Here is a 121896-nt window from a genome sequence, read left to right as displayed (position 1 = left end):
TATCAGCTGTTTTGAAAGGATCAATATATCACAACAAATGTTCCCCTTTCAGCCTTTCAAAGGAAGTCTTCTTTATCAGTGTGATTTTTTTTTTCCCCCAAGAAGAGCAGATGAGGAGGCTCTTGTAAAAAGGGAAGATAAAAAAAAAAGTACAATTCTTAACACTGGAAAATGCATACTTAGTATCTGTCTAGAAATTTGAAAGGATACTTTGATCATTCTTGCCAATTACATACCTGTTAGAGGCAAGTATATTTACATATTTAATATTCAGCTAATCTCCAAAAGTTTCTTTGATCAAATAGACATGCCATTTATCCTCAAACACTGTGCCAAAATCTCATCTCTAGATAGCCTAATGTGTGAAGTGATGAATTTGTTTTCAAGTCTCTTACAGAATGCCTTCCATTTTTCACTGCAGATTAAAACACCTACCCTTTTAACAAGTGTATTGCCTCTCCTGAGCATTATCTTTAAATATAAAAGAAATCATACCAGAATGGTTCCCTTAGGGTTTTGCCTTTTGACATTTCTCTACTTAAAAAACTTCTGAGAAGGCAAACTAATAGCATTATGCTTGCAGACACAATCCTTTTCTAAATGAACAGAAATGTCTACATATTTCTCCTTCCCATCTTTGACACATTCTAGACACAGATCCTGAATGACCTTCACTAAGTCCCCGGAGCAGTGGACTTAGAAGCTTGACTAGCCCTAGAACTGCAAGTTCTGAGTTAGGGCTTCCGTGCTCATTCCAAATGGAAAGATTACTTAGTAAGCTTGCAGGAAAAAAACTACATAAGTTCTGACAGAAGTCAGTCCAGCAACAGTTGTTTTGCAACAGAATCTGGACTCAGGTCTATTATGTTAGACATGACAAATCCCAATAAAAAGTTCCGTATTATTGTGATTAAATTGTGTTCTTACAGAATGCTTCCAAGCAATGTCTAAGCTTGTAATTCTTTTCTTCTTCTTCTGTACCAAGCTTTCTCTTAAATCTCTTCAAAATACTCTCTCCCAAAATGAAAACCCACCCAAGAGTGTTTTATTCAACAGAGATGCAAACAGCATCACAATTCCTTTATGTGTCTAGAAGGCAGTATTTGCTTTGAACGTCAGACTGGGTCTTGCAGACCTTTCAAGAATGGTCTATATGTTTACTGAGGAAGTACTAAGTATTCCTCTCCTTACAGTGCCAGGCATTCTAACAATAGAGCATTAAAATCTCTGGCAAAGTAAGGCATAGAGTCTGATAACTAAAATGCAGTATATCTGGAGTCACTGTCAGCAAAGCACTCCTTGTTTACAGTCCTAAAATTGAAGTACATTGATATAGCCTCTCAGAAAAAAAAAAAAAACAAACAAAAAACACTGTTAGAGATGCAGTAAGATTTTATTTTCAAGTCCTACCAGAATTACTCTAATATTTTTGCAGAATACTCCTTAGTGTTGTCACTTTGGGGAGCTAGCATATGAGGCTCTGTATGCAGGCAGCTCTGGTCTTAACACACCACAGTAGGCTGGGGTCCACCCATCAGCAGTGTGCTTCGCAGCAGCGCTCAGGACTTGAGGGAGTAACCGATTTTGTAGAATTGTTTTCACGGTGTGAGATGCAACTGTACTGACTTATTTAAGCATGGACCGCAGAGCTCACTGACCTGTAAGATGCAAAATAGACAATGAAAATATTATGAGAAACATTTAATTACAGAAAAAAAATGTTCTTTCATATAATGTAGCAACCTTTTCATCCTCAGCTATCACAAAAATATTTTGGAGGTTGTAAAGCATTTTTTTCTTACCAATGATTAGATCAGTAAACAGTAGAACTTACTACAATGATTAAATAGCCTTCAGCGAGAAGGTTTTTTAGGGTTCTCTTTCCAAATCACTAGATCTTGGTTTTTTTTCCTTTAGTCAGAAGATTCTTTTTCTTTGCAAAAATGTTTTTTTTCTACCTGGGACAAATTTGTAGAAACAGATTTACTGAGAAGAATTCTGACACTTTCCTGGCAACTGGCAGTGATGCCTGATGAAAGTAGCTAAATTTTGCTGTAGAAGAAATTTGCAAAAACTCATGAAAACAGCTTTTGAACTCCTCCAAATGTCACCTCCCTAAAGACAAATCTAAATAGAAATGTAAGCATCATGATTTTTTAGTCACTTCAGGAACCCTATTTGGTATACTGCCTATATATTTTAATATTAAAGTTGTTGTGTTTTTTTTTTTTTCCACAGAAAAAAACACTGACAATCAGTGTTGATTCTGGTTCCAAAATCTGGTAAGATCTATAAAAGAATGAAAAAAAAAAAGGGCAGGTATCCCTGTTTTGCCCAACTCCCCATAATCAGACACAAGCAAGTAAAAGAAGGTCCAAAGAAAAGCGAAGAGCTCTGTCTCTGCATGTCATGAATTACAGATCACTCTCCTTCATCTTGTAAAAAATGTAAGGTTTGCAGTACAAAAGCTACCAGAGGACATCACCAGTCTTTTGGGCTCCTTACAGCACCAGGAAACTTGTCATGCTTAGAGGAACCCAGCAGTAGTACAAGCTGACCGTTTCTCCTATATAACGTCATTTTGTATTTTGTTTTGGTGAGCGCTCCAGTCATGGAAAGAAAGTCCACAAAATTTGCATCCAACAAAGCAGCATGACAGGGACTTTAAACCGCATATACCTGACAAAACTCATCGTCAGTGCGATGCTTTTTAAATCCCCTGTCTTGATAGTTCATCTCCTAAACGAACTTTAAAAGCCTCTCATTTAAATTCTTCATGGTATAACCTGTTAAAAGGTGCCTCAGATGACAACTTAATAAAGGCTGATCTTGTGAAAACAGAACAGAACAAGATGACAAGAAATGAGAGTACTATTTTTGGTTTTCCTTATTTTTTCTAGTTCTGAGAAATTTGTTTAACCTTGCTGTGCCTTCATTGTATGCTCTACAAAATGAGGATAATGATACATGTCTATTCTACAGAGATCCAGGAAGATAATTATCTTTACATTGAAAAGCTATGGGAATGAAAAGTATCATTACTTCACTGTTATTTAATTGTATTAAAAATTGTCCTTCAACTTCCATTAAAGCCTTTGGTATTAAGTATAACAAGAGTGGCCAGAATGCCATAGTCTTTTATTTTCTCTTTGGGTAAAGTTGTTTACTTATATGAATTGATTTGCAGATCCAAGTCCTTTTAGAGAAAGGACTTCCTCTTCTGTTTGAAGGAGGAAGAATCTCTATCAAATTCCTATCACCAGTTTAGTTTAGGTTCTTCCCAGCCATTTTGTCATGTTTCAGGTCTGTGAGCTTTTGAGTTTGGCTAGCATTACAATGCCGCTTTAGTGAAGAAAAATAATTTAAAAATAAGCTAAAGAAATCAATCTCTTTGGTGTTAACGTCCCAGAAGGGAAGAGAACAACAATAGGATCCTGACTAAACAAAAATATCTCTGCAGCTTTTTAATAAACTTCTCTCAATACAGTGCTGACATAAATAAGGTGTTTCAGAGAATTTTTTGTTAAATATGAATTTTACTTTAAGACAGATCCAAGGTCCTACTGAAAATCAGTAACAATTAGGAGTAGTGCAACATACCTCCCTCCTTCCTTTGCACTAACCAACGACTGTGCTTCTGAAAGTAACTCTTGCAAAATCAGAAGAGTTATCAGCAGAAAGATTACTACATCAATATCATAAGGTCAGAACCTATTTGATCTGTTAAAAGGGAGCATTGTGATAGCTGAGCTACACAGGTGTGATGCAGTAATAAACCCATATAATGACATACCCTGTTCCCAAAGAATTTGCACTCTATTATTAGGCAGAGAAAATAATGAAGATGACCTTTGCACCTTTGGGTGTTACTGACCCTCTGTGACCATTGGAAGGAAAAAAAAAAGTGTGCAAGAATAACCCTAATAATATTTAGAGGGTCCTTAAATAATAACCATCAAGGAAGAAGTTTACCAGAGTTAATTTTATTTTTATATATACACACACACACACACATATATGTATGTATATATTTAATAAGTTTTTATGGCTTCAGATAAAATGTAGGTACTGAGTAAGTTAGTTTGAAATTTTGAAAACTGGTTATAGCAGGTCAGCTTTACATCATAGCACGCTGAAATGTTTATACCTTATCTCACTAAAAAGGCAACTGGCATTATTTGAACATTGCGTCTTTGCCTTTCTGTGTTTCCACATCTCTTCCTTTCTGTGAAATTAAGAGCATATTTCATCCTATAACTATAAATGTCTTCAGACATTACAGTCTCCTGCATCTCTAAGTCACAAATCAAGTACTTATTACAGTCTGGACTCTCAGTATCTGATTGTGTTTTGATTCCCAAGTTCTGATTGCAATGAATGGTGTCGCTCTTCTGCAACAGTTAAATTAGTTTTAAAAAGCCACACGAACACTACAACCATATATTTAGTTTGTTTCTGTTGCAGAAAACTGATTAGACTGTAATAAAATAAATTAATTCTAATGTTTGAAGGCGGTAAGTGAAAGAATTAAATGAAGGTTTTGTAAGATTTCTCTTACATTTAATCACCAGAATAAAGAAGAGCTACTGTTATCTTCTGAAATGATCCTTCCTGGCTGCAGGGTAGAAAGTCAGAACAAAAAAAAAAGGCAATACATTGACTTTATTAACGTCAGTGATAGTAAAGATAGTACCAAATGAAAGGCCATGAAAAAAGCCTCAGGGTCACTTGTCTTGATGAACTTGCAACAGCAGTATACCCACATTACACAAGGAATTGCAGCTACCCTGACAGTCAAGATCTAAAGGGCCCAAAGGTTCTAAGAAAGAAACATCACAGAAATTTTTAAGGATCTGGGATAAAGTTGGAGTGAATGATGTCAAAAGCTGCTTCTGTGGTTGTAACAGAAAATAAAAAATCCTAAACTAGAATCCAATAAAGTGTGCCATTTGTAAAATTATTTAGAACAGCTCTTAGATGTATATGATGCATCTTTATAAAAGGCTTTCTAAAATCTGTTTCTAGTGAATTATTCCAGAAAATAAAGATCCTTCTACCCTTTCTTCTTCACAGTTGAAGTTCAGGAAATTCCTTTTTCTTTTATGTTCCTAAATACTCTTCTAAAGATTCTGGCAACTTTTGTAAAGTGGAAGACTATCATAAAATATATGAAGAGCAAGAGCTACGCAGTAGCCTTCATATATGTATTTTTCAAATGTTAAAAGATGTGTATGAACTAAGTGGAGTGTGCTTAAATAGCTTTAGTTGTGCCGGGTTTTTTTTTGTTTTGTACATCTATTTTTTACATATCTGTGTACTTTTACCCTTAATACAGGCATATATGAAGAAAGCCCATGAACCCAGTTGGATATCAAATGATTGAAATTGTCATACAAGTTTTAGCTACATGCTTACTTACATACTGTGCAGTTTCTAGTGGCTTCTACTGCCCTAGAGATTTGAAACCATTTGGATGCTATTCTATTTGTAGCTCTTAATCACTAACTTTGTGTTCGTTATGAATTCAGTTTGCTATTACATGCCAAAAATACAAGTGGCTTCATTCAGGTGAATTAAAATACATTGAGAAAAAGTATTGTTACCTTCTTATAGAAAGTTCTTGAGCTTCATTTCCCATTCTGCAGCACAAGCCTTCTTTGTAGTGAACAAGAGTGTTCTATCAGCAGGGCTCTGCAATTACCAACTGCTTTAAACCAAAGTGAGATTTAAGAGTAAACTTTGTCCATTAATCTAATTCGATGCTGGCACAATCTAGATATGCATGTTTACCTGCCACAGATAGATTTACCTGTAATCTACAGTATGGTTTGAATTCTATTTTTTCAATTGGAAATGGTTACATAAAGCACTGAAACACCTAAAAATTAGCTAGATATGGACTTGAGAAACAAGAAAGCCAATAGAAATAATTACTGAGCATTCGCTGATATTAACACATTGTTGCCTATGCACTTTAAAACATTTTCACGAGTGCAGACTCTAACTGATTATATCCCAGAAAATGTAAAAAAGTAGAGCAATTCAGTTAAATACAGTTCCTTCTTTGGAGGAGGAAAAAGAGGTTTGTATTATCCTTGCATTTTTGCCTGCTTCAGTAGCAGAGTACTAAGTTATACAGAGGCAAACTTAGCATATAAAATAAATAATTGTATTCTTTAATATACTGAGATTTCAATTGTTCCAGGATCAGATTCTGCTGTTGCTGTAATGTATATCATAATGTCTATCTCAGAATCCACTGAAGACTTTCTTAACACTGGAAAACTTAACATATACAGAAGAAGAAATGCCATGTAGGTATACCCTCATGCTTGCATGTAGTCCCATTGATTTCAAGCTGTTATTTTACTTGAGAAGTTGCGGACTTTAGCAGAGTAATTTTCACACTATAAAAAAATCAATCAAATAAATCTTCCTCTATCATACCTGGGTTTTCTTCAGTGGAGTTTTTTCTTTTCACGTAATTGTATGAAAAATTAGAGAGAGATTGAATAAAACAGTTAAAGACATTCATTCCCTATGAAGATTTATAGTTGTTTTATGGACAAATATTTGATTATTTAGTACTTTTTATTTCTTAAGAACTGCCAAGAATCAGGGTGAAACAATCTCTGACATGATTTAAAGGACAGAGACTTAGACACTTATTCAAACCTCCTTGACTACAAAATGCTCAGTCCTGTAGTTGCACACAAAAATTAGTTAGCTTTAAGAAGATCTTCCACTGTTACCAATACGCAGTAAGGGGAAAACACTGGCCTTTGGCATTTACTCAAGGCTTAACACAAGCACTGGTCTGCTTACTTGTCCTTGTCTTGCACATTAAGATATATGCATTCAGCCAAATGAAACAAATGAGAAAGATCACAAACCTACTTCTTATCACAACAATTAGCCACATAATTTCTACAAGAGACGTAATACCTACCTATAGACACTTGAAACAAACAGAAGTTTTTTAACTTGGCATACCTTAAACATGATTAATCAGTAAAATCTTAATCTGGTTATTATACCCTGCACTCATGTATTCACTGCAAAGTCTGGCCTGACAAGTTATGTCATGAAAGAGCTCCATTTGGTCTTGATCAGTTGAAAAGCTCAGTGTCAGGGCTGAGTGCACCAAGGGGCTGCAATGGCCCTGATGAGCCCTGCCTGGGACCTCCACTCACAACCCCTGCCCACAGCCCCAGAAGATCCATTTAGCCTCAGGTTGCTCTATGCTGTAGGTATACCTATCATCCCCACCCCTGCATTGTTGTTCTGATTTCCTGGATTCACCTTAGATCTGGCTTGTTGCCTTGCTTTTGCCTTATGATCCCTGCACTGTTCATAGCATCTGTTGCTGTTGCCACCCTGCTTTGCCTGTCCAGCTCAGGTGCTATTAGACTGTGCCCTGGCAATGAGGGCACTGCTCATCCTATGCTGTGGCTGCTCTCAGCTCCTGGTTCACCTTTAACCTTAGAGCCCATCTCTTGCTGCTCCTTGGTACTCAATGGCCACTATTCCTGTAAAAAGTGAATCTCTCTTAGAAGTGAGGCACCTGAAAGCACTCAGCACATCATGCAAATAGGTATGTATGGATGAGCCCAAGTCTGTCTTTCTGTTCCTTCTTTAGGCACTCTTGCTTTGCAGAACCTTTCCGAAATGTGCTAGTGATGCTTCCTCCACGATGCAGACACTAGGGTCTAGCTGTGCTTCAACCTATATGACTTTGTACAAGAATAGCTGAAGGCAGAAAATACCTTGCAGTTGGTGCTAGCAGAAACAGCTGCAGAAGTGGCCAAAGAGAGATTTGTGTAGTCAAAAAGAAAAAAAAAAAAAAAGTTAAAATCTTGAGCTTTGTTTTGCACTATTCTCATTAGCTATTTTCTGCAACTTTCTGGAACTTTTCAGGTCTTATGTCATACCCTTTCCTGTCATACCCTTTTTCTTCTCTCTCCTTTGTTTCCTGCCTTGTCCTTTTATCCATCTTCTTTCCTTCACTCTTCACTTAATCTTCTCCTAACTACCTTTATATGCCATAGTTGTGACACTAATCCAATGGTTGCTACTGACATATAGTTCACTCATACGTGTATTGTTCCCCATATCCATATTCAATTAATTAATTACAATGGCAGTATATTACCTAGCTAACCTCTCATAATTTTTACCTTTCTCACCATTGTTCTAAGAGCCAGAGGAATAAATAGGGAAGAATATTCAGGACATTTAATTTCTTCTACTATATACCTAAAGGTGTGGTGTACAACCCCAGATGAGGGATTCTAGGAAAGCACTCTAATTAACTGATTGAGAACATTTCTATTACAGAGACTCTTTACATCTCTCCTAACAATCTAGTTTCACAGAACTTACTAAATAATGTGCTCCTCAGACACAGTTATGAAGTTTCACTTTTGTTGCCCCAGCCATCTGCCAAATTCCAAAGACCTGACAATAGTCAACTGCATCATCCAAAAAGCAAAAACAAGCAAAAAAAAAAAAAAAAAGGTGTAAAACCTCTGCCAAATCTGGAGAAAAATATCAACTGCTTTTTTTTGGAAAGCATTAAGGGTTTGGAGGAGGCTGAGAGAAAAGATTATGTTATGTTAGAAGACCTTTAAAAAGCAAGTTGCATGCTGAATATTAAGCACAAATATTTGGTAAGTCTGTTGGATGTAATGTATTTTTTCTCTGTTTCTCACAAAAAAATACTTAAAATGTAGAATACTATATCCTATGAACTTAAAAATAGCAGGTTAATTTTAATGATCTCTATACAAGAAATGATTGTTTCCTTGTCCTTTTGGTAGCCTGTTGCTAAAGAACAGTTTTATACAGTCCAAAAGAAGACTAAATTATTGTCTATAATAACTCAATCCTGTTGATCAAGAGATTTAAATTCTCTTAGGGAAAAAAAAAACATATAAAGTTAACCTTCTCATTTTGTCAAAATATTAAAATGTGTTAGAACTGAAACTAGAGACATTTGGATTTTTGACATACTTACAACATGCAGATAGCTTTCCGCATCTTTCTACTTGAAGATAAAAGCAGCACGCAAGAAATAGGTACCTAATAGATTGTTACTCTAAGTAGATAGTTGGCCTTAAAAGCCTCTGAAACTACTGCACACAGGCCAGATGACTACCAGTAAGAGGACCAATGATAGTGTATTATCAGCCCATATACAGAATAGAGGCTCTGCAAGTTAAATATTAATTCATATAAATTAAATTACATACTGTTCCATGTTTGATTAACAAAATCGGGCAAAACTACAGGCAAATTCCTCACATTTCTTGATTTCAGAATATTTTTTTTTGCTATTACTTAGGATACAAAATACAGTAACTAACTTTTAACATGACTCACTCAAGGGAAGCTCATAGACTGTTTGGCTTCAAACTATTAATCATGGTGGCATATAATTTTTCTCAGTTTGAAGGACTGTGTTGTTTCTAAAAAAAAAGCATTATAAATTTAGCAAAACACCCTATTGATTTAAGCAAAGGATGACATAAAGAATCTGTTGTTGACTCACTGTCAGTTACAGCCAGAGACAAATCAACATATTTCCATGGAGAATGTCTCGTGCTTGCATTTAACAATCAATGAGTAGGACAGAGGTGATAATATATGACACTTTCTGCTGACATATTCATTTTGTACCCTAATATACCTCTGAAACAAGTTACAAATGTTTGAAAGCAGAAACACACAGGGAAGACATTTCTTTTCCCATCGTGGGTCATGTTAAAAAAAAAAAAAAAAAAAATGAAAGTAGGTATCCATAACCTTTTGAAAGAGAAGAATGGCTTAATATACTATATTTGTAAAATATCATTACAGATTAAGAGGTTACTTCTATACATGAAACCTAAAAGTCTTGGTACCAAATTCTAAAAGATTTTTTTAACATTCGATTGCGTGACTAGATTTTATTTTATAGTATGTCAACTGTTATCTAGATGTGATCAGTCTGTTATGTTTGTGAACATCATTTGGTCATACACTTACCAGTGACTACAGGCCACTGGAACCCTTCCGCTGCTAGGTTCTCAAGTTTCTTCGTAACATACAAAGGCACGAGGAGTAAATTGGAAAAGTCATCTGGAGGTGGCCAGACAGCTGTTCGTAAGAGACACATCCTTGAGACCAATGTTTATAGCCACAGATTGCATTTAATTTCATTTCAGTAATTTTAATCTTTAAGTAAAAATACATGTACTTTTTTTTTAGCATGTGCTTTCAATGTTTTAAAATATGAACTGAGCATAACTTATGTCCTGACAGCTAAAATAATACTTCTGGCTCTCTGCCATCCTTTGCCTGCAGCCAGGAGCACTCCCAACATGACTGCTCCAGGGGCTTAAGAGTGCTAACACCGCCCTAGCAGAAAATTTCATAGCAAGGGAAAAAAAACCTCCTGCAGCCTCCTAAGACGATGTATGCAGGTATACCACTTTTGCTAATTATCACTGCTACTCCTGCTTACTCAGGGCAACAAAAGAAGACATTTCTCCTACTGCTGTATCACATTTCCTCTCATAACGCAGGTAAGACTTGTGATCACTTAAATGGAGGATGCGAGCTGGGACGCACCGACAGATTCCTTGTGTGCCAAATAAACATATGTGACTCAAACCCCAACACAATATATTTGGAACCGATTCTGTGTGCCTCAAAGGAGCACGACCGTGATCCACAACATGTGTAACACTTCAACTGCTTAACACAATTCATCTCTGAGAAGAGTGTATTTCAGAATCTACAGCAATGAAAACACCTATTCCTAAAAATTACAAATGCCTTAGCAAGGTTACAGTATCAACTGCCTCTCTGAAGGGGGTGGGAGAGGGACCCAGTGTGCAGTTCTGAAAGAAAAGTGGCAAGTAAATCTTAAACACCAGTAGGAATACTCTGTGACGTAACCTGGCACATAGACATGGCCTGCAGTAAATGATTATTTATTCCTTTTAAAGATGCCCTTTTCAATCAACTGGCCCTGGAGCTTTTGGGAGACGTTACTCTATGTAAAGCTTGATCAGCATACAGCTGCTTTTATCTAAGACAGTTATGCTGGGGTTGTTTATCAAAACAGCAGATTAACAAGGCCAAAGATGCAGAGACACTAGAGCTTGTGTGTGTAGATCTTACCAGTCTTACAGGTGAAATCTGTCAAGTCTCACCTGTCAAAACACCACCACACAAATGTGACTAAACTACTTCCAGAGCCAGGCCACACCTGAAAGCAGTGCAGCTGCATTCTGCTTTCAGAGGTCCACATCAACAGCCTACGGAGCCAATTTGATGTCTTGCTACTCATCAGAACTGGAGGTTGGAACGCGATACACGACTGTGGAGTCAGACTAGTCCATTGCAGCTTAACTATGAGGGGGCTGGTGCTGTATGTGCAACTGAATGGACTCAGCTTGGGTTTGGCACTCTGTGGGGGCTGATCCAGTTACCTTCCTGCAAAATTGAGCGCTGCTTACTGTAGATCTTTGGAAATGGCATGATGGCTGCTGGGATAGAGATGAAAGCCACAAAAGGTACACTTCATGTCTGGGAGCAAAGAATGCAAAATTAAAACATTTTAAAAGTATGACAGGCAGGCCAAACATTAAGGGTAAGAGAAACTGCCTTCCAGCAGTTATTTCATTACTCTTCGCTTTGCATTACTCATAATTTTCTCAGAAGTACAGTATTTTTTGGTCTGAGACAAGAGATTAGGCCTGCAAGACAGGAGAAAGCCACTGCAGCACTTTTCCATTTCAGAGCCCTCTTCCTGACATGGACTATGCCAATGACAACATATGATATGGTGTGAAGTACGTGCTCGCTGTATCCAGCTGCCAGAAGTGATATCTACTGTAGGGAGGACAGTATCTGAAAACTGTAACCACTACTTATGTAGCACATGCTTTTTGTGTTCTGCACCTGTAAAACTGACCAATCAAAGCTCATCAAGAAAGAAAATCCACCAAAAATAAAGGAAAAGAAAAAAGGCAATGCAAAGAAAAATTAAGAAGACAGAGCTCAACGCATATGCTGTATGAAGGCAAGATTATCAGGAAGATATCATGAGAAGATTCACTATGATTCACTGAAAACAGACATAGTGAATCGACTGTAATTTTAAAATGCTTGATAATTAAAGATTAAACAAAAGAATAGAATGAGATTAGATTGAAGTAAGGAAGATTACATATATTATATATATAATATATATAGATCATATATATTATATATATAAGACTGTGACAACTAGAGAAAAAGTTAGTTATGTAATAGGAATGAGAAACATGATGTATACACACTCACCAGTAGTTCTAAGTTTTAAATATAAATTAAAAGTATGTAAGTGTTCAGTGTAGTTTTCAGTATGAAGAGACTGTTTGTTAAATTTTATGTAACAGAAGAAAATCAGCAGCTTCTGATCTCCCTATCAGTCTAAACATTGGACTAAGAATAATCAGAACACAATGGATTCTTCTCATCCTTCTTATGGCTGCTCTTGGTGAAACTCTTTGTCCAGTTCTCCAGCTGAAGTTCGTCAGCTCCAAGATTTTTAGTTTCTAATGACTGTGCTACATTGGCCAAGTATTGTCCCTCTGATGAGGATAATAAAAGAAAACAGAAACAGCAACTACCACTAACTCTGAAAACTCTGGGTCCTACCATTTTCTTGAGGACAACTTTTTTTTCCTGCTTCATTGGTATAGCGGAAGATCACGGATATTTTCAGAAAAGAAAAATACGTGAGGAAAAAAACCACTAAATATGCAAGAATTGGCAACATTACATCTTTCACTATTTTTTTATTTAGTTGAACCACTAGCAGCTGGAATTATTTGCTGGATTAGGGAGTAATAATCTTCACATTTCTCAGACTTATTTTAAAAAGGACTTTCAATTTTTGTCTTAGCCTTTTGTCTGTCTATGATGTAATATCAAGTACTACTTACCCAGATCTTTGTATCATCCCACTCAAGCCAATTCATCTGAATATATATAGAAGGTCTGTCCTTTAAATATAAATTTAACCTTAGCTTTATGGATCAGGTTATCTATTTACATTTCCACAGCAGTTTTATTGTAACATATTCTATATTCATTCATCTCTATTTTATTACTCTGTTTAGGTATACTTTTACATGGGTTTTCTGAACTAGATGCAGACTATATCTTGTTTTATTTTTTAATTTAATTTTATGGCCTTCAAAAAGCATCAGTTGAAAAACTCAGGCAGAAGTAATTTCCAATAAAGAAGGCATTCTGATTGTTTAAATCCCAGGGTCATCATCAATTACTACTTAATTTTTTTTCTCAAGCTGACTGAACCTCTATACAGCTAGATACTAGTTACAACAAATGTACCTGAAGAAGTTAAGTGCTGACATTCAGAACAGTTACTCGGATGTTTGTCAGTAAGAAAAACAAATGGCAGGTAACTCACAGAGCAGTAACTACCCATAATTAAAACAGCAACATTAGGATTTGTTTCTATGTCTTTGCACACTGTGTCTTTTTCACTCATCTAACATGAACGCCAAGGCAAAAAAAAATGAAAGACAGATGAAAAATTACCAGAAAAATCTAGTTTCATTAACTACAGAAAAGAGTAGAATCAGAAAACAATCATTGATTCAAAATTATAGTAAGTTATGAATATTTTCTAAAAAGTTGTGTCAACATTCAAATGAATGCACCACAATGTGAACTAACCAGTTAGAAATACAGTTGAAGTGTAAGTCTCTCATATCTTTCTCCTGGTATTAGCCTTCAATAGCTAAACAAGTGAGTAAAAAAATCCTTACTTGGTATAGATAACACTTAAGAAATCCAACAAAACATTATGCTCTAATGACTTCATTAAAATTAGACTTCATTGTAGAGCATCAAAAATATTTTTTAACAGTGAGCTAAATTTCCATCATAAACGTTGCAAGTTTAAACTTTATTCACTTACCAAAATTGCATCCCTCTCTATAAATAAATTTTCAAAAAAAATACTTGGTTTATACATATTTCCTATAGCATTTGAAAATATTTTAAAACAGTTATTCAATAACACAGAACATAAAGTTGAAATTGACTTAAATCAAGCCAACTTAAATGCAACTACTCAATATATATATATGACATCAACTTTATTTGGATTAGTTTTCATTACAAATTGCTGTGTATATCTGATTTTCTTTTCAATATGGTAACAGTTACGTTTCCGTACTTAACCTTAATTATCTTTAGTAGCAAATTTCAAATTTAGCTAAAAAATGGCAGTCTTGAATACGTATTTTTCTATTAAGCATCTGAATGCTACAACCTTCACCAGCAGCATAGAATGAAGACAAACTGGAGTCTTCCACCTCATTCAGACTTTATTTGCACGATCGTGAAAAAAACCCAGAGTATTAGAACAAAGTATTGAGAGAAAAAATAATGCTTAAATCTGCAGAGGCAGTAAAAAAAACCCAAACTTTTATAGAATAATGAAGTTTGGGGGGTGCATTAGTCTACACAACCCATTGTTTTATGTGAAAGGATTTTCACTGTGCTTCAATTAAGAACTGCTCTACATGGGTTTTGAATTCAGCTAATTTACAGAGAGCTTTGATGGGTCTGTCATGTAAGACTTAAGCTGAGATATGTTTTTTGAGAATATGAACTTACACTCATAGGAAAAGAAAGGTTGCCCAAATTACACACACCTCAAATTTAAAATAAAATGACAATAAATACCCTTCATATCAAGATGCAGAAGTTAGACACTGCAATAGAAAATATGTATCTTACTTCTGTTTTGACAATGGATGACAGGAGCTAAAGTAGATTTGGAGAATCGTACATGCTCGAGTTGAATTTTCTGCTAGACTTGGATGCTGAAGCTTCTTTTCAGCTCTGAGAGAAGACAGCAGAATGACCTTCCTAACTGAATGTCCATTTCCACTGTAAATGGAAAAAAAAGGTATCGGTTCAAGCATAACATGGCAATTTTCAGGAAAAAAAGCCATCAGAAAATTCTCTTAAAATTGAATGTGCAAAATATGGCCATAACTTTTGTCCTGAGTGAATACTGATGAAGTGAACCTTGTCTGATAGGTAATGAACACGTGTTGGTGACAAATGAGAAGATCTAGGATGTGATGAAAAGAGAGGGAATGAAAAACAGGGAACCTTAATATGTACAATAGACAGACAATTATACACACTTATTCCACCTATCTAAACATTCTTAACAGAAAAAAAATACTAAATACTCAAAGCCTGATAAAATTATTTAAGTGTTCTAAGGGCAAGACATATTTCAACGTAAAAATGGCATTTATGTGTTTCTCCTCTCCTACATCTCTCTCATGCAAGAGGGCGTCAGTTACAGCAGTAACAGTACGGCAATTTGTAGGACTATCTGAATCCCTCAGTACAACTAACAAAAGACAGCGTTATTTCTAAGTCATAGCCTAGCAGAAACTCTCCCCCTTATGTTTACAATTAGCTCCACCTCAGTTGTTGCCACCTACAACCATTGTGTGCCACAGGTATTAAGTAATTCAGCCCCCCAACAGAGTAATATTCACTCCTGGCATCCTACCAGCTACATTTTTTTTGTGCTTCATTTCTCAGGGCTTTTACTTAGAAATCCTGTTCCACCAGTACTCAAACTTTGGCTAAAACTCAAAAATGTATGCCTCTCAGCTGTATTTCGCAAAACTCCCAATGCTTAAATCAATCCAGACTAAATTATCGTTGTAAATGTCACCAAGTTACCTAAATTCCTGGTTTTATTCTAACATCCACTCTAGGTCAGTTTTTCATATCCAGTAGTCTGAAATCCATAAACACTACACGTTTTGCCTGATCATTTGGTGAATATGAGCTTACTGTTCCACAAGTGTGAATATCATCCATTTTCCGATACTGATCTCTGGCATTTCTTGTTTTTTTCCTCAGTGGAAAAGTGATTAGCCAAGCTGCTGCAAGTCCTGACACTTGGGTAGTTTTAATTTTTCAAAACATCAGAAGCAGCCTACCTTCCCCACTGACTCCCCAAATCTCACTTAATTCCTCCAGCCCCCTTCAAAAGCAGGGATGCCTTAGAGACCGCACTTGAGACCAGGGCTCAGAATGACCCAATATTTTTATCACCTCGGGCTCTACCAGCCTGCACCGGGGCCCCAGGCTGTCTCAACCTCCGCTTACTCCTGTCTATTCCCTTCCACAGTACTTTCCTGAATTCCTCTGATCTTTCCTTGGGATCTCTCTTCCTCCCTATAGTTTTCCAAACTATCTGATCTTTCAGAGTATCGGCAACATCAACGCCTGAAGTCCTTCCACTTCAGGACGGAGAGGGCCGGTGCCACTTCTGACTTCCCTTGTCAGAGGCCCTTCAGGGGCGGGATTTGAGGAGATACCACCCCCCAATCCTCCATTCCTCGGAGAAAGAGCAAAAGGCCATGAAATTAGGAGGGCGGGTGAAAGCAGAGCAACTTCGGATGGGCACTTTGCGCATGTTTTACAAACCCGGCCTGAGAAGCTGCCTGTCCTCCCTCGCCCTCCCGCCGTGCTGCGGCCCCTCCTCTCCCCCGCGGCCGGACCTGGCCCCCCGCCCATCCCTCCACTGCGAGAACCCGCTCGTTTTCCTTCCTTCAGCGGCTCACGGGAGACAAGCAGCCGCCTCCCAGGGGCGGCGGGGACACGGGCGGCCTGGTCCGGTGCCAGGACGGGGTTCCTAGCCCGGCGCGGGAGGAGACAGCCCGCCGTTGGGTGCTACCGCGAGGACAACAATCCCCCTGTCCCCAAGCGACTGGTGACGAGCGCCGCGAACGCCGGCTTCCCATTGGCTCTCGGGCTGGCGAAGAGCGACCAATCGCGACTCGAAGCAGAGCTGCCGGCCTTTCCTCCCCCCCCGGCCCCCCCCCCCCCCCCCCCCCCCCGCCTTTTCAGCCGCCCCGTGGCGCGGCGGGGGTTTGGCCGCCCGCGGAGGCGAGGTCACGTGACCTTCTGTTTACATCCTCTCAGCTGTCGGGGTTCCTCCTCCCCTCGCCGCCTCTCGCACCGCAACGAACGGCAGCGATCACCGGCCAACCGCCTCCGACGGGCCGGCCGGGGAAGGGGAACGCCGGCTTTCCCCGCTCCCTCGGCGCTCGCCCCCGCTGTTGTCCGCTCGGGCGACCGGAGCGCTCTCCTGCCCGCCTTCCTCTCGTCAGGCGGGTGTCGCCCGCTGCCGCTGCACAACAACGGGTGAGTATCCCGCGGGGGGCAGAGGGCGCGGGCGGGGCGCGGAGGCCGCCGTCCGACAGCCGGGACGGTGAGTTGCGGCAGGGGGTGGGGGGGGGGGGGGTGGGGGAAGGGAAGCGCGACGCGCCAGCCCCCTGCCCTCCCCTCCCCTTCCTGGGGCTCCGGTTCCCATTGTCCGTTGGCCCGACGCGCGGGCACGCACGCGCGCGCCCTTGTTGCGGGTGGGGGTGGGAGGGGGGGAGCGGTTGTTTTCGCGCAGCCGGGACAGGGCGAGGGTGGGGAGGGACGGGACGGGGGTGTGCGTGCGCCCTCGGCAGCCAGTTGTTCCTCCTCCTGATCCCTCCACCCCCCGCGTCCTTTCGCTGCCTGCGTGATAAATAATCCCTGGCCCAAAGCGGAAAAAAAAAAAAAAAAAAAAGAAAAAGAGGTGAGTGGAGAGGTGGTTGGTGTGGGGGCGGCGGACCCGGGGCAGGTGGGAAGGGACGAGGACGGGGACAAGAGAGAGGGTTCCAGCCCTGCCTTTCGGCGGGGAGACACGACATAGGGAGAAGGTGAGGGCCCCACTCGTCCCCGGCAGCGGCCCTGCCGCCTCCCCGTCACGGCTGGGGTTTTGCCTTTGAGGAAATGCAGTGGGGACGGGAGTTGGTTTTTTTTTTTGTGGTGGTTTTTTTTTTTTTTTTTTTTTTTTTTTTTTTTTGTTCTTTGCTTCCCTGAGTGTTTACAACCTCAGGGTCTTGTGGGGTTTGCGTCTTCTAGGCCGAGGCATTTTAGAGGAGGCAGAAGGGAGCGCGAGACCACATTTTGTCCTGTTTCAGGAAAAAGCCCGTGGGTTGAGGAAGGGTAGAACCTTCTTGGCGGCAGCCCCTGCCCCCCCGCCTGGCCATAAACGCGCGTTTGGTCTCTGTTTACATTGCGGTCTCTGTTTTGGCTGGGAGCAGCGTAAGGGGAGGAGCGGGAACTCGCCGCGGGGCAGCCACCTCCTCCCCGCTCCGCTTGTTGTGTTGTTATCTCTCCCCGGGGTGGGGGGAGGGGGGGAGGCCTCCTGGGGTCACGGCTGCCCTGTAGCTGGGCTGCGGTGAATACCCGAAACCTGCGTGTGCAGGTCTTGCTCCGGCCCCCCCCCCCGTCTTGGCGGTTGTCGGCGGCTCGCCGTGAAGTTGGAGGAAGGGGAAGGGAGGGCGGAGGGGGAAGGAATTTTGGCATTTATTTGATACGCAGTCAGCAGCCTGGGCCTGCCTCGTGCAGCTCTGGCCTCTTTGACAGCAGAAAGGGGGAAAAAAAAAACCAAACTTATTGTGGTGGAGGGGATATTAATTTTTATTGATGGAAGAGGAAGGAAAGCATCTGTAGGGTCTGCATGAGAGCAGAGATGGAAGTACTGAACTGCTTCAGTGTGTGGAGAACGCTCTTGTCCTTGCAGTACTTAGCAGTGCCCACGTAACTACTGTTCTCCTAGTGGGTATTTCTCACGCCTGCCAAGTAAAAGTCAAGTACAGTTGAACTGCAGACTTAAGCAAGGAAGTAAGGTTTCTTCTGATAATGAACAGTAAACTCGAGACACACGCACACAGAAGAGACAGGCAAGGATAGTCACTTCAGTGAATTAAAGATCCCAAATCCCTCTTGACCATTCACACTCTCTACTGCAGAGCATGCTTGTAAGATGCGTAGTGCAAAAAATCTAATGCTTGAAGTTAGCAAATTGTAAGAGTGTATTGTGAGAATGCCTTTGTAACCATAATTCATTATTCTTGCAAACTAATCATATGTGCGGTACTTTCACTCCCCGCCACAGGACCCTTACCTTACTATGGGCGCTGGATAGACCATCTCTGGAAGGAATCAGACTTGGATAAATGGAGCTGTTTTCTGCAGAACTGCCTGATTTGTTGGAAGAGTTTGAAAAATATTTTGAAGGTGTAGGTGGATAAATATGTGAAAGACCTATTGATATTTTAACTGACTTTGGGTGAATAAATATAATGATAGGAATGTAAGAAGTACGTGATTGAGGTCAGAGAGCCACAATGAGGGCTTTGGAGATGGACAGTTAACCAGATGTTCTATTCAACAGTCAGTGTCCCTCAGAAATGCAAGGAAAAACAATTGGATGTTGTTGAGAGGTCTGCAGTGGGGAGAACGTTATGAAATAACAAACAGAAATAAGTATGTCATACTGGACAGCCGAAGGTTATCACTGGGCCTGTTCAGGATTAGATTCCTTCTCTGCATATTCTCCTATCTTCACTCCAGAATTCTTGTAAAAATCTCTCTGCCTCTCCTAATTGGCTTTCTTGCTAGGTTTTGTTCATCCACCCTCAGTCTTCGTGTCGTGACTTGCTGTAGATATTTGACCAGCCAGTTTCAATTTTGCAGTACTCTTACTTATAAATTTATGAAGTCTTGCCATTTTTATAGTCCTAATCTTGGCAGATTGGTGATTTTTATTGCTCAGTCTTCTGTTTGCCTGTCAGTCACTGCCCCAAGCTGCAGCAGCTCCTTTTGAAGAGGCTTCTGCCTAATAGGAGACTAAGAATAGAACCTGACTGCCAGACACGTATTGTTGTTTTCCATGCCTGTGTTGGACCATACCAGAGCAGTCACTTGGCTGTTTTTATGTAAACTTGAAGTGCAGTTGCTTTGAGAATGGTAAGTGTGTGTTCTGAAGCTAAAGGTAGGCTTAAGCATGATACTAGTACCAGTCTGCCAGAAGTCTCTAAAGAGCATGTTGCCTCTTGACTCTTTTTTATTTTTTTTTTTTTCTTTAGGCAAACTTGAAAGGAAACACAGTAACATAGAGATCATAGTTAATAATATGAGGTTCTTTTTCCCAAAGGTGCTCCCAAAACTCAATATAGGCAAGATCATTTTTCCATGCAGTGTTCCGGAAAGGTTTGAGGTCCCCGAAACAGATACATTAAAAGCAATTTTGAATTAGGTAGGCAGTATGGGAATGCTCATCCCAGTCTTCAGTGCATAGTGAGAAACCCCTGAGAATACAGTCATTGTTTCTGGATGAGAAGTGTCTTTACAGGTACCTGTTCTTTTCATTTCCTGCTTTGTTCCCATTTGCAGCAGGAATGTCACAGAGATCTGCTATTTTACCCTGCTGAACTGAAAGTGATGATCTGTAGCTGATCATTAATTAGCTCTCCTTGTAAGAAAAGTGCCTTGAAGTCTACAGCACTTGGCACTCATGAATACAAACACCATTGAATATTATCTCATTTATTTTACCTGCTTAGAATGTAAATTCCTCAAAGCAGAAGTGGGAGGAACGTATGTGCCACCTTGTTTTGCAAAAGAATAATAAGGTATGTGACTGTCCTAAAGGCACTCTAGGAGTCTTCCACGGGGGGTCAGAAGTTTGTCTGCGGGATCTTCTACAGCCAAATAGTGTGGATTTTTTTTGATGGAGAATTGTTTTATATGTGTATTTAATATCTCTGCTTGCAGAAGTGTGGTCACACTGTTCCACTTCTTTCATTTATGGAGTTCTAGGGAGTAAAGTGAAGTAGTTTATATTAAATATTATGGATACAATTACATTAAAACATCAGGGCATAACTACTGTGCTCCAGTTGCATAGGGACTTATTTGTGAACACTGGATTTTAATGAGAGCCTTCATGCCTGCTTAACGCAAGCTCTTAAAGCAGTTGCTGCTGCGATGTGATTTAAGAAAATTGGGCTGGACTTCTGGGCCTTGAAGAAAGGATGGAATTTGTAGCAGCTTAGGATGCTGAATACAGTTTTTTATGGGACTGAAAGATTAGCTGGCTGCCATTCAGAACAGTAGTATTAGTTCTTTCTACATTTTGTCCTGGTACATCGTGCCAAATTTGTGTTTTAGAGTTGGTGTTGCTACTGCAAAGTTGGCAGTGATGTTTGCTAAACCCAAGGAGCCTGAAATCCCGGTGGATGTGTATAGATTCACGTTGAATCTACTTTTGATCAGAAGATTATTGGAAACTTTGAAATAAGAAGTAAAGTAAAAGTAAACTGGAAGTAAAAATGTCCTTGAAAATGACAGCTAGGCCTAAGAAACTTATTTCTGAAAGCAAGTATTGGAAGTTCTGTGTAGAGAGCAACTACGGTGTCCGTCACCTGTGTGTTGTGACTGCAATTGATATGTGACTTATTTTTTTTTCTGAAGAATTTTGAGTCTTTTAAATTGAAGCACAAAAATAGGAAGTTATCCTTCACTGTGAGCAGAAAACATTGATTTAGAAGTCATCATAGAGCATTTTTTGTTTTGTTTTGGTTTTTTTTTTTTTTAAAAAAAAAAAAAAAGACAAAACCCTGAACTCCAAAGCCCTAAAATAGTTCAGAGGTGACATCAGGAGTCACCATGGTAACTCTCAGGCTGCGGATTCTGGTGTGTTCTCAGTGGGGGAGTTCTAGAGTGGAGAGGTGACTGTGGAGCAGGGGGAAAACTTCTCTGGCTAGAAGGCTGTCTTGGGGCAGAAAAAGACTTGGAACCCACTGTTCGGGAAAATGTGTTTAATGAAGGCTAATTTTGGAGCCTTATGCTTTGTTTCGTGTAGTGTTCAGTGAAGAAAGGATGTAAAGATTTTGTTTGTTGCAAGTGCAGAACATTGAGTTCTATGAGTTGCACAGAGTTGGAGACCTAAGATACTGTGAGTGTTGTTAAGGTGATGTAAAATACAGAGGCTTGGAATTTCTCTCAAGTATTGCATTTCACTCCAGATTTTCTCAAAGTAGTGTTTGCTCAGCTGATAGCAGCAAAACAAATGCAGACGTTGGATTTTCAGTGTTTCTAGAATATAAAAGAAGGCAAATGGAATTCATATTTAAAAACTTGTTTGAGAAAACAATCCAGAACTTGCCAACAAAAACTTAAAATGAGGTTTAAAAACAAATAGGCTTAGAGCAAGTGGTTTGATAGCAATGTGGGATGTTTGGAATCCTTCATTAAGGATATTTATATGAAGGTGCTATAGGGCATCTGAGTTGTCGGCATGGAGCTGTTACATATGAGATAGGGTTTACTGAAGGCCTACGTTCTTCTGAAGCTTAAAAAAAAAGATGGCAGGCAAGATAAATCTTAAGTAGAGGTAGCTGAGCAGTTAGAGAAGGGACAGGCTTTGTCTTGGTTGCTAACATGCAGGCTTTGCTGGAGATTGTGTTTATATACACACAGGCACAAAGAATACATGCACAGCCAACCAGTTCTGCGGCAGCGTAGTGACTGTGAACAGGATCTCTGTCCTGAGAGTTTTATAGAACCTGGTGACAACAGACTGCACGTTCGTTTCCGGTTACGAGTCAGAGTTTCTTCAGTTTGTTCTTTGGTCTCTTTTCTTATGAGTATTTTGGCCACTGGTGCCTTAACTTTTATCTGGTTGCTTTTCCAGTCCCAACTGTTGCATTCCTTTCAAAGGATGCATCCCTCAGCTTTGTGTGGTTTGTGTTCTGTCTGGGAGTCTTAAATCACACAACAGCAGCAGCTCTTCTTGCTTATTTGTGGGGAAGCAAGGACAGGATGTGGGCAGAAGAGTTTTCTGCTGTGTTACTTGAGACTAATTATTGCTATATCATAGGCCAAGTAGCCTATAGTTAGCATGGGCACCTAAAATAGCCCTGGAGGTCTGTGTTTAAGCACCTGATTCACATAACGAGTATTAAAAGCTTGCTATTACAACAAAAACTTCTATTTGCATGATTTCTAAATAGATAATGCTTATTAAAGCTGTCAGTAATTATGATTATTTCTTCCTTTTTCTAACAATAGACTTATTCGTCTTAAATGATAGGTGCATGTTTCCAATGGCAAATTAAGCAATCCTGAAAATTGTTTTCAGGATAAATAACAACAACTTTGTGATACTAGATGATGTTCTACCAGGAGACCTCTAACTGTCATTGGAAGACTTCTTGCTTTTTTTATTTTTTTCCAGTTGATATGGAAAATACTTTTATAGATTTAGTGACAGGAAGAGTCAAATCAGAGTTCTTAAACAGTGGGTGTTTTAAGATGTAGTGAAAGGCAGTATGCAGTAGTATAGACACAAAATACGTGTGCTTCTGAATGTGACTATTCAAAGTATGTGCTGTGTATTGGTACTATCCTTCAAGCAAAACAAATAGCATTTGCTGTAATTTCCTGTTGTCTTCAGAAGTGAAAGTGAACTAAATTTCAAAGATAACATCTCAGAGATTACATGTCTTAATTATGTGGTTTTTTAAATGACAGAAAAGCTGCTTTTCCAAAAAGAGGTACCTGCGTCAATGTTTGGCTTCCATAAGTGAAGTAATAAAGTCATCGGAGTTGTTGATGGTAGTAGTCAGCTAGTGAATCACATCCAACAATTGATATGCCTGTGGTGTATCTGTCCCAAATGAAAGGCTTGATTTTCCTATAAATGGTGGTTTTAACATTGAAAGAGGAATTAGGACCATGTGGTTGGGAGAAAATGAGAAGTGGTTACTATTCTGAGAATGTATTTGTGTTATTTTTGTAGCAAATGTTTTCAGTGGATATTCAGGAATTACTATGTGGTTTTCTTGACTTATATTTAAAAGAAAAAGGCAAGTAATACTCTTCAACCCTGTCAGGACCACTGTGCTATAATAATATATCGAAGTTAAAAAGGAGAAGAGTTGCAGCTGCTATTCTGGTAGTCATATTTTTGACACAATTGGTTTTGTTTGATAGGTATGGCTAAAATGTATGGAAGTTAGCATTGCTGGAAGAATGAACTCTGAAGTTCACTAACGGAGATACTTAATTTCAGCAAGCAAAGCAAAAGTTTAATATTTCTACGGTACTAATAATTTCAAGTAATTGAGAATGCTGTGAGTATTTCTATTAGGACATCAGTTTGCCATTGAAGGATTTGATTTCCATCTGAAAATCTTTGCCTGAGACCCATAAAGTTCTTATTTACTCTTACTGTTCGTGGTTGGGATTCTGGCAGGTGGAGTTTTGCTGTCTCTTCTTCTGCTGGGGCATGTGACCCTGCTGTTTATTTGCAAAACTCTTCACTTTACCTTTTTGAGAATGAACAGTGGTTTTGTTTGCATTCAGTGTAGTCACTTGCTGGCTAGTTTCTTAAGCTTTGCTATGTTCTTCCTTCTAGAAACTCTAAATTTGGCATTATTGCAGTCAGGAGGTCAGTGAAACTGGAAGGATGCAGAAAAGTTGAGTTGCTCTGTTTCTTCATGACTTCTGCTGAGCTGACAGTTGCAACATTCTAAATCCCTTAGGGCTTAGTCTCTGCTTATTTACTTCAGTTAATGATGCATTCATTACGACTAAGACACATTACTACCGAGTTTCCTGAGCTTCTGTGATGTTTTCTGGCATAATTCAGTTGTCAGAGAAGTCACTATAGGATTTGACTTGTGCGTTCTGGGATGTTCTGAATAAACGGGAATTGTTCATGATATAACTAAGGCAGGTTATGTGACTGTAGCAGCCTCTTGTGTTACATCTGTAAAATGCACTTCCTTCAGGTGAAAACTGCGTGCTTTGTATGACTGGAAAAAAAACTTGATCGGGTAGCATTGTGGAGCTGAAGATACACTTATGCAATGCAAGTGCACAGCTGCTACATGAGCGATGAAAGAAGGTTCTCAGCTTCCATTTCTTGGTGAAATATTTGTATGAATATCTTTAAGTGGTCACTGAAGCTTTCCCAAATGCTCCAAATTCTTTCAGACCACATCTGCTGCTGTTTGTACTGCAAGTAAGTCATAACTCCGGAGCCATATTTGCAATAGTACTTGACTCATATGTGGGGACAAAGAAAAACAATAGTGCAGAAACATTTTAAATGTAAAAATGTGCTTGTGTATTTTGGTTTTGCTTTTAAAGAAGACCTATAGGGGGTTTTGTTCAAGTATTTCTAGTTCTTAGTTCAGGCATACATGGCCCCAGGTCCAGCCAGTAGTGAGGCTAAGCATGTATTCTCAGTAACACACAAACACATGTATTCAGCATGTACGTGTATAAATGAATAGCTGGCCACATATCAACACAGAAGACACAGCACTAATGCAAGCACAAACAGCACCGATGGCCTTATCCTGTTGCCCTTTCTGGGTTTAGACACTTGTTCTACCCTGAAACCGGCCCTTGGGTATGTGTATTCCCCATTGCCTCTTGCACACACACTGTCATACTCAGCTGCCCTCCTCCAAACATCACAGCTGTTCACAGGTGACCAGTTCCTCTTGTAACCACAGCCCTGGTTTTCCCATGCTTGTTCCTCCCCAGGCCACTTTAATCCTTCGTTTTCCCCACCTTTGGTTCCTCCACTCAACATCCGGTAACAGGACTTGTGCAGTCCTCAGGTGCTTTTCCCCAGCATCCTGTGGTAGACCTGTAAGCAGTCACACCTCTCAGCCTGAAAAGTGTCCTGGAGAGGCACAGTGATGCTGGGAATGTGGGGAGAGCTGATGGTTCTCCTGTGATAGGCCAGGGTGCAGCAGGTACAAGGTATTTAGGTGCGTTTGCTCCTTTGTCTGTGTGCAGAATAGCTTTTTGTTGCATAAACTGACAGTGTTAACTTTGATATGTACTGGCAAGTAATCTGTTTAGTCATTTGCAAGCCCAGTTGACAATTCATGGTGGAAGTTACTGGCTGGCCACAAAGGTAGGAATTAAAGTGAATCTGTTACAAAAGCAATACTTTGAAATGTTACCTCGAAGTAGGGTATTTTAATAGCAACAGGAACAGGGAGAATGCTAGAATGATTGCATGAAACTTTGTGGAACAGGATTTGATAACAGGCTTTGGTAGCTTTACGAATGCTCTAACCTTTTAAATTGTAAAAAAGGAGTTGACCGCCTCCCCCCTCCCCCCCAATGACTTGCATTTGTGTAGAGACTTATTTGGTAGATTTTAAAAATAGATTTAGACATAAGGAAGAAATTCTTTACTATGAGGGTGGTGGGGCGCTGGAACAGGTTGCCCAGAGAAGTTTTGGATGCCCCGTCCGTGGAAGTGTTCAAGGCCCAGTTGGATGGGACTTTGAGCAACCTGGTGTAGTGGAAGGTATCCCTGCCCTTGGCAGCAGGGCTGGAATGAGATGATCTTTAAGGTCCTTCCTAACCAAAACCATTTTATAATTCTGTGATTTAGTTCATGCTTGATTTGTATGTTATGGAAGTTTGGATATATCATTACTTTCCTTTGGTAAGAACCATGAGGCACAATTAATTTCTGTTTTATGTAAAGTAGACATTGGACATTTTAAGAAACAGGGGTTTGTAGATAAGGTCACATTTATGGATTTATGGTATTCCTGGAGGATTTTGGGATTAAAAAAGAAAGTTAGGTGCAAGTAGATACCCATCACTTTCTTTGACAAGATAAAAGTTAACTGTTAGTGTGCATATGTTTTAATAAGCAGGTTACATTTGAAAAAAAAAAATTGAATCCAGTGTGGTGCTTCTGGAAGATTGAATCAGTGAAATAATTTTGTATCATGGTTCTGAGGGGGAGAAGCAGGAAAAAGGAGTAGGCCTTATTCTTCTTCCCTCTTGAGGACTGGAGGCCTGAGTAATAAAGTAACTTCTCAAAACATACTGTTGTTTTGCACTGGACTATTTTAAGAATATAATAAACAGGATCAGGACTTGAATTTTTACAATTTTATTTATTTAGTGTCTTATAAGAAGACTACACATAATAAACACAAGTTGAGGTTCTCAGGCTGTGAAAGTAAACATTCTGATAATACAGTATTAGAAGTTGTTTATGCTGTGATTATTGCATGCTGTTTTGATGCTTTTAGATACATTTTTAAACATCAGAAGACCCAAAGGTTTTAGTGCTCTTGGAGCTTGATAAAGTTGATTGATATTCTTATTTTTTTTATTTGACCCTGGGTTTTCTGTAGCAACTGCAGTAAATGCATAGCTCTAAGATGAGGTTTCAAGTGTCAGGAATGTAACCATCTTCTATTTTTACACTTGACCTCATTTCTATTTTCTTTTTCTAAAGGCAACAGGCATATGTTGTTCTGTTGCTGCTGGAAGTGAGTTACTTAAATAACTTGAAATGTTTATGTGCAATAAGCTTTTGAACTTTAGCATTGGCTGAAATAGTGAATATTTTGTCGTGGGCCACATTTTGCCTATTCAAAATTCTATGAACTGTGAGTTGATCTGCTTAAGAACTATAGCTGCAGAAACTGCTTTTGTGGTAAACGGTCAGGAAAGTGTTTCACTTCTGGTACTAAACCTGCTTTGTGTTTCATTATAAAAGTGGATTCTCCCTCCCCACTCCCACCCGCCCCCCAAGCTGTTGGTTGCTCTCTAAAGGTGATAACTGAAAGTAAAGGAGCATCGTACTTTACTGTGGTTTGTTACCTTCTGGTCACCACAAACTAAATTATTAAGCATTTCCTTTCATGAAGAGAAAAAAAAGTTTTGTTTTTAAAAGGTTGAGTATTTGTCTTGGCCTTTATGTCAAGGTGTCTTAGTTGGTTTATGATCAGGATAATGTTAAAATTTGCGCAAATGTTTGTCACTTGTATGCCTTTCACCTTTTCAAACTAAACAGAATAAGATACTCCAAAAGTGGAGTTTTTATATATCTCTCTACAGCTCTTCTAATTCTTTGACTGTTATGGCTTATGTAAACCTGCTTGAAATAAGTATTCTCTGTTAAATACCCTAGCACAAAGCTGTGTATTGTGGCAATGAGTTTTGCAGCCTGGTCACTCTGTAGCTCACTAATTCCCGTGAAACATGCACAGACAGCAGTTTCTCTTCTGAAAAACAGGTGCATGATACAGACTCAGTGAATATCAGACATCTGCATGTATCATCACTGATTCATCTCTGTCTTACAAAGTCCTAGTATTTTAGTCTTACCAGTGAACAAACTGCTATTACCTCCTACCTCCTGTTTCTGTGGGTCTGTTAGGCCCTCTAGAAAAGCTTGTTTTCTTCCCCTTTCTCCCAGCCAGCCTGTGATAAAGCCGTACTCTTCAACTAGTTTATATTGGATAGACTTAAAATAATTAAAGGCTGGGAACTGGCAGAGCTCTAAGCACTCCTCTCAGGAGCGAGACCTTTAAAAAGTGTTCTGTAAGAGGACTACCTGGTTCTTCCACGGACTTTACTGTCAGAGGGATCTTGTGTATGTTGGTCAAGCTGACATCCTTTGCTTATGAGATCCTTTAGTGGAACTTTGACAGGTTATGAAGCCATCTCAGGCTCCCCAGAGATGAGACCATTTCATGCAGTGTCTTACAAACAAGCACCACCAAACATTGGGCTGGGTAGAGAAGAAATATTAATTGTTTTGAAATCTACAATTGGTGGGATACTGTAAGGTGCACAGAATTGGGGCAGAGCTAGTGTTCATTTGCTCATAAAGGTTCACATATAACCTCTTGAGATGTAATCACCAGTTTGCATATCGCTGACCTCTAATGGTGTGCGGCAGACTGGCAACTATCATTTTATTGACATCTTATCACCACATATTGTGAAAAAAAAACATACCGTGCTCCTCTGATCAAGGACTATTCCCAGGAACTGTCTAGTTCCACCACTCAAGCTGCATCATACACTGCCGTAGACACCAGTTCTTGTCGTTGTCAATCAGGTATTCAGACTTTTGTTAGCAGTTAACTGCTCTCTAAAATTATTGGAATAATTTAGAATTTAAATGTTGTAGACAGTATTGCTGGACTGACACCTAACAAACTTTAGTTATTTGGTTTTTCTGATCGTACTACCTAACTGCATCTTACTGCTTCGGAAAACGGTTTTCAGAGTACTTAAGAGGCTATTTTCTTATCAGCACTTGCGCTTCAGAATGTGAGAATGAGCTGGTTGTTAATACTGTCCATCAGTAATGGACAAACTCTTTATGCCTGATGGGCTAACGTCTTCTTCACAGGTAATAATGTTAGGTGCTTAAAATCTTACAAGAATTGTGCAGAGGTGGTCTTCTTCCAGTATTCCATTAAATTACAAAAATTTAAAGCTTTTTGTAACATTGAATTACTAGATTAAAAATGTTTATCGATACCCAAATCCCAATACCTGTGTATTTGAAGTGGAGAGTGGGTGAAAAATAGTTTAGTGTAGATGATGAACAGATGCTCTTTACTAGTGACTAATGACTTACTAAAGCTGGGTGGTGAGACAGTTTTCCTGTCTCAGCAGGGAGCTTTTGCAGGGTATAATTAAGAAAGGTGAATTAGTGGCCCAGAGAGCTTTCTAGGATGCGACCACTGAAGCTGGATCTGTGGTGACCATAGTGACAACTGCTGGAGAATCATAAGCATAATCCTAAATAGAGAGCATAGCTGAGCATATAGGACTGTTTTAGTACCTGTTGGGTATAGATCTACGCTTCTAAATTTCATAAACTATCGTGCACTCTAGGGTTCACCCTAGTATGGCAAAACTCCACTGTTAGCTATGTCAGATGGAAATTGTGAACTGTTATTTGTTTTGAAGTAGTCATTCAGAACATCTTTATATGGTGCCACAGATGGGAGACTTTGAAGAAGAAACTGCTTCTGAAGCCTGGAAGGTTCAGCTTTGCAAATATTTTTTTTAGTTATCCAGATTTTAAGCAGTGAGGAGAACTGAGTCAGGATGTGGTGTTAAGCTACGTATTAGAAGTTCCATCCAGGAAATACATAAGATTCTTTGGTTTGCTTTGTAATAAAAGGTAATAGATTTCAAAGTCTTTATCAGTATACCTGAAAACAGGCTTGGCATATAGAACTGGTATATAGAGAATGTTCTTTTCAGCATTCAATCCTTGCCATCATATGAAGAGTGTAAACAGAATTTCTGATGAGAAAAACAAATCCAGTACAGAAGAAAATATAGACTTAGAAAGGAGTGTATCCCAGTTCGAAGAAGGAAAAAAGATGTGAATTTTTTTTTTCCTCCTGGATGGACAACCAACAAAATTTGATATTGTTTTATTATTTTTTACTTTCAGTTACTGTGAACTGTCTCTATTTAAAAAAAAAAAGTAAGGAAAAAAAGAAAGTAAAAAGGTTTGCTAGACCTTCAGCAAGGTTGGTCCAAAAATTATGCGTTTTTGTAACTACCAAGGTTACGGTTATTTGATCATGAAATCTGTGCTGATGTTTTTGTCACTGCTGATACATTTGTGGAGTGCTATAAGCTTCAGTGCATCTTCTGAGAGAAACGCAGTACCACGTGTGCTGTTCGGTGTGTTCAGGTGACTGAGGGTGGAGGGAGAGTGAGAGCAAGCACGCACCTGGAGTCTTTGTATAAACAGCTGTCGAAGGCCTAAACAGGAGGATCAGGGCTTAAGCTTACATCAGACTTGACAAACATTTTCTGCCCAAGTAGGTCAATGCAATTCAGGTTAAGTCAGTAGTTGTAGCTGTTTACGTTCATTTGGCTTAACTTTAATCCTGTGGTCTGTTCCTTGTTCCATTGCTATATTAAAAAGAACCTTGAAGTATGCTTTGTGGAGTGCATTACATGGGAGGGCTGACTGTACTTGTTTTTGTACTTGTTTCTGTTGAACTTGAAAAGCTTCTTGAGACAATCCACTGAGCAGTAGGTTAGGAGTGAGTGTTTTTGAGTCTGGTGTTGCAGTGTTTCCAATAGAGTTTTCCTTAGTGCACCAAGTAGTATGTTAATATATCCTGAAAACAGCAGTTTTCCTTGTTTCTAAACTACTTGGAGTGGTAAATAGCTGTGGAAGAGAAGGCAGTTCAATAGCACTTGCTTTTCCAAAGCATTTAGTCTTTTTATTGCCTTTAGTAGCAGCTTAGCAGCAATGCATATGTATAAAAGTTTAACAAATGTTTGGGAAGACTTCGTTGTGAAGTACCTTTGTATCCCATCGTTTATTCTCATTTTTGTCATCACCTACTACAATTACTTCCAGTTCACAGTTCATATTTTGGTTTTCTCCAGCCTTTGCCTGGCAAAGCTACTGTTATGTTTTCTCTTTTCCTTTCAGATAGTAATCAAGCATTCTGTTTATTCAAAAAGTCCTGCGGAAATCTTACACTCAGTTCTGCAGTTCGGAGTTGAATTTCCTCTTGTGCGCCACTGTTAGAAGACTTGGGAGGAAAGGGGAAGCTAAGCTAAAAATTGAGTCCTTTTGTTGTAGGAGTTGCTGGATGGCACAAGAACAGGCAAAACAATCTTGAGTTCATTACGGCTGCAGGAATGGCAGGAATTGGGTCTGAACAGAAGTAGGTCTCATGCTTGGTTGGTGGCCCAGGAAACTTTAAACCTCTGCTGATCAGAGTGGTGTTGCTGACTCCTGCCATGAGTAAGCTGAAACTATAAAATGGGCTGAAGTGTCTCAGGCCCTCGTGCACATTCCTGGTTAATTCCTTCGTATTGCCAGTCACAGAATATTCCTTTCTGGAGAAGCTTAACACCTGACTCCTGTGTATGTGTTAGACTAGCTCAGTGGTTTATTGTTGTCTCTTCTGCATCCTCCCCTCCTGGGTAAGGGGGAAAGTTCTCCAAGCAATTCTGTATGCCATCTATGAGTTTAAAGTAATGTATCACAATGTTGATTCAGTGTGGTATGGTATGCTCCAAGCCAATATCTTAGTGGAAATAATTCTGAGGAGTAGACTTGAAATATGGCTGATCCCACTTATTATATTCTCTCTTCTGTTTTTTTATCCTTTGAAACAAAATAAGAGTCAAGTTAGGAGGCTGAAATAACTTTTTTTTTAAGTAATCTATGTAGAGTCAGGATGTGTCAATATTACAAGATAGTAAATTTGTAAGATACTTAACATTGTATGGATTTGGCAAAGGTGAGGTTTTGTCTGTCAAATTAACTGGGTATCTTGCTGGCATGGTATTTGATCTGTATTTAAGAGAGAGTGCAAGTCCTTAGTGACCTAAGGAATTAACTTGATGTTAATACAAATGTATTTGTAAAATTTCTGAAATGTGCAAAAGTTCTGTCCCTTTGAGACCTGGGAAAAAAAAAAACATCACCACCACCCACCCTCCCCTTAAAAAAAAAAAAAGAAAAAATAAAACCACCACCACCAACAAAAAAACCCAAACAATAAAAATCTTGTCAAACTTTAAACCTGATTACTAACTTTCTAAGTCAAAGTTTTGCGTAGGTAATAAAATAGGGAAGAATTAAAATGAACTCAGATTGTCAGCACTCTTAGATTCATGTAGCCAAAGAACACCTGTTCAACCAATGTGACAATATTAAAAAGATAATCAGATATTATTTATGATAAGGGATGCCAGTAAAGTTGATTACAAGTTATGTCAGAAACAGATCAGAGGTGTTGTGATACAGTTGTGTGGATTTTTACAGAGGTTGGAAAAATGTGTTGACATTTTATTTTTATTGTGAATCTGAGAAGAAACTTCAAGATAAAGTGTACCAACTTCTGAAAATAAATTTATAAATAGTGTAGATTGAGAAAGTTTTTTGATTGTGGTTGGTTTTCATCAGTTAATGAACTGCTTTTTATTCAAAACTAAATTGAAATTTTAACACTTCTGTTAAATTTCTGTTGGCTTCTGTATTCCAAAGATTCCCAAGGCTAAAGGCAATTACTACATTTTGCTAACGTTATGCACCCTTCCCCTTTCTTCTGAAATTTCTATATGTCTTGATGTGATAGGCATCAAAAAGCTGCTCAGGCTCTTTGTGGTCTGTGTTCCCTTCAATTTAGGTGTCAGTGAGCTTCACAGGATGCTTTCTGTGAGCTTTGCAGCTATGTGGAAGGTTTTATCATAGTATGTTCTGCTATCTTCATCTTGGTCCTGGCTCAGCTTTCTCAAGGAAGCTTTTGACTAACTTGCCCTTTTTCTCCAGCTGTGCTAAAATAGCTTGTGGTGTGGTTTCTTTTGTGTGTTTAAAATAGTAGAAAATGTATCTGACTTAACACATCCATCGCCTCTGTTAGAAGCCAGTAATTTTACTTTCATAAGGTGAAAGCTTACAAACATAAAAGCTTTGTGATATTTTGCTTCTCTCCAAAATATTTCTCTCCAGTGCAAAATATTTCCCTGCAGCACAAGAGGTCACCTTTAATGAAAAGATCTATTTCTTTAACTTCCTAGGGTGTTTCTTGTTTTATAACAAAAATACTTTCCACTTGAGTAGCGTTTTTTGCTTACCGATAGCCGTAGAGGCCAGAGTAGAGCACCATAGTTGATTTCAACGAAAGCGAACCAAAAGCAGGATACCCAAAAGCCAAGCAATATCACTGTCTCTGCCTAGCGTCATCTTTTCCAGCAGGGAGCAGTGCATCCAGAATAAGATAAAAGCTTCAGAATAAAATAAAAGCTTCAATCACACTTCAAACTAGCTGTTCCATTCTGCTGCGTAAGCAGCCCGTTCCTGAGAGAAGACTCTCCATTTGTTTTCTCCCCTGCTTCCCACAGGGTCATGCTGTGTACCAGGAGTTTTCTGTTCTTACCTTTGAGATTCTGGGTGATAACCATTAATGAAGGTCAAGTGCTTGGTGGGGGTCACCAGTAGAAAAATCTTGTGATAATGCAGTAACTTTACCTCTCGGATAATACCAAGAATATAAAATGACAAAGTTCTTGAAGAAATTAATTCTGTTTTAGTATAGTGGCTAGATTGAAATTAGCCAATGTTATTTACGGGAAAGAAATTTTATGTGAAACTAGTGAAGATGCTTTTTGACAGAAGTGGTGAAGCGTTGGGTTGGAGGATTGCCTTTTTCCTCTCTGAGGGCAGCCAGCTGGTGAAGCTCTCCATCTGCTGGTGCCAGGTAGCGGATGCAGGCAGGGCTGGAAGCAGCATTCCTGTTTCTCAAATGCAGCAACGGCTTTTGCCTTCAAGAAACTGAATTCTTACATTTGCTCTTTAGTTAAAATCACTTCCAAACATTCTACTCCAGGATGTCAGTGAGAATTGGTTTTGCTTCAGACGGAAGCACACAGCTGTGTGGTGGTCAGTCATCATTTCACTCACAATTTTACCAATGCTCTGGCAGCCCTGAGCATTCTGCCCCTTCTCCCCCACCCTGTTGTTTGTAGTTAAGGAGAAGCATTCTGACGGTATGATCTGGTAGTTTGAGCCTGTGAGCTTGGAACTTTAAACCTAGCTGTATATCTTAGCACTGGTACTATATGGGTATTCATCTTTATTAGTGACTTGGTGTCTTATGTAAAGTAATGCAGGGCAAGGATAAGGAAGCAGACATGTCAGAGCTGAAAATAGAAATGATGTTTCCTTTGTTGGAAGACTGTGATGGCCATCTAGAGAGGGAAGGGTTAAGAATTGTACAACATTGGTGTTGGATACTGTAGAAACTTTTTTTAAAGCAAGAAGAAAACAGCAGGCCAAAACAAATGTCAGAGTTTAATCATAGTTTTCCCTTATTTAGGATTATGTGCATCTTTACATATGCCCTTTCTGCTCAGAACTGGTCTTTAATAGTTTTAGTACTCTTTTGGTTATGAGCTTGGTGCTCAGCAAAGTGAATCTACTCGTTGGACTACAGACCAGCACATGAGCACATTTTTTGCATTCACGAGGATGTTACAGTGCTTTACTTCAGAATCCTTGCTATTTGCAGTTTAATAAACTCCAAAAGCCTTTGTTTAATGTTGGGGGGGGGGTGGAACCCACCAAATTTGAAGTTGCTTTTAGTTTCTGGATTTTTCCATTTGGTTTTATGGAGAGGTTTATTAGTACTTTTTTTTTTGATAGAGCTCTGTTAAAACACGTTGGAAAGTGTTCTAAGAAGGTTCTTCATTTGAAGTGTTTAACCATAAAAATTGTGTTGCCGTGATCCTCACAATGTAAACTTAGGAACCAGCTTCGTTCTGGTAACTTAAATGCCCTTGGGCGTCTGGCTTGTGCTTGTGAATTCCTGACTCAAGAGTTTGCACAAATAGGCACATACAAAACAGGAATTTGCTGAATTGCGTTATTCTCAGATAAAACCTTACATTCACAATTTTAAAAAGAATACTCAGTGAAATATAGTTGTTTGAAGAGGCAGGTGGAGTTTTTTGAAAAGTGATATTCAGCAAAGCAATTAAAAGAGTAGAGGTGAGTGTGTCTTTGGTGTTTTTTTTTTTTCTTTCTGTGTCAACTAGGTTACCTAGAACGTGCACCAAGATTCCTTATGGTCTTTTTCTTCTTTTGGCTATTTAAGCTGAGTTTGTAATTAATAACTAGCTCACTGTGGGTAGTCTGTTCATCTGGAAGTAGTGGATTAAACTTTTTTTTGTTTTCCTTCTTCCAGTCTTCCGTTGCTATTTTGCTGGTAATTCATGCAACATTCAAAATATTAACATACAGATTTTATGTGTTTAGTGATTAACAATGTAATAACTGCAGATAAAATACAGATCTGAAGAAATTATTTCAAAGTGCATATGCCGTGTAGAATTCTTAAAACTTGCTAGCGAACTTAAGAGCCAGCAAGGTGTTGAAAACTTCTAGGTGCGTAAGGAATTTGCACTCCTCTAGTGAATATGACAGGCATTAGGAGGAGCTTGGATGCCCAGAGGGGTTTCCTGCGCTGAATCCAGAACAGTGCAATGTACGGTGGTGTCTGCGCCAGTATTCTGATTCAGCTCCCAGACATGATCGCTTACCTGGCTTTGTCTATCACTGTGAGGTGATTTCAGAGCATGTAAACCTGATTCCTTTAAAATGTAACTAAGTTGGTACTTCCTCCAACTGCTGTTGGACATTTAGTTCTCAGGATGTGACTAGAGCTAGTCCAAAGGCAGTTGCTGTCCCTCCCAAATTTATGTAATATGAGTGGTAGGTTCTTAGCACTGTTTTCAAGTTCTGTGTAAACTCTTACGCTGCACTGCTTGCTAATGTAGACAGCCCATGTTGACATATTAAAGCTAACGTGAAAAACGTCAGATTGAGTTAAAATCTGAAGGGCAGAATTTTGATTAAATGCTATCTGTCCTGACTCTTCATAGTTCTGCTTTGTAAAGTGGTCCAATAGTGATGATATCTAGTCAGCCTCTAGTAGTTGTTGATGATTTGTTTCTCTTTGGAAACTCAAGTTATGTGAACATATCTATTTTCCAGGAGTCGTTTGTGATGTGCTTCCGAAAGAAGAACTGAGAATCCATTACATACATACAGTTTTGGGAAAATCCTTCTCCTAATGTATTTTGCAAACTAATTGAATTATCATAAAAGTTCAGCATGGGAGGAGCTGTGAGTGCTGGAGAAGACAACGATGACTTAATTGATAACTTGAAAGAAGCTCAGTACATTCGCACTGAGAGTGTGGAGCAAGCCTTCAGAGCAATTGATCGTGGTGATTATTATCTGGAAGGATACAGGGACAATGCTTATAAAGACTTGGCCTGGAAGCATGGAAATATACACTTGTCAGCACCTTGCATTTATTCTGAAGTCATGGAAGCACTGAAGCTTCAGCCTGGATTATCTTTTCTAAATCTGGGTAGTGGAACCGGATACTTGAGTACAATGGTGGGATTAATATTAGGTAACTTGAACGTTTTTATTTTAATGTAGTGTTTCTGCATATTATAAGATTATACAAGCCCTGGAAAACTTTATTTTTACTGCTTAAAAATGACAGTACTAAAGGCTGGGTGTTTGAGATGTGTTGTTAAAATACTGTATGTTATCTACAAGCTGTTAACTGACACTGCTATTCAGTGACATCTCATGGAGTGTTTTGGAAAAGACAGTTATTCCTACTTGCCTTTCTGTAGTTTCAAATTCTCATTTGAAAGGAAACAGTCCTTTTGTGGCTTAAAAGGAAAAGGCATAGAGGAATGATTTTTGAGGACTAAAATTTTAGTCTGCATTTGCACTGTGTTTATGCCCTTACTTTAGGTTACTATTTTGATCTTCAGCTTATGGAAAGAAAAATCTAAATTGCAAAGGTTAATGACTCTTGAAGAAACTGAATTGAAGAACTAAATCTCTGTCAGGGTGGAAACAGTTATTCTAAAATACATTTATTTAATCATTTTATTAGTGAGAAAGTTTTGGAATGTAGGCTGGTAAGACTGGTTAAGCACTGCAGGCCTGTGGGTTTTTTAAACTGTTTTAACAAGTTAGCACTGTGTTTTTTCTTCTGTTTTCAAATGTATTTCCTGGATGGGAAAAAAAATGAATGAAATACTACTGTCTACATCTAAATTTTAAAACCTACCTTAGAGAGAAAAAAGTTTTAATTCTCCCCCCTCACCAATATTATGAACACAGAGCATATGTACTAAGATTTTTTTTCTTTAATTTCATTACATGAAATAACTTCATTTATTTTAGTATATAATTTTCGAAGATATAACTTTGACTATGTTACATGGAATTTTCGTATTTCCTTGCTACAGAAACCTTGATGACAGGTAATATACAGATTCTGCATGTATTTATTTATATACACAACTGAGGTGTGAAGAGTTGATTTGGTAATTTTCGAGTAGTTTAGTTAGTTTCTATTGCCTGCTCTTATTTATTAAAGAGTAGAAATTATTCCTAATAATACATAACAGACATCATTTGTTGGCATCTCTGGCAGTGTCTTTTGTTCTAGTTAATACCAGAAATGAGATTCTACTCTTCTCTTGTGGAAACAGGAATTATGTTCATTCACAGGTAAAAATAAAGAGAGATATCTACTCCGTTAGGGTGTTGCTTTGCCCTTTTCAAGAGTGTTTCTGTTTGAGAGTAGATATTTTTAATTAGGTTGTAATATTCTAAATTCAGTGTTACATTTCAGTATGAAAGCAACCAGTAAACATAGCTACATTTTTTTTCTCTCTAAAATGTTTACTCAGGGTAGTGAGTAATGGTATTCATTTATTTTTCTGCCTTGTAGAAAGCTTTGTTATTTCATTATTCTTCCTTAACTATTCTTTTAAAAAAAAGAAATTGTGGCTTATGTGTATTGCACTTCTACCTGTGTATTTGTCTACCCTGTTTTGAGTGGCTGTTGGTTGGCTGTTGAATGCTTCTGGGTTTGAACTCTCCTTATCAAACAGAATTCCTATCCTTCAGAATATTCTTTGTAGAGTTGAAGAAATTAAATGGGAAAAGACTTGTCTACTGCAGAGGGTGAGATGGGCTGACAGCCCCCGAGGAGCACATTGGCACTGCAGATGTTCCCACAGAGCCAGCTCAGGTGCTGGTACTTCTCCAGCGGTGCTGAGGAGCCTGGAGCAGTGACTGCTCTGCTACTTACAGAAGCAGACTTTCCGTGTTTTTGTTGTGCTGTACCCAGTCTCTGAAGTCTACTTAGCATTGCAATGTGGTTTGAGTGCTAGGCTGAGGCACAGAAGGTATAAGTACAATTTGTGTGCCTTTCTTTTCTTACTCTGCTCCCTTTGGTGGAATTACTAGTTATACATAATAATTCTTTTTGGTTTGTTTTAAACCAGGGAACAGCTACTTCAACAAAGAAAAATAAACATGACTTTCTGACAAGTAAACTATATGTCTTTTTAAAAGCTTGCCTTTTTTTTTTTTTTTTAGCTTAATTCAGTGTGCAGTGCAGTTAGTAAAGGAGAACCATGTGTTTTTTGACAGTAGTTGGGTATCTTTCAGTTTGGCAATGTAGTGAGTGCTGTTTCTGCCAAGTTAAGAGTGTCAAAATGACTAGATAAAATTAGCAAATAATTTGAAACTGGTGAACACTTAAGTATAGCAACATACTAAAAAAAAAAAAAACCCATCACTCTATAGAGGTTAAGTTAACTGTTGTTGATGCTGTTAAAATGTAAGGGTAGTTTAGACTAGATGGTGGAGCTGCTAGCTCGTTGTGCTGAAGGAGGCCAGTTGACTTTGGAGAGCAGCAGAGAAGTTGGTTTCACATTTTTAGAATGACTGACTCTTTGCTTAAATGTACAGCTGTGACTTTCCTGATGAAAGAAGAGAACATGTTCCTCATATTTCTGCTCAAATTATGAATACTGTGGTGTGTCATGGTATGATGGTGTCTCGCATTCATATATTTAATTTCAAGCTGTTGGAGCAACTGACATTTACCACTTGTTTTAGTTCTTTGTTTTTCAAAATTGAGTATTAAAATTAATGTATATGTGAATTTTGGGACAGATGATGTTGATGTATTTTAAATTTATATTATGAGGTTAAAGAAATGGCAATTAAATTTTAATTAAAGAAAACATACCTTAGATGCTGCTGCATGCTATAGAACTGTAACTACACTGGGTGGAAACATCATAGCCTATTACCATGCAACGGAATGTTAACTAATGAAACAGCTAGAAAGGGATTGCCTATTCTAATGCTTTTCCTAATGTGATATATAATAAACTAAATTTACAGTAGGTATGAGTGTCAACAGGAGGTGCGTGTTTTCACAAGTTCCAAGAACATCCCTTGGATGATCTACCTCCTCTTGCCTGCCATCAGAGGGGTCTTACGAGCACTGCCTATGGTAACCTATTGGATTGGTTTTATTTCATCTAGTAGCAAATGTTCTAAACAATGTTAAGAATTGCAGCTGTTAATTAGCTTGGTGGCATATACTATTTTTCTTCTTGCAGTAAAATTAAACCTTTCTTAGCAACTCTAGGTCTATTTTGTTAATTGGTGTCCTAGAAAAGACATTGATTTCAGTTTCATTGGAGTGACGTCTTTGAGCTAAATATTTAGGAGAGATTTAGAATGCAGTAGAGGATAAAAATACAAGTTTTTCTAATCTTATTCATGTTTACTTTCTCTTCTTCCCCTTCCTCTCCCTTTTCCAATTCTGTGCTTCAGTGACTAAAGTCCCTGGGCTGTGAGTGCATGTTAAATATAGAATCCCCACAGCAAAAGTGACTATCTGATTCAGATTCCTTCCTGATGTGGATAATCCTCATAACGCTCGCTCGTGATTTCTTCTTGTTCCTGAAAAATAGCATTAACTTTTGGCACACAAATTGACTTGGAAATATACTTGGAGTTGAGCAGGAAAGCAGTGTTGCAATTGTGATGGGATTATGATGAGTGAACATAATATGGCCAATTTCAGTGTTCTAGATGGAAATTTATTATTTAAGTAAATTGGGAACTGACTTCTGATTTTTGGAACCTGCAAAATAGAAGAGCAGATGTGGCTAAGGGATATAGTACCTGATTTCTGAACTGTCAAAAGCTAAAAATTATGCTGTAAGAAACTCTTAAAAATTTTAATACTGAAGCACAGACTCAATCCTAATTTAAAATTTGTTGTATTCCAACTAAATGTTGAAAAATAAGTTGCTCAGACTGACTTAAGTGTAGTCAGATTCATGTTTTTCTGTGTGCTTATGAAGAAAATTCATTCTATAAAATTGTTTTGTCACAGGTTTATCCCTGTTCTTTCATTGATCCTTTGACTTTTTACCTTCCTCTTAAGCACTGGTAATGCAGATGCAAAAAAAACAAAACAACTTTATCGAGAGGTGTTAGACTTCTGTGTTTTATGTGATGCCAGTGCTTCACATAAGCATGTTCCATGTGGTTTTGCTGTGCTTAAAGAAATAAAAAACCAAAACACCCTGCTGTTTTTATTTACAGGACCTTTTGGGATAAATCATGGAATAGAGCTTCATTCAGATGTGGTAGAATATGCCAAGGAAAAATTGGAAAGCTTCATAAAATACAGTGATAGCTTTGATAAGTAAGTATCTAATTTGTCTAGTTCACTTTGCAGCAACATTTTTGTTTCTAAACTGAATGCGTCATTTGTACAAGTTTAGGGAGGGGAGAAGAATGGCATCATACAACCAAAACATAAAACTTCCAGTTTGTGGCACTAGTTCTTGAGGTAAGTTAAGGCTTAAGAAAGCATGCTTTAGAAGTGTTGCAGTATACTTGCTGTGTAATACTTAACAAAACTGATTTCCTTGCATTTTTGCAGTGTGTATGCATACACACACATGCATATATACATGCATACATACGTGCATATATACATACATTTAGAGAATGATGTGATATGCAAGTGTCTTTGTCTGCATGTATAGAGTAATTTGTATCTATTCAGTCAGTTTTTATTACGTAAATGAACATCATCTTTCTGTACAGTATAAGCTTTTTTCTAATCTACCACTGTTGATCTAGACATGAGTAAATGTGGTTGTCATGTTTATTACCTGAAGAGGACTTGGGAGTATTCATCTGTGCTCATAAACCACTCATTTCTAGCATTATACTTCTACTTTAAAGGGCTTTCAACATTAGTGGTTCTGCCTACTCAGCAACTTTTAATTAATAATTTTAAGTTGGCCCATAAGAGTCTGAATCTTGGGCCTCTCTGCCTCTGTGAAAGGGAAAACAAGATTCTAGCTAGGGCTGTTCTCTGGAAAGACTTTTCCTTGTATTTTAGCCCTGATTGGGACCAGACTACGCAATCTCTCCCTCACTCCCCCCACCCTCTGAGAGAATAGGGAGAGATAATATAAGAAAAAAAGGCTTGAGGTTTGAGATAAGAACAGGGAGAAATCATTAAAGTTACCATTATGGGCGAAACAGACTTGACTTGGAGAAAACCATTTATTACTAAAAACAAAGCAGGATAATGAGACAGAGAACAAGATAACCTCCCCCCACCTCTCCCTGTTCCCAGGCTTAACATCTCTACCACCTTCCCCCCCACCCCAAGCAGTGCAGTGGGGGAGAGGGAATGGGGGTTACAGTCAGTTCATTACATGTCACTTTACACTGCTGCTTCCTCACTGGAGGAAGAACTCCTCACATTCCTCCCCTGCTCCATCATGGCGTCCCTCCCATGGGCCACAGTCCTCCGTGAAACTGCTCCGGTGTGGGTCATTTCTTCCACGGAGTGCAGTCTCTCCAGAACGACTGCCCCACAGGCCACAGCCTCCTTCAGGCATCCACCTGACCTGGCGTGGGGTCCTCCACAAGCTGCAGGAGGATCTCTGCTCCTCCGTGGGCTTCCATGGGCTGCAGGGGGACAACCTGCTTCACCATGGGCCGCACGATGGGCTGCAGGGGAATCTTGGCCAGGAGCAGCATTACTCCTCCCTCTCCTTCTTCACTGACTTTGATGTCTGCTGCCGTTCCTCTCACAAGAAATTCTTGACAATCAGCTCAGGCAGACGCCTCTCATGTTCTCTTCACATCTCCTCTCCACTTCTTGCAGCTGGGCTGGGACAGGTCAGGCCCAGACGGCCGCCCAGCGGGAGGCTAGAGGGTGAGACCTGCAAGGCCCACAAGGCTTGCGCCTCCCCCTCTCTGCTACCTGTTTCTGCTTCTTCACATCTTTTTTTTGTTTGTTTGTTTGGTTTGTTTTGTTTTCCCCTTCTTAAACACATTATCGCAGAGGCGTTATCATGGAACATTCTGCTACCAATTGACTCAGCCCTGGCCAGCAGTGGGTCTGCCCTAGGCCCGGCCGAGTCCACTGGACAAAGGGGAAACTACTTCTAGAAGCTTCTTACAGAAGCTGCCACCGTAGCCCCCCTCACTAAATAAAACCAGAACAGTATGTTTCATTACTAATGTCTTAATTTTGATACGAGGACTTATGTTAGCTGAGGTTAATACATACAGAAGCCAGAAGAAATAAAAATTGATTCGGTGTAGAACTTTATGATGCACTTTATATAATCTGTCTTTAAAAAATGTTTGAAATAAGTTAGATGTGCCTGTCAGCGAGTCAATCCTGCACATACCTGTGTTCTTGCATTCCTGTAAGTGTGTGTATTCAGACACAAAAAAGCTAGTTTTCATGGAACTGTCTTTCCAATCTGATGATGTTTCTGTACAGAAATTAAGAGAAATCGAGTGAAGGGGTAGCAAGGAAGTGTTTTTATCATTTACTCAAAATCTGATCATGATGTTTATGTAAATGAATATCAGAACAATAGGATTTAGTGCTATAGGAGGCGGCCCTGTAGGGAAGAGGGGCCTGGGAAAGTTGGTCCACATTCAAGGAGCACCTCCTCCAAGCTCAGCAGAGGTGCATCCCGGTGAAGAACAAGTTGGGCAGAAAGGCCAGGAGGCCTGCATGGATGAGCAAGGAGCTCCTGGACTAACTGAAAGTGAAGAAGAAAGCCTATAGAGGGTGGAAGTGGAGTCAGGTAGCCTGGGAGGACTACAGAGAGGCTGTGCGAGTGGCCAGGGATCAGGTGAGGAAGGCTAAAGCCCTGACGGAATTGAATCTGGCCAGGAATATAAAAAGCAACAAGAAAAGCTTCTATAGGTATGTAGGGGACAAGAGAAAGTCCAAGAAGAATGTAGGCCCCCTCCGAAAGGAAACTGGTGTCCTGTTTAGCCGGGACATGGAGAAGGCTGAGGTACCCAATGACTTTTTTGCCTCAGTCTTCACCGATAAGGGCTCTTGTCTCACCACCCAAGCTGTGGAAGGCACAAGCAGGGACTGGGAGGATGAAGAACCGTCCACTATACTTGAAGAGCAGGTTCAGGAGCATCTGAGGAACTTGAAGGTGCACAAGTCCATGGGACCCGATGAGATCCATCCGCGGGTCCTGAGGGAACAAGCGGATGAAGTTGCCAAGCCACTGGCCATCATATTTGAGAAATCGTGGCAGTCTGGTGAGGTCCCCAGTGACTGGAAGAGAGGGAACATAACCCCCATTTTTAAAAAGGGGAACAAGGAAGACCTGGGTAACTACAGGCCGGTCAGCCTCACCTCCGTGCCTGGTAAGGTCATGGAGCAGATTCTCCTGGAAACCATGCTAAGGCACATGGAGAGCAAGGAGGTGGTTGGTGACAGCCAACATGTCTTCACCAAGGGCAGATCATGCCTGACCCATTTGGCAGCCTTCTATGACGGGGTTACAGCGTCGGTGGACAAGGGATGAGCAACGGATATCATCTACCTGGACTTGTGAAAGCTTTTGACACTGTCCCGCACGACATCCTTCTCTCTAAACTAGAGAGACATGGGTTTGATGGACGGACCACTTGGTGGGTAAGGAGTTGGCTGGATGGCTGCTCTCAGAGACTGGTAGTTAATGGCTCAATGTCCAAGTGGAGACCGGTCACGAGTGGCGTCCATCAGGGGTCCGTGTTGGGCCCGGCCCTGTTCAACATCTTTGTCGGCGACATGGACAGTGGGATAGAGTGCACCCTCAGCAAGTTCGCCGATGACACCAAGCTGTGTGCTGCTGTCGACATGCTGGAAGGGAGGGATGCCATCCAGAGGGACCTTGACAGGCTGGAGAGGTGGGCCCGTGCAACCTCATGAAGTTCAGCCAGGCCAAGTGCAAGGTCCTGCATGTGGGTAGTGGCAATCCCAGGCACAAATACAGGCTGGGCGGAGAGTGGATTGAGAGCAGCCCTGAGGAGAAGGACTTGGGAGTGATGGTGGACAAGAAGCTCAACATGAGCAGGCAATGTGCCCTTGCGGCCCAGAAGGCCAACCGCATCCTGGGCTGCAACAAGAGGAGTGTGGCCAGCAGGTCAAGGGAGGTGATTCTCCCCCTCTACTCTACCCTGGTGAGACCCCACCTGGAGTACTGTGTCCAGATCTGGAGCCCCCAGCATAAGAAGGACATGGACCAGTTGGACAGGGTCCAGAGGAGGGCCACGAAGATGATCAGAGGGCTGGAGCACCTTTCCTATGAGGACAGGCTGAGAGAGTTGGGGCTGTTCGGCCTGGAGAAGAGGAGGCTCCGGGGAGACCTGATAGCGGCCTTCCAGTACATAAAGGGGACTTACAAGAAAGATGGGGAGAGGCTGTTCAGTAGGGCCTGTTGTGGTTGGACGAGAGGTAATGGTTTTAAAATAGAGGGAGGTAGATTTTGATTGGATATTAGGAAGAAATTTTTTACACTGAGGGTTGTAGAACGCTGGAACAGGTTGTTCAGAGAGGTGGTGGATGCCCCATCCCTGGAAACATCCAAGGCCAGGTTGGATGGGGCTCTGAGCAACCTGATCTGGTTGGGGATGTCCCTGCTCCTTGCAGGGGGGTTGGACTAGATGGCCTTTGAAGGTCTCTTCCAACCGTAACCATTCTATGATTCTATGATTTATACTTTTAAACGTGCAAGAACTGGAAAAAAAACCAAAGTTGCTAAACTTGGCATAAGTGAACGTAAGTGTTGTACGTATGTTGTGTTTGAAGGAAATAAGGGGTAGTACATAGTAAACGATCTAAATGTTCTTAAAGGAGAAGAGATGTATTTTTTTCCTAATTTAGTGAAGATCAGCTCTGGGGACAGTGTTATAAATGCTGTGTGCTATTTACAATGATAGTTAAATTGATCTTTAGTTGGAGTGTTATTCCAAAGAGGGGAAAAAGTCAGCAGGTTGTTGAATATGATCTAAACTTTATCACTAATTTGTATATTATTATCTTGGCATATGCTGTTTAATAATCCGCGTTTTCCTCGCAACAGTAAAATACTAAGCAATGGCTACAGAAACACCCTCTGCACCAGCCTAACATAAATTACACTTCTATGAAAGTACTTCTTGATACGAGTATACTTGGTAATAGCTGTACTGCAGCTGATGTGATCCTGATTTGCTGTTTGGATTTTGTGTTTCGGGGGGTGTGGAATTTGTAACTTGTCTGCACAGCTGATTCTGGCTAACTACTTTCTTTGTAAATACTCTATATTGGAATGTAGTTAATGAAGATGATATGTGGGTTTTCCTGTGATTGAGTCCTTCTAAATTATTATTTTTTTTTTTAATGTAAGCAAATATATACGGCGTGTCTTGAATTTTAATCTGCCTCTCAAAGTAATGTCCTCTGGGTCAGTTAAGTCTGGTTTTGATTCTTGTTTCTTTAACTTTTTCCTGCATTTTCTTTTGGAAGTGAAAGGTATTTACCCAAAATTGTGTGGACTGTGGCACCTGAACTTACTAAGCTGACCAAATCAGTAGTTATTTGGATGAAATACTACCCAAGACAAAGGTGTGCGCTGTCTGTCTACTGTTGAACACTGGTGTATACCGAGCGTACTGTTTCAAAATAGATTTTGTGTGGCAAATTGGTATGAACGAAGTTAATTGTCTAAGTGGATGTGTGTGTATGATGGGGAAAAATAGCTTACACTTGCCAGCAGCCTTTAACGAGGCATACAGGGGACAGAAGGAGCACAGAGACCACAATCTGTTTTCCTGGCAGTAACGGAGTTACGCGGGTCAGGAATTTTGTAAAACTTTGCATTGTTGCTTCCCTGCGTTCTTTCTTCAGTGTATAATGTTCTTCAGTTTGGTCTGAATATTATAAGCAATCCCCTTTTGAAAGGGAAAAAAAAAAAAAACAAACCCAGGAGTTTAACCTTATGGGTAGGTACTTGGAGAGCTTCAACCTAGATCCTAAATAAGTACTTTGTAACTTTGTGGTCTTCCTTTGCTTGGAGCAGTAGGCCATTGGCTTTCATCTGACTTCTCTGTAGAGCTGGGTCATAATGATTTAGGTGGGTTTTTGCCTGATAAAGCAAGATGGAATATTGCATTGCTATTTTTATGGGGGAATGATGCAGCGCTGTCTGGTGTGATACATTTTTTTCCTTGATTCCTGATGAGAATGCTGTTGAAATGTAATTTAAAACGTACTTTTCTATGATTTGGGTTGGTGCTTGACCAACAGCTGGAAGCAATGTAAAACTAGCATTTCCAGGATTTGAGATGCTCTGTCTAAAGGGAGGGTTGTATACCTCTGATAGCTGGGCTTCTCTCAATTTTGGCCTCTTGAACTGTTCATCGGAGGAAAAACTCTTCAGATACCTGTTTCAAAAGGACAAATGGTTCTAGTAATCACTTGTATCTGTATCCATATCCCACCAATCTATAAAAATAATTTTTCTCTAAATGGAGGTGGAGTTGCTTATTCTGAGAGGTAAAATGCCATCTTGATTTTACTTGACAACATATATTTGCCAGTAGAAGCAAAGGAGAAGTGCTATCTAAAAGCATCTGAAAGTGTTGTTGTGGTTGAGGTGAAAATGTTTTAGGTATGGACTACAGAAAGTTCTCTAAGTCTGAAATATGCATAATGCGCTCTTTCGTTCTTGAAACCTTCAGGGGATGCATGCCAATTAAGGGGAAAAAAAATCATTCCGTAAGAAGGCTCTATCTAAAACACGTATGTGCAAGTACCAGGCCCCGCTTCACCTGTTTATTGAAGGGGAATGTGTTGTCTTTTCTGCTCCCAGTCAACTTCTAGACCTAGAATATCCAGCTTGGAGAGAGAGCCACAGGGCAAGGCTAGGTTGCCCATCTTCTAGCACCCTATCAAAAACCAAACCTGGGTAAGCTGGTGAAGTCTCTGCTGTGAAAGAAAATCACCAACCCTTCTCAGGATCAAAAGAAACCACTTCAATGGTAAGTGACAAGAACCCTAGTACTACTTCTGGGATAACTGTTACGGGTGAAACTTCTTCCTGTAGTAGGTTATGTTGGCGTTGAATAAAACAGTAAGCTTAATCGTCCAACAGAATATCTATCTCCGTCAAACTTCAGGGCTGCTAGGACTCTGAAGGCTCACTTTCTTTTCATTAAAGCAGATTTGAAACAGAGTTCTTGTATACACGCAAAGAAAATAAAGCTCCTTCCTACTTGTGCAGCTGGTTAATGATTGCAGTAAAAATCTAAGCAGGAAAAGCAAACTGTCTCCAAAACTAGCTGGTGGCTTTCTCAGTTTAAATCTTACTGATAACTTAGTCTTAGTTTGAAGTAGTGTAAGTAATGGCTTTTTTAGTGATGAGTGAATTCTTGTTGAGGTTTAGTGTAACCAGAACAACACGGGGACTACAAGAATTACAGTGGGATTCTTTGATGCCAGAGATTGTTAAACAACAAGGAAAGGAAAACAGGCCTTTGGAATATCCCTTTTTCATTTAGAGATACTAAAGAGAAGTACTGTTTCTAATCTTACACTTCATAAATCAGAAGGCTCCAAAAATGATAATTGGAGCTACTCTTATCTAGGGGGGAACTAAACCTGCATTTTTAAAGTGTTTGATAGTTACACAAATACGTTTTCTTGCCCTCTCAGAGTCATAGATAAAATGTCTTTTGGAAATAAATAAATAAAGCCCATGGTGGATGCTGCCTTTCTTTGGAATTCTCTCATTGCTACAAGTTTTGATAGTATTTAGAATGTTACATTAAAGCAAGTCATGATCGTGCTCCATGCATGGTTCTTAAAATCTGTTGCTTCACTAAATAGCACAGTATAAAATGTGACAATTTCAACCTATGAAACTATTTTTCGTCTTCAGTAAAAAAAAGAAAGCAAATACTCTCTGTAAATAGATAAGTTGTTTTCCAGACTTCTATCAATGGAAGTATTAGGCCCCTGACAACAAACTGAAGTGACAGAAGTTTTTTTTCTCATCTTCCTATTCCTGTCCACCTTTCTTAAAATTCACTGTGGAATTGATGAAAAGTATTCATGTAATATAATTCTTCATTTTACTACCAAAGTTTAGATACAGTACATAATGAAGTTTAAATTTTGGGAACCACTGTTGAAGGGAGAGTGAGATTCGTTTTAAGTATTTTAAAAAAACAGTGTTTGAATTTTTCTTCAGAAATAATTGAGAGTAATATGTTTTGGTCCACTTCATGAAAGTAATGAGTGTATCAGAAATTATAAGCAAGATAGCTGAAGTTATATGATAGAAGAACCAAGGCAATTCAAAAAAGGAGATGACAAATACCAGCAAAGTAGGCATACAGGTTTCTCACTTTCCCTACCACGTTGCCTGAAAGCTGAAGAAACGTTCAAGACAAAATTACTGGATAGAAATTTTACCAGCATCACTTTTTAGCTATTACTCTAATGCTGATTAAAATTACTGTTACTGTAATTGGATGCAAGAGACTTAAAAGTTGTCATTGTAGATTTTTTCAAAGTTTTAACATTTTTATTTGTTTCTCTTTATTCCAATATTTGCTGTGTACATGCAGAAGGTCTCACAAATAACAGTAATACTAATAGGTAAAATGTGTGCAACTGTTCAGTAAAACATACTTGCAATCTGTGAATATGCATTTTTACGTGAACTGAAGACTAGTTCAGAGCTTGGAAAAAATACTTAAATGAGATGGAATGAACAATGGAGAAAAAAAAAATTACAAAAAGAGGTGAAAAGAACTTGCCATCTTGCCCTGCTTTCTCCCACTTAATACGAAAAGAAATAACATGCTTTAAAAATTGTTTTCCGATATTAACCAGTGCAGGCTTTCAGTTTCTTAGCTAGTGATTTAATCTTAAATAGCCATCACAGATAGGATACAACGTGAGAAATATTTATTGAGAAACAAATGGGAAAACCTTTTCCTGCAATATATAAGTACCTTTAAATCTAATTGACAAAAATTCTAAAGCACTTTTGCAGTCGAGTAAAATGAGAAAGGGTAATGAGGCATAGAAATCAGGGAGTATTTCATTATTCTGTTGCATGTTCTTGTGACATGTTTCATCACACAAAGTCATGTGAATATTAACTGTGGTTTTCAAAGAAGATAAGTTTTATATTGGTTTAGAACCTGAAAAATTTACTAAGTTATCTGAAAGCTTCTTCAAGGTTTCTTTCAGTAAATGTATTGGTGTTTAATCAGGTTCTAGGAGTACTTGGAGTAAGATTACAATTTATTAAATTCTCACGTTTGACATAAAAGAAGCTCTGAGAATATTGTCTTTTTAATGCAAGTGGACAAAGGAGACAGAATTTCCTCGATTAAATGATGCATAACTTTTCAGGCTGTGTCTTCAAGTAACCACAGTAAACACTTGTTGGTGAAGAGAATAAAAAACTTCTAAGCTAAACTGCCAGTCTGCCAAAATGGGTGTTTTCTTGGTTTTGTTTTTGCTTGGTTTTTTTTTTCCTTTTTCCTTCGTTCTTTCTCCAACCTGAGGAGTTCTTTTGCTGAAAATACAGTTGACCATATATTAGAATTAGTACAGCAATCAGTGTATTCTTATAGGGCAAATGTGTTATTTCCTTGTCACGGTAGCAAAAATAGCTCAGTGTTTTATCGTGTATTTTCAGAGTCTACACGTTTTGCAAATTCTTTTCAATATCTGGTTATTAATGTATTTGGTGGCTTAAGGGAAGTTTTTAATATAAACCTAATTTCATGAGTTCTTACTCATAAAAAAAAAAAAACTTGGGGATTTTTTCCATAAAGACTTATGTGTGAAATTTGTCTTGCAGTGCTTTTGAATTCCTTGTTCTAATGTAGTGTTACTGTATAAAATACGACAAGTTTAAATGACAGGTGTTAACAACTTGCCAGCCTCTTCTTATATGTCATTAAAGTTGAAGAGCAGTCCTTCATACCCTAAATTTAAATAAATTTCTTATTAGAATTAGTGGGAACAGCTTGGTGGTACTGAATGACATTTCAGACTTGGAGGGTTTGAGTTGACTGACTAAACAAAATGAGTGTGGATGGGAAAACAGTATACTAAATTCATATTGAAATGAGTTTTCTTTCTGTAAGGGCTGTAAGCAGCAAGCTGAGGTATGAGTGTGGTTAGTAAATGTAGGCATAGGCAGAAGTGTGCTCTCAGACGATGTCCTGGTATGAATGTGGTAGTTGAGAGGTGTAAAATGTAGCTGGAGTGATGCTGGTTTTAAGAACTAATTAATTTTTCTCCTAGCAAAAGACAACTGTAAGTAGTTCAAGTAGTTTCTCAGTATTGGGGTTTTTTAAGCATCTTGTAACATGTTTTGCTGTTTCTTTCAAACACAAACCCGTGGATGTTTTTCCTTCAAATTACTTGATTTTTCTCCCCAGTTCTTTTGAACTTGTTCTTTTTAAAGAATCAAGTTTTATACCACTTAAAAAAAAAAAGAGAATTCATACCTACTTGCACTTAATTAATCTTCAGGAGATATCAGGATAACATCCTGCATCCATGAAGGTTATGTAGATAGAAGAGCTTAGCCCAAGAAGCATCCTGGATGAGTTGTAAGTCATTAAATGGTAGGTTCTGTGGTTGAGTGCCATGGTAAGACCAACCAAGGAATCCCCTTGAAGGAAAAAAAAACCAAACAAACAAACCACCCAACCCACTCCACCACATTACTATTAGGGTAGATTATAGTACTATGCTCTCTTACTTTATTTATTATATCTTGCTATCACACAAGTACTAGATTGGTGGATATGGATACAAGAGCAACAAACTTTAATCTTAGTGCTTTGCTGTAAATGCTTTTCTAAATGGATGTTCATTTCATTACAATACTTCATTGATTTGATATCTATGGGGAATTTTACTTAAAAGAACATGGGCAGTAATAGTCTGTTACTTGATAATGTTCTTCAGTTCCTGCAGCAAAGACAGAAAAGCACTTTAAATTTTTCGGAATTTTTTTTACATTTAACTGGAAGAAAAGTGCTGTGGCTATATTGAGGATGGACTTGAAACACCCATCCTTGAGGAACAAATGACAAAAATGGAAAAGATGGAAGGGCAGAATGAGGTCAACAGATGTTTTGTGCGCCTGAAAGTGCTTGATTATCTTGAGCCGTTGCTAAATGTGATCTGTGTGTACTTAAATTTATTCTGTGGCAAGTGCTCTTTTAAAAAAAAATCTTCTGTTGCTATGTTTTCTACAATGGGAACTCTTAATTCCTGTTCCGTGGGCTGTTGGTTCTCTTGTAATCAAGGTACCAGATTCAACTGAAGAACTTAATGTGATTAAAACTTCTCCAGATTGTTTCAGCACTTTAGTTTTGTCTTTTGTAGTTTTCATACAAGAAAATTGCACGTGCATTTATCAGTTCTTTCCGATTCAGAGGTGCATGTATCTTTTTGTGAAAACAGAATCAGCTGAAAATTCAGGGAGCAGGGAAGGAGTTTTGCTGCATCACTGGTGGGGTTTACCTTACATGGGAGTGTGGAGGAGTAAGGTTGACAGTTGTACAACTTAGCTAGGTTTGAGAAGTCCATAGTTCTCTACTAAGTATGAATACTGTACACCTTTATTTCTGGCATTTTGTTACTGTTCACACCATAGCACATGAAGCAGTGGGTTCTGTGGGCAGCACGAATGAAGAGGGTTGGCCTTTGAACTGACATCTTGCAATTATCAGATGCCGCTTATAACCTTTTTCTCCTATTGCTGCCTACTTTTGTCTAGCTTTCTGGGTAGCAGAAAGCTATATGAGACTCGAACTGCGTATGTTCGAGTGGGCACTGGCATACTAAGCCAGCCAGCTGGGTGAAACGGTTGCACAGCCGGGTGAGCTGAGTAGACCCCCTTGTTTTTCATCTGATAGGACTAGAGAGATGTCTTCAGGAATTATGTGCACCCTAGTCCGTTCAGGTTTGTTGTGGGAAACTAGTCTCTCAGGAAGCTCTTGCTCTTGACAGATTGGTTTGTAACTAGCTGGAGCTCTGTGGGTGAAGAAGGTGGTTTTTGGAGTAAATGGACTAATAAATAGCTGGCTAGTTTCATCATAAGCATCGTGTCTCCAGAAAATTATGTTAATAATGTGGAGCACAGTCCAGGGGGTCTTAAGTGTCTCCAGACAGAGTTGGCCTCCAGTGCGTAGCCCATCTCATTCTTACAGGTGCAGTAGGAAGACGCTTCTGTCTCTTCGTTTGTGCTTTGTGCCCTTCTGATTTGCAAGCTGTGGAGCTAAAAGAGAAACTCTTCTCAGCTTTTACTATATCTGTAAAGACCGCTGTAGTTTTTCATCCACACCTTATGTATAGGGTATTTTGCGTCTGGGGAATGTTTCATGGGTTTTTTTGGTATTATTTTTACTTCCTTGGAGAGTTTGGTGTTCCTGCTGGTTTTAAAAGAGTGTGACCTGTGGCTTCATGAGCTTTAGTGTGATTTCTAGTAGAGGAAGCAGTTAGGAGTACCTGGTTATAAGCTTGCCAGCTTTTAGAGGAGCATACTGAGAAGATCAGAAGAAGTTGTGAAAGTTGCCAGGTTAGGAAGGCAGGCTGTCTTCATTTTTGTAAAACTAACCAAGAACCGTCTCAAGATTTAATACTGCATTTTACGAAAGTGCCACGTTCTCTCTCTCTTCCTTTGAAGCTTACAAAGGTGCTTTGCTCCAGCTTTCAGATTAAATTGATGTGATGGTGCTTGACTTAAACTGTAGACAACCTGAAATTAAAGCTATAGCATAAACTACCTGATTGACTTTCAGTGAGCGTAGAAAAAGACATGATAGTCTGTGTGCTCATGAAGTGAAGTAACTTCAGAGTGATCAGTGCCTTGGGTTTAATTTTCTTCCTGGCATTTAGCCTTGCCTGAAGTATTTCTGCGTCTTTCTGTGTTAATCTGAAATTACTTCAGCCACAGTTCAGGCTGGGCTAGCTGCCCAGTTGTGTGCAACAAGGCCATCATTCCCTACTCCCCCTCCCTCTCCCTTTTTAATCTGCCGGTGTTGTTTGTAGCTTTCATATTTTTTTTTCCTCTGGATTTGGATAAGGAAACAACATTATGGACTATTGGCTGCATATAGCACCTGAGAGAGCTGTGCTGGGGTCTGTCTGTGACTAGTCAAAGAAGGAAACATTGCATGATTTTCAAGATCAAGCATCCTGTGTCAGGGGAAAAAAAAACAGATTTCAAGCAAAAACTTCTGTTTAGTAGAACTCTAATTTGTTAGTGGCAGTGCTGTAGATAGGAAAGACAGCCAAGCCTTATAGGCAGCATCCTTAAGCAGTGAAAGCTGCCAAGTTTCGCTGTAATGGAAGAAACACTGATCTGAATGTTGTCAGGTGTTGTACTGGGATTTGCTATTGCCAGCCAAGTAAGAAACAAATTGCTTTCCAGTCACAGTCAATTGTACAGTTCATAAAATGGTTGCATATATTTGAAGAAGTTTTTGAAAAAATTCATTCCTTCTGGATGAAGTTTGAGATGCATAGGATTTTAATACTGCCGAATGAAGTTTATGAACTATTTCATGTGACAACAAGGTATTAGGTTTTACTTTATATTATTTCCAAAGAAAACCATAAATCCTTTCTGTAAGTAACTGTGTAACTTCTCTTCTTACTTTTGAAGTGCTTGGGGAAAAGGTAGTTATTTGCTGAAGGACTTTTTTTTTACAAAATGGTAAATGACATGTATTATGGTGTTAACAGCTGAAGCCATAAGGTGCTGCAAAGATTGAAAAGTGTTAGAAAATACCAACGTAATGGAGAATATATGCAGCTTTGGCAATAAAACTCTATCCTGTACGTTTTTCCTTTGTTATTTTATGCACTGACGATGAGTACTTGCAGTCCTTGCAACCTGTTGTAGACTTAGGTCCACTTACATGCAGTTGTATAACTTCCCGTTTGCGGATAAAAATTAGAACAGATGCTTTTGTGATAATTATTTTCTTTCTTGCTTTGTTTGTGGTCAAAAAAAAATGACAGACTTTTCTATTAAATTATTTTATGGGGAAAAGTGGATGGGGCTCAAGGTGGAAAATTGGGAGGAATACAAGTCTTTTTCAAAGCCTGATATTTTTAAAAAATGTAGAGGGGCTATTAGGAAATGCACTGTTTCAGTATTTATTCAGCAGCCTGTATATTCCACATTGTTGATAAATGTACTATTTTAAAGGCACTTCTACTGTATGATTTGTAAGTTTCTTTAGACAAATCTATTTGCTTGTAGTTATGAAGTCTGGGGATGCTTCGAGGCCTTTCTTGTTTTGCATAAGACATGATTGTAACTTTTTCAGAATTTCTCTTTGGTCTCTGATGTATCAGAAAAAAAAACCAGGTTATTTTCAAAGTAGTATTGAGCATACATACTTTAGGAGTCTTTTTTTTTTTTTTTTTTTATTACATAAGGGAAGATGTAAAAATATTTTTCTGTCTTTATCTGGCCTGGCTTTTAAAAATCCGCATTTGAAACGTGTCCCCTCTTTGTTTTTTTCTTCCCCTTTAGATTTGAGTTCTGTGAACCTGCCTTTGTGGTTGGTAATTGTTTGGAAATAGCCTCAGACAGTCATCAGTATGACCGGATTTACTGTGGAGCTGGAGTCCAGAAAGACCATGAAAACTACATGAAAATTTTATTGAAAGTGGGAGGCATTTTAGTAATGCCTATAGAAGATCAGGTGACTTAGTGACAATTTACCCTTTTTATCTTTTAGCATAAATATTTAAGGAATGCTTTAAAATGTATATTTGATTAAGTTATGTTCAGCTAGTGATATCTTGATTCAGTGTTTGGCTGCAATAAGTAGATAATAGTCTTTTAAATGAAGTCTTGAAATTTTTTCCCTTAAACTTGTAGGAAAGCATCAATATCCTACCTCCAACAAAGTCTCTAGCAAAAGTGTGTCTTCAGCAAAACTAGAACTCCATTCATAGAATTTTCAGTGTATTATACCAGTCCCAGAACTGCTTTGAAACCTCCCTGCCACGCAGACATTTTCAGTTAGTACTTAAAAGAAACCACTCTCTAAACCAAGAGGATTTCTTTTAGAGAAGTATGAAATAGCTCTCATTAGTGGGACATTGTAAGGGGAGGAAAAAATATTACTTGTTTCCAGCATTTTTCAGTGTTGCTTTTCCATGTTAGATAAAACGTTTTTCAGATAGGTGTATTATTTTAATAATACTTCGCACTTTTATTACTTTTTTCATCCTTAGATCTCAAAAGGCTTTACGAAGGTAAGTATTATTCTCCCTGTTTTACTAATAGGGAAATTGAGAAAGACAGATTATGTTGTTTAAATTGATGTCCTCCTGAATAAAGATAATTACTAAAATGCTTGTTGCTAAGTATGCTAGTTACTTTATCTTCCAAAAGTAATTATCATATTATGTATCTGCTTTCTCAGAATACTAAAGTGATTTAAACATAGCCTGCATGATTCAGTTCCATAACTTTTTCAGTATTTGTTGGACTAAGATGCTGTCAGTTGAAATTAATGGAATCCAACTTAAAAGTAGTCACAATTTGAAAGCAACATTAAAACCGTGAATATTCCTACCTTATATACAAATGGTTTAAGGGCTAGAGCATGTAAAGTATAAGGAGCAGCTGAAAGATCTGGGTTAATCTAGCCTGCGGAGAAACAGCTAAGGGAACATTTAATTCCTGACTTGGCTTCCTAAAGGAGTAGAGAATTTACCTATTGGCCGGAGTCCAGTTCTCCTCGCAGGTGCACAGCGAACTGAAAGAAGAATGTTACAAGTAGCAGCATTCTGCCTGCGTATAGGGAAAACAATTTTTCATAATGAGAGTGGTTGAACAATACAGCAGATTGCCTAGACAGATCGGGGAGTCTCAGTCCTAGGAGATCTTCTTAACTTCATCGGAAAAGCTTCTGAGTTGGCTGATACAACTTTTGAACTTGATCTTGTTCAAGCAGGAGGTAGGCTCCAGAGGTTGTTTCCAATCTGAAGTATTCTCTGACCTTTTGCAAAAATCAGAAAAAGCAAAACTTCTTTGGGCCTTAATTTTCCAGCTGCATCTCTTCCCGCTGCCGAAGAGCATTCTTCAGTACTCTAGTGACCAAGTAGTGTTTCAAGGAATATGAAAGTCCTTTCTGTTCATAAAACAGCCTTTATAAACTAATTTTGAAGTAAATCAAAATAGCTTGTTTGAACACCAATCTGAATAGTATTGAGTAGGACAAAACTGTAACCACTTGTTTTGATTTTGTTTTTATGCAGCTAACACAAATCTTGAGAACAGGACAGAACACATGGGAAAGTAAAAACATCCTTGCTGTTTCGTTTGCTCCACTCGTGCAACCAAACAGAAATGACAATGGCAAGCATGACACTGTGGGACTGCGTAAGTGTCATTTGTGCTCACCCCTTTTGGCTTGATTGGTGTTGTAGTGGCTGTTTGTGGTGTTCTGGAAGTAGCGAGACTGTGCTATACAGACATAATATGATAAACCAGGAACATACAGTTTAGTAGAGCAGTAGCTCATTGATATTTTTTTTGTGCTCCTAGTGCATGTTCTGTGATGCTAAACGATTAATATCCTGGATTAAATGATACAATGTTTCCAGATTCTTTTCTCCAGACTTCTCCTTTTAAGTTCACCTTCTCTCTTTCTAGGGAGCTATAGATAAAATAGCAAGTCAATACTAGGTCTATCAGGAGTGCTAACTTTTTGATGATCTCCCAGGTAAAAGTATTTCTTCTCTTTGCAGTGAAATCAAAGAAACAGATCTAAACTGCAGCTCTCATAGTGTCGGGTGTTAATAGCTGAGTCTGCATGTCTGTCTGCAACTGATGCAGTCATGCCTAGATGGTTTTAGTAGTAATTGAGGTTGACTTTCTAGCTGCAATGCTTTGAATTAGGTTAGTAAAGGTATTAAGAAAGTCTCTGAAAATACATTTGTTGCCGAGATGGTAAGATAACATGATAAGCAGAAAGGGGAGAAAGGTGGAGGGTTGAAATGGGTGGTCAGGGCTTGGAGTAGAGTAATACACAGAGCTTCAGGAGCATGTGGAAACTTAAATCAATGCAACAGAGAGCCTAGAAGACAACAGCTTTTCTCTCCTATTTTGTTCTGTTAGCATGTAACCAAAGGGAACTAATCCTCTTGTCCTCTTCACATGCTTCTTGCCTCCATGCACATTTTTTTAGCTGTGAAACAAGTACAAACTCTTCAAGAGTCGAGGATGTCCTATCAGGTTGCATTGCCTATAACTGCTGCTTTGGCTATTAGTTTTGAGAGTATGTGTGAGCTTGCCAAGGATAGTTCCTTATTATAGTTACCTTTTTTTTTTTTTTTTTTTTCCTTCAAAGTATAGATGATCCTTTCCTTCATGTAATCAGCTCTTCTGCAGAAATTAATTTTGGTTACTTAACACTTAACTTCTTCAGACCTCAGAAGTTATTTCCTGAAATTAACCATTCCTGAATTTTCAGAATGAAAATAATGCAGATCAGTACCATTCAGAACTGAACTGTAGTACAGTAAAAGTGTTTGCTCTGAGTAGCTTCACATATTAATTTCAAAATGATTCTTTAGTGAGAAGAGGAAAATAACACGCAAATGTGCTACTAAGTTGGCACTATTCAAAAGAAAAAATAAAACAACCAACCCACAGAACATGACAGGCTTCAAGTTGCACCGTAAAATTAAATCACTAAGATATGCTTCTTTCCACTGCTCAGGCTGGTCTATTTTTATCACGATGCTTAAAAAAAAACAGGTGGTGTAAAAAGTAGTGCTCTGAAGCTCAAAAAATAAAAATTTTAGCGAATTATTCTTTTGTAGTAACATTGTCTATTTGTTTCAAATCCACACACCTGTAAATTATCTTAAAAGTTCAGCCTAGTCTAGTAAATATTATCCTTCTGTAAACTTTATCCAGAAATTGCAGATGTCACTGCTAAGTAAACATGAAGTTTGTGCTATACTTTGGACAATCCCATCTGGCACATCCGTAATGTTGTATATGGACTACAGTTATAATTGTCATATGTGTGTAAGGCTTAGTAAAATATCTGTCAGCCAGTAATTCTCAAAGTAGAATCTTTTCCTCATGGAAAACTACAGAGGTGTTGTGAAAAGGATCGTTTTGCCAACTTAGTTATTGGTTAGGATGCAGTTCACTGCTGGTAGGCAATTAGAAAGAAGAGGACATGAAACATACAAAATTGCATCCTGTTGTCTCATTTAAAAAAAAAAAATACCCTTAATGTGAATAGTTTGATTAATGCTTTTCGGAGAGAAACTAAGAGGGGCAGTAAACCACATCCATATTTTCACGTTACGTGTAAACGATTTAATATGGCTTATTCAACACCAGAGTGGTTACACCTATGAGGCATATTGCAAGCAAGGATGAACTTTGTCTTTGGGTAGACTGAAAGCTATGTGATAAAGGTCAGCACCCCTAGCAGTGGTAAATTCTGCATCTCAACAAAGTTTTTACATTTGAGCAGAATGTTAACATGATTGCATAGCTTCATGTTTCATTTAATGCAGGAAGTAAAGTTGTGTTGACCCGCAGTATACAGTGTATACTAAAAACTCTGATCATCGTGAGCCCATCATTGATAAATCATAAAATGATAGATTTTATTGAAGTCTAATTTTAATTTTTATTTAATCGTAATGAAGAAGAAAAGATGATTCAGTTAAATTTTACTATATTTTTAGGTTTGGTTAGCCTCAAATGTAATCTTTAATTATCAAGCAAGTTTGAGAAGATTACTAATCAAAACAAATGTGAGTCATGTTTCTTGCTCAGTTTGGCTTAAATCAGTGAATATCAGTGGAACTTAAGGTTACTTCTGTTATTTGAATTGTTCCCTAGATGTCCTCCTGAATAGTTCTGTATTCAAACAGATTTTACTTTACCTGCAAAGGAACGTTTTCTGACTGTCTTACTGTAGGACTTCATAACTATCCTTCCTGCCTATTAAGCATTTCTGTTTTTAAAAAAAAATAAAAATAGGACAGGTCTGAAGCTGTCTAGAAGTTAATTTTCTTTATGGTATCTCTGTGTGTGCCTAGGATTGCTGAACAGAAGTACAGGAGCTTTAGGTCTTGACAGTTAACCAATTATAGCTTATGATCTGGGATGTGAATGTGAGGAGCTTACTTTGTCTTTAAAGCTTTTAGATGTTGTCTTCAAAATCAAATAGGATGTAATTAATCCTAACTGGCACTAAAAATAATATGGTTGGTTTATATTATCTTACAGAATAAGAAAGCTGAGCTTACTGCTTTTATATGTTTTTCAGGATGCTGTGTTTCAAAATTTTGTTCCATCCTCTTTTGAAGGAAATAATTTTTTTTCCTTCTAATTTTATGAAGTGTTTCTTTTTATGCTGCCTTGTATAGGAACAAAAATGACACACAAGTTGAATAGGTTGCAGAGTTTTGTTTGGTGTACTACTTTGGTTTTGTTTTCCTTGGAATTAGCCAGCTGTAGCTCATGTAGGGCAATCATCCACTAGTCCAGCAGCACGTAGTCATCACCTGCCTGTCTGTCCCTGGAAAATATGTGGCTTTCAGCTTTTTGTTACTTGCTTTTTTTTCTTGATTTCTCTTCTGCTGCAAAGATATGGGTGACTTGCCTCATTGGTCAGCTGTGAAGTTGACATGGCCCTCCCTCATCAGTTGGTTCAGTAGGAAGTAAGGAAAAGCTTAGTGAGTAGAAAAGGGAGGCAGAAGAAAGAAACTTGCCTAAACAAATGTGACATAAGGGTGGAAATCTTCACAGCTGCAGGATCTCAAAACAGTGCCAGCAGTAGGTCCCAAGACTGGCACCTGACAAGTGTTTGTTGCATGCTTTCCTAAATTTATTTTAATAATCTGTTAATGCTTTCAACTATTCTTGAACATCTGTCAAAAGGTCTCTTAATTTCTTGGACTGTGCATTTTCTCTAAAAAATTAATCATGTTCCAGAACCTATTTTCAGCTCAAATCTGTCCTCTTTACATATGTATGTGGAATAGAAGTCTTTCAGTAGTGAATATCCTACAGGATTTGTCAAGGTGGCTCTATTACCCTTGTTTCATTTGCATATTGTGTCGTATACTAAAACTTCAGTTGTTCTTGAACGTTAGTCTTGCTGCCTTGCAGCTATTTTTTTGCTAGCTGGAAATTTCACTTACAGTAATTATAACTCACTTTCTTTTTCATTTTAGCTCCATGTGCTGTTAGGAATCTCCAGGACCTTGCTCGAATATATATCAGACGTACACTTAGAAACTTCATAAATGAGGAGATGAAAGCCAAGGGTATTGCTCAGAAGGCTCCTCCAAAACGAAAACGGAGGAGATGTCGTAGACGCAGGATTAACACCTATGTGTTTGTTGGTAATCAGCTCATTCCTCAGCCTCTAGATAGTGAAGAAGATGAAAGAATGGAAGATGATAGCAAAGAGGAGGAGGATAAAGATCACAGTGAGGCCTTGAAGCCAGAAGAGCCTCCTCGAAATCTATTGAGAGAGAAAATTATGAGTCTACCATTACCTGAATCCTTAAAAGCATACTTGACCTATTACAGAGAGAAGTAACTTGTTTTAAGTAGAAATAATGCCTACTGATAGTTCCTTTATTCTTGAAAATGTAGCATTTATTAAGAAGTAGGTGGACAGTTTATTATTAGTCTTTCATCAAGACTGAAGTACAGCGATAAGTCGTAACTTGTCTCTATCTTGTCTTTGCTACGAGGAAGACTTGCATTCAACAGTAGAATCCCTTTTTAAAAATTTATTTTTCTTTAAATTTTGAAAATGCTGTTTTAACTCTGATAGAAATATATATTCCATTATGCAGCACTAATCAATATTTTGCATGGTAAGTCTTTTTTGATCCCTAACAGATTTGTATTGATAAAAGGATGAGTGAAATTTTATATATGCTAAATAATTGTTGAACATGTGCATCTGACTCAATGGGCAATTTGTCTGTATTATTATTAGGGGAACATTTTAAACATGCAGACACTTATTCTCTAATGTCAGAATCAGACCCTTTTAAAGTTTATTTTACTATGGCTTTGTTGCAATCATTACTATGTTGGTATAGTTGTATTCCAACAACACAAGTGCAATAAATATATACAGACACTGAATGAGCTGGCTTTAATGAAATATGAAAATACAAGTTCTGAAATGTCAGATGACTCTGCTTCTTCTGCATTCTTGTCTTTTGCCAAAAGATTTTGAGAAAAGTAACAGCTTCTCTCAGAGCCTTAACAAGACATCATATTGAATAAGAAGCAAAGCAATGCTTGCTTCAGCTCTGCTTGTACTTAACTCCATTCTCTACTTTCAGTATTTCTAACTAGAGGCACTTCCTCATTTGTGGGAAGCTTAAGACAGTACATTTTGTTTATTTCTACAGCTCACAGCATTGAGTCAAAATGTTTGGTAATACAAGATTGTAATTTAGATATCAGTCATCTATATTTACTGCTTTTAAGTAGAGGTAGAATTTCAACAAAGTTTAGTTTATATTGCTTATTGGGATAGCTATAATAGTAAAAGTTAGAATTTGTTCAGCAAATGCACTTTAGTAAGTGAATTTTGTACTTAACATGCCTCTCCAAGAAGTTAGACTTGTGCTAGCCTTTATTTGTTTTCTGAGCATGACTCTCAGCACAAAAATATTTATAAAATCATATGCATTTTTTTTTTTTGAAACCTAAGAGTAGCAGCAGCTGTGGGGACCCACAATAGTGCTGATTTAAATCCTTCTATGATTTTTTCCTCTTCTAGTTGTGAAGTTACTTGCACTTCTCATTTTTAACTTTGTTTGCTTTTACCATCTTAATTTCTTCATTCTCTGTTGTAACTTAACCATGAGGGAAAACACTTTTTATTAAGAACTTGGCATGATCTGCATTAAAAGCCACAGTAATTGGAAACATCTGCCTGTTGGACCCAGTGAAAAACATTCCTCTTGAAATACCCTGCACGATGCGTTTTATAATACTGGTAACAGATTTTTTTTTTGGTGTAATAACAATTAAACAAAATAATAACATCTTTCTAAAACAGTAGATGTTCCTAGTCCAAGTGTTTATAACCAGCTGATATTCATGTGGTCTAACAATCCAGTACTGACTTCAAAATTTATAAGCATTTTGTTGCATCTGAGAAGGAAGATAATGCATAATCCCGTGACACTGACTCTACGGTGCATTTCATGCTATAGTCCATGTTCTTTAAGGTACATCATAGTAATGTTTAAGTGGAACTTCATGAAGGCCTGTTGTACCAGCATGTGGAGATACTTTCCGCAATATATTTACAGTGTAGGTAAACAAATGTATTTGAAATAAGTATCCTGACTTTATTTTAAAAGCAGGAAGAGCTAATAAGAAATAGTTTTCCACAATAAGGATACTAATAAAGTAATTGTGATGCATCAGCTGTAAGAATTGAACATAATCTTGTTTTAAATTGATTATTTTAGGTGGAGTTTAAGTAATCTGAAGTTTGAGATGTTTTTTGTCTCTCCTTTTCTTGGAATCTACATCCATAAGCTCAAGAGTATGAGATAAAAACTTCAAGGACTTTATACGTGATGCTCTTGGAGAATAAATTTTTGCATTCTTTCACGCCTGTATACTTGGAAAAATGGACAGCGGATGACTTGTCATGATTTTTCAGTATGTGAGGTTTTTTCGGAGTCACTGAAAGAGAATGTTTCTTCTGTGTTTTATATGTGGATTTATTTTACACTCTTGAATTTATATTTACATAAATAAAAAGGTAGAAACACAAAATGAATTAAAACTTAATTTTTGCCATCTTGGTTGATGATGGGGACGTTGTTGCAATAAAATGGTTTTTTTTTTTTGTGGTTTCTGCTTGCTTGAATTTCTGTGTTTCTGTGCAAGTATTTTCAGTTATTTGGAAATTCAGATACCAGTTTGTTCATAGGTCAGTAACTTTTTAATAAAGGCTATTCTTGAATTTCAGAAATAGTTATATACCTTCTTGCTAAGATTTTGGATTTTTATGAAGGTTGGAAGATGAAATGTTATTCATGACATGGGAAAGCTGTTTGGGGCCCAGCACTACTTTTGAAGTACTTCTGGAGATTTAGTTTCTTCTGGAGAGCCCAGGAGCTATACTTGAGCTATACACACAAGAACATTTTCATGAGTGGTTTTGGTTTTTGTGTGTTGTTCCCCTCCCCCCTCCCCCCCCCCAATTGTTGAGATAGTTGCTATGTTGAGGGTGAAAACAATCTAGGTCAAAATAAATAAGGAAAGCCTTGAGGTAAGAATAGCAAGAGTGGTGAGTGACGACTGAGTCATACTTCCTGTTGAAACTGCCTCTTGATGCAGCCTTACTTTGTTAGCAGTTACAGGAAAAACAGAAGGTGGGTACACTAAGCAGTACTGGGTTTCCTACTGCTCCACTGCTTACCTGACTGCCTACTTCAAACATCTTCGGTACACATGGATGATCTCCACAAACAGAGAAATGTTGCTTGCAGGCAAATAGACCAGCGGGGTTTTTTTGTTGATACACACTTCAGTAGTCTCTTCTCTCAAATGTCCTTTTGAGTTCTTATACCATTATATTCAGTTTCATCAGGTTTCTGTATACTTGATTTTGAAGCTTAGTGGCTTATATTCATATCACGTTTCTGGACATCAAGATACTTAAGTAAGGAAACTAGTCGAAGAGCCAGGACTCTCACTTCTGAGATTGTGTTGGTAAGTTATATGACAACCTACGTGTCCACGGTAGAGACTCCATCTTCTGATACAAACCATCATGACTGAAGTGGTCATTTTTACCGAAGCTTTCAGCTGATTCGTGGTCCAGGTTTGGAGGCTCACTGATTTCTACTTCCTTGAAAAAAGGGATAGGTGGGTTTTTGTTTGGAAGGTGTTAAAGTTGTTATTTTAGGTGTAGGAATCTAGATACATCTCTCTCTATACATATATGTATATACACACATCCACACATGCTTCTAGAGATCTTCCCAGTGTAGTTTAAGAATCATGGTTTAGTCTATTGTAGAAAAGAATAGTGCAGCTAGATCACCTCTATATAGAGGGCAGAAAATAACAATAATAATCACAGTAATACAATTAAAATTGTAGCACATGAACTTCTTATTTCTGTTCCTTTTCTTGGTGTTACGCTCAACCTCCCTTTATTTCCCCGAAGTGTTAAATCCACAGCTTTGCAACTGCTAGAGAGGGTAACAGGGTTCTGCACCTCTGCACTCTTTTCGTGGTAGGAATATTTTGTTGATGTTGCTGACTCCTTAGTCTCCCGGGATCAGCTTGGGAGTCATTTGTGTATTGAATAATGTGCTTTTGCATCTTCATTCTTCTGTAGGCTCCAACTTGTATCAGAGTTTTCTGCATATGATAACCTGTGTATGTTAGATCCTCTATTACCCCTAAAACCAGTTTTGTCAAGCTTCAGTTTTGTGGGAGTTTTTTTTGTTTTATTTTTGTAAACTGACCACTGTAGAGCTGCACACAGCTGTGCGATCTCCAGTACCAAGCATGGGCCCCATCTCTTGCAATCCCATGCAAGTGTTCGCCTGTGCTGCCTCCTGTGTCCCCAGTTCTCGGGGCCTCTGCTCTGATACCAGAGGTGCATTTCTCTCCACTACGGCGTTGTGAGGGAATGAGAAATACCTCATTCTGTCAGCAATAGTCGCTTACTACTGTTACTTATATAAAAGTAGACTTATACCCCACAAAGATAAACATGGGTGAAACAAGTTACCTATAGGCACTGGGTAAACTAGAGAGATTGCTCTCACAGCTAAACGGAGTAAAAGCTATGGGCAGGTAAAGGGAAGCTCGGATGCAGCCAGACCGGAGGCCTTGCAAACTGCGTACACAAAGTATATGGCTTGGTGTTGGCAGAGTCGGTACCACATCAGAGGGTTACACAGGGGTGGAAACAAGGTTTGATATTTTTCTACTTGACTTAAGTGATCAAAAAGCGATCAAAAAGAAATTAAAAGTGATATTTTATTTTTTTTTTCTTTAGGGTTGGAACACGAAAAGGGATAAAGGGAGGGTGAGAGGTGGGAAAGTTTTATAGGAGGGTAGTGACTGGTAAATAAACAGTAGCAATAGATGAGTTTATATCAGAAAAATTCAGCAAGAAATTCTGATTCCTGCTTCAAAATCTTCAATTTCTGCCATTTCCCAAGTCTGTACAAACAGTAGTCTTTGCGTACATTAGCTTGAAAGATTTTGCTCAGTGTTTTAACCACTTTAAATACCTGGTTTTAGTCTTCCTAACTTTAGTTTTTGTCCTGGCCTTCGGTTTATCTCACTACTAAATAGTACAGTGCGTATTTCTGCTGTAATCAGTAAGAGCAAGCATACAATGCAGTATTTTTTTACTGTTTGCTCCACATTTAATGAATTCTATAATGGCTTTCAGTGATGTGTTAATGGTAGTGACTGTTTTAGATCAACATCCTACAAAACGAAATCTGTTATTTGTAGTACTTCATATGCTTTAGCTAGGTTTGGGTTTTTTTATAGTCTTCCCCACCCCCAAAAAAAAAAAAAAGTTAAAAAGTAGTAGTACATCCCTAAAACAGCTTTCTAACGTTTCTGGGGAATTTTCTCAAATACATTGTGCATAACGAATTACACCAAGAGAGGGCAGTGTTGCCTTTTGGGAAGGTTAAACGTGTGCTGACCGCTGGTAGGAAAAACAAATACAATCGTACCTACACTGATGTATTTACAATGGAATATTTTGTTAAGTAACTTGCTTAGAAACATGTCTGAAAGATGTAGAATCAGTCTCCGAGTTTGTATGATTTTTCCAAAACATTTTATGAAATTTCTGTTGTAGGAGTATAGTATAACGGGTTTTTTTTTCTGAAGTGTACTTTAATGTAATCTGAGACCTTTTGAGAGTTGCTGATGTAATTTGGAGAAATTTAAGGTACCAGACTAGAAGGGTCTATAAGGGCTTAACTAACTGTGTAATCAGGCAGTAGACTTCTTCAAGAGGCGTTTTGAACTTTATACTAATGCTTACTTGAGACCATCTGTGAGGACTTGACATTTGGGCACCTGAGGAAAGCATGACTGTGTAGCATGACTGCTATGCGTGCTATCATCTGTACTCATAGGTGACTCTCACAGACCTATATACTGCAGTAGTTGGTGGCAGCTGTGCCTCCTGCACAGTGCTGCTCCTTGTCTCCCGAGTTGGAGAGCACTGTATGTTGCAGAGGCATTGGCTGGAAGGGAGGCAGTATGCACTAAATATGCATTAAATGTTACGAAGCATGTGGCTTTGGTTGGAAGGAACCTTTGATCACCTAGTCCAACCCCCCTGCAAGGAGCAGGGACATCTCCAACCAGGGTTGCTCAGAGCCTCATCCAACCTGGCCTTGAATGTTTCCAGGGATGGGGCATCCACCACCTCTCTGGACAACCTCTTCCTGTGTTCCACCACCCTCATTGCAAAACATTTTTTTTCCTTATGTCCAGTCTGAATCTACCTTCCTCTATCTTAAAACGATTACCCCTTGTCCTGTCATAGCAAGCCCTGCTAAAAAGTTTCTCGCCATCTTTCTCATAGGCTCCCTTGAGGTATTGGAAGGCCCCTATAAGGTCTCCCCAGAGCCTTCTCATCTCCAGGCTGAACAGCCCCAACTCCCTCAGCCTGTCCTCATAGGAGAGGTGCTCCAGCTGTCTGATCATCTTCGCGGCCTCCTCTGGACCCTGTCCAACAGGTCCATGTCCCTCTTATGTCGGGGACTCCAGAGCTGGATGCAGTACTTTGAGTCGCAGTCCTACCTTCAGCATTTGCAGCAGCAACCAAGCTAGCTGTCCAAGCCTCTGGATTATGCAAACTGGCAGTTTTGCAGTCCTGAGAGTTTATAGTCTCTGGCAGTTGCTGATTCACTTCTGAAAATTGGGAAAAATTTGAAACAGTGGCCAAAAAGCAAGTGTCATATTTAAAGCATGAGACAAGTAGACCTGTCATGTGGTTTCCATGGCATGATCTCAGCTTTGCTAACGATGACAGTGCTGAGATAAGCATTGGCAACAACCTTACTGAGATGCAGCTTCAACTTCTTTTGAAAAACAAAACGCATTTCAAAACTATTGTGACAGCAGAGAGAGGATGCAAATGCTGAATGATCGAAGGTCAGAGTGAGGTTTTGCATGGATGCAAAGGTTTTGAGCTCAAAGAGCACAAGGTACACAAAGTGTTTTCAGACCAGAGTTTGTACATGCTGAGATGTGGGAAAGGGGTAACAAGGTGCATCTCTTTATAAAGACTTCTAGTGCTTTGTTTCACAGCTCCTCTTCACTATTCTCAGATGTTCCCTAAAATAGAGATTGTGTGAATATCTTGTGAAAACTGTTAGAGCATCGTTGTCGCAAATACCTGCACTCAGTGACTTCTTCCATACCAGAATCTGGGTTTTTAGGTTTTCTTTAACCCTTACTAAATATTTTTAATAATGACTGCATCTCCATGACCTCATCTCACTTTAGGAAATTGGGTTTAAAAATTTAACAGACTTTTTTTTTTTTTTTCCCCTGAGCACAAAAATGTATCTCGGTAATATTTTGTGGAGAAGGCGTAGAAAACTGGCATTCTAGGGAGTGATAGTGATGTGATGGTAATTTAGGATTAATAATAAATTCTGATATAACTATTTTCCTGTAAACATATCTCCTTTTACTGCTATTAAAATCATCACACTGATGTCCTTTTCTCTGCAGTCATGGTAGGAATTGTGGTGAGACAGCTTTAGTTCTGTCACAGTGACCTTGCTTTTTTTTTATTCACTACTCATCTTTCACCTTTTATCTACTCCATGGACTCCAGTGATCACTAATTGTAAGCCACTGCTTGTATAAGATGCTGGGAGGAGGGCATCATCTCTAGGAACTGATTGCAGGTGAAACATTGAATGCTAGAGGGTAATGGGATTACAAGATCCTTTTCAGACAAATACAAAATAAAAAAAAAAAGAAAAAGGACTTGCAAATCATGTGGGCAAAGGTCCATAAGAGTTCAAGTGCCCAGTCACCACCTGAGGCACCTAAAAGTTTGTATGTCCATAGCTTCCCAGTACAACTGCTACCTGCAATTCCCACCTGCCTGCCATAGGGCTTAATATAACTTCTCTGTCACCTAAACTCAACAAAGATCACAGAGCAGGTATTTCCTGGTTTATTTTGTCCTGAAAGCTCAAAATACTTTTACTGAATTAGGCCTCAGAGAAGGTGAATGGCGCTATTGCAGACAGCAGGGGTACTGATGCAAGTGCTCTCTCAAAACCAGGAAGACAAAGGTTTTCAGTGAAAGTTCCCCTCTGACAGGTAAGAGATCTAACTTCCATGCTGGCAGAATTCATGGAAGTAAATAATAATCTTTTCTTCTCTTAGGTTATTATATTTGTGGTTTCGATATTTGAATTAGTCATGTCATCGTGTTGACTGTTGTGAATCACATGCTGTTGCCCATAAGTTATCTCAGATACGTGACTTCTGCAGAATAGCAGAATACTAGGTCTCACTGATCTGTTTAAACCTTTGGGGGGAAAAAAAAAATCCACTATGGTCTTAGCACTATAAAGCAAAACGTGTATTTACTTGCATGTGCGTTGTATTAGGTTCACTTTTTATTTTTTTTCTCCTCCAGGGATGATAGCTTTTGTAAGTCAATTGCCTTTAATGATGCAACCTTGCTTTACTGCTAAGTTGCTTGGAGATTTCAGAATCAATATTAAAAAAAAAAGAAGATTGAAAAGGCTACTGAAAGTGTTTGGTCACAAACAAAAATGGTGAAAACGCCAGCTATGCTTCTTTCACAATTTTTCAAACTCGGTGTCAAAAGCAATTTTCCCAATTAGTGCTTGGGGACATGGTAAAGAACAGACAATAAAATCATTAACTAAAATAACTGAATGATAAGCTTCTCACTGTATTGTTCTTTAACATACTAGAAATAAATATTCTAGAAATGTAATATCTTTAAACAGAATATAAATTTCTGACTTGGATTTTACCTGTAACATCAGTGTGCTAGCAGTTGCAAATATAAATCTAATGTATTTTGGTGAAGAGCAGCGGTCTACTCTGGAGTAACTGTGAAAAAGATGAAATCCTGATTCCATTCAAGTCAATAAGAGTTCTGCTCTAGACTCCAATAAATACTGGATTTCACAATTTCCTGTCTCTGAAGAGTTTATAGTATAAGACAAAGAAGAGATGAAGTGTGGAGGAAAGGAATACAAGTAGTAAGCAAGTAATGTGTAATGGGTTTCATGTCACATTGGGTTTTACATTTTATTTTTTTCTTGAAAGAATTTGTTCAACTTTAAATCAAGGTCTTTTCTGGTTTGGAGTATGTGAAAGGGAGCCTTCATAGGAGCATGGAGGTTTCACTAGCATATGAGCTGAGCAGAAGTGTAAAGTTGGAAGGTGAGATGGAACTGTGAATAACAGGCAAAAAGGATGGACTTTGTTTGCTCTGGGATTCTACTAGTAGGAGAGGGCGTGAGATCAATGAACAGCAATGAAAGAGGAGATGTGAAATGGCATTGATAGTATTGCAGCTTGGAAGAGCGAGCCACTGATTTTTGTACCCTGCATGGGAAGCTCCTCAGGTTTTGTAAACTTCCAAAGTGCCGGTGGGACCTGTTGGCTCTGGTAGGTGGTGGCTGGGCTGCAATTGCACAGCTTTGCTTGACTTCTGACCTAGTCTGACTAAAAGGGATACCAATTCATTCTCCCAGATCTGTCTAAATAACTCAGAAGATGGCAGGAAAATTCATGCAGATGCTTATAACATTTCACTGACACAAGTCATTCACATTGGTCTCGTTCACATTGAAACCCCTTGGTTCTGCAAGTTTATTTTGTCCAGCTCTCTTGCTTTTGAGGTGCAATCTGAAATGTATGTAAGGCCTCAAAGAAAACAGCACTAAACAATATCTCACTGAATGTATGTGATACGCCCTGGCAGTTATGTGCCAGATCAGACTTTTAAAATCCTCTTTTAAAAAAAAATCCTTTTAAATGTGCTAACTTTTGAGCTGTAGATTATTCTGTATGGAAGATGAAACAAAATGTAATTTTTCTGAGTCTCTTCAACAGAAATTCTATTTTCATTTTAATGGAATAATTCAGTAAACATTAGGTCAGAGACAACTAAAAAAATTGTTCTGATGGATAGGTTCCCACCTGGAGAGAGAAGGAACTTGAATTTCAACCTGCAACCTAATGTGTGTTTAAATATTTTGTTTTAAGCACCCTCACAAGAAACAAACTAAATCCAGAAAAAGCGAGTTGTGTTTTCTACCCAAAACGGGGCAAACGAGTGATGGAGAGACAAGGGTTTGGCTGAGACATCTCTGAACACAGTTCCCAGCAGGGAGGAAGGGACATGGAGATGGAAGGGAGAAGAACAGAAAGTAGTGGGAACTAAGCAAAGCAAAGCAAAGCTCCCTGCTGGGTCTGGCCAGCCCTTCCCCAGCCAGGGCTTGCCGTGGCCCTCTCGTCTCCCACCAGCACACCGCATTTCCTTCACAGGAGCAGAGAAAATATGAGAAAAGTGCTCCTGTAGTAATTCAGCTCTTGAGGAAAGAAAAAGCTGACATCAGCACGTTTTTTTTTCATGAGAAAGGAGCAGCACAGGCATCTATCAGGTGAATGCTCAGCCCTGTCAGTCTCAATGAAGATTAATGGTAGGGCTCAATAAAATAGCCTGTTTGTAAAACTGTAAAATTTCAGACTTGCTTTCCAGTCCCACCTTTTTGTCAACATTTCCTTTTAGCCGAGTACTCTGCCTGGCCTTTGTGGTTCCCTTGTTGCCTGGCTCCAGCCTTGGTTTTGGGGCCTCACAGACACAGAAGGAGTGAGAACACTTAATGCAGGGTCCCACAGATACCTTTAAATCCGCAATTAAACCAGGGGATGGCTGGAGGTGGGGAGAGGACTGCTGTGGAATATCTCTTTGGTATGGAGCCCGACAGGAGACTGTGAATAAATATAGATGCTCTACGCTGTCGTCCCAGGGAACAATATTAATTTCTTCTGAAGATACCAGTCTATTTCCATCAAAATGCAAAGCTGAAAACAAAGACCCTGTCTCAAAAATTTTCTTAAGACTTTAAAGTGTTGCCTGGCAATAGGAGTGCTTATAATCTGTAGGCAACATGTCCAAAAGTTAAGGAATGCTCTGCAATGCTTATGCTAAAGCTGTGAGATCTAAGCTGTTTAGTGGTTTTAGCCATAAACTACAGATTCTGCCAGCAGATCTGAGGAAACAGCTTTTCTTAGTTCTAGAGATGCAAGAAATCTGGGGAGAATTGGAGGCTTGTTCAGTGGTCTGTTGATGGCTGTACATGTTGGTAGCCAATGCCTCAGTAGTTTACCCATCAAGAAAATACGCTTTGTGTCACTGAATTCCATTGGCAAATGGTTTTACAAGAAGAACTACTTCACTACAAGAAGTGCTTTATTATTTAAATGGGACCTTGTGCAGCTGAGGTTAGATCCTGGTACAGGAGAAACCAAGTCAGTGAGCTGCTTTCCTTCTGGTTTCTTCTTACTGGGAAGGAATGGGGAAAGATGGCAATGAAAGGCAGAAGACAGAGCAAGAGCTAAAGCGCCCACCCAGGCCACAGAGAATGTGATTTACACTTTGCATCTAAATAGCTTCTTGCTGATCCCGTCCTGAGATTGGCATTATCTCTGAGGAACTTTGGAAGTGGACTGTGTTTGGCAGCTCTACCCTTGCAAGACAGTTTCCCATCAGCAACGTTTGCCCTGTTGCCCTGTAGGCACATGCACAGCTGAGTTGTCCATTCTGGTTTTCATTACTTTTCAGGTGAGGAGAAACTCTTTTTCTGCCTCCCTTTTCCCTTTGAAAAGTCTCTTCGCTCACTGGCGTGCAGGCACCTTCCTCAGACATTACCCCAGGTCACAGGGTAACAGCCTTTCTCCACTGGGTTTTGGGAGAAATCTGGGGAAGGGTCAGACCCGACGTGATTGCCTGGCTTGGAAGAGTTTGAGTGGCAAGGAAAGATGGGAATGGGGGAACTGTCCTAGTGCATGAGTGGAACCTCACAGTATTTGAATTTCTGGAAATATCTAAGGGGAAAGTGCAGCAGCTCCAAAGAGCCTAGTGCTGGCAGGACCTCTGAGCAGAATAAAAGGTGGCAGCAGCAGCAGGACAGAAAATTGTCTGCTTAAATGAGAAGTACTAATTTCCTGCACCGTATGGCTACATCACATGGTGCTCAGGTGTCCTGGCTGAATAAAAGGGCTGCTGGATACTGTGGTAACATAAATATTAGGAAATACCTTCATACACATGGAAGCTGAAGCATATTGAATGGCAGGTCCATACAATGCACCCACACTGTGTGATTGCTGGTGAAGGAGGCTGACGTGCATTTGAAGGCTTGGGCTTTGCTGGTTCTCCTTGCTGCTGAGCCAGGATATCTCTTTCTGTGCTCATGAGATGAGCCTCCAAAACTCACTTCAGAAGAAAACTTCAGTGCACAGCTGGTAATGGCAGATATTTTTCAGCTTGATTACTTCTACTGCCAATTAGTTAAAGTTCCCACATGTAATTTTTGCTCTCCTTATGTTCGCACATCAGAAGGGGATGCTTGGATATGCTTGTTTTGTGGGAGTGTAATATGAATACGGAACACTGGCTAATGATTACAGCAGCATGGGATTATCAAATTACTATTATTTCACTATTTGTATGTGATTAAGTTTTGAAGCCTGCCAGCTCTTTGTGAACTGTTTAAAATCAAAATTAATTTGATTGTAACTGATTAAAACTGCTGTGGACCAACATACTCTGTTTGCCTGTCCAATTCTGTGTGTGTGGATGGGATGATCTGAGCCAGGAGTTGTGCTGAAAGAGTTACAACAACGTTGAGAACTCTGTAATCATTGTTTTTGTCTTTTTAGCCTTGATAGTGATCTCTCTGATGCTTTTTTGGAGCCTGGGAAGCAAGTGGCAGTTTATTAAATGGGTGAACAATGGATGGCTGGAAATTACAGGGGAATGAAAGAACTTTGGGTTCAATTTGATCACAATTGAATTAATCTTCTCAAATACAGTGTATTACCTGAAGCCGCTAAGCAGTAAGCTTTATAGCCTCAACGCTGTGGTTGTTCTTTCAAATTCTCTTTCCAGAAGCTCAGATCAATGAAAATTTCACCCTAGCTCACCCACTTATTTATCCTAAAGAAAAAAAGAACAATTTTCAGTCACAGCACCTACCTACAGCTGAATCCTAGAGACCTTAGTTAAGAGATTGTCATCTGTGGATTTCATTGGAATTAATTGATGAATTACAACAAGATTATAAAAAAACCCCATTGCTATTGTTGTTCAAGTCACTAATCATTCATGAAGGGCCCACATGTCAAGCTCATGGCACAATCCATGCAACAGTTCACAGTCTGAGGTCAGATCCTGCCTATCTCTCCTCCATGTGGGAGCCTCTTCTGTGGAAGGCAGTGAGGTCCTACGTAAATGCTGATGGTTTCCTGAGTGGTGTGGCTTGCCCAGTAAAAGCCAGGGACCTGGTAAGATGCTGCTCAGAGCTGAAAGAAATGTGGAAACATGTAGTAGAGGGGATGGAATAGCACTGGAAAAGCCTTATAGAAGAGTATAGTATAAAAGAGAGCAGGTGAGAAGTCTGTAGAGAAGATCACTGAAACTTAACCTTCCTTTTCCTCAATGGATGTGTTTTGCAATTCTAGTTTATCTGGAGAAGATGTTGCTTGCCAAAAAAGTTGTTTAGGATCATCAGTGTCCAAGTGCAATTTCCTTTGTGTCATGGGTAATGCAAAAAAAACCCCTATGAGTCAACCTATGTCAAAAGTTGTGTCACTTGGGAGGTTACCCGTCCCCTCCAGGCTGCTGCATGTGTGGAATATGCCATAACCCATCAACCCCATGCAACGCTACAGTCTTGGGGAAGAGTGCTGGAAAAGCTGCCTGGCGGAAAGCGACCTGGAGGTGCTGGTAGACAGCTGGCTGAACATGAGCCAGCAGTGTGCCCAGGTGGCCAAGAAGGCCTACAGCATCCTGGCTTGCATCAGGAACAGTGTGGCCAACAGGACTAGGGAAGTGACTGTGCCTCTGTACTCAGCACAACTGCACCTCAAATACTGTGTTTAGTTTTGGGCCCCTCAGCACAAGAAGGACAATGAGTTGCTGGAGCGTGTCCAGAGAAGGACAATGAAGCTGGTGAGGGGTCTGGAGCACAAGTCTTATGAGGAGCAGCTGAGGGAACCGAGATTGTTTAGTCTGGAGAAGAGGAGGCTGAGAGGAGACCTCATTGCTCTTTACAGCTACCTGAAAGGAGTTTGTAGGGAGGCAGTGCTGGTTTCTTCTCCCAAATAACTTGCGACAGGACAAGAGGAAATGACCTCAAGTTGCGGCAGGGGAGGTTTAGGTTGGATATTAGGAAACACTTCTTTACTGAAAGAGTGGTCAGGCACTGGAACAGGCTGCCCAAGGAAGTGGTGGAGTCACCATTCCTGAAGGTGTTCAAAGAACCTGTAGACATGGCACTTGAGGACATGGTTTAGTAGGCACGGTGGTGTTAGGTTGATGGTTGGACTTAATAATCTTGGAGGTCTCTTCCAACCTTAAAGATTCTATGATTCTATTATATGATAATAATAATCACTGTTGCATCCCTTCCACAAGATGGAGCTTGGTTTTATCTTGGCAGTTCTCTTTTGTGCTGTATCATTAATCAGTGTTTTGCTTTTGTGCTGTATCATTAATCAGTGTTTTGCACAGCACTAAGATGGGATCTTAAAAGAGAATTAAGACTGCATGCTCCATGGAAGGTGGAATATATGTAGAAAATTAAAACCTCAGGGAGTGGACAGATTTATTTTAAAGTATTTAAATTAATTTAATGGTAACAAAGATTTGCAATGTATTATAAGCAATGCCTTGAACTCCCACAGTGTGCCATTTTTCAGGCATGTGACCTGAAAAAAAAATATAAGTGATAAAAGTGCTGCTCTGGAACATATCTTCTTACTTACCATAAGAAAAAACATTACTCAGCACTGCACATGTACCCACAAGCACACTAGGGAAATGTTTGTATGCATTCAATTGACCTTCTTTATTTTGTTTATTAATTTAAGCTATAACCTTATTCTGTCAAAGTGTATAAAACTAGGACTTTTTAAGCATAAAGCAAATAAACTTTAGCTAAATGTAGAACTATATCTGCTTGAAATCTCATCTTTCAGTAATAACTTGGTTATACATGCATCTGACATACCATTGAAGTCCCTCAAAGAGCATTAATTCCCTTATCAACATAAAGGGTGGAAAATTTTGCGCTTTTTGAAATGGTTCAGAACATTGGGAGATTTAAAAAATCCTGATAATGAATACAGTTTTTTTAGAAGCAAACTGGCTGCTTGCTAACAGAGAGGTCTGACATTGTCTCAACTGTTTCAGCCAAGTGCTGTGCATCATTGCAATATGCTGTGCAATTCTCTGGTGAATTGTATGGATATGCATATAAAATTTAAACAAAAATAAACAAAAAGTCAAACAAATACTTGGTTGTCATTGGAATGTAGGCAATGCTTCCTCAAACGTAAATTTTAAATACTTATTTAAAAGGTCTTTTTTTTTTTTCTATTTTAGTGTTTCTTTCATATGCATTAGTGTTTCTTTCATAGTATGCACTTCTCTCACTTGGATTGTGTAAAATCTATATTTGATCTGTTTATGGCATTTTTTGCTTGGTGTAGAAATGAAAAGTTTACTATTTTGTGAATAAATGAAACAAACTGTAAAAATAATAAGGTTAGTTAAGAAGATACTCTTCCATCTTGAAGAAATAATTTTTGCTTTGTCAAGGACAAAGTGAGATTTTGCTTGAGATTTGGCAGTTCTCATTCCAGCTGTTAACCTGAGCATTTTATTGGATCAAAAGAAGTTAATTTTTCATTAGTGGGAATGGTGATCCAATATAGCTTTTTCTTTTTTTTTTTCCACATCTTGGATAATAAGCCTAAAGCTGTAATCAAGGTGGCGGGTAGGGGGGAGGATGTTTCTTACATTTTGGTTTGTTTCTCTTTGAGCTGGAAACCCTTTTGGTATCACCCAAAGAAAGGTATTTTTTTTTGTGAGATGCTTATGAAAGCACTCAATTGTAGAAATGTTATGAGCTTGGACCTGATTTGATACTTGGTTTCCTGAATAGAGTCTGCATTCTTTGTGTACCCCTCTCCTCCTGATGTCTTGTCAAACCTGCCACCACTGACAGCCATTCAAGAATGATTTTTTTTTAGTGTATCAATTACGTCTAATTATGAATCTCCCAGTAACTGAGCAGTCTTTTGTCACAAGCTTATCTGAACTGAATTTAGAGACAAAGGAAGCATGAATGGTGTCTATCCAGCCTATAATCTTTTGCTTTGCAGTTTGAAGTTTGTTACGAACACTTCTGGTGTTTTACCTTTCCAAAACTGAAAGGAGGAAGTAAAAAAGAGATAAGAATTTTATAGTAGGGGTGGCAGATGTTCAGATTTGAGGTCCTTCGAAAATATCAAGTGATGTTTGGATTACAAGAATTTTTTCGATGGAGCATGCTAACAAACCTGGTGTGCTCCTATTCATTGAATGTGCGTGTTCGTGTCTGATACCATGTGGCCGCACACATTTGTTGTCATATTGTCAGTGTCCTGGATCATGGGAGAGGTTGTCAGGTGTATCTCAGGAGAAGTTGGATACTTTGACAAATGCATACAGAAACCAGTCACATTTATGCTTAAAACTTCTGTATGTACCTATATACATCTCATTCTGTAGTCCTTAGCAGTGTGATTTGCGGGTGGAAAGTTTGCTCTCCCCTTCAACACTCTACACCAAATCTAAGAGTTTCTGAAAGTATTCATGAGTTCACGTTTAAACTGACAAATTGGTTTTGGACAACTAATAGAGCACTTTGTAAAACATTACCTTCTACCTTTTAAAAATGTTTTGTCCTTTTCTTTTTCGGTAAGGAATATCTTGTCCTTTAGTGTACGGATAAATAATCTTCAGAATGGTTCTCCATAAACAAGACCTAAGAGACTCCTGCTCCAGTCTTTCCCCAGCTATGCTTGCAAAATATTGGGGTGCATGCGAGTCTTTATTCTACTGGTTACATTTCCATTCATGAAAATCTGGCCATACAGCAAACCATTAGAGGAAACTGAGCTACTGATAATGCAGTGAACCCTCTGCATACATTAATAACCATGTCTACAGAAAAGCTGCCTGAATTAGTAATTACAAGTTAAATTTAAAGTGTATATATGACATACAAATACATTTAAGAAAATTTCAAGTATACTTCCTGCAAGCAAAGTGTCTCTGTGTACCCTTTCCAGGTACTGGATTGTCCTGAGCCTGTGTTAGATTTTCCCAAAAAGCCTCCATAAATTATGAAGCAAAACATTAAGGAAAAATAGAGGATTTTTTAATTTGTAGCAAACAATTTCCCACTCCTCACTTTGCCTTGTTTAGAAAAGTTTCATCTAAAGATCTCCATGTCTCTTAGAAATCTATTTTTTATTATTTTAATTGACTGGCAACTTGTTTTCTAAAAGAAAAGAAAAAAAAAAAGCTGAAGTTTGTGGCTGTAGGAATCATCTTTTCTTCAGTCAGTGAAAGCTGGCTGCTTATTGCTGCCTTTGAAGGGCCTTGTAAAACAACCATCTGAATTGCTGCCGTTTTAGCACTAATGAACTGTGCACAGACGATGCCTGGGATGCACAGCTTGTCATTCATGAAAAGCACAGAAAATACTTCCAACATGCTCAGCAATGTCACTTTGAAAAGAATTTAATGACACATTTCCTTTTGCAATATGCAATCAGAAATGTCTCATGTAAAATATGCAAGGAGAGATGGATAGCAGAGGAATCTCAGGACTTTACAAGAGAATGCTTTCAGTGGAGAAAGGAAAATATTTTAGCGAAACTTTCCAATTTAACTACACTTGGAGGATAATATATTGCATTTTTACACTTCCTTTCTTTTATGTGTATTTGTGTTCCACAAAATTAAACTGAGAATAGATTTTATTGTATAGAATAGGGAGAAGTGCAGTTAATTTTCATTTTTATGTAGTTCACTGGAAATTACTTAAAGAATGTTATTTCAGAGCATCATTCAAAAGTTGTCAGTTACCATGCTAGCTGGTAATGATCTATGAAATTGTAAACTTCTCAGTTTCTAGGTATCAATGTTATGTTGTTTTGAATTCACTATTTAATAAATTCGTTTATCAGTACTTTGCTTGATACTGATGTTGTTACTGGGTAGAGGTGAAGACAGGTTCATGGAGTATATAAATTACATAAATGCTCTCAGAAGAACGTGTACAGTCTTTTTGAGGTGTACAGGCTGCTTTTTGGTATAAGAAAGGGGAGAAAACTTTGTATATCAGGCTATTAACCAGTTTATAAATATAGATAGATGGGTTATCCCATCTGTCTATTATTAGGTTGTTTTTTTTTTTTTATAATACTGGTCCAGTTGTAGACAAATCCTATACTATTGGAAGTCCTACAGGACTTCCCATTTCCTGTTTCTCAGCTACCTTCTAGCCTTAGCCGATGTCTGGGTCGTCATCACCCACTACAGCTGATGGTGAAGGACTGTATGTGCACACCTCTTCCTCTGCAAAAATGAGATAAAGTGGTTTAGTTTAAAGTTTTTTATTGAAATTAATTGAGCAGAAGCCACCATGGAGGGTGCTGGTGCTACTTTGGTGGCTACAAATACGTTGGAGGGTTGGGGTTGGTGGTGCTGCAGATCGGTTCCTGGCTGGCTGAAGGCACAGGTTCTGGTGAGGACATTCACCAGGAGAGTTACTGGCAGGTCCATGGGGCAAACCTTCCTCTAAGGCTCAACAAACAACTAAAGGAGAAGTTACTTTAAGAATTCTCTCACCATAAAGGGATGGAGTTGGGATAGTAGTTGTGAATGGATCATATTCTTGGGGTTTTAAAAAATATAATATAATATCTTTTTTTTTAATTTAAAGGCAAGATTCCTGAGCATATGAAGCAAGTGTCAGTAGAAGTTTTTTAACAGTCTAAAAGGAATAGTGTTAATAAGTTCACTGTCAATAATGGAAAAAGAAAGGACTATAAAACTATTAGAAGTATGTACTTAAATTCACTAAGCTTATAAATGAGTTCACGAGCTTATAAAGTATTTCTGGGAACTTTTTTCTTTTTTTTTTTTTAATAATAATTGAAAAAAATCTCACACAAATTTTCCTAGGTTTATGTCTTTCCCTTAATGGGAGGAGATCAAAACAGATTTAGTGTAAGTACAGATCTCATTAGTGTATGCTGCTGTAATGGTGTTAATGCCTGATAATTCATTCTAGCTTTGAATAACAGTGCAGCTTACAGCCTGAGGTAACAACTAGTGTATTCATAGATCACAGGCAAGTTTGGGTAGGGCTTGTGTTGCCTCCAAATTATTTTTTTTTTTTTCTAAAAAATATGACTTTTTTTTAGGCAATTTCTCCTGGTAGGCTGGAATTTCTAATGATTGCAATGCTTACTATTTGTGTAATTTGTGTCTATCTGATGAGAATCTGCAACAATGAAAGAGTGGCTCCAAATTCTTCTTCCTTTGCCATTACAAGTTAAAAACATGTGCAATGTGATCAGCAACATAGAATTTTTAAATTTTTTACTTTTTTTAGCCTTTACTTGGAAGCTTCTTTTAACAGTATAAACCAAGACTAGTCACTTCATTAAGAATTTGAAAATATATAAATAAAAGCTATGTTTTCATATTCTCACATAATAATATCCTGATAGAAGTTATATTTATTTTTTTAAGCACCATTTCTAGACTGCTTCTATTTTCTTTCCCCACTTTCTGGTTAAGAAAATTCACAGGTTATATGTGTAAGCCTTTTGAGTGGTGTGAAAACCCACTAGATTTTTCACACTGACAGTAACAGCAAAGCAGAAACAGAAAAAGAATAAGCTTAGCAAATGTTATGAAAGAGGGCCCTGTATGAATACTGAGCTAAGTTTTCCATTTAGCACCCTAAGAAGCAAAAATAAAAATGATTTGAAAAATTAAATTATTATCAGGCAGATAATCTGCATAACATGCATTTCTAGGTCTCTGCAACATTGCAAAGAACTACCATGTGGACTAATGCTGCTAATCCTACTACTTGAGACCACAAGTGTAATGAGACGATTTAAGTAAGCCAAGGGATAAGCTGTGCTCTTCTGTATGATGTTGAATTTCATGAATAAAAAGGAACAAGAATTACCATTAACAGCCTTTGTAAAAGTAGCAGAAATAGTCCTAAGAAAGGAACAGCAATTGAAATTGCACAAAGTACATGCCACAGCGTATGTTAAAGTATGTCTGGAGAGAAGCAAAAGTAGTATTTAAATTGGATAAATGCAGTGTACCTTGCTCCTCTGCAGTTTAAATTGCAATGTAGTTGCAAATCAGTTAGATAATTTAAAATAAAAAAGAATAATGGAGTCTGTTTCCATATCACTGGCTACACACAAAGCAAATTTTGCTGAAGTAATCCAATTATTCTTTCTACTATTTAATTTGATAGCATGCTGCCTCCAACTAATTACCAGAAAATTTGGACAGATGTAGTTCCATAGAATTATGCTGGTACCAGCAGCTAAGATTCAAATACCATGTAGGAACCAGCAAGTGGAACACTTAATTCCTGGATAATGTTATTTGTTGACATAAAGCTTCCACTCTGAGGTTTCAGGCTCTGGCAGTTCCTCTGGTGACTCTTATTCCAGTGGTTTAAGATTATCTTCTCCTGATACTTGGCAGACGTCTGGCTCGTTGACAGAGATGACCAGCTACACCCCAGCTACTCCAGTTCCTAGACCAGAATCTAGGTCAGAAAGGGGGTTTGCTGGGCTGTCAGTAGGTGAGCCTGAGATACAGAAACATCTGCTTTGGTCAGTTCAAGCTGCCATAGCTCAAACAATCAAGAGTTGTCTGCGAGGGACCTGGACACTTGCTGGCCAGATCTCTGGAGACAGTGTCTGCTGTGGTGGTGCACACTGTGCTTTTCTCTTCCGGACCTTACATTTTAGTAGAACGTGATGTGTTAATCACGGCTGCTGCCAATAGATTCAATAAAAAAGAGGAAGAGGTAACAGTTTCTCAGAGATAAATATTTTAATTTTAAACATAATTTTTACTAATGGGACTATATTTTATGTAGAACAGGTAAAAGTTATATATTTTTATTTAGCATCCAGTACAACTTCTGCTAGTCTCTGGCAAAGTTTCTATTTGGCTCTACAGAACAGACCTGCATCCTATAAGTGGCTTTCTTTTTTTTTTTTCCTTTTAAATCTTTTTTTTTTTCCCTTTTGGGAGAATGGGCAGTAATTTTGAAACACTGTTAGGAGACTGTATTTCTTGCATAGGGTTATGCAAGAAAATGGATTTACCAAACTAGCTGCTAAGTCAGAGTCCTATTGGTTTTTTTTAAAAAAATTGATGTTGAAAGGAAAAGCAATTATTTCCCCTCCACTAAGTTAAAACTTTTTTTTTTTTAAAATGGATGGGAAAAAGGAGAATTTCTTGTATCATAGAAGCCAAATGTTCTGTCACAGCTCTGAAATGTACCTCTTGTCAAAAGTACAAGAGAAATATTTAGAAACATAGAATCATAGAATGGTTAGGGTTGGAAGGGACCTTCAAAGGTCACCTAGTCCAACCCCCCTGCAAGGAGCAGGGACATCCCTGATTAGATCAGGTTGCTCAGAGCACCATCCAACCTGGCCTTGAACGTTTCCAGGGATGGGGCCTCCACCACCTCTCCGGACAACCTGTTCCAGGGTTTTACAACCCTCAGTGTAAAAAATTTTTTCCTAATATCTAATCTAAATCTACCCCCCTCTATTTTAAAACTATTACCCCTCGTCCTATCACAACAGGCCCTACTGAACAGTCTCTCCCCATCTTTCCTGTAGGCCCCCTTGAGGTACTGGAAGGCTTCTATAAGGTCTTCTCGGAGCCTCCTCTTCTCTAGGTGAACAGCCCCAACTCTCTCAGCCTGTCCTCATAGGAGAGGTGCTCCAGCCCTCTTATTATCTTCGTGGCCCTCCTCTGGACCTTCTCCAACTGGTCCATGTCCTTCTTATGTTAGGGGCTTGTTGGGGGTCCATGTCCTTCTTATGTTAGGGGGGTTTGTTGCTAGGCATCTGTTATGTATAATGTCTCCCTAAATAATCCGAGAAAATAGTTCACACTGAAGCCTTACAAATCTAGTTTTTAATTCCTTGTCCATATTCAACCAATCAGTCCAGCAATTCACCTTCTCCCTGATGGACTGCTATTAACAATTAAGACAATCATTACAGCAGTGCTACTTTCACATTTTACCTTACAGGTGGAGAGATGTGACCCTCAGCCTTGCATGTGTACACAAGGCAGTAATTTGCTCTTTGGTATGCAGATTTAAGGAGTTTGACATCATATTTACCATCCCAAAAATCTGCATCACTCTCCAAAAAGATGATAAAAAAGGTTACAAGGAATAAATAAAAAGAACAACAGCAAAGGCATGTTTCATTTGGCCTTGCGGAAAACTAACAGAAGCATAGTGGAGTCACTGAGAAAAGATTCCCCACTTCAAATGAAATAAGGCAGTATATTTTGAAAAACAAAGCTCTGAAACACAAAGCAATTTTGCACAGGCCAGCACTGACACAGTGGGCTTTGGGGCTTACCTTGTTACAGAGATCAAAGGAACAGAACCCACGGAGTCCCCTGCGTGTGCTTCATTTGCTTTTTCTGTACCTTCCAATTACACTTTTCACTGTGCAAACTTTATTTAACCAGGAATTTCCTTCCACACTTACTTGCCCATAAAGGTTAAGACATAAGCATGTTGTTGAAGAGGTAATCTCATGGTACTGGAAGACAGAAGTGCAGCAAATCTGGTGTGGTAGATTCCTGTGATATCCAGAGTTAAGGCTTGACAAAGAACGCAATTACATTTTGGTAAGAAAACCAGGTTAGGCTAAACTGGTGCATTGGCATACTGGAGACATGACAGTGAATTTGAAGAAGTGGAGTCTAGAAGCAGAAAGGCACGAGGAGGTTACAATCAGAAGCCACAAAAATAGTGTTTGGACTTACTTCAGACATGACTAGAGCAAAAGAGGAAAAATGCAATCTGAACAGTTTATCAGCTGATTGAATAAACTCCGTGTGGCTGCATTTGTCTTGGTTTACGCTCCTATAATTGTACTTGCTGTGACTGATGCTGCTGGTGTATCAGCACTACAACTGTCCCCAGTTACTTGCACTTTACTGTGTCCTTTTAAAGACATGAAGGGAAAACAGCTTTTTTTTTTAGGGATGCAGAAAAGATGTTTTATGTATTCAGTAATGGTTTAGAATTGATGAACATCAAACAAATAGATACACATCTAAGAGAAAAAAAGTTTATACCTCTGCTGTAATTTCTATGCTTTCAAAGTTTGAAGCAATGAAGAGGAAACACCGTAATGTTATTGTTCCAAAACACGGCATCTTAAATATTATAGTTATTACCAGCTATTTGTTTGGGTATGACTGAATTCACAAATGTTTTCATTCTACTTAATTTGTAAATAAATCTTTTATTTTCTTTCTTATTACAAGCTTCAAATCATGTTCTTTGAAAGCAGCAAGACTGTTACCATGGTTTAATTTCATACAGAGTCATTGTAATTAGTGGAAAGAGACACCATTAGAACTGCTTCAGTCCCTTTGCCTAAGTCGTACTGATGTGAATAATTCAAATGGCTCTTGCTTGCACTTTTGTAAATTTCAGGTTTGATTTTAGCGGTTATTTATCTGGTTATTTTCAAAGCATTTCTGATATTCCAAGTGCAGCCTCCAACTTTGAAACTGTCTACTCTGATTCAAAACAAATAATGTATTTTGTTCTATTTACATGTGTTTCTGATCAATATTTTCTTGCTTAACCATTGCTTAACCCCTGCATGTGATGTTTCCACGCATCTCTGCTTTCTGCTGAGGTGCAATGAAGGAAATGCATCCTTAATTTGTTGTGGTGAGAGTGGCAAAGACTCTTTTCTCCAGATGAAGGCAGTTTTCTATTTGTAGAAGAAAGTCTGTCAGTCTGTGTGTTCTTGTTCTTTAGTGTCCTTTTCATGTCAAAATGGGGAATAGAGTTAGTGAAAACATAAATGCAGTAGACTGAGTATCTCTGCTCTGTTCGTGAGTGGCTTACAAGATTAAGAAAGGGCTTATTCATACCCCTTTACCCAATGTACCAGTACAAGGTGTGTCACGGGTTAGTTCAGAGGCAAATAATTTCTTCTTAGAGAGGAGAGGACTTGCATTTGTCTGTGAGTTCAGATTTATTTGGGAGATGTGGAGATGAGGTGAAAGTGAGGGAACTCCAGCCCCTCGGGACCTCCTTCGCCAGGCAGCAGCTCCCAGCACTGGTGCTCATGTAGCCTGGCAGGAGAAGATCCTCCTTGCCAGGAGGTGTTGGGGGGGGGAAAAACGGAGACCTTGATCAAACTGGGTAGAGACACAGAACCGTGTGTGAGCTGTGACTTAAGAAAAGCTTCCCTAGTCCTCTTTCTGGCAGCAGTGCATTTGGCATGGTTGGCAGAGCAGGAACAGTGTTTGTTCCTTTCCCAAGTGAAGGAGATAAAAAGATAGAAATCAGATTTCTTAACTGTCGAACAAGCTTGACAGTGAAGTTTCACAAATTGCGTTCATTCAAGATACTCGCCGGTGGCCATTTGCACTCTGTCTTGGTAACCACGGCTGAAACAAGATCTTTCTTTGGGAAATCTGATCACTGTAACACCGAGGCTCTGGGCAGTGAGACTGGTTTGACATTTATGTATTACCTTCCCTGATACAAAGTAATGTGTTATTCCACATCATTGCCAAATTTCTGGCTGGAATTTCATGGTCTCTATTTTCTTTAAAAAAACCCCAAGTGTATAAATCTGTGTAGCACTGTTTAAAAGAGTGCCATCACCTCCAATTCTCCCACCTACAAATAGCATGGTAATTTTTTACTGTAGTGTGGAATTGAACTGATTCAAGTTGCAAAATCTTATAATGTTGTAAAAGGCAAGGGAAGAAACACTGTCTGAAGTAGCTTCACTTGAGCACAGAAACTATTTTAGTACTTCTCCAAACACATTAGTACTTCTTCAATTCCTTGTGTATGTGTTTGTACTGGAAATATCAGATGTAGGATGCAGTATTGAGAGCCTTTAGGAATAATTCGTTATCATCTCTGACTTTTTAATGTAGATTTTAATTCATTCTTGTCTCAGTTTCAATTTTCCTGGACTCTTTCTTTTTTTTTTTTTTTTTTGTTTTCTCTCTGGCAGATGGATATTCTCTATTAGATAATGTGGTTTTATTTTTATACGTTTAAGCACTTTAAAGTTTCTTTGTTTATAAAAGTACTTCTCAGGGCAGAGCCTTTCCTTGTCTCATATACCCAAGTACCATCCCCGCCACCTGCTCATTTCGAGCAACATAAAGGCGTGCTGCTACGCTGAGGCACAGGAGAGCTCCCGTCAGCAGTAATTGTTGACCTACCACAGTTCCAGTCAGTGATCAACAGATACTACTTTGCTGCACAGCAACAGCGTGGAGAAATTGCAGAACCCACTGAGAATTTGTTTTCAACATGCAAGCCCAGCTGATGGCCTTCAACTGTAACAGATGTCAGAGAGTGACGGGCACCCTGGGGCACCGTTAAAGTACTGCTGGAACTTGACTGGGGAAAAAAGAACGCTATCAAATTACTAAGTGCATTCTAACAAATCACATCAAAGTGGAGAAAAAGCCTGAGCAAAAGAAAATTACTACTTTCATTTTCTTTCTTATCTTCTGCTCTGACACAGTATGTGTGCCGCCTTATGCAGTGCTATCAACTGCTGTACTAATGAGCACTTCGGCTGTATGAAACGACAAAGCTTTTAGAGTAGTGGCCAAGGGGCTGTGTTGCAGGAGAAACTGGAGAGATTAGGAAGAACCTGTACTTCTAGAAACGCATTAGCTAACTTTTTTACTTCTGCATATCTATATTTGTAAGTGTGAATATTTGCTAACATTCTATCCTTAGATGACTACGTGAATCCAATCCAATGCAAAGAAGAAAACTAAATTAAATATGACAACTTTTTCCCCCTTCTTGTGTTGATCTTGCATATATATGTACAGTATTTAGCCCAGCTATTTTGCTTACTTGAAATGCCTTCATTCTTGGAAATGTTAATTTGGAGTCAGGACGAGGCTGGATAGTGTGTTTTTAATTTGCTGATAGCTTTAGCTATCACTGTATGGTCATAATCAGCAGAATTGATCAGACTGAACATGTATGTAACTACAAAACTACACATGCATGGGGTATATTTGTTCCCAGAAAACACTTCAGATTCAGTGAGCCAAAAAGGTTATTAATAGTTAGAGAAATTCTGTCTCCAAAAGGAAAATAGAAAGGAAACTGTCTATTTGTATTTTTTCTTTCCGGGTCTTGAAATGGATTATCACTATTTCACCAACAGTAAAGAGGAAATATTATTAAAGTGTTAATGAAGTATATCTTGAATTTATCTTATCTTTGAAATATGAAGCCCCTAGTGCTGCTTGTACTTGTGCGGGCTCTACGGACACTTCCCACACAGGAAAGGTCTCATTACAGACAACAGAACTAGTGTAGTGCTTCAAAGGAATGCTATACTTCTGATAGCAAAATAAAAAAAAAAAATCCTTCTAGTAAGATGATGCAGTCCTCTACATTTGCACCCTGCTGTAGCCCTGGGACCACGAAAGAGCCCGTCTCCCAAAAGCAGCTTTCCCAATGGAGGTTTAAAATGGAGTTACATGCGACACAACTGATCCTTGTGACTGGGCTTAGGACATGCAGAGCTCACCGTTACCCTGGGCTTGGAGTGATCTTTCCTTTAAGCAAAATGAAGAGCATCTCTTGCACAGCACAAATTTAGTGTGTTTGCGTGTGCAGTGGACCTGAGGAGAGCGTGAACTCCCTGCGCTCCTGGACTGGACAGGGCTGGCGCCTGTTTTCTCTGCATGGGACATTCAGAAGTTCGTCACAAACAGAAGCAAAACATACAGCTGGGCTGAATTCTGGGGAGGAAAGTTCCTATCTGCTTAGAATAATATGAAATAGCAGTAGTTTAATTCAAGCACCATCATTAGCCTGTATCTAACAGTACAGAAAAACAAAGAATAGTGTCATCAGAATATTGACACAGAAAATGTCACAATAATAGTAACAGTGTTACTCATACACCTCTATCCCTTTTCCTGGGGTTATGCTCACCCTTCTCCTGCTCTGTTGGGTCCAAAGGTGAGTGGCTTCAGTCTAGTGTTTGGTGTGTGGAAGGGTGTTACGGCACATCGCCCGCATCTGGAGACCTTCACCAGGAGGAATACAATGTGCATGTTACTGGTTTCCCCTCCCATGATCCACCTGGAATCCACCACTTGTGTGTTTGCTAACACGTCTATATGGTTCGTTTTCTGCATTCCTCTGCAGCTCCAAGTTATATCCAGATTTACTATGTATGGTACTCTTTGCATATATTAAATGCTATTTCTTTGTTCTCTTTGTTATCCCAAAGAGCAGTTCTCCAGCTCCAAGTCTTCTTTTTTTTTTTTTGTTTGTTTGTTTTTTTGTGGTGTGGGTTTTGGTTTTTGTTTTGTTTTGTGTTTTTTTTTTTTAACTGACAATTACAGAGAGTTGTAATTGTCAGCATGCCTGTTGGGTCTCCCATACCTAAAGCTGGACCCATCTCTTACCATCCCATGCCAGTATTTGCCTGTGCCACCTTCTGCGTCCACACTTCCTCAGGGCCTCTGCTCTCATACCAGGGCTGCATTTCTCTACAGTCCACAGTGCACTACAGCACTGTATGAGAATCATAAATATCTCGTTCTGCCAACAATAACTGCTTCTGACTACTACCTAAATAAAACTAAGTTTTTACCATATAACCATACAACAAAAATTAGTAAAAAAGGTTAGCTGTAGACACCAAGTCAGCTGGAGAGACTGCTGTCACAGCTAAACAGAGTAAAACAAAGCTAAGGGCAGGTGAAGGAAAGCTCAGATGTAGCGGTTCAGAGACCTTGCAAACACAGTACAGGAATGTGACTTGGTCAATACTGTATTACAAGGCTACACAGTTACAAAAGTAAAAGGTGTTTTTTAATACATGTGGCCATTTTTAATATGGTGCTTTTGTTTATCAAAAATTCTCCTTGTCATCAGCCCATCTCAAACATTTGGATTGCTTAAAAAAACCCCTTCGTTTTGGACGTAAAAACCCTCTTTTTTTTTTTTTTTCTCCCAAAGAACTTCATTTTACAATACAGATCAAGAACACTGCAACCCTATTTAGATGTCTTAGCTCAAGTTCTGTTTGTATTTTGACATTCTCCACCCTCCCCCCTACACACACTCTGATAAACTTCAGCTTTCAAGATTCTCCAGCTGTGCCTTCAGCAGTAATTGGGGTCATTAGTCTTTGCCTCCCCAGGCTAATTACCAGTACAATCCAAATGTCATCCCCTAAAGAAATGGAGCTTGAACAGGTTAAAGGCTGCAGCCACATGCAGGTAGAAATAAAGGGGAAGATAAAAGATAAGTCAAGACTCTTTTCTGTGCCTGTTTGTATTTCATTCTCTGTCTTAAATAGCGAGTTGTATTTCATTCTCTGTCTTAAATAGCGAGTTGCTTCTGTAGGCACTATTTACTTTAACAAGCTCCTAAATCTTAATTTTAAGTGAGGCAAGCATGAACGAGATGCTTGTGTCTCAGCTGTATTCATACTTAAATTGTGTGCATCTTAAGTCTTAACTAGAAATCAAGTCCTTTTCTGAAGGGCACTACATTCATATTCTGGTATGTAATAACTTTGGTTCTGGTATGGTGAAAAACTAAAAGACATTTTCCAAGTTTGACCAATGTAAAAAATTGTTAAAATTTTAATCATCAACTAGAAAAGCCACAAGAATTGCTAATGCACTGTAGTATGAACTCTTCTTTTTAAAGTCAAATTTTGAAGTCGATCTGTGAGGTCTTGTATGTAAAAACACAAGTGATGAGAGAGATGTGAAATTTATGTACCTTATACGGAAAAGATTCTAATTTGACCTTGAAGTATAATATGAACACTAAAATTTTATAATTAAATCCTTGAAGTCATACTAACATATTGAAATATGCTTTGGCAAGTATACTCTATTTGTGACCTGGGAAAAAGTGTATGCTGGAATGCATTCCTTTGATAAATGGAGGAAAAATAAGTTTTCATCCTAGATCCAGAATTTTGCTCTAAATGGTTGGTTGTGGTTAGCATACTAGGTACTTAGTAACAGGGTAAATAAAGAGTTCTGCCAGTTTCTAAAAGCAATTTTGAGGAAGAGTTTGCCATATCACCTCATGTTTCAGATAACTTACAGTAGTGCTGATAAGTCAAAATGATTCTATGAGGAAAAAATGCAAATTAGCAGGTCTCTAGGGCAGGATTGCAGCTATATTTGCATTCCTTTAATAAGAGCATCAGATAGGAACATGCACTATGCAATATGTTTTCCCTAGATAAGTATACAGGGCTCTACTGTGTAGTTGTTACTGAGGACTGAACTTCAGGGCAAGCTTTTGGTCACTGAGGGGTGGATTTAGTGAGGCTGCTTTAGGACCCTTGGCTATTTGCTGCATTTGATCATTTAGAGCTACAGCTTTTGAAGTATGGGCAGGTTTTATATTGCTCTGTAAGGGAAGGAAAACGGATCCTGTTTTATGCTGAGTATGTGAGCTTTTCCTTATGTGCTGTGAGAGCAATAAAAAGAGATCTGAGAGTTAGCTTTAAGCCTGCTGTTTAAGCTTGGAAGAAAATGCTTTGCAAGAGTGAGTTCGCAGTAAATGAAGAAGGAGTTGTGCTCACCTAACCACTTCTCCTTTTGTGTTTACAGCCCTCTTCCAATTTTGTATATCTTCAATTCACACAGTTTTGAACATCCTTCAGGTTGTCTCTGGAGGAAAAGGTCAAATTCTGTTAATAGAATGGTTATGCAGTTGTATGGGAGATGTGACAAGCTCCCTATCTACTGAATGCCACAGCGGGGAATATATGTAGATTTAGAATAATTCATAGCTAGTGTAGCATATTCACCACTTGACTATGTCCTTTATTACAGATTTATGATTACAGCTGAAGCAAACTAATGTCCTTTGTGACTGAGAGTAAGCGCTATATATAATAGAAAGCATAGACTGTATGAATAGCAAAGACGTATTTAGGTCCCATCACTACTCATATTCTAGGTGGCCGAATGGTAAGGCTTTTTTTTTTTTGCTGTAAAATTTCTCTAGAGAATGGCTTCTCAACAGGGAAAAGGTTTCATTTACGACTTGACCTGTAGTTAAGAAGAACAATGTGGGCATGGGAAAATCACTAAGGGACAAGACAGGAATGGGAGATCTGCAGGCAGAAGATGTGCAGTGAAACACATGGCTTAGTGTGAACAAGGGCCTTGTGCATTCCTACTGCTGCAGATCATGGGTTTGGGAATAGGCATTAAGGCAGTAGTTTCAGAGTCCAGGAATTCCTCAGAAACCAGGAGTGTTCTGCAAAGATGAGGGTTACAGTCCATGTGACTATCCCTTCTGTGCTGGGTGGAAAAATGGCAGCAGGTTGAGGGGACCCTTTGAGATGCCCTGCCAGTTAAAGGAGGACATTTTTCCCCAGATGTGAGAACTGAAAAGTGGAACTGATTTAAAATTTTCTGTTGGAATGATGTGCAGTAATGCATATTTCCCCAAATTGAAACTTTGTTTGAAAATATTGACTTTTTTTTTTTTTTTTCCCCTGAGAGAACTGAAATGGAGGTTTTCCAGTTTTGTATTGCAGCTGCACTGCAGAGGAAGCAAAAAATCTTGACTCTGTGTCTCTTCTGTAGCTTGGCTGGGGAAATAAGCAGGAAGTGTGAGAGTTAATCAAAGACATTTGGGGCAAAAGACTTTTCGATCTCGCTTCTCAAGAAAACAAAATGGAAATGACAAAGATCATAGATTGATAGAATAGTTTGGGTGAAAAGGACCTTTAAAGGTCGTCTAGTCCAACCCCCCTGCAAGGAGCAGGGACATCTCCAACCAGATCAGATTGCTCAGAGCCCCATCCAACCCGGCCTTGGATGTTTCCAGGGATGGGGTATCCACCACCTCTCTGGGCAACTTGTTCCAGTGTTCTACCACTCTCATTGTAAGAAACCTTTTCCTTATGTCCAGTCTGAATCTACCTCCCTCTATTTTAAAATTATTACCCCTTCTTTCCTGTAAGCCCCTTTTAGGTGCTGGATTGTTCAAGGTTAGTCAGCTGGTGAGCCTGGAGTTGTGTGTTGCTTCTGTAACACAGGTGTTTCTGAGAAATCCTGTCTGCACTATGTTCTGCACTATTTTTGCTGCCCTTGACTTTTTTTAAAAAAAAAAAATACAGAGTTCCACTTTAGAAGAAACTGAGATCAAAATTTGCCATGTTGTTTCATGACAAATTATATTTCGTTACTGTTTTAATATCTGACATAATTTATTGTATATTTTCATAGGCAAATTCATCTGTTTGCCTGAAAAAAAAAACTGTCAGAAAAACCTATTTATTTGGTATTGTACTGTATATGCTTAGGAGTATTTAACTTTTCTTCGTGACAAATTACAGAAGTGCATTTTGAAATCTAGTTGCAATTGTCTGGAAATTATTTTTCTTTGTAAAGAGAGTGGAGGTGTGTTAGGTTTTTATTTCCCCTCTTCAGTTTTATTAAGTTTAAAAATTTGACATTTGTTTTTCTGTACAGATTCTTTTCCATAATTGCAAACTTGAGAAGTGCCAGCATTGATAATGCTGTTCTACGAATTCAGATAAAAGTTTCCTGTTCAGGCATCTCTTTTTATTAGTGTAGACAGATTGTGCCACAAATGGTTCATTACCTAGAGAGAAATCAACAGTTTTTTAATGAAACAAATAATTTTATTTACAGGCAAGCTGAGAGATCATTCAACAGAAATAATAAAAATCTTTTCTCTGACTCACTTGAACAGACTGTAACTGGCTATCAGATTGGAGTTCTGAATGAAGTTGCAAATTGAATGTAAATTACTAATATAAACAACATTATCCATTTTTCCAGTTCATCTCTCTCGTATGGTAATTCTGCCTGTTACCTTTTCTGATTTATTATACGGCTCTGTCAAGAGGAAAAAGAAATTAGAGATCAACAAATGTATAAGTCATGTGCATGTGTATGTGCACACATGTGAGAATAAATTCTTGTGAAATACTGGACCAGATCGCTGGATTCTTAAAAAGATATCGATGTCTAAATCCTGTGTTGCATCCTCATGTGGCTACATGCCACCAAACCAAGAAACTTTCAGAGAAGAAAGGGGTTTTTGTTGCTTTTGTTTTACAGCAGATAAAAGTATGACTTTCAAGAATAAAATATTCTATAATAGAATCATAGAATCATAGAATAGTTTGAGTTTGAAGGGACCTTTAAAAGTCATCTAGTCCAACCCCTCTGCAAGGAGCATTATGACTTTGCCAACAGAGCTACTGCTAAATCCACCTCACTGACTGCATCAGGATTCACCTTTGTTGGAGAACAAAAAAAGTAGAAAATTCCTGAATTGATTTCACTATTGCCCCTTTTAACTCACTACAGGAAAATGTGTGAGCAGTGTGTTCTTAAGCTTTGGAGGTGCTTGCTTGACATAAATAATCTTTGAGATTACTTTTAGCTTAAACTTGGGCCTGACTGCAGTTTTGCTGGGAGAGTAATGCTACTGTTTTACCTCTCTTCCTCCATGCTGGATATTCAGGACTTGTTCAAAGTACTGTATGTATTATCTTACACAATCTGTGTATCTGGACTTCAATGAGTAACTCCTGTTACTGAACACTGAAAGGACAAAATCCTAAATTAGTGAATGGTGACGGTCAAAATTTTATTAATGGACTGAAATTTCTATGTTTTACCAACGCCTGTTTAGCCAGCAGTACAGAAATGCAATGGGTTAGCTTTGGCTAGCAGCCCAGCACCCACCCAGGCACTCTCTCACTTTCCTCCCTCAGCAAGACAAGGGGAGAGAATAGAAAAAACAGGAAAAAGAAAGATTCAGGGTTTAGGTAAGGACAGGGAGGTTGCTTACCAATTACTATCACAGACAAACCAGATTCAACATAGGGAAAATTATCTTAATTTACTGTCAAAATAAAAATGTAATTACTAATTTGAGTAGTAGTAAATAAAAGAGCAGACATTGAAACAAGACCTGTCCTCCCTCCTGTCACAGGCTTCACTTCACTCCTTCACTCCAGGCTCCTCTAGGCCCTCCACACCCCAAGTGGTGCAGCAGCAGGGTGAGGAATAAGGGCTTGGGCTTGGTCCATAACAGCTCCTCTCTGCTGCTCTTTCCTCCCCACACTTTTCCCCCTGTTCCAGCGTGGGCTCTCCATGGGCTGCAGTCCTTCAGGAATATCCATCGGATCCAGTGTGGGTCTTCCAGGGGCTGCAGAGTAATCCCTGCTCTGGCCCCTGGAGCATCTCCTCCCCTCCTTCTTCTATGCCCTTGGTGTCTACAGGACTGTTTCTCTCACATTTTTCTCACTCCTCTCTCACAGATGCTATGCAGCATTTTTCATCCTGTTTTAACCACGTTACTACAGAGGAGCCACAAGCATTGCTGATGGGCTCAGCAGTTCCCTGTAGTGGGTTTGTTGGTACTGGCTGTGTCTGTCACAGAGCAGCCCGAGCAGCTCCTTACAGAGGCCACCCCTATAGGCCCCGCTGCCAGTGCCTGCGCACCTGCACCCAATACAAGAAGCAGCATGGAGCACATCTGGGATGTATTGGAAATGGTCTCTAGATGCTCGGTGGCTCCCCTCCCCAGCCCAGGGTGTCAGGAACATGTCAGGCTCTCCCCTACTGATGCAATCTTCTACTTCAGATAAAACTCAGCTGTTTTAATCTGGCTTTTAGATGAAAGTGTTAATAACATTTTTAATGCAGCCCATACCTGAGGAAATTGCATTGCTTTTTCTTGGAAGCTCACAATTTCTTAAGATCTCTTTGACATACGAAGAGGTTTGTCAATAAATGAGAAGTTGGAAATTTAACGAGGATTTAAAAAATTGGATCCGTTCCTTTTCTCTGTTCTGCTTTAAAATGGATTAAAAACATTGCTTTGAGGATTTTTCTTTTTCATCCTTTAAAAGACCATAAAAAACCCCAAACAAGCAGATCTGTACTACTGCTCTGTAAGTAAAATTCTGTTTTCTTTATTCCACCAGTGCAATGTGAAAAAGCCACAAAAACATATGATATCTTTCCTCTTCACTTACTTTTAAGGTCCTCTTTGGTGTATTGATGGCAACAGTTTAAATGTAATTTTACTCATGTCTTTCATTTCAGAAGTGTTTTTTTTTTATGAAGAATCACTAATAAGAGAGTATTTCGGTGAATGTTACTGCTCGTTACGTAGGTCTTCCCAAGATGCCTCTACTGAAAACGTGATATTGATCACTGGAGTTAAATTAGGAAAATTTATCAAGACTTCTGGAAGCTCTTCACTGTTTAAGGCACAAATGTTTTCTTAAATCCCAGTGTTCACGGGCAAAATGTATGTGTTGTTTTTTTTTTTTTTTAAAGCTATCAGCATGTAACTAACTCTTAATTATTATTGACAGTGTTTTATTCTTGTATAGACATCTTGTTGCTTATGAAATTTCTAAGCAAGTCTTTGAATCCTCAGTGCTGTGCTTGTGGGAAAGCTATACTTTTAATCTTTTCCTTGCAGAGGGGTGGAGGAGCCTTCTCATTGCCCAGAGAAGTGTATACAGGTATAACTCCTGTGATGAGAAGTCATAGACTTATATTTTAAGTGGAAAAAAAAATGTGTTTATCAAAAATAATTTTGAGATGCCACATGCTCTTTTCTTCTCCGATAGTTTGTATAGCCTGGCTTCAGGAAACACCATATTTTTGTGGAAACAGGAACATTTACAAGTTCAGAAGGAAGAAAAACACAGGCATGGCTTTTAAACTTTTCTATTCTTTACCTAGCTATGTATGACAAACTCAAACTCCAGAGAATTTTAGTAAAATTAATTTGCATGACAAGCATTCATCTCATAGGAGGGAAAAGATATAATCTGCATTTAATATTCTTTCTAAACATGTTACCTTTTGGGAAATTGTTATTTTAGACTATGCTAAAAGACTTTCTAAACACACAGCAGAGAGATGAGATAAAGACAGGCTACTCAAAACAATGAGACAAAATTAATACTTGATGGGACACCATATAGACCTTTTTAGGTAAGCTTCTCATGCTAGCCTGCTGCTGCAGTTGACAGAAATAAAAACCCTCCTAGTTTGCAGTTCTGACCTAATTTTAGTTGTCTGCTTCAGAATGAGATGGATCACATGCTAGAAGGCACATATTCACAACATGGACTCTAGAGGAAGCCTGGGGTGAGTAGCTCAGATTTAAATGTCTGTGCTGTAATATTAGGGAATACAAATCTTCTTCCTCTTACCTTATTTCTTCTTGATACATGATGGGAAAATTTGACAGGTAGGTGATTCTGTGGGTAGCTGTTGAAAATACCACATTTCGAGGCATGAATGCCTTGATTCTATTACCAGTATTATTTAACAAACTGCAAATGGAGATCAGTTGCTTACAGAGAATAAATATGTTCCTGACAAGTCACCTTCAGGGGAATGATCTTACTTACAACCTTGGAAAGAGAAATAGTTTAATGATATGCTTCTGCTTGACTGATTTAATATCCTTGCTTTAAAAGAATGAGTATCATGCTCGTCTTCTTGAGGCTGTTGTTCAGATCCCATTTTACATTCTTACATGGCGCTTGTAAGTACCACATATTTATCTGCACAAAATCCCTGGAAGAAATGAAAGAGCTACTTTTCCACTTTCTAGAAATGGGAATCTTAAGGACAGGCAGACTTTGCTGTTGGCCAAGTCCTAGAGCAGATCTATCCCATATGAGGAAACTTGAATGCATCTTTCCTAGGTCCTTTGCTTAATAGATCTATCTTTTTCTCTACAGCTGATATTGATAGGAAATCTCATCTGTATTAAGTACAAGTATGTGATGGTCATAAAAAATCTCTGTTCCTCCTGTCAGGAATTTGATTGTATTTACCACAGATGCAAGACCTTGCTGATGAAGTTGCACGTTTCTAGAACTGGACTCAGTTTATCACTATCTAACATTGTGCGATGCCTATAGAAACCTACTTTGCTTCAGAAGTAGCTCACACATTCCTAACATGGCATCGAGCTGTGCAGTGAGTCCTAAAAGTAACAGCGGGGTAATCCTTAATATTTGTCTTATCAAGGAGTCTGTATTTATAGAAGAGCTTGGTCTTCCTTGGCCGTGAAGAGGCATTTCAACTTTAATAGTTTAAATGATAAAAAATATTCAAAGATCAGTATAACTACTAAACCCCCCCCAACCCTACTAGATGGCAGCTTCCCGCATGGGGTGGGTAACCCAAGAGAAAAACAAAGCTATGTTACTAGTCTGCGTGTGTGTGTTTGTATGCATGTGTATATATATGTATATATGCACACATGAAGAAGTTAGGACAATGTTGGAGCTTTCCTGTTTTTTCCTCAAAAGTTGCAGTATCCATGCAAAAATTGTTTCCAGAAAAAAGAAAGAAAGGAAAAAAATTCCCAGCAAGCTCCAATTCTTATGCATGCAAGCAGTTTCATTAGCTTCATGGGAATGACTTGTGAGTAAGATCCACTCCCACAATTAACAGTCTTGCAGAATTGAGTTTTAAATCAACATTTTTTTTTCTTTTCCATCAGCCAGACACCCTGAGGAGTGAGAAAACACAGCCTCTGAGGACAAATTGATAGGATGGATTTTTGCACTAGAAATAAATACTTTAATTTGTGTTTGTAGCAAAAACATTGTGCTACCTGATGCAAAACAGACTTGTTCATTAATGCTGTATTTGATCATTAACACTATCCACTAAATAAAGACCAGGTTTCCTTTTAATGTCACAGTGCTTCCAAGCTATAGTTCTTTTTTAAATCTTTTTTTCCATTCCTAATAACTATTAGAACTAGAATTTATTGCTAAAATTAAACCAAGACAAATTCTGTAAACCATGAGTTTATGCAATTTTCTTGTCATGAATTTAATTTGCTCGTGCTAATACATGAAAAATAGAATATAATAAATATAGTATGTTTTGGGATGTAAAATTTTAATGCTTTTTTCAGCTTTTTTTTTTTTTTCTGTTTATTCTTTTGTATTTCAAACAGGGCTTCAGGAAATACCTGGATGAGTTTGGGTTCTGTTTTCTTTTCTGAGCTTTATGAATAATATCCCATTTTTCCTATTCTCTTTGACTTTTTTTTTTTTCCACAAAGGATTATTGAGACTGTGCTGGGTTTCCTCTTAGTTGGAGAGAGTAGATAATCACACAGCCCTTGGTGCTCTGAGGTAACACTGTGTCTGTTTTAATTCTTGTCCTGAAACCAGGCTGAAGAGCTGGAAAACTTGGGTTGATACAAAGCCATAAAGTCGAGGATAAAAGCTAAAAAGGAATGGGAAACTACAGGAATCCTAAATGTGTGTGTTAGATGACTTGAACAGATCCCGTGAGACAGTATCTCACCAATAATTGCTTCAAGTTTTACACCTGAGGGCCATAACCTGCTACACTGAAAGTGGAGCCCCAAAATTCTGGATCACAAGGAAGTGCTTGGATGGTTGCCATTGAAAGGATTGCTCTTTTCCTGCTCAAAGTATAAGCAGCTGCTAGGAAGTTGTGGTCAGTATTCATCCTGTCCAGCGTTTCAGAAATGGAGCCAAGGAGTGATTAACACAAATAATACCTCTTCCTTTTGTTCCCCTCCATCCTTTTCTTTCCCCTCTCAAAGTAAAATTAACAAAAGTCTTGAGCTAAATAACATTGGGACAACTGGAGTCTGAATCTGAAGGGGCAAGTGGGGCCTTGGAATCACGACCTAACAGTGCTTTTTGATGAAGAGAGTGCCTGGATCCTCTGCCTGAGATGAAATGTCCCTTAAACACTTACAGGTGTCCTGGTAGCAGAGGCAGCCTTGCTGCCTAAAGAAATAGAGAAAGGCAATCACTCTCTACTAGCTCATACTGAAAAATATTAATTAGGCAAACGTTGCAGCTCAGTAGAAGCACAGAAGAGATCTTTGAATTAGGTCCTAATAAGTATGGGGACAGCTGAGCTTATTGGCTTACAGACATCACCTTAAAAACACAGCCATACTGCTTTTGGGCTACCCTTCATAGTCTACGTGCATTATCATCCAGCATAAGCCCAGGGATTTCTGCACTCTGCCTCTTTATGTGGAATAAAATCCCTAGAGAAATCAGCTACCTTCAATGGTTCTGTTGCATTGCCCAGCCTAGTTACCAAAACAATTAGAAACAAAAAATTTGGGATGAGGATAGTTGTGCACATACAAGGGGACTGGAGCAGGCATTAGGAAGACAAACGTTGTCTTGCTCCCTTATCTCAGAGGAGAGCTATTCCTTTTTGTCTTGTGGCAGACTACACAGATAGATGAAAAATAAATACATGTAGATTGGCTGTTAGGCTAGTGTCACTTTAAAAAAAAAAAAAAAAAGACTTGTTCCAGTTGTGGAGCAAGCCTGCTAGTCTTGCCCATCAATCCCGAATTCCCAAAGGGAAAAATGCTTTCAACTGGCAAGTGGTAAGGAGGACATGGTAAATGCAGGAGAGTAGTCTCTATCCGGTGTAAAAACCAGAACTGATGAGATTCTCCAGGAGACAGGGTTCTTGCTGAAGAAGGAGAACATAGGTTCACAGCTGAGGATTTAAAAGGTTAATCTCATCTATTGAGATTTAGGTCAGTGAGTGTTTTAGGAACCTGTTTTCCTAGCAGTTGATTCTTGAGCAGGGTTTTGCTCAGGTGCAGGACTAGTGGGAGGTTTTAGAAGACACAAGACTGTCTTGGCAGAGGTGAAAGATCCCATCTGGGAAGGCAGTCCTGTAGCTATGTGGTGCAGGCAGCTGCACGTCTCACTCCAGCTACTCACTGCAGACTTTGGGGATTCAGATCACACCCCTCGTCAAGGTCACTGGGCGCACGATTAGGATTTATAAACAGCTGTAATCCATGTGCAGCAGGGAATGTTTTCTAAGGTCCTCTCTCAATTTTAATACAGCTTATTGCTCCTATAGGAAGCATCCCATCCTTGTGAATGAGCATGTTTGTGAACTCAGTGTTTTTGCAATGTTTGTTTACTATTGTACTGTTAGGTACCCAGTTTTACTCATAGGTTGAAAATGTGCAGCTATACTCCAACTGAATGGCTCAAAGACCGTTGAGGAAATAATCAAGGAGATGAAGCATTGTTGTTCTGTCCATTCAGGAGGGTTCCTGCACAGTAAGGAGACATCCATCCAAACACATATCATGTTTCTTTGTTGGAACTGTAGGAAAATGACCAGAAAGGGGTGGATTTAAAGCCCTCTGATGTACCATTTTCGAGCTAGCGTGAGTGCTTAAATTCAGGGATGGGTGGATCAGAGCTCTGGATCAGAGGGCTGCCTGCAGCCACCACCCAGTTCCCTGGCAACATCAGTCCTTGTTTACCTCCCTTAATGAAGTTTCCTTCTGTAGTTTGTGGTCCTTTCCATTTGCATAAGGAAAGTTGTGGCCACTTTTGAAGTTAAGCAAAAGTAATTAAGATTTATGTGGGAAAAACTTGGAGCCACTCTAACTCCCTTTGGGTTTTGTTTGGATTTTTTTTTTCTTCAGTACAATACAAACCTAAGAATTTTACAGATCTGTTTTCAGTTAATGACTTCCTAATAATATCAAAGAAACTCTCAATATCATGACTTCTATGATTCTGTTGCCCACCAAGTGGTTTTCCCATTGCAACAATATCATCTTTATGGGCAAAATAAAGAAGTGAGTCTGATTCTCTAGTCTTAAAAAAAAAAAAACAGAAAACAAATCAAACTTCCCAAACCCCAGATTGGCTATTTAATTATTTGCAGGTGTTTATCCAGAGGCCTGAGAATTGCCCTGGGTCTTTCTTTTCCAAGTATTCGGTAATAACACCTTCTGATAATGTGAATGATGGCAATCTAAGTCTTAAATCCTGTATTCTTGTGTCTTCCTTGCATATTTCAGAACCACTAAAACTTCTTCATGAGGCTTTTCTTATCCAAGCTACCTCTCTTCCCAGCACGTTATACAAACATTAAAGTCTCTACCCACAACAGACAATGATGAAGTAACAGATCCTAACGCCAGACCTCAGGAAGCCGTGGGCTCTGTAAAAGTGATGCTGTCCAACCCAAGACCTGCATTGCAAACTCCCTTTACCAGGGAGGTCAGGGGTTATCCTGGCAGAGGTGAGCAAGGACTGCTAGGGATCCCTTCAGCCAGGACAGAGCTGTGCGATTTGAATGACTCTGAATGTAGCCAGGGAGCTAACTGGGACTATACTGACCAGAGGTTTAAATTCCTCCTCTTTTCATATGATGATAGTGGCGGGGGGGGGGGGGTGGGGAGTGGAGTGGGGGGAGAGGGGGAGGGAGGCAATGGAAACTGCGACAGCCACATTTTCTGTGTTCCTTGCTCTTGTGTGTACTGCCCAGACAACACATGGGATATGTGCATTTGAAACAACAGGACATAGTATAGATGTGACTGGAGTTACACAAGGATAAAATAGGGGCTAGAAAAGAGTTGTTATTTGCAGGCTGAGTTCTGCTGGTGAGAACATCTGTCTAGGCAGCAGTCTGACCCCTGTTGCTTGAGAGGTCAAGAGTGAGCAGTCTTCTTCCCGGGAAGCTTTTGACTACCCTCTTGCTGCTCCCTGCAGAGCAAGGTTTGTGTTCTGCTTTTCTACTAGCAGGGAAGCAGTTTGTCTCCCTGCTCATAATCGTGTTGCTTTTCTAAGTCACAAGATTGAAAATTCGCCTCTTTTCTTTGACAGTGTCAAAAACGTTGGGAAAGCCAGTGGATTTTTCTCTCTAGGTTGCTGTCAAAATGTATGTGTTCCTCTGTGGGGTGATTTTGAGCTCAAGACTTCAAACTTGTTTGAAACTTTTCAGCACTGCTGTTTCTGTGACTGCCTTCTTTCAAGTGGGGCTGGCAGGAATGAACAAGAAGATGTCCAGGGAACAAAGCTCTTTTTACTGCCGTTTTCTGTCTTTCAGGTGTACCCTGTACCTGTGTCTAGCAGTGCTGTTTCTGGCTTAGCCAAGGTTCTCAGTTTTTAACATAATGTTTATTTCTGTTTTATTCCATCTTCCTATGCTGCAGTCTCAATAGGACAAAAAATACCTTTCAGACTTTCTGGCAGAAGATGCCTGCGAATGAAGCAGTTGGCACAAAGTGCTTATGTGTTGAACAAATGTCACCTTCCCCTTTTCAGAGCCAAGTGTGTCACCTGTGATGTGTCTGAAGTCCAGGCTTTACACCCTTTGGCAGAGAATCTACAATGAGACTCTTGTTTTCATGAGCTAAAGCAACTGTTACATAGTGGCATATGTGCCGGTTGGTAAAGAACAAACATTTTCCTAGGAGTTAGAGAGATAACAAAATATTGCTCCAAATGCAGGGAAGTATGTCTGGAAGAGTCAGTTGGGATAAATATTCTATTTCCATTTCAGAATTTTCATAATTTTTTTTTTCCTGCTTTTCTGTTCTTTGTGGATCAGTGCATTTTTTACTGGCTATAGAAAACTAGAAGTAGTTTATGACTTCTTAGGCTCTTGTCCTGATTTTGGCAGGGATGGAGTTAATTTTCCTTTTGGTAGCCGGTGTGTTTTGGATTTTGTATGTGAAGAATGTTGACAACACACTGATGATATGAGTTGTTGCTAATGAGACCAAGCACACTGTCTGGCTTTCCAGGTTTCGTTGATGTGCAGGTGCAGGAAGCTGGGAGGGATACAGCCAGAATAATTGACCCAAACTGGCCAAAGAGAGTATTCCATGCCATAAACGTCATGTTCAATATGTAAGTGGGGATTGCTTGGGTGGGAGGCATCGCTCTCTCTACCTTGCTGGCTCCCTTTGCGCCTTTGCTTGCTGCTCGGTTTCATTTCTGTGATCGCTGCTCGGGACGGGCTGTATCGGTCATTGGGACATCAGATGGTGAGAAATCATACATTGTATATTTTAGTATTCTTATATCCTGTTATTATTGTCATTTTCCTTTGCTATTCTAGTAAAGTATCTTCCTCTCAATGCCCAAGTATTCCTTTCTTCCTAATTCTCTCCCTCTGGGAAGGTGGAGGGTGAGTGAGAAACTGTGTGGTGACTGGGGATAAACCACCACAGTCTTTTTGGCGCCCAGCGTAGGGCATGAAGGGCCTGGCTAGATCAGTTGGGAGATCATCAAACTTTAATCTGTCTTTAATCTGAGGATCCAAGGTTTGAGTCCTCAGTCAGGCCCGAAGTGTTGGTATAAGGACAGATTTGAGCACAGTGTGTTGAAAACAGATTTGTTACAAGCATTCATTATATTGGTTTGGTCATTGCTGGTCACAATGTTGTTTTATTTGCTCTTGTTGGCTGTTTGCCGGTGTTTATGCAAGGTTTATTGATTCTGGGATTAAGGGTATTGCTCTGCTGTGCTATGTAGCACTGGTTTGTTTGGTGAGATCACTGGTAGTGGGACTGGTTTCGCACTTGTATTCAGTGGCGGTGGGTGATGCGCAGAGCAAAGTGGCAGTGGCAGTGGCAGCTCCACCCAGGTATTTTGGGAGCCATCTTTGTGGGTGTTGTTTGAAATTATACCTCTTGTTTTAGTCCAGGAAGCCAGGCTGCAGGGGATGGGACATCTGTTTACAGCTTTTCCCACTTCGCCAAGCTAATTTCAACAGCTTTTGAGAATTTTGAATACCCTTGGGATGCTACAACCACTGTGTTCACGTTGGTGGGTCTCTTGCAGCTATCTCAGATCTTGATCGTGATTAAGTTTAAACAACTATTTAAGACTACTGTGGCTGCCATAACCATGACAGCAGGCACTGTGGATACTCCAACCCCGGTGACAGTCACTGTGGGTACCCCAGTCCCCACTACAGACACTGCAGCTACTCCAATTCCTGCTAGAGATGCTGCAGTCACTTCAGCCCCCATGACAGGCACTGCAGTTACCTGAGTCCCCACTACGGGCACTGCGGTTACTTCAACCCCTACGGCTGTCACTGTGGCTACCCCAGTCCCTGCTGCAGGCACTGCGATTGCTTCAACCCCCACAACAGGCACAGTGGCTACTCAAACCCTGGCAAGCAGTACCACAGATGAACCAAGAAATCAACCTGCACCAGTATCAGTTGCCTCTGTACAGAAGAAATATACAAAAAAATCAGTTCATGTAGTGAAAGATGATGATGAACCAGGGACATCACAAGAACAGGGAGAGTTAGAAGCAGAGGTAGTCACTTGATCCCTATCTCTGAGTGAGCTGCAAGATATGCAAAAAGATTTCACCCGTAATCAAGGTGAACAACTTGTCACCTGGTTGCTGCAATGCTGGGACAGAGGAACCAGTAGCCTGGAATTAGATGGTAGGGAAGTCAGGCAGCTGGGATCCCTGTCTAGGGAAGCAGCCATTGACAGGGTGATTGGAAGAGAGACAGCAGCCTGCAGCCTCTGGAGGCGACTCCTGTCAGGTGTGAGTGACAGGTATTTCTTCAAGGAAGATATTCTATGTCACCCAAGCAAGTGGACCACCATGGAGAGAAGTATCCAGTATCTTAATTAGCTGTTCAGGAGCTGATTTATCATAACCTGGATGACCCACAGACATCTGTGGATCCAGATGAAATTGAGTGTTCCTGACCCATGTGGTGGAAGTTTGTACAGAGTGCACTATCATCGTATGCCAACTCATTGGCAGCAATGAGTTGGAAAGACAACGAGGCACCACCGGTAAGTGCAGTGGCTAACTGACTCCAACAATACGAAGACAATCTCTCTTCCCTGATATGGACTTGTGTCTCGGCTGTGAACAGACTGACCGAAAGATCTGTTGAAACTGTCATTTATTGCTACTCTCTGTGAGTTGTGTTTCTTAAAAAAATGCATTCGCCCAGTTGTTTCAGGTAATGAATCAGGATATTAAAGTAGGTGCTACTTGAATGATTAAAGTACTACTGAAACTTGGAATAAATTTAGACAGCCACCATGATGAGAATACTTCACAAATTTAGACCTGATCATATCTATTACTGTAATGTTCACAGATGATTCCCAAATTCATCTATTCAGGCAGAGGACACTCTGCTCTAAAGAGACAATTTTATACGCTAGAATGACTGCTTCCAGGAGCCCAGGAACACTTGCTTGTCAGCCTTCTGCATTGATGTAGAATTGTTGAGAGAGTTGGAAACATCAATGCTCTTTATCAGGACAGCACAGGTGGATGGCCTTTGTTAACAATTAACATTGGGTGATAGGGTTTTCTTCTTAATCTCTCAGGAACACATTGTTCTTTCAGGATCTGAAAGCAAGATAATGGCATAAACCCTGAACTTGGCCAGAATAATTTACTCTGTGTATAGCCAGAGCTGTTGCAGCTAAACTATTTCCTTTACCTTCATCAGGTATTCTTTGTTTTCTTTGCTTACTTAACCCTTCTTCTCAGAGCATTGCCCACCCCGATTTTTGTCTGCTTTATTCCTCAATTGTTTGTTTTCTTCCCTTCATTTCTGTTTCCCTCTGCATCCTAAGAAAATGACAAACTAGAAACAGTTGAGTGGTCAAGGGCATCTGAAATAAAGCAGACTGATGCATATGGCATGGTTCAGTGGACGGAGCATTTCATTCTGCATCAAAAAAAAAGCCCTCTCTCTGCCACTCATCTTTTTTTGCAGTGCTGAACAAGCTTTTTCATTTTAATTTAGGCAGCAGTGAGACAGGAGCAATGCTATGTGCCTTCTTCTAAGCACTTTGAAATTCAGATTTGTAACATACTTTTTGGTATAGGCGTACCTTTTGCTAATTGTGGGAGGAGAACGGAGTAGGTCTGTTTATGTGTGGCTATCACAGAACAGCTAACAAGCTAGGTTTTTTTTTTTGGAACTGCTTACCTGTGGAATATGTTCTTGTCTTTGATCTGTAACAGTTCAAGTTTGTCATCTTTTTCAAATCACCTCCCAGAGAAGAATTTAAAATACACGAGAGCTGAGTGCAGAGGTTGTGGAGAGTGCAGGACCTGCTTCCTGCTGTCAGAAGGGCAGTTCCATTAGACAAGTGTGCTCCACAAGACAGAACGGCAGAGCAGTGCCAGCACTGGTGACTCTCCCGTATGCGCCAGTCCTGCTGGAGCTGCAGGCATCTTGCCACCTTCAGGCAATGACCCATCTCACAGGCACTGGGCCGGAGTGATGCAGACACATCCAAGTGGCTCTACAGGGACTCAGTGCAGGTCTGACCTGGCTTATTTGGCCCGGTGTGTTGGGCTGGATCTGAGCTGGTTTGCGCAGAGTCACTTGTGCGCTTGTACTGCCTGGCCTACTAGTGCTGCTAAGAGAAATACAGCAAAGCTCTAAAGTAATCTGCAGGCTGTCAGTATCTGTCCAGAAGGGCTTGATGATTGCAGCAGTCCTTGGATTGCAATAACTGCACTGGCACAGTGCTCCACCTGACCTGATGAATCCAACTGGACTGGAGCACCTGAGCCTGGTTTGTTTTGCAACAAGGGCTGCAGGCAACAAAACTGCTATATAGCAGACTGTCATTTGCAGCTGCTTTAAACTGTCACCATAGTAGCTGTGACATTGAGAGGGCCAATATTGCCTAAATTTGGTGGGTTTTTTGTTTATTTTTTTATTGAATAGTTGCTTGGCTTGGCGAAAGGAAAACAAGGAACAGATAAGCTTAAGGCCAGGAGCCATTTCACTTCATTTTCCTTAAAAAATCCCCAAAATCTGACACACTCTGCCCACCCCCCCCCAGACTCCCTCGGCCCAAAAAAAAAAAAAAAAAAATCACATCTCTCAAGAAAGACAAAATCTGCTCAGGCAAAAAAAATATTATGCTAATAAAGCAGAGTGCTTGAAAGAAAAGTGTATTAATTATCTTTGGAGCAGCTGGAGATCAGCAAGAAAGTTGTAATGGACTACAAAACCTGTGAGGGTTTTTTGAGTTCATGATTATACTGTCTTGTAGAATTCATAATTGCCACAAAGAGTAATGAGTGGGCCTCAAACACATTCACATCGGTAGAAATTTTTGCACTGGATATAATGGACCTTGAGTCAGAAACAGCTTGGATATGTTGACTTTTCACATTATACATCAATACTTCTCTTAAAACACTTCAAAAGCAGGTATAGAAAGTAAAAATCTGAAGAGTCAGAGAAAAAGAAGCAAAGCAAGTCTCTGATAGTTATTGATTTGTGAGTTAGCACTTGAAGAATACTTCCTTGTAGATTCACCATGAAGAGAAAGTGAAAAAACTGGACTCAAACTTGCAGCACCACAGTGTGATATGCGCTGTGATTCATATGTATTGTTATGAAGGTGCTGGAATAAAATAAAGAAACTGAATGTTCTCATCAGAATTCCCTTGATAGATGAACAGGCAAATGGTTGCCTGAGTAAAGGATGGTGTTAGGAAAGAAATGCAATAAAGCATCAGATCTTTTTCAACTGGGCCACACTTTTATCTTGCAGATAGTTAAAAAAAAAAAAGTAAGGTCATACATTAGAAATGTGTTTTTTTTTTTTCTCCCTTTGATTTAAAGCAGATACTGGCAGATATAAAATCTAGAAAAAGTATTTCAATTCTTTTTCTTCTGTCTCTTAGTGGCTATTAGGAGCCATTCATCTTCTGAAGCATTTTTTTTCCTTTCTTGCATGACACTACCTGACTTGGGACTTCAGTTCTCTAGCAGAACTCATTTTACAGATTTGCATGAACAAGGGATTTAAGACTTTATTATTAAGTCCTACTCTTATCCAAGCAAATGCAGTGACTGGTGTTTTCTTTTTCTTGGTGAAAGCTATGCTCAGAGCAGCAAGAGGGCATTAGGAAGGGTGTATACCTAAAGCTGCTCAAATGGTACAGAGCAAGATGTCTCTCACCATTAGGTGACAAGTGAATTTTCCTCTTGGAAAACTGAATCATTAGCTGTTGGGAGATGCTTTACTTACTCCTCTGGTGTCTGTTGGGTTTTGCCAGGGCTCCTGAGCACCATTTCTGTGGCTGTATCTGAAGTTGTTTCTCCTGGCTGTGTTCTAGGTCGGAGAAGTGCAAGCACGCCCTGGCCCTCTTGTTGCTACCTGGTTTGTTGGCTGTTAAACAGGGAGTAATCAAAAACATTCAGATATGTCTATATGAGTGAATATCTAAAAAACAAAGGGGAGTTGTCTACGGAGAGGATGATAACTAGTTAGCCTCAGTGTAACTGTACCTACCTGAACATTCCATGTGTATTTTTTAACTTTCTGGTTTTTATAGAGATGAAAGTATATTAAATTGTACAAAAAAAAATTCCATGAACTTGATAATGTATTTTATTCTTCACATATAGCTTTTATTAAATATGTTCCAACCTATTAGTTGTCATTTAACTATGTAAACATTTAAGTTACTTATGTAAAGTTGTAATTGTTCAGATACTTTAAAAATTTAAATATCTGAAAAAGTTTAAAGAAATGTTTCATTATAGTATATTTATGCAGAACATCTCATTGCAAGACTTTGGTTTAACGATTCACTTTCCTAGTATGTCACCACTGCTAAAGCTCACAAAGCTACATTTATTTTTGATAATTCTGTGCTTTTTGGATTGCAGAGAAGCACAAAACTGCTCTTTTTTTAAAAAAAAATGAATAATCTCTTTTGGGAAATCTGTAAAGCAAATTTATTTTCAAATTTCTTAGAGAAGTAGATAACTGCAAGTCAACAGGATGCTGTGTAAATAGATATAAAAAGCAGGGTCCTTGAAGAATTGCTCCTAGGATGCAGAAAGAGTAGAACAGAGCTGCAAATGCTGATCGATAGGAGCAGGAATTCCATAAAGTTCCTAAAGCAAAAATAAATACATTTTCTGGAAAAAAATCCTTTGGCCATAGAATATAAAGATAGCTGGTAAGTTCCATTACAAGGGAAAGCAATTTGAATATGAGGTAGAGGGACCTGGAAACATTAGAGTAGTTCCTTTCATCAGGAATTCTTAATGTTTCACATTGGACATTACCCTAAAAATCCTTTAAACAGCTGTAGAATGAGGTTAACATTACAGTTAACCTGAGTAAATGCAAATTTCTGCTTATTTAAAAAGGAAATTTTACAGCTGCTGAAAGTCCCTGGCCTCCATTAATGTTTACTTTTAATTGGTTTTGTTGTTACCACCAGGGATCACAACTTTTCTGGAGGGCTTGCAGCTTAGAGTGCCTCTATCTTAGATCCAACTTTAGCCCTTCTAAGAGTTTAGAGGATCAAGCTAGGAACTTAGTATTCATTTGATATTCAGTATATAACAAACAAAAGTATTCATGTTGACTGCTTTGCATATGCATTGTAGTATGTGTCGGGATCCTCTTATTCTTAAGTGTGCTGCAATAATTAGGCTAAGGAAGCACAAATTGGTTTTGGCCATTTAATTTCCTAAGAGAAGAAAAAGTAAATCTGAATTTTTAGTATCTTATTTGATGCTGAAAAGATTAACAATAATATAATGGGACTGATATTGTGGAGTAGGCTTTTTCTGTGGGCAATAGGACAGTTTTTAGGTGGTGCTAGTGGCTGGAAGAAACACCTCTGCCTTTCCTGTTTGTAGTTTCAAATGGCTTCTCAGTCCAGGAGCTGCTCTTACTCTGCCCTTTTGAGAGCTGCGGTGTGCAGTGATGTACCTGATATTTAAAAGCAGCACACCAGCGGGGCATTTGTGCAATTCAAGTAGGAGCACCAGGAATTTTTCCCCTGGGACAGTGAAGAGCTGCTGAAGAGTATGCAGCTTTGTGGAGCTCATTTAAGACCCTATGTGGCATCTGGATGCCACAAGATGCATGTGATGAGTGATGACCCAAAACCGTGTTTTTTCCCTCTTACCTTAAGGGAAAAAAACAAACACAAACACTTTGACATCTTGTTAGGTTAAATTTTTTTTTTGCTGCAGGGATTCAGCCTGCAGCATGTGGGCTAAAGCATGAGCCAAAGCATTTGAAAAAATACAATTCAATAAACTCTGAACAGTCTTTTGAAATAAAAACTTACTAAGTGGATTAGATATAAGAGGTGCAACATAAAATGTGGCCCATTGAAGAGAAAAGGATCCTCTGTTTTCCACAAGCTTCATCATTATAGCTTCAAGAATATATTAATATGAGACAGCAGTAGTGCTCCTAAGATCCCAAGATGCAGCTGTCAAGTAACATCTGCCAAAAAGGGACTTGCTTCATTACCTTCAAAACTCTCTGCTGCTCATTAGGTCTCACCAGATGGGGATTCAATATTTTGAAGTCAGTCATCCTGTATGAAGTAGTTTGTTCATGACACTGATGAACAATTATCTACCCGTACAGTTCAGAATTTTATACTGTTTATTTCAACTGAGTGTCAGTACAGAGCACAACTTTAGCATTTGATGGTAAGAATAATTGAAATAAAAAAGGTCAGTTTGTCTAGCTACATGAATGAGATTGAAAGTTTTCTATAATATGTTGTTAATTTCCCTGTAGCAGAATCTATTATAATAACGCCTCTTAAGGTTTTGCTACATGTTTTTATTTATTTTACCTTTTCAAGTACTGAAAAATACTAATTATAAATACAAAAATATTGTTCCAACCCATCCAGTTGAAGATAAAGTGCTGTGCCTAGTAACTGTTCTATTTCTTTTGGCAGATAAATGTTTAATGGTTTGTTAGAAAACTAATTGTCAGTTTAATCAGGAGAGTGACAATAATAACTCACTTAAATATTTGCATTGTCATCTGCAAAGGCAGCTGTAAACATGATTCATTCTAAATCCTGCATATAGTCTATGAATACAAGTATATGGCAATCCCCTTGAAACAAATTCTCAGTCTCTGTTGAAATATTTCTTTTCTGTTTTCTGTTGTTCATGATTCTTGTTGTAAACAGAATAAACCAAAACATCATCCCCTGGGTCATGTGAATCATTCATCTGTACAGTAGTGTGTTGATGACTCTACATAGCATCAGAATTTAAAAGTTATTAAAACTCTTGAATGATAATTTAAGCCATCTTTTTTTTTTATCTCCACATCTTTCAATTAACCAAACCATATAGGCAAATATGAGAAAGATATGTGTCTATACACACCTACATGTACATATACACACTCATACACATTTATATACATACACTAGAAACTCACAGTGGAAATTATTAAAAAAAAAAAAAGAAACCAAACCAAGTTAAAATAATTTCCTCTGAAACTAATAATATTCATATTTTATGACCAGATGTTGTGTTGCTGTCTTTGCTGAATTCTCAGTGAAATGTATTTTCACTGACTTCAACAGAAAAATGCCTATAAGAAGACTTACTTCTTTCGCAAGTGAGGAAGAAAGCAGTATCAGCAGAAAAAAAAATCAGTGTAAATCAGTAGCACAGAAAAAACACACTGAAGTGGAATGGAAAGAAGATAGTGCAAGTCGGCAGATGGCAAGTCGTGCATTGCCGTAGAGTGGAGAAGAGATCCATGTTTGACAACTCCTAGGAGAACACAGTAGTTATTTGCTGAAAAATTCCTCCCTCCTCTTTTCATAAATTATGTGAGAACTGTGCATTGCCCTGTACAGTTGGCATGTGGGGTAAATGACAAACCTTCATGCATTGTGTTAGTGAAGTGCAAGGAATGCATCTTCCAATGTTAATGTATTATGCTGAGCAGATTATAGCCTTGTCATGTTTCCAAAGTGGTGGAGTGACAATGGTGAAGTCTAGTGAATCGAGGTTCTTCAGATTAGACATACTACCTCAAGAGGATGGAAGGATTTAATTTCATTACCAGTGACACTTCACAGCGATGCCATTTTAAGGGTGGCAGTACAAGCCATAAACTGACTTCCACAAGTGTCAAGAAGTAGGACATGTTTTTCCAGGCAAGATGTCTGTGGTAATGTATTGTCTAGCTCTGTCATTTTGGTTTCTTCTGCACCAGTATTCTTTATTGTTCCACATGCTGAAGGATGGCATGTTTCTGGACCTGACTGCAACACCAAGGTCAAATATAATGGCTAAATTCAACATTTCTTCAGGTCATTGAAAGGGTATGAATTTCAGTGGATTCTGGTGATTTCTGCTGCAAAATAAGAAGCGTGCATCCCACCAACCTTTCTAAAAAAGTTTATGCCTATAATGGTGGTAGAATATTTTTTGACTGTGTGTACTCCCTCTCTTCAGAAATAATGTAAAATATATACAATATATTTGTGCACATTTGAAAACTAACCCTCTTGAATAGCAGAGACTTCTTACGCATACTGGCATGGAAATGTAACATCAATATTTATTTCTGTACTTAATTTACGTTTGTTGAAAATCCCTGTCTAACACTACCAACACTTATTTGGTAGCTCTCAGCTGCTGTTTCCCTCAAGTTAGGTAACAGTTTGCTGAGTGCTGTTAGCTTAAAACATGATCTTCTCTGGCAAAGGTGAAGCAGCAACGTTGTTCTTATGTCCTATCTGCATGCTAAAAGTAATTTATAGCAACAGTTTAAAATATTTTAGAAAACATTTAGTTAAACATTTTTATGAAATATTGAAATTATGAAATAAAAATTATTTTTATTAAAATGCAGATTGTGAGCTCTGACAGTTTTACTAGTAATTTGTGACAAGCTTTTTTTTTCTCCCATGGCTAGACTGTTTCATGTATAATTTACTGTGACAAAACACTGGCCCTACTTGTCATCTATAAATACCAACCCATTAGAAATGTGTCTGAGCTGTAGCTTTTTAAAGGTTGCATAACGCTCTTGGACCTGGAGTTAACGGAATAGTAAACAACTGTTTGGTTGCAAAAGCAGTGAGGTAGAAGTGTTCCTCCATAAAATCAGTTTATTGTAGATGTGTGGATATTTCATGACAAACACAATAATTTGTGCCTACTTACAGACACATATGAATTCTTCTCACCTCAGTCATATGAATATTTTTGAAGGTGCTAGGCTCATCTTTTGATGAGCAGGATTTGGCTGCATACACTCACTCTATAAAGAAGAGTCGAGGTTGTCACTGTAGTGAGCCTCTTTATGAAACTGTAAGTAGCGCCAGTAGAGATGTGAATTAGACAGATTTTGATAAATACAGATGGTTTCCTTCCCATACACGGAGTACGGAAAAAACCCACCTACAGCACATGAGTAGGAGGTAGATAAGTATGCAGCACTCAAGAAAATCCACAGTTTATAAAAATAACCCAATGTCATTTACTGGCTTTTTGCCTTGTTTTAATTACAGAGCCGCAAAGTTCAGAAGAACTGTAAAATGAGCACAGTGAAACGTCAGGTGTGCTAAAGAGATCACTCCAACTGAGGCAGCAGTTAGAAGGAGTGGGTTTACTTGACTTTTAAAAATTATTATAATCAAAAGAAAATTAAAAAAAAAAATCAGAGCAGCTTCCACATCTCTCAAGCAGAAATCTCATCAGAAGAATGTCCACAAACTCCCCGTGTTTCTCTGTGCTCTGAAAAGCATTTTATCTGGTCTAGATCATCTCAAAGAGATGTTAATCTCATCCTTTGTTTTCATAGAATCCTAAAATTACAGAATGGCTGAGATTGGAAGGGACCTCTGGAGGTCATACTCCCCATCTCAAGCAGGGACACCCAGAACTGCTTTCCCAGGACTGTGTCCAGATGGCTATTGAATAACTCAAAGGATAGAGACTCCACAAGCTCCCTGGGCAACCTGTGCCAGTGCTTGGTCACTCTCATAGTCAAAGAGGGTTTTTTCTGATGTTTAGAGGGAACCTCTTGTGTTTCAGTTTGTGATCATTGCCTCTGGTCTTGTTACCGGGCACCACTGAAAAGAGCCTGACCGTCTTCTTTGCAGCTAAATATCTTCAGGTATTTATACACATTGATGAGACTCCCCATGAGTCTTCTTTTCTCTAGCAGTTCCAGCTGCCTCAGCCTTTCTTCACAGGATAGATGCTCCAGTTCCTTGATCTTCTTAGTGGCCCTTTGCTGGACTCTTTCCAGTAGCTCCATATTTCTCATATACTGAAGAGTCCAGAACTGGACAGAAAACTGCTGCAGGTGGGGACTTACCAGTGCTGAGGAGAGGGGAAGGATCACCTCCCTCAACCTGTTGTCAGTATTTGTGTAATGCAGCCCAGGACACTGCTGGTTTTCTTTGCTGCAAGGACATATTGCTGGCTCATGTTCAACCTGATGTCCAACAGGATGCCCAGGTCCCTTTCTGCAAGGCTGCTTTCCAGCTGCTTGGTCTCCAGCATGTACTGGTGAATGCAGAGGTTTCAGCCTTTAGCAGTGAATATTCCAAAGCCCTTCAAGGAATCCATTCCAGAAAATCCTTAAGATTAAGTAAGTGTTGTTTTCTTTTCCCTATATTGATACATTTTGAGGTCATTTTTTTCATGTTCTCACATTTTGAGATGGACTTTATTTCTCTTCACATTTTAGCAGTCATTTAAAATATTTCTATGTTTTTCACATCCTTTCTCAAACTGCTCTTCAAACTAAGTAATCCTAATTTTCCCTACTATTTTCTTATGTGTCATATTTCCTAGCTCATGATCTGCATAGTTTTCTGATCATTTTTGTGAGTTTTTCTCCTCTTGACTTTCTCTCTTGGACCATACCTTTCTTGAAATTTTAGTGTTATCAGTTGACGCTATAGTCATTGCAGAGTGAAGAATTAACTTCTACATCTTGCATAAAACATTCCAGTTTAGATATCGCAGTGCGACATCCATTTATTTATTTATGTATTCATTTACAATAATAATATGGTGCGTTGATTCATTTCCTGTTTGTATTCTGTTACAACTCTGGATTTGTGTTAAAAGCAACAGCTGTTTGGTTTCAATTTTGGACTTAAACAGTTGATTATTCCTAGTAAATTAAGTACTCAACTCTCCAACTGCAGGTCCAGAAGCTGAGCAACTTCTTGGTGAAATCATTGTCACTTGATAAATAACCCTACACAGCCATTTTCAATTTTGCTAAAATTGCCATCGGAAATTCTTCCATTTTCACATCAATTTAATGTTAATTTCACTTAGTCCTATGCTTACTCTATCCAGTTTTGTACCATTTCAGGAGTTTTTCCTCCTTGCATCCCACAGACCTACACTGGAGATAAGGAGCAGTTCACAAAGGAGACAATTGCTGCCTTCTGAGTTTGTGAAACTACACAGCTACTCCTTCAACCTTTAGAAGCACTGTTATTTACAAGCATCCTTGCTTTTAGGTCATCCGTGAGGCTTTGAAAAAGTCCTCCTTTCTCTATCCAGTGGAATTTAAAGAGCCTGTGATACATAAATATGTCTACCGTTGCAGTGAAATAGTTTGGTGGGCTGAATAAAGCAAACCCCAAGCAAGATAGGGATCAAATTATCCAGTAGGGGAAGTTATATATTGGCTGCCAAGTTCTAGCAATCTTGCAGTCTCTTTCTAAGTATTCAAGAAGCACTTGGAAATATATCTGTGTTACAAAAGTTCATGAAATAATCGCTACCAGTGCAATCACCCTCCTTAGCTGACAGCATCACATTCAATGTTAAAAGTCTTTACTGCAGTTGATAAAAGTGAGCTGCAAGTGTTTCTTCTGAACTGAACTCATCTGTTCTGCCAGTTCACTATCTGGCTGTTGAAGAAAAGAATCTTTTTTCTCTGTAACAATACAATTTTAAAGGTGAAGGGTGCGGGGGGACGGACTGTATGAGTAATTGTACTTTTTCTACAGAGAATTTTGTGTTGGTTTCATAAATGTGTTTTTATGACAGCTCTGAAGCTAGATGCTGATGTACTGAAGTTGGGCTGGACTGGAGGATAATCAATCCTGTTTGATCTCTGTATTAGAGACTATCAGAGAACTGATTTTCTTGGTCAGACAATATTAGATTTTTATAAGTAATTTGAGTTCTAAAACAATGTGAGACTTTTTTTTTTGGCTTTGGAATGTTTTTTTTTTTTAAAGAAAACATTTATGCTTATATGAATGTTGTCATGTTTATTTACTATGTGTTGGAAGCATGCCCATCTTTGAAATATCAGTGAAAAAATTAACTGAGATAATCAAGTTTAATTTAATAAAAATGAATTTTCGAAGGAATTGAAGACTTTTCATGGGAATAGTTAAAAAGATACTTTGAGGAGAAAGAAGAATGGAAGGAGAGTGAAATAGAATTGCATAGAACTTCATAGACATGAATTACATGTGCTGCAATGGAAAAAGGACAAATAACTGAACTATGAAATTGGCGGATTCATCAAGAAATATCATCAAGCAAATATTTTTTTAGATTTTTTTTCAGTCTCATGAAAAGTAAAATATTCTTTTGTTTGCAATAAAAGGCCTTCGTGCTTGGAATGCACACAAAGGTGAATTTAGTTTATGGTGTATGTACTTTATTGGTATTACAATAGCAGAGTGAAAAACTAAGAATTTTCTTGGCAGTCTAAAAGAGTTGAGAGAGTAAAATCTTTTTTTTTTTCTTCTTTTTTTTCCCCTCTCATTCCTCTCCTTTCGTCTGTTGTGAAGTACGTTTGACTCTATTAAGACTTGCATCCAGACCAGGTACATAACAGGGATATAAATAGAAACATTATCATCTGGTTGTGAAAGAGGTGCTGTTACTGAAAGCCATCTGTGTAATTATCTACTGAAAAAAACCTCTGTGAAAGAGATTTATTCCTCAAAACTCCATGCTATACAGCATTAAAATACCGACTAAAATGTATTAATAAAACAGATTGTTATAAAAGAAGCTATTGCATTGCACTGAGTGAAATATTTCCAAACACATTGCCTAAATTTTTATAATACTAATTTTTCTGAAAATATATGTCAGTTAAAGAAGATACATGGAATGAAAGTTACATTTACATTACATTACATTACATTCCAAGTATATCTGTTACTTCATTCTCTAGATTTTATATTACGGTGGTGACAGTATTTCAGAGATTGTCATGGTCTGATGAACTAAGTTACTACTTTTATTGGTACCACCATTTTAGTTTACCGCCATTAATGGTTTTATATTAATAAGCAAATTAAATATTTTGTTGTAGTGAGCTTGAAAACTGTGTAAATAATGTAAAGTTATTTTTCCAAGTCCACATGCACAATTCCTGTTGATGCCTAGGACGGCATGGCATTCAGAGTATATGCTTTAATCTCTAGTGGCTCTTTTGGTTTTCATTGTAGTGTTAGAGGTATTTCAACTGATTCTAATGTACTTTAAAAGACCATACAGCCTTCTGATCTCTGCTGGATCACAAAGCAAACCCTGGAACAGTATCTTCTAACAGAAACATTAATCAGTGTGAGTTGTCTGAACTGATTCATCAGGGCTGGCAGCTTTCCAAAGCACCAACTTTTCTACAATTTCAGCTGTGATAACTTTTCGTTTATCATGTGTTTACTGGTTATTCAGATGTTTCAGGAGAAAATTATCTCTCAGGATGAAAATGACGATGGTGCAAATAAAAAGGTTGTAAAATGCATATGAATTTTTAACAGAGAAGCTATATATCACTTGCTAGAAGAAATCTGTTACTGCATAGTATTCTCCAGTTCATTTTATGTCCGTCTTGCTTTCTAGATAGTGATTTGTTAGCTGCATCTTGAAATAAATTCCTTTCTGTTTTCTGTTTTTACTTTGTTGGGGAAGTGTTTAAGTAATGCTTAAGCTTGTATTTATTTCCAAAATTGTTAATGGACCTGAGAAACACTACTAGTTTTCTAAGTATCTCTAAACTGAGGAACTACCTGATTGCAAAGAATGGGAAAAACTCTTTAGCAGGGCCTGTTGTGATAGGATGAGAGGTAACGGTTTTAAAATAGAGTGAGGTAGATTCAGACTGGACGTAAGAAAGACATTTTTTCAATGAGGGTGGTGGAACACTGGAATAGGCTGCCCAGAGAGGTGGTAGATGCCCCATCCCTGGAAACATTCAAGGCCAGGTTGGACTGGGCTCTGAGCAACCTGATCTGGTTGGAGATGTCCCTGCTGCTTGCAGGGGAGTTGGACTAGATGGCCTTTAAAGGTCCCTTCCAACCCTTATGATTCTAGGATTCTATGTTACTGGAGCTACGTAAGAAAGAGACCTTACTGTTTCCTAGAAGTGGGGCTGATGAAAATCCAGCCTCTCCTACCAGTCTGTCAGGCATGCCTTTTGTTGCATCCTTTTCCTCAGGCTGGGATGAAGTAGAGTGGGAGTGTGCTTTGGCATGATGGGTTCACGTATGGTAACTACCTGACTGCCATAAAATCAGAATAATTAATACCTGTTGTAGTGAACTAACTGGGTTAAGATGTGTAGATCTTCCATAAATAGATCTGAATCAGCTTCTAATAAGACATGTAAGAATCCCTTCTTATATGCTTGAAATATTTTCTAAAAAGTTTTAATTAAGCTTTTACTTACAAACTGTGTATGTTTCTTAAAAAAACATTTATATTCAGTATACAGAAAGTGAGATGCAGCTAGTTGTTACCTCATATTAAACTTAATGTTCTCTTTAAAGAAAAAATTAGTCCAAAAATATATATTTTGTTGTATTGTTAGCTCTTTTTTTAACATCTAGTTTTCTTTTTTTTCTCTTTTTGAAGTAACATTAAAATCACAGATGTTTCATACCAGTAACCAAAACCAGATAGGTCTTAGGATAAGCACTGCCTTTTGAATTGAAGATCCTGTTGAAGTTAAAGTTACCTTAGCGTCATGCATCTTAGTGTAATTTTGTAAGTGTGACATACAACTTTCTGGTATGTCATAAGCAATGTCTTGCTTAGCATGAAAATGAAGGTTTGGGTTTTAAGAAAAAGCTTTTGGAAAAAAAGCAGCAGGACAACCAAAGTTTGCAAAAAAAAAAAAAAAAAAAAGAAGGGGTGGATTGGGTGTGATCCTGAGGAATATAGCTATGAGCTTCTTGTTTATAGTCCTAGAAAGTTTATTAACTAGCCTTTAGTAAAAATGAGATCTGTTGCCAAGTGGCTAATTAATATTTAATTTGCACTTATTTATTTATAAAATAGATTGTTTTTTTTTAATTAAAAAAAAGACTGTCATTGTGGTTTCTGGCTAGTGAACAAAGCTGTTTTAACAATCTATTACAATGTGCTAATTGTATTTGACCCTTGTAATTGTAAAAAAAAAGTAGATTGTTCAAATTTATTATTTATTATAATTACCTCCATGAATGATTTCTACTCATGGAGTTTTGTGTATTGCTTTACTTGCAATGCACTCCTGGAGCAACTGAGATGCCCTTCAGAGTTCATTGCCTAAGACCTGTTAAAGTGTGCAATAAGCTTGTAGCCGTTATCAAATATAAAGATTTCAGAGGTGCAACCAGAGAAATTACTGGGAAACTGGGGACAAAATTCATGAGCCATGAGTGTACATGAGGGTGCCTCACCTAACCACCAAACCTTGCTTGAGAAAGGAGCAGGTCTCCAGTAAGTCTTTGGTCTGATCTATTAGTCCTGTGGGAATGCCTAGGGTCCTCATAACAGCACTTGTTGCCTGTGGTAAGGCATGAGAATCACACTTTGGCTATGTGGGGAAGAGTATATCTTCAGTGGGTGTATGTAACAAGTTTTGTAACAGGGGAGGGGCAATATCAGGACTCAGCACAATGAGGAACCTCCCAGAGGGTTCCCAGGCAGTGCTTAGTACCTGAGCTCTCAGACTCTTCCCTCTGTTGGGAAAGAACAGTCCCTCAAGTTGTTCTTGTGAGAAGAGCAAGCTGTAAATAAATAATATATATATATATATAAATAAAATAATTAAAAGGCATCTAAATACCAGAAAATGTTCCATTAGAAATTTTCATTCAAATACTTCTGCTTTTCAACTTCCCAGGGAAAACTCAAAAATTTTTAATGAAAGTAGGCTCTTTGCAGAGACAACACTCACGTATTCCCCCTTTTTTTTTTCCAGTGAAAGACAACACTGAGGGGGAAAACATAGTTCATTTTTGGGATATGACCACTAACTGTATTTTAATGTTTATCTATACCACACACACATTTATTTTTTCAGCTCTTCACACTGTATTTCTCTTTCACATACTTATTAACCACAGACAGTGAATTGTGAATTTTTTCTCTGTATAGGAATGCTTTGTCCCAATATAGCAATAATTTCTCTATCCTATTTTTATGTTTTATTGATCCCTGCCTTCATCATACTTTACCTGCTCTAACTTTACTGCTGCTCCTGAGGTCCTAAATGTGTCAGTCTGGACTAAAAAGGCTCATTTTTCTTCCAAGTTATGACCCTGTCCAGAATTCAGCTGTAACTTCTTGTCTTTAAATCAATGCTTCAGTTAAAGAATACATCCATGAAAACCAGATGATACTTTCCAAAACTGTGGAAGGTTACACATGGCTCAGTGTAGATGCTTGGAAGAAACTGGAAAAAAAAAATTGCAAAAATGTCTAGTCCAAGTCCATCTCCAATGCACTTTACAAATAGCAAACAGAAAAACAGTAAATTATATGAGTTAAGATTGCCCAATATGCTTTCAAATTTAATTTATATTGAAGTGAGAGTGCATGTATAATTAAGTCCATCAAATGTAGAAGAAAATATACCAAAGACAGAGCAGAGGTCTGGGATTGACTCCTGCCTGTGCTGAAATCAGTGAGAATCTCACCTTTAATTTTAACCTGGCCAGGACTTAATTTAATTTCTTCTTTCTATTTTTGCTTTGATGCCTCCATTTCTGCTTGTCCTGCACTAACTTTCAGAATTCTGTTATGATCATCATACATAGTGGAGAGGACTAATGAGATATTACTCATTTTGTCTTTGCCTTTCCCAGGCTCTTAATAGCTTGTGTGAGTGTATTTAGGTTAAACGACACTTTACTGTAACTGTACATTTGCAAAACCAGAATGCTTTCCTTCTTTCTTTCTTTCTTAATTAAACCAGCTGAAAAAAGTGGGTGAGATACTAAATTTGGGCTAAAATTACATGAACTGTCTCCTGGTGGCTCTTCCTGCAGAGTATGACCACAAGTATCCATGGCTAGGTGGGAATTCTGACCAACATCATGCCCTGGACTATAATTCAGGTCTATATTCCAGATTCAAAGCCTTATATTTTCCTCCTTCCTGTGGTAATATAAAAAGTGACAAGAAAGAATAAAATCTTCCTATAATGTGCTACAGCTACTTTGTCACAAATTAAATTGTACCCTGCCGGCCTGCCTTATCAGTTTAGATTAGTATCACTGGATGGTAAAGTCGTGCTAGTAACGTAGTAGTGATCTTGCATCCTGAGTGCAGTGAATGGAGGATGAGTAATGAAAAATAGTCTTATATAGGTAGCAGTGTGTGTCTGTCCTTTAGCAACTGAGTGATACCTGTCTGGATATGTACTAAAAATTTTTTCCCTATCTTGAGTCTCTGTGAGAGCACTTGGTACACTACAAGAAGTAGAACACGTTTTGGGATGAGAATTTCCATGAGGCTCATTTGTGTTACATATCCCTCAGGCATTTTCTTAAAGCCTTGTGTTGTTACTTCAATATTTACAGCCTCACTTCCTCTGTCTCAAAACTAATTATTTTGCTTGTTGTTTGTGATGAATACTTCTGGCACCATGCTAAAACTATACATAACAGTAACCCAGCTGCCCTATACTAAAAAGGTAAATTACTGAAAAATCAATGCTATCATTAATTACACAAATATGTGCCATTAAATTTATTACCCCACTTTTCTGTGAATTGCATTCTTAATTAGGCATGTAGCCTCAGTGTTCTAACAACACTAAACATGATCACTTCTTCAAACTAAAGTATACTGTATATAAAATTCTACTAAAATGGTAATTAGTGCCATAGAGTTAAGAAGTTTCTCAAAATTTTGACATCTAGATAAATTTTTTAAATGGTGATCTTCATATTGAATGATGTCCTCCATAAATATATTTCTAATGGCTCTGTTCTTTTTTTCTGATAGGAATTGTACTGCAGACATCGCCTGTCTTTGAA

At 38.8% G+C, this 121896-nt stretch overlaps 1 protein-coding gene and 1 long non-coding RNA gene across 5 annotated transcripts; one reads left to right on the top strand and one right to left on the bottom strand.

Annotated features, from left to right (window-relative positions):
- Positions 1 to 1372: 1372 nt before the first annotated feature.
- LOC147601767 (uncharacterized) lies at positions 1373 to 16770 on the bottom strand. Its single transcript, XR_015257687.1, has 3 exons — positions 16671 to 16770; positions 14809 to 14961; positions 1373 to 1658 (listed from the first exon to the last, which is right to left on the bottom strand). It is a non-coding gene; the product is annotated as an uncharacterized LOC147601767 (long non-coding RNA).
- Positions 16771 to 17116: 346 nt separating this feature from the next.
- PCMTD1 (protein-L-isoaspartate (D-aspartate) O-methyltransferase domain containing 1) lies at positions 17117 to 63409 on the top strand. Of its 4 annotated transcripts, XM_086740797.1 has the most exons (7): positions 17117 to 17253; positions 36275 to 36701; positions 40736 to 40838; positions 55033 to 55204; positions 55743 to 55763; positions 56772 to 56895; positions 60726 to 63409. In XM_086740797.1, exons 2-7 carry the CDS (start codon positions 36395 to 36397, stop codon positions 61094 to 61096), a joined length of 1098 nt encoding a protein of 365 aa, XP_086596923.1. In that variant the 5' UTR covers positions 17117 to 17253; positions 36275 to 36394; the 3' UTR covers positions 61097 to 63409. The 4 variants fall into 4 exon arrangements, with proteins under 4 accessions (XP_086596923.1, XP_086596924.1, XP_086596926.1 ...); XM_086740798.1 differs by lacking the exon at positions 55743 to 55763; XM_086740799.1 differs by lacking the exon at positions 36275 to 36701 and having other exon boundaries at positions 17129 to 17253.
- The last annotated feature ends 58487 nt before the right edge of the window (positions 63410 to 121896 follow it).

Source organism: Chlamydotis macqueenii, chromosome 2 (assembly GCF_036417535.1).
Source record: "Chlamydotis macqueenii isolate bChlMac1 chromosome 2, bChlMac1.mat, whole genome shotgun sequence".
In the NCBI taxonomy this organism is placed as follows: domain Eukaryota; kingdom Metazoa; phylum Chordata; class Aves; order Otidiformes; family Otididae; genus Chlamydotis; species Chlamydotis macqueenii.
This window is presented reverse-complemented; position numbering and strand designations above follow the sequence as displayed.

Excerpts from the sequence above, each read along its gene's own strand:
- PCMTD1 (XM_086740797.1), top strand. The coding sequence starts at position 36,395 with ATGGGAGGAGCTGTGAGTGCTGGAGAAGACAACGATGACTTAATTGAT. Across the intron at positions 40,839-55,032 it reads TACAGTGATAGCTTTGATAA|ATTTGAGTTCTGTGAACCTG; the intron begins GTAAGTATCTAA and ends CTTCCCCTTTAG. Across the intron at positions 56,896-60,725 it reads GCATGACACTGTGGGACTGC|CTCCATGTGCTGTTAGGAAT; the intron begins GTAAGTGTCATT and ends TTTTCATTTTAG.